The sequence below is a fragment of the Oncorhynchus gorbuscha genome, linkage group LG09 (assembly GCF_021184085.1).
Source record: "Oncorhynchus gorbuscha isolate QuinsamMale2020 ecotype Even-year linkage group LG09, OgorEven_v1.0, whole genome shotgun sequence".
Classification (NCBI taxonomy): Eukaryota; Metazoa; Chordata; class Actinopteri; order Salmoniformes; family Salmonidae; genus Oncorhynchus; species Oncorhynchus gorbuscha.
Genome location: NC_060181.1, coordinates 77,984,921 through 78,094,217, shown reverse-complemented (window position 1 = coordinate 78,094,217; position 109,297 = coordinate 77,984,921). Strand labels below are relative to the sequence as shown.

The following is a 109,297-nucleotide window of genomic DNA, read 5'->3' as shown; positions in this document are numbered from 1 at the left end:
GCTCCACATTTCATGTCTTCGACCTACTGCCACCTACTGATGACACAACACATCAGAAATTCATAGTATACAGGTTGTCCAAGACCCCATATATGACCCCTGGAAAGCTTCCCAGGAAACCCCTTTCGTCCAGCCTGTGCCTCACCGTTTAACAGTAGCTCGGAAAAATATTCTACCTAGAAAACAATTAAAACCATCTTAAAACAAATTCCTCAACATGGTCTCCCATTATCTGGCATTGTTTCATAGCCTAGGGTTTGGAGCAAATATGACATGTAGGAAAATATTTAAATCCTTGCCATTTATTGATGTAAAAAACAAACAACGTCAGTATTTAATAAGAAAGTTCCCTGGGGGAACTAGACACTGTTGCTCTGCTATTCTCAGCTTATGGGAGTGCTTTCTTGGATACCATTACAGCCGCAATGTAATGAGCTTTTATAAGGGTTGCTCTTAAACAGTATGCAGAATGGGATGCAAATGGAGACTTACACAATCATTCGATTTTGGGTCAGGTAGCCAACTTGCCCTGGGCCAGCAATGCACAGTGCCAAATACTTCAGCCCTTACCTCTCTCTCTCGCACTCATGAAATGGGTCTGTTAATGAGGCTGCCGGTGCCAAGGACAGGGATCACCCCCAAAATACTAGTTTCTGTGTCCAATAACACATTTTTATCAGTTACGTATCCTATAGTTATCCCTCCTGCAAGTTGTGTATCCACTAGGCATGTTTGCTAGAGTATGATTTGTGATTAGAGAGGAGAAACAGCTACCAATTTCCTGATACTGTTGCATGGTGTGTAAACACATTCCCATGGTGGCAGAAACACTATCTGAATGGGTGTTCATTTCCCTGGTGGTCCCAGAGCATAATGTGGTGAGAGATAACTTGGGGTGAGCGATCCCTTGCCACTCTTAAAATATTTAAACGCGGATGTCTGTGTACCTTAAAAACAGTGAAATGGCTTAATTTGTTGGCTTATTACAGCCATGTGTGGTAGGGGTTTTATGGTGTGTGGTGAAGGAAACACGGTGCCTGTGTGTGGTCCTAATGTCTCCTACAGCCTGTGGGACACGCATGCATCCCTCCTCACACTGACTCCATCGTTTCATTGACTGGGAAAACCTCTGCCAATCGTGACCTCAGGCCATGAAGCCAGATCAGGAGCAGAGGTGTTTGTCTGGGCAGTGATGCATCTCTGGCACCTGATTTTTTTTTAGTTACCCTCGTCACCGTGTTAATTCACTCCATTAATTACTGTTGGGGTCTCTACTAGCAACTGATGTTTACATGCGTAAATAAACATGTGTGTACTTTGCTCCGAAGTCTGAGTTCTCTAGATTGAGTAATCTATAGGTACCTAGAAAGATAAAGACACTTTTGTATTGTTGGATATAGGATGATTTGTGGGATTGCCCTGATGGCATTGTTTAAAAAAAAAGAAGTGTAATGTATCATTGGTCAACATTTAGAGTATGTTGATATCTTTCAGGACAATGCCAACTGAAGCCCAATAACCCAAACTTCCTTTCTAAAATCCCCTAATCCCAGCATTACCTCTGAATGGCCTGAACCTAACCACATCACCACCCCAACCTCCCCCTGACCCCAACATCTGACCTACAGCTATACACCCATACTCAAAATGGTGCCTTAACACAAACAAAATATAAATGGTAAACCAAATACTGAGAATTGATGTGAAGACAAGTACGCTATTTTTCTAGTATCTTGAAGATGATTGAGTGTGACGTGGCAGGTTGTTATGGCTACACTTCCTTCCTGCACAACATGTGAAAATAGTAGTGTTTCATCCAATTGAGAGCTTGTGTATGGGAAAGCCTCTGACACACTGTCAATTTCAGTGAGCACAACTTCCAAGCTCCGGTAGTCTGATATATTCCACTGCTTGCATGGTCTGCTTCAGTCCTGTTACACAAATATGGGCTTTGACACATGATATGGAGAAGAAAAAAAGTTTTGGGAATTGGTAACAAACCAGCATCCGTTTTCACCCAGTTTTGATGTTGTTGTAAGAAGAAGTGCTCAGCGCCCATCTTTGATCCCAAAGGCTGCAGGTGTAGTCATTGTTACACACACCTGTGACTGCAGTAGTATGAAGGCTCTCAGATCAGAAAGGACAAGCATGTACAGGATCCTGACTGATGATCAAATACAGGATATCTTGTGTTATTTTAGTGAGGTATGGGCAGACTAAGTACATTAACTATAAAAGACTACTGTTCAAATAATAGCGAATACAGTGCATGAAAGAAAATATACAGATTGAAAGTTGCATGCCTCTTTGTGCTTACCAATGACATTATCTGTCAAATTAAATGAGGGATTTAGTTTGTATAGGTTCAAATAGTGATTGTGATCATGATGATTGTTCCTCTTGTTCCATATCCTTTAAAGGTCAGATTTTGTTATGTTATTACTGTCTACCACCCTCGAATCAATATATTAGGATAATTTGAAAGACATCAATTTGTTAACAGTCCTATTGACCTCCCCACTTCCCCATCTGGCAATATTTTTCCTTAAAGCCAATGTTCAGGTCATACAGATTGTCAGTGTTATTATAGATGAGTATCTCTGAAACATACTGTTACAACCATCAAAGACACAATATACAAGTGCAGTACCAGTCAAAAGTTTGGACACACCTACACATTCAAGGGTTTTTCTTTATTTGGACTATTTTCTACATTGTAGAATAGTGAAGAAATCAAAACTATGAAATAACACATATGGAATCATGTAGTAACCAAAAAAAAGTGTTAAACAAATCAAAATATATTTTATATTTGAAATTCTTCAAAGTTGCTACCCTTTGCCTTGATGACAGCTTTGCAAACTCTTGGCATTTTCTCAACCAGCTTCATGAGGTAGTCACCTGGAAGGTATTTAAATTAACAGGTTTGCCTTGTTAAAAGTACATTTGATTAATTTATTTTCTTCTTAACGTGTTTGAGCCAATCAGTTGTGTTGTGACAAGTTAGGGGGGGGTGGTATACAGAAGATAGCCCTATTTGGTGAAAGACCAAGTCCATATTATGGCAAGAACAGCTCAAATTGTTATGCAGGTGAATGAGGACCCAAAAGCGACTTGGCGAAAACAGAGTCTTTAATCCAGTAAAGTAAAATACAATCAAAAAACACAACTTCCACTCGTAATGACGAGAACCGACTGGAGACTCGATCTTGAACAGCAGGTAGCCTCGGGAAGGCACTTGAACCTAGCAGACTCAGACACCTGCTCACCACGCAGCATCTGAGGGAAACACGACACGACTGGGCGATACACAAACACAGCACGGTGACCAATACATACAAGGATCCGAAAGGACAGGAACGGAACACAAAGGAAGAAATAGGGACTCTAATCAGGGGAAAGGATCGGGAACAGGTGTGGGAAGACTAAATGATTGATTAGGGGAATAGGAACAGCTGGGAGCAGGAACGGAACGATAGAGAGAAGAGAGAGCGAGAGAGTGAGAGAGGGAGGGGAGAGAGAGGGATAGAAAGAGGGAACGAACCTAATAAGACCAGCAGGGGGAAACGAACAGAAGGGAAAGCATAATGACAAGACAATATATGACAAAACATGACAGTACCCCCCCACTCACCGAGCGCCTCCTGGCGCTCTCGAGGAGGAACACTGGCGGCAACGGAGGAAATCATAGATCAAACGGTCCAGCACGTCCCGAGAAAGAACCCAACTCCTCTCCTCAGGACCGTAACGAAAAAAACGATAAAAAGGGAAACTAGGGTACTACTCTAAAAAAAAAATGAGACACGGGTAGAGAACTGAAAACTTTAGAGCAAACAGGACCAAACAGGCCAGGAGAGTAACAACTAGGGACAGACTGAGACACAGCAAGGGCAGGAACAAGAACAGGAGAGATGCGATGGCAGGGAACAGACTGAGACCCAGCAAGACCAGGAGCAGAAGCAGAAAAATACGCACAAGGGTGGACCCCATCGTCAGTATCGGAGCGCTGGGACAGAATGGCTCCCACGCCCACCCCCGACGCGTCAACCTCAACAAAAACTGTTTAGTGACGTCAGGTGCAACAAGAATAGGAGCGGATGCAAAACGCTTCTTAAAGAGATCAGAACAACAATCATACGACCGGTGAGGAGGAAGGGAGTTGGTTCTGGACCGACTGAAGACCGTGCGCAGACCATGATATTCCTCCGGCACTCCTGTCAAATCACCAGGTTCCTCCTGAGAAGAGGGGACAGAACAAACAGGAGAAATAGCAGACATTAAACACTTCACATGACAAGAAACGCTCCAGGAAAGGACAGAACCACTAGACCAATCAAAAGAAGGATTATGACACACTAGCCAGGGATGACCCAAAACAACAGGTGTAAAAGGTGAACAAAAAATAAAAAAAGAAATGGTCTCACTATGGTTACCAGATACAGTGAGGGTTAAAGGTAGTGTTTCATATAATATACTGGGGAGAGGACTACCATCCAAGGCAAACATGACCGTGGGCTCCCCCTAACTGTCTGAGAGGAATGTCATGTTCCCGCGCCCAGGCTTCGTCCATAAAACAGCCCTCTGCCCCAGAGTCTATTAATGCACTGCAGGATGCTGCCGATCCGGTCCAGCGTAGATGGACCGGTAAAGTAGTACATGTACTTGACGGAGAGGACCGTCTAGTAGCGCTTATCAGTCGCCCTCCGCTTACTGATGAGCTCTGGCCTTTAACTGGACATGACATGACAAAATGACCAGCGGAACCGCAATAGAGACAGAGGCGGTTGGTGATTCTCCGTTCCCTCTCCTTAGCCGAGATGCGAATACCCCCCCAGCTGCATGGGCTCAACACCTGAGTCAGTGGGGAAAGACGGTAGTGTCGGAGAGAGGGGAGACACAGTTAACGCGAGCTCTCTTCTATGAGCTCGGTGACGAAGATCTACCCGTCGTTCAATGCGAATAGCGAGTTCAATCAAAGAATCCACGCTGGATGGAACCTCCCGAGAGAGAATCTCATCCTTAACCTTAGCGTGGAGTCCCTCCAGAAAACGAGCGAGCAACGCCTGCTCGTTCCAGTTACTGGAGGCAGCAAGAGTGCGAAACTCTATTGAGTAATCCGTTATGGATCGATTACCTTGACATAGGGAAGACAGGGACCAGGAAGCTTCTTTCCCAAAAACTGAGCGATCAAAAACCCTTATCATCTCCTCTTTAAAGTTCAGATAATTGTTAGTACACTCAGCGCTTGCCTCCCAGATAGCTGTGCCCCACTGCCGAGCCCGACCAGTAAGGAGTGATATGACGTAGGCAATCCGAGCTCTCTCTCTTGAGTATGTGTTGGGTTGGAGAGAGAACACGATATCACACTGGGTGAGAAAGGAGCGGCACTCAGTGGGCTGCCCAGAATAACAAGGTGGGTTATTAACCCTAGGTTCCGGAGGCTCGGAAGAACCGGAAGTAGCTGGTGACACGAGACGAAGACTCTGATACTGTCTTGAGAGGTCGGAGACCTGAGCGGCCAGGGTCTCAACGGCATGCCGAGCAGCAGACAATTCCTGCTCGTGTCTGCCGAGCATCGCTCCCTGGAACTCGAGAGTAGAGTAGAGAGAATCCATAGTCGCTGGGTCCATTCTTGGTCGGATCCTTCTGTTATGCAGGTGAATGAGGACCCAAAAGCGACTTGGCGAAAACAGAGTCTTTAATCCAGTAAAGTAAAATACAATCAAAAAACACAACTTCCACTCGTAATGACGAGAACCGACTGGAGACTCGATCTTGAACAGCAGGTAGCCTCGGGAAGGCACTTGAACCTAGCAGACTCAGACACCTGCTCACCACGCAGCATCTGAGGGAAACACGACACGACTGGGCGATACACAAACACAGCACGGTGACCAATACATACAAGGATCCGACAGGACAGGAACGGAACACAAAGGAAGAAATAGGGACTCTAATCAGGGGAAAGGATCGGGAACAGGTGTGGGAAGACTAAATGATTGATTAGGGGAATAGGAACAGCTGGGAGCAGGAACGGAACGATAGAGAGAAGAGAGAGCGAGAGAGTGAGAGAGGGAGGGGGAGAGAGAGGGATAGAAAGAGGGAACGAACCTAATAAGACCAGCAGGGGGAAACGAACAGAAGGGAAAGCATAATGACAAGACAATATATGACAAAACATGACACAAATAATATTAATTTAATAATTTAAATATTGCTTTCTCAGGAACAGGCTCAGATCCCTGTGATTTGTGTGAAGAGGAGGAATAGAAAAAGGGTCCAGAGAGCGGGCTGCCTTCTGAGAATTTGTAGACAATCGAATAAACCCTTCCTTCCATTCTGCTAGAAAACATTAAACTACCAATGGGACATTCAAAACCGTAATAGCTTATGCTTCATTGAGACGTGGCTGAACGACGACACTCAACATACAGCTGGCTGGTTAATAACTGCACCGGCAGGATAGAACAGCGCCGTCTAGTAAGACAAGGGGCGGTGGACTATGTATTTTTGTAAATAACAGCTGGTGCACGAAATCTAAGGAAGTCTCAAACTATTGCTCACCTGAGGTAGAGTATTTCATGATAAACTGTAGACCACACTACCTGCCTAGAGAATTTATCTGTATTTTTTGTAGCTGTTTACCACCACAGTCAGAGGCTGGCACTAAAGGCAGCATTGAATGAACACCCAGAGGCGGCGCTCCTAGTAGCCGGGGACTTTAATGCAGGGAAACTGAAATCCGTTTTACCAAATTTCTATCAGCATGTTAAACGTGCAAGCAGAGGAAAAAAACTCTGGACCATCTTTACTCCACACACAGAGATGCATACAAAGCTCTCCCTCGCCCTCCATTTGGCAAATCTGACCATAATTATATCTTCCTGATTCCTGCTTAAAAGCAAAAAAAAAAAAAAGCAGGGAGCACCAGTGACTAGATCAATAAAAAGTAGTCAGATGAAGTAGATGCTAAGCTACAGGACTGTTTTGCTAGCTAACACTGGAAGATGTTCCGGGATTCCTCCGATGGCATTGAGTAGTACACCACATCAGTCATTGGCTTCATCAATAAGTGCATTGATGACGTCGAACCCACAGTGACCGTACATACTGTACATACTCCAACCAGAAGCCATGCATTACAGGCAACATCCACACTGAGCTAAAGGCTAGACCTGCCGCTTTCAAGGAGCAGGACTCTAACCTGGAAGCTTATAAGAAATCCCGCTATGCCCTCCAACGAATCATCAAACAGGCAAGCGTCAACACAGGACTAAGATTGAATCGTACTACACCAGCTCTGACGCTCATCGGATGTGGCAGGGCTTGCAAACCATTACAGACTACAAAGGGAAGCACAGCCGAGAACTGTCCAGTGACACAAGCCTACAAGACGAGCTAAACTACTTATTTTCTTGCTTCGAGCCAAATAACACTGAAACATGCATGAGAGCACCAGCTGTTCTGGAAGACTGTGTGATCATGCTCTCATCAGCCGATGTGAGTAAGACCTTAAAAACTTCTTATGGCTGGGGGGCGGTATTGAGTAGCTTGGGTGAATAAGGTGCCCAGAGTAAACTGCCTGCTACTCAGGCCCAGAAGCTAGGATATGCATATTATTAGTAGATTTGGATAGAAAACATTCTGAAGTTTCTAAAACTGTTTGAATGATGTCTGTGAGTACCACAGGACTCATATGGCAGGCAAAAATCTGAGAGAAAAATCCACCAGGAAGTGGGAAATCTGTGGTTTGTAGTTTTTCAAATCTTTGCCTATCCAAGATACAGTGTAAATTTAGTCCGATTGTACTTCCCACGGGTTCCACTAGATGTCAACAGTCTTTAGAACCTTGTTTCAGGCTTTTATTGTGAAGGGGGAGTGAATGAGAGCTGTTTCAACCATGTGTCTGGCCGAAGGCCATGAGCTGGTCACGCGCGTGGCCGTGAGAGCGACCTGCGTCCCATTGCATATCTAATGACAAAGGAATTGTCCGGTTGGAACATTATTGAGGATTTATGTTAAAAACATCCTAAAGATTGATTATATACATCGTTTGACATATTTCTACGAACTGTAACGGAACTTATTGACTTTTCGTCTGGACCTAGTGCTCGCGCCTCATGAATTTGGAATTGTGAACTAAACACACAAACAAAAAGGAGGTATTTGGACATAAATGATGGATTTTATCGAACAAAACAAACATTTATTGTGGAACTGGGATTCCTGGGAGTGCATTCTGATGAAGATCATCAAAGGTAAGTGAATATTTATAATGCTATTTCTGACTTCTGTTGACTCCACAACATGGCGTGTATCTGTATGGCTTGTTTATGTGTCTGAGCACTGTACTCAGATTATTGCATGGTGTGCTTTTTCCGTAAATCTTTTTTTATAATCTGACACAGCGGTTGCATTAAGGAGAAGTATATTTATAATTCCATGCATAACACTTGTATCTTTTATCAATGTTTATTATTTCTGTATTTCTGCAAATTGATGTGGCTCTCTGCAAAATCACTGGATGTTTTGGAAGCAAAACATTACTGAACATAACGCGACAATGTAAACTGAGATTTTTGGATATAAATATGTACTTTATCGAGCAAAACATACCTATATTGTGTACCATGAAGTCCTATGAGTGTCATCTGATGAAGATCATCAAAGGTTAGTGATTAATTATCTCTATTTCTGCTTTTTGTGACTCCTCTCTTTGGCTAGAAGAATGGCTGTGTTTTTCTGTGATGAGGTACTGACCTAACATAATCTTTTGAGTGTGCTTTCGTCGTAAAGCCTTTTTGAAATCAGACACTGTGGTGGGATTAACAACAAGTTTATCTTTAAAATGGTGTATAATACTTGTATGTTTGAGGAATTTTAATTATGACATTTCTGTTGTTTGAATTTGGCGCCCTGCACTTTCACTGGCTGTTGTCATATAGATCCCGTTAACGGGATGTCAGCCGTAAGACAGGTCAACATTGATGAGGCCACAGGGCCAGACGGATTACCGGGATGTATACTGCGAGCATGCACTGACCAACTGGCAAGTGTCTTCACTGACATTTTTCAACCTCTCCCTGTCCGAGTCTGTAATACCAACATGTTTTAAGCAGACTACCATAGTGCCTGGGCCCAAGAAGGTAACCTGCCTAAATGACTACTGACCCATAGCACTCACGTCTGTAGCCATGACGTGCTTCGAAATATCAACACTATTATCCTAGAAACACTAGACCCACTCCAAGTTTCATACCGCCCCAATGGATCCACAGATGATGCAATCTCTTTTGCACTCTACACTGCCCTTTCCCACCTGGACAAAAGGAACACCTATGTGAGAATATTCATTGAATACTGCTCAGCGTTCAACTCCATAGTGCACACAAAGGTCATAAATAAGCTAAGGACCCTGGGAATAAACACCTCCCTCTACAACTGGATCCTGGACTTACACAGAACTCTGCAGCAATATGCCATTCCATCTGGTTTGCGTTTAGTGGGACTATCATTTGTTTTTCAACAAGACAATGACCCAACACACCTCCAGGCCGTGTAAGAGCTGTTTGACCAAGAAGGAGAGTGATGGAGTGGTGCATGATGACCTGGCCTCCACAATCACCCGACCTCAACCCAATTGAGATGGTTTGGGATGAGTTGGACCGCAGAGTTGGACCGCATCTCCAATCCAAAATCTAGAATCAGCTTCCTATTTCTCAACAAAGCATCCTTCACTCATGCTGCCAAACATACCCTCGTAAAACTGACCATCCTACCAATCCTCGACTTCGGCGATGTAATTTCTAAAATAGCCTCCAACACTCTGCTCAACAAATTGGATGCAGTCTATCATAGTGCCATCCGTTTTGTCACCAAAGCCCCATATATTACCCACCACTGCGACCTGTACAATCTCGTTGGCTGGCCATTGCTTCATACTCGTCGCCAAACCCACTGGTTCCAGGTCATCTACAAGTCTCTGCTACGTAAAGCCTTATCTCAGCTCACTGGTCACCATAGCAGCACCCACCCGTAGCACGCGCTCCAGCAGGCATATCTCACTGGTCACCCCCAAAGTCAATTCCTCATTTGGCCGCCTTTCCTTCCAGTTCTCTGCTGCCAATGACTTGAACGAACTGCAAAAATCAATGAAGCTGGAGACTCTTACTCCCTTCCTAGCTTTAAGCACCAGCTGTCAGAGCAGCTCACAGATCACTGCACCTGTACATAGCCCATCCAACTACCTCATCCTCATCCCCATACTGTATTTATTTATTTTTCTTGCTCCTTTGCACCCCAGTATCTTTACTTGCACATTCATCTTCTGCACATCTACCATTCCAGTGTTTAATTGCTATATTATAAATACTTTGCCACCATGGTCTATTTATTGCCTTACTTCCCTTATCATACCTCATTTGCACTCACTGTATATAGACTTTTCTTTTATCTACTGTATTATTGGCTGTATGTTTGTTTATTCCATGTGTAACTCTGTGCTGCTGTATGTGTCAAACTGCTGTGCTTTATCTTGGCCAGGCCACAGTTGTAAATGAGAACATGTTCTCAACTAGCCTACCTGGTTAAATAAAGGTTAAATAAAATACAAAATAAAAAAGAGAAGGAAAAGCAGCCAACAAGTGCTCAGCTCATGTGGGAACTCATTTAAGACTGTCGGAAAAGCATTCCAGGTGAAGCTGGTTGAGAGAATGCCAAGAGTGTGCAAAGCTGTCATCAAGGCAAAGGGTGGCTACTTTGAAGAATCTAAAATATATTTTGATTTGTTTAACTGTTTTTTTGGTTGCTGCATATGTGTTATTTCATAGTTGTGAAGTCTTAGTACAAATGAAGAAAAATCCTTGAATGAGTAGGTGTCGGAACGTTTGACTGGTACTGTATAGAGAAGGTGGATGTGGAATGTCCTGACTTAACACCTCCAATAAATCTGGCTCAACTTTCCTTTTTAGTTTCTTGTTTTCCCCACACTTTTTGTATGGTCTCAGACAGTACCTACAGCCATTGCATGATATTCTATAGCCTATTGCACATAAAACAGCCCATTGGAAAAAGACAGTTCCAATGCCTCCCATAAAGAGAAAGACAAGAATATACAAGCCATACTGCTTTTATCACTACAGGTGACCCCTTCTTTATCTAAGCACATCATGATTGCACATTGATAATGTCTCTGGGATGATATTGAGATATTGCATAAAACTGCAGAAAAGCCAAGAATAACAACAAACATAATAATGTCTCACGGCATCATGAGTGCTAACAGCTGTGATGACATCATTACAACAGATACACATCTATTTTCCAAGTGGAGGCATGTAGGGCTGAAATGGGGCTGTTGAAAACACTGACACTGCGGTATATTAAATTGTATAACTGGTTACATCTAGGGCCGAGTCCCAAAATGTCTCTCATTCTCGCCGTGGCAGTTTTATTTCCTACCACCAGGGGGAATCATTTGAGCGAATATGTTGTGGACTGTTTCAATATCCGTTGATGACTGTTATCGAGTCCTTGCCAATATTACATACTTTAATCTTGGTTTATTGTACACCTTTTGCCATTTCTGAAATCAGTATTTTTCACATGGCCAGATATTTAGCCATGATAGTTATGGTGTTCTAATGAACTACTGGAGTATGCCACAATTTCAGTCTTATGAAATGACTACACTCTTACAGTGGTCCCTCTCAATTTGGTACAGTAGGCTTTGTTTATAATACTAGAGTTTAGACTATGGACTCCATCGACAGAATGTATTCACAAGACTTTCCCACATTCCCTGTGATAATATTTATCCTCTATATGAGGTCGGAAAAACTGTTAAGTGTGGGAGACTTCTAAACATTGATGCCCTTGGAATATTGTTCTGACATTCACCATGTAACAGTCGTTGTCAGTGGATGAAGAAGAGGACCAAGGTGCAGCGTGGAATGTGTCCATATCTTTTAATAAAGAACTTGAACACTGAACAAAAACAATAACCCAACAACTGAAAACAGTTCTGGCTGGTGCAGACACACAACAGAGAACAGTTCTGGCTGGTGCAGACACACAACAGAGAACAGTTCTGGCTGGTGCAGACACACAACAGAAAACAGTTCTGGCTGGTGCAGACACACAACAGAAAACAGTTCTGGCTGGTGCAGACACACAACAGAAAACAGTTCTGGCTGGTGCAGACACACAACAGAGAACAGTTCTGGCTGGTGCAGACACACAACAGAAAACAGTTCTGGCTGGTGCAGACACACAACAGAGAACAGTTCTGGCTGGTGCAGACACACAACAGAGAACAGTTCTGGCTGGTGCAGACACACAACAGAGAACAGTTCTGGCTGGTGCAGACACACAACAGAGAACAGTTCTGGCTGGTGTAGACACACAACAGAGAACAGTTCTGGCTGGTGCAGACACACAACAGAGAACAGTTCTGGCTGGTGCAGACACACAACAGAGAACAGTTCTGGCTGGTGCAGACACACAACAGAGAACAGTTCTGGCTGGTGCAGACACACAGAGAACAGTTCAGACAGAGAACAGTTCTGGCTGGTGCAGACACACAACAGAGAACAGTTCTGGCTGGTTCTGGCAGACACACAACAGAGAACAGTTCTGGGTGCAGGTGCAGACACACAACAGAGAACAGTTCTGGCTGGTGCAGACACACAACAGAGAACAGTTCTGGCTGGTGCAGACACACAACAGAGAACAGTTCTGGCTGGTGCAGACACACAACAGAGAACAGTTCTGGCTGGTGCAGACACAACAACAGAGAACAGTTCTGGCTGGTGCAGACACACAACAGAGAACAGTTCTGGCTGGTGCAGACACACAACAGAGAACAGTTCTGGCTGGTGCAGACACACAACAGAGAACAGTTCTGGCTGGTGCAGACACACAACAGAGAACAGTTCTGGCTGGTGCAGACACACAACAGAGAACAGTTCTGGCTGGTGCAGACACACAACAGAGAACAGTTCTGGCTGGTGCAGACACACAACAGAGAACAGTTCTGGCTGGTGCAGACACACAACAGAGAACAGTTCTGGCTGGTGCAGACACACAACAGAGAACAGTTCTGGCTGGTGCAGACACACAACAGAGAACAGTTCTGGCTGGTGCAGACACACAACAGAGAACAGTTCTGGCTGGTGCAGACACACAACAGAGAACAGTTCTGGCTGGTGCAGACACACAACAGAGAACAGTTCTGGCTGGTGCAGACACCACAAACAGAGAACAGTTCTGGCTGGTGCAGACACACAACAGAGAACAGTTCTGGCTGGTGCAGACACACAACAGAGAACAGTTCTGGCTGGTGCAGACACACAACAGAAAACAGTTCTGGCTGGTGCAGACACACAACAGAAAACAGTTCTGGCTGGTGCAGACACACAACAGAAAACAGTTCTGGCTGGTGCAGACACACAACAGAGAACAGTTCTGGCTGGTGCAGACACACAACAGAAAACAGTTCTGGCTGGTGCAGACACACAACAGAAAACAGTTCTGGCTGGTGCAGACACACAACAGAAAACAGTTCTGGCTGGTGCAGACACACAACAGAGAACAGTTCTGGCTGGTGCAGACACACAACAGAGAACAGTTCTGGCTGGTGCAGACACACAACAGAGAACAGTTCTGGCTGGTGCAGACACACAACAGAGAACAGTTCTGGCTGGTGCAGACACACAACAGAGAACAGTTCTGGCTGGTGCAGACACACAACAGAGAACAGTTCTGGCTGGTGCAGACACACAACAGAGAACAGTTCTGGCTGGTGCAGACACACAACAGAGAACAGTTCTGGCTGGTGCAGACACACAACAGAGAACAGTTCTGGCTGGTGCAGACACACAAAAACAGAGAACAGTTCTGGCTGGTGCAGACACACAACAGAAAACAGTTCTGGCTGGTGCAGACACACAACAGAGAACAGTTCTGGCTGGTGCAGACACACAACAGAGAACAGTTCTGGCTGGTGCAGACACACAACAGAGAACAGTTCTGGCTGGTGCAGACACACAACAGAGAACAGTTCTGGCTGGTGCAGACACACAACAGAAACAGTTCTGGCTGGTGCAGACACACAACAGAGAACAGTTCTGGCTGGTGCAGACACACAACAGAGAAACAGTTCTGGCTGGTGCAGACACACAACAGAGAACAGTTCTGGCTGGTGCAGACACACAACAGAAAACAGTTCTGGCTGGTGCAGACACACAACAGAGTTCTGGCTGGTGCAGACAGAGAACAGTTCTGGCTGGTGCAGACACACAACAGAGAACAGTTCTGGCTGGTGCAGACACACAACAGAGAACAGTTCTGGCTGGTGCAGACACACAACAGAGAACAGTTCTGGCTGGTGCAGACACACAACAGAGAAACAGTTCTGGCTGGTGCAGACACACAACAGTTCTGGCTGGTGCAGACACACAACAGAGAACAGTTCTGGCTGGTGCAGACACACAACAGAGAACAGTTCTGGCTGGTGCAGACACACAACAGAGAACAGTTCTGGCTGGTGCAGACACACAACAGAGAACAGTTCTGGCTGGTGCAGACACACAACAGAAAAGTTCTGGCTGGTGCAGACACACAACAGAAAACAGTTCTGGCTGGTGCAGACACACAACAGAAAACAGTTCTGGCTGGTGCAGACACACAACAGAAAACAGTTCTGGCTGGTGCAGACACACAACAGAAACAGTTCTGGCTGGTGCAGACACACAACAGAGAACAGTTCTGGCTGGTGCAGACACACAACAGAGAACAGTTCTGGCTGGTGCAGACACACAACAGAGAACAGTTCTGGGTGCAGACACACAACAGAAAACAGTTCTGGCTGGTGCAGACACACAACAGAAAACAGTTCTGGCTGGTGCAGACACACAACAGAGAACAGTTCTGGCTGGTGCAGACACACAACAGAGAACAGTTCTGGCTGGTGCAGACACACAACAGAGAACAGTTCTGGCTGGTGCAGACACACAACACACAACAGAGAACAGTTCTGGCTGGTGCAGACACACAACAGAGAACAGTTCTGGCTGGTGCAGACACACAACAGAGAACAGTTCTGGCTGGTGCAGACACACAACAGAAACAGTTCTGGCTGGTGCAGACACACAACAGAGAACAGTTCTGGCTGGTGCAGACACACAACAGAGAACAGTTCTGGCTGGTGCAGACACACAACAGAGAACAGTTCTGGCTGGTGCAGACACACAAGTTCTGGCTGGTGCAGACACACAACAGAGAACAGTTCTGGCTGGTGCAGACACACAACAGAGAACAGTTCTGGCTGGTGCAGACACACAACAGAGAACAGTTCTGGCTGGTGCAGACACACAACAGAGAACAGTTCTGGCTGGTGCAGACACACAACAGAGAACAGTTCTGGCTGGTGCAGACACACAACAGAGAACAGTTCTGGCTGGTGCAGACACACAACAGAGAACAGTTCTGGCTGGTGCAGACACACAACAGAGAACAGTTCTGGCTGGTGCAGACACACAACAGAGAACAGTTCTGGCTGGTGCAGACACACAGACAGTTCTGGCTGGTGCAGACAACAACAGAGAACAGTTCTGGCTGGTGCAGACACACAACAGAGAACAGTTCTGGCTGGTGCAGACACACAACAGAGAACAGTTCTGGCTGGTGCAGACACACAACAGAGAACAGTTCTGGCTGGTGCAGACACACAACAGAGAACAGTTCTGGCTGGTGCAGACACACAACAGAAAACAGTTCTGGCTGGTGCAGACACACAACAGAAAACAGTTCTGGCTGGTGCAGACACACAACAGAGAACAGTTCTGGCTGGTGCAGACACACAACAGAGAACAGTTCTGGCTGGTGCAGACACACAACAGAGAACAGTTCTGGCTGGTGCAGACACAACAGAGAACAGTTCTGGCTGGTGCAGACACACAGAAAACAGTTCTGGCTGGTGCAGACAGAAAACAGTTCTGGCTGGTGCAGACACACAACAGAGAACAGTTCTGGCTGGTGCAGACACACAACAGAGAACAGTTCTGGCTGGTGCAGACACAACAGAGAACAGTTCTGGCTGGTGCAGACACACAACAGAGAACAGTTCTGGCTGGTGCAGACACAACAGAGAACAGTTCTGGCTGGTGCAGACAACAGAGAACAGTTCTGGCTGGTGCAGACACACAACAGAGAACAGTTCTGGCTGGTGCAGACACACAACAGAGAACAGTTCTGGCTGGTGCAGACACACAACAGAGAACAGTTCTGGCTGGTGCAGACACACAACAGAGAACAGTTCTGGCTGGTGCAGACACACAACAGAGAACAGTTCTGGCTGGTGCAGACACACAACAGAGAACAGTTCTGGCTGGTGCAGACACACAACAGAGAACAGTTCTGGCTGGTGCAGACACACAACAGAGAACAGTTCTGGCTGGTGCAGACACACAACAGAGAACAGTTCTGGCTGGTGCAGACACACAACAGAGAACAGTTCTGGCTGGTGCAGACACACAGAGAACAGTTCTGGCTGGTGCAGAACAGAGAACAGTTCTGGCTGGTGCAGACACACAACAGAGAACAGTTCTGGCTGGTGCAGACACACAACAGAGAACAGTTCTGGCTGGTGCAGACACACAACAGAGAACAGTTCTGGCTGGTGCAGACACACAACAGAGAACAGTTCTGGCTGGTGCAGACACACAACAGAGAACAGTTCTGGCTGGTGCAGACACACAACAGAGAACAGTTCTGGCTGGTGCAGACACACAACAGAGAACAGTTCTGGCTGGTGCAGACACACAACAGAGAACAGTTCTGGCTGGTGCAGACACACAACAGAGAACAGTTCTGGCTGGTGCAGACACACAACAGAGAACAGTTCTGGCTGGTGCAGACACACAACAGAGAACAGTTCTGGCTGGTGCAGACACACAACAGAGAACAGTTCTGGCTGGTGCAGACACACAACAGAAAACAGTTCTGGCTGGTGCAGACACACAACAGAGAACAGTTCTGGCTTGTGCAGACACACAACAGAAAACAGTTCTGGCTGGTGCAGACACACAACAGAAAACAGTTCTGGCTGGTGCAGTTCTGGCTGGTGCAGACACACAACAGAAAACAGTTCTGGCTGGTGCAGACACACAACAGAAAACAGTTCTGGCTGGTGCAGACACACAACAGAAAACAGTTCTGGCTGGTGCAGACACACAACAGAAAACAGTTCTGGCTGGTGCAGACACACAACAGAAAACAGTCCGGGACCACCCATACGTAGAATGTATGCACACATGACTGTAAGTCGCTTTGGATAAAAGCGTCTGCTAAATGGCATATGTTATATATTATTATTATATTCTGGCTGGTGCAGACACACAACAGAAAACAGTTCTGGCTGGTGCAGACACACAACAGAAAACAGAAAACAATCACCCACGAAACACAATATAAAACAGGCTCCCTAAATATGGTTCTCAATCAGGGACAACGATTGACAGCTGCCTCTGATTGAGAACCATACCAGGCCAAACACAGAAATAGCAAATCATAGAAAAACGGACATAGACAACCCACCCAACTCACGCCCTAACCATACTAAAACAAAGACATCACAAAAGAACTAAGGTCAGAACGTGACACACCACTACCTCCCTAAACAATACTGCATTGTGCAGCACTGTAGGCACTGATAAAGGCAGGCTGCTATTCTCAACTCTTCAAAAGATAACTATCGCGCTCTCCCAAAAGCTTGTTCAGACAAACAAAGAGGTGTAATGTGTTCCTACTCAAAACTATGTTGCATAACGCTTACCAAGCATACGAACACATTACACCTCTGTCTGCTATTCTCAACTCTACAAGCTTCCCAAAGTGGATAGTGCCATTAAGTTACTTTCCAATAACTGATTAATGTTATAATGTTTTTTAATCTGCTCCATGTATTTTGATTGATGTGTGAGTGTCCCTCTGAGGCTGTTGGCCAGGTAATAAACTCAGTCTATCATTTTGCTGGGTGGGTTATCCTTGACTTTCCACTCTGTCTCTTAGCAATACCGTTAACGTGAGGTTAAGGAACCTTGTATTCATTGAATATAATATTGAGAGAAAAAAATGAACTTTGAAAAAATGATTTTTTTCCCGTACACTATAAATGAACGTGATGGGTACTATCAGAGCTGATGGGAATGAGATACAGCACAGGATAGAGTGAAGACATTTATTGGCCAGTAGATGGCAATGTTGCCACATACAAACTTGTGGGTGCTGAGTACTCTGCTTTTTTAGTGATTTGTTTTATTTGTAATAATTATTTCCAGGAGATGATCCAGCATTAATAACAAACAATGGATAATTAATTTAGGTTTTCTCGTCTGAGGAACATAATTATCAAAATTACATGTGTAATGGAAAATAGAACACATCTTGGATTCTAAATTTGTTTTGTTCTTTCTCTCTGACACACACACACACACACACACACACACACACACACACACACACACACACACACACACACACACACACACACACACACACACACACACACACACACACACACACACACACACACACACACACACACACACACACACACACACACACACACACACACACACACACACACACACACACACACACCATTTGTATAACGGTTCTATGATCTATTTTGCAATATAATGTAATGACAATGCCAATCACTATAACCTCATCTGGAAAAAGATCTCTAGGAAGGGCTTAGTAACCTCATAAATGACCTTTATGATGTGAAAAATACTGCTTGTCCATTGCTCCAGTCCACCTTACACAACACCTTTCTTCTGCCACATACAAAACTCCCTGGCCCATAGCTCATACATACACACAGTGTCATTGATATATGTCTTTATAGGGACTAAGGCAGCTCAGTAATTAAGTAGACCCAATGCATACAAACAATCCCATTAGTAAAGCAAGGTGATAGTGTGGGGTGACGACTCACTCGGCTGTATTACTACTGTCATTGGCTGGCTGGGCTGAGTGGATGGCCCCATTACACAGCAAAATGCTGATATGACAAAGCACCAGGCTGAATCCACTGATTTCACAGCGGTAACTAGGCTATAGCAGACATTCCCCGTCCCCTATCCTTCAAAACAAACAATGCATTATCACTATTAGACCACATCTCCAGTTAGAAATCTATATAAGTCATATTGTGTTTTAGATGTATCCAGGCTGTGAGGTGAAATTCATGAACCACCCAGAGCATTTAGTGTCCCATGGGGGAGCGCTGTGAAAGTTATAAACTAGAAATGTAATGTTAGTATTTAGCTTGCTTTTATTTTAGATCATCAAGGACATCAACCACCCGAACCACTGCCTGTTCACCCCGCTATCATCCAGAAGGCGAGGTCAGTACAGGTGCATCAAAGCTGGGACCGAGAGACTGAAAAACAGCTTCTATCTCAAGGCCATCAGACTGTTAAATAGCCACCACTAACATTGAGTGGCTGCTGCCAACACACTGTCATTGACACTGACCCAACTCCAGCCATTTTAATAATGGGAATTGATGGAAATGATGTAAATATATATATATATATATATCACTAGCCACTTTAAACAATGCTACCTTATATAATGTTACTTACCCTACATTATTCATCTCATATGCATATGTATATACTGTACTCTACAACATCGACTGCATCCTTATGTAACACATGTATCACTAGCCACTTTAACTATGCCACTTTGTTTACTTTGTCTACACACTCATCTCATATGTATATACTGTACTCGATACCATCTACTGTATGCTGCTCTGTACCATCACTCATTCATATATCCTTATGTACATGTTCCTTATCCCCTTACACTGTGTATAAGACAGTAGTTTTTTTTGGAATTGTTAGTTAGATTACTTGTTGGTTATCACTGCATTGTCGGAACTAGAAGCACAAGCATTTCGCTACACTCGCATTAACATCTGCTAACCATGTGTATGTGACAAATAAAATTTGATTTGATTTGATTTGATTTACCAAAATATGCAATCGATCTTACAAGGAGTCCTGTTTTATTGTCTGAACACTGTGATGATGTAGAAATATTGGCCTTGGTGATACTGTTATCTTAGTAAAATGATTTTGCATTAAATGAAAAGCTTTAAGTCTTCTCAAAGGTGTTGTTAGATTACATTGCGGTAATACACATTGGTTTTAATTACAAAGTGAAGGATTAACAACTGAGAAAAAATTAGGGCGAACAATGGTTTTGAATGAGATTTGTCACCTCAGTGGACAATGAAGCAGAACTCTAAATGGTAATTTCTAGATTCGCTGACATTTCAACTAGCTATACCATTAAAGTCATCTGCATTCTACGTGTTCTATTTTGGCTATTGTGACTAAAGACAATGTCTCCGAACATCATGTCTGCTGTGGAAAAGGATCTTTAATATATACATTTGATTCATTTAGCAGAATCAAACCCACAACCCTGGCATAGCAAGTGCCATGCTCTACCAAGTGAGTCACACAGGACTATAATATTAATTTAGATTACAATCTAAAAGCTTTCATATGTTTACTTTCCTGCAAGGGTATGTATATGAAATACATTCTCACATTGACTTTAAGTGGGAGTTGTAACAGCCTATGGCGTCAAAATCATTATAATTATTAAGGTTCATTTGGCCATTCGGACCCAAAAAAATATTGAGCAGTATTACATAGGCCTAGATTATGTGTAAACATATTGCAGTTTGGATACAGATTGTTCTAGTAATAGAGCCAAATCAAGATGGATTTTCTATAAGAGATAACTACTCAATCATGAAGGGAATCAAATTGCTTCTCACCACAGATAATCCCTGTATAATCTATTGCACATTCTCAGTACATTAGAATACAAAACCTACTAGAGACATCAACTGTCATGTCATTCTTTAACACTTATTGTTTGAGTACTTGGAGGAGGGAAGGAAGCAAGAGGTGGAAGGAGGAGAGGAGAAGCAGCAGGAGCCACAGGTCATCAACCCTTGACCCCTGACCTCAGCTCTTGAATCGCTGGCATATGTCTGATTTCCCCACTTTTCCCCTCACTCCCTCCCTCCCTCAGTAATTTGACTATAGCTGAGAAGGAATGCACTGCACTCCCTTTAAGAAGCATTCCTCAATGTGTGAACTGCCCCTCTCTACCACCACTACACCCAACCTGAGCCACCTCTGGGTCCTCCCTTTCATGAACACTCACACTTGACTTTTTTTTCCACTCTTACCACCTCTGACTTTGTTGATAGCTACTTTATTGAGTAAACATGTACTTACTATGACTGTGATATGTGGTTGTCTCACCTGAATACCTTATGAGAGACGCACTAACTGTAAGTTGCTCTGGATAAGAGCTTCTGCTAAATGACTAAAATGTCATGTCAGATGTGAACATGGTAATATATTTCCTCCAGATAAACATCTCAGCGGAGAAGTATCGACCTAATAGATTTATGTGAGAAGATAAAATACAGTATACATTTGCAGCAAAAAGTGTAGTCATATAAAAAGTATATTCCCTCTGAGAAGCGGAATTTCACAAAGGTAAACACTCAAACCCTGTCGCTGAAAATAGCTTTCCTTTTCTTGTATGCTGTGTTGCTCTGTCTGGAAAATGGGTCTGTATGACATAACAGCACCATAGAAACCCTCATGCGTCGCTCACCTGTGCGGTTGCTTGCAGTGGGGGATGGGAAGGATGGAAGTAGGGGGGGGGTACAGTGTTACTGAGTTCACAAAGCCTTTCCTCACTCACACGCATGTGCACACAGAGGCATACACATAGGCACTGACTTACACACACGCACAAACACACACCCTAACACAAACACACACACAGATGCGAGCACATACAAACATGTGCATAAACACTAGCACACACACACATACACAGTAGGCTTCTGTGTTGGTGGGTGGATTGTCTTGGCCCTGCCAGACTGACTCACACCCTGCCTGTGCTCGTATTCTCTTTATGGTATGAATAAAGCAGGAGGGTTTGGGAGCTAAATTCAATATGTCAATGGGTACTGCAGCACAGTGAGAAACAGAGACACAGCTGGATAAAACCCTGCTAGAGGCTGCGCTTCCCAGTGCTAATAACAGCCCAACAAGAGCTGTGTGACTATCCGCACCCTTCCCCCACATCAACATATTACCATCCCCACTCTGTGCTGTCTAGAAAGGTCACGTGACCCTCATCAGTCTCCCGGGTTGGGGGAAGGGGAACAGATTGAACCTGTTCTTTGTTAGGAGGTCAGACCCAGCTCCATGGCAGGAAGAGTTCTTACCACATACACGCTAATAGCCGTACACTTACAGGCTACAAATTAAGCCCAGTTCAAATAATTAACATAGGCCCTACTTCAGAGCAGAAAACACTAGCCAAGCTGGCCACAAAATCCCCAGAGACCTGGAAAGTGTAGTTACAAGTGCATATTGGAAAAGGCCATTTTTCGCCCGTTGACCCCTAAATAAGGGGGTAATATTGTAATAAGACAATGTGATGAGGAATATGATCAAATCCTTTAATCTGTTTGTACAGCCAATATATATATTTAATCAGAATAAAGTAGAAAAGATGGTTTTACCATAAAATCATTTGCAGAGGAAAGGAGAAAGCTAAATTCTGGGATGCAAGGATGCAGCAACTTTACTCGCAAGAATGATTTATAAAGTTTGATGTAAAAGTGTAATGTATTTGGATGGTTTTACTGTCAGTTACATCTTAATTAATCTAAATGATATTTAAATTCAATTTTGACTATGAGTGATGCTTTTGATATACAGTCACACTTAGCAGTTCAGAATCCACATTTTACTTGGCTACAGTAGTAGTACAGTCGGTATCACTATCGTTGGTGAAATAAAATGTGGAAACGGTAACAGTGATAGTACTAAAGTACTATGCAATACTATGTAATAAGTGTTAATAACAATGTTATTACATAGGTATGAATCCATTGCTATCTTTTTCAAACGTGTGCATGGTACTCTGACCTACTGTATGATGATGAATTGCATAATTATTTAGTCTTTTATGCGCAAATATTCACACTCATACGGTAACCAAAGGAATGTGTCACACGAATGTAGAGCAGTAACGATGTCAATTTGTTATTTACTTTCCAAATCTGAATGACTGAGCAATGCCAAAGGAGAATTAATCAACCACTATGTGACCCTACAGGCGAAAAATACAGATCGGTGGGGGAGGGGATTCAACTCAAAGGCCAGATACAATGTAGGGTTGCATCATGTGAAGATTATTACCGTAGCCCTTTTACCAGATCCAACCAACTCACGGTCTTTGGCCTTTGTGCATTAGAAACATTAGTCATTTTCTAACAAAGCTAAGATTATAATGATTGCAATTCTTCAAACTTGGAATTCCGATTCACTTCAACTATATATTTTGGGATTACAGTGTAGTTTATCCTTGATTGATGTAGATGTTTAATCAAACAATACTATTGTTTGATTAATATAAAGTAATACATAGGCCTACTTTACAATAATATCACACAATATGTTTTGTAGGGGTTGCAATTACATTAATCAATAATCATTGTTATCATCACTCAATGTATATTTGTCTTTTAAAATGGCAAAATGCAATGTAAAAATTACAAGTAGGCTACCAAAGACAGTACATGACTATAGCTACAATGCTCTTTGGTTGAAGTTTGCAGTGGCCATGTTCTGAGACCACATGTAGCCTACATGTACATGCAATTATGTACAATAAATTAACTTGAGGCAATAACAGCTAATAACCATAATTTTAAAATGGCACAATAGAGGAAATCGTTGAAGAGAGGTCAAACAATGCCATTCACGTGCATTAGAATTGACTATAAATTCTATATATATATTTTTATCTATAAAGAACATGGCATGTAGGCAAAATAACATCATGGTATTTCGTTACCATTTAGGCTACTGGAATGACTGTTATGTTTTGAATAAGCAGGATCAAGGTCAGGTGCTGATTTTTTCATTGTAGGTCACGACAGTCTCTATCTCTCTCTCAGCCCTCTTTCTCTATGCCGATGAGCGCTTGCTGCTGTCTCTTGACGTTCTATTTTCAGAAACGCTGAAAACTCAATTGCATACATCCCCAGCTTTAGACCTCGCGCTTCTTTAAACTTTACATGCCACACAATCATTTGCCAGGAATATATATTTTAGACCATCTCTGTTACCTTCGGAGCGCAGTTAGAGATAGCAGCGGTGGACAGAACTTGAAGTATGATAAGCAAAATGGGAGGAAACTCGTCCCTTGCTTATTGAGTTGCAGCCTCTCCTTGTGGAAGTGGAAGAGGTGGCGGCAACACCACGAGCTCACTCTCTGAGAAAGGTAAGTTAGAACTTTTGTTCAAGTTTCATTAATAGTAACATTGTATTTCCATGAATTATACATTGTTGCATGTTAATACTTGCTGAACTGAGTAACACTGTTTATTGTGACACGTTTACTGTATCACACTACATGTGTAGAAATGTCTTCCAAAGGAACATTTAGATTTGTTAATTGTTAGTAGTCTAATATAAACGTTGCTTTATATTTTAACATAGTACTTTAATTATTGTATATTTTGACATAAATGAAACATTTTGTTGAGCTGCAATACATAAAATGTAGTAACTTCTGGTGGCAGTTATTGTGTTTCCCTGCTGAGTTATAAACCTGATTTTTAGATTAAAGAGTAAATGAAAAAGAAAACGTGTGATGCAATTTAACATACTCAAACGTAATAATAAAAAGTAATATTGGCCACATTTAAAAGGTATTGCTCATGCTGATAGTTCGGAAGCGCATGAGTGGGGGAGGGGAGGTAGAGTCAACTGCACCACCAGTCAGACAGACAGACATTGGCTTCATAGTAGCTTAACCTGCTGCCAGGGTTACTTCTTTTTACAGTATAAGTCAAAATGGCGACATTTAGCCCACGTCTAAAAGCAACACTTACCCTCCAGCCCATTCAATACAGTAGTTCAAATGCTAATTGGGCATTAGATTTTAGAGTTTGTGTATTTCCTTATATTTACACATGAAATTAGAGGAGTCTTTCGAGAATGGATATACTGAATGGTATTGGCGAAGCTTGTGGATAGGTCACTGGGAGGCTTGAGGTTTGGAAGAGGCATCATCACATGGAATGTAGCCTAGGCCTATCCCACTGGGCAAAAACTGGTTGACTCAACTTCATTTCCACACCATAAATGTTTTTTTAATAATTCCACGTTTAATCAGCTTGGAATTGTTAAAAATGTTCCTTTATTTAACGAGGCAAGTCAGTTAAGAACAAATTCTTATTTACAATGACGGCCAACCGGGGTACAGTGGGTTAACTGCCTTGTTCAGAGGCAGAACAACAGATTTTTTTACCTTGTAAGTTCAGGATTTGATCCAGCAAACTTTCAGTTACTGGCCCAACGCTTTAACCACTAGGCTACCACCTGCTGCTCTCTGACTCTGATTGGATTAGCAAAAAGTATTTTTTTTCACCCAACTTTTAACCTAAATCCAATATCATGGTTGAATTCACGTTAGTTGACAACTCAACCAAATGTAAATACAAAATAGACATTTAACTGATGTCTGTGCCCAGTGGGATGGCACCACCTCGATCACCTGTTGATCTGATGGTATCTAGGTCCTTACGTTAGACACAGAACACAGCACTGTAAAGACTATTTAGGCTCTATGTTAACATAAAGTCATTTCCATCCCCCCACTTACATTTTATGGGATAATGTGCAGTCATATAAAACTTGACAACAAAAAACAACATTCTTCAATGTATGGCAAGAGTTTATCAGTACAGAGAGACTGGAATTATTGTATTCTAACTCGTATGATGATCCTCCATTACCAAGGAATCTGAACTAATAAAGGCCTAGAATACCAACACAAACTGGAGCTTGTCTTGCCTGTGTCCACTGGTTTGGTTGTAGAGTGAAACCAAATGCCCCATAAGAACAACTGGTTTAGTGCCATCTATTAAAAGAACAATGGGTGTTTATTATAACTTAATTGCTGCGCCTGGATGACAAGGTTTTTCCATTTGTGGAAATCTACAAGCTATTAGAGAGTGGTAATGTAGAAAGGCATTAGTAAGCTATGACTGTGAACCTTGACCCCATTTTGGAGATGGAGCAGTATCGATGGTTAATAGCAACGCAAAGCCTTAATGCAGCGTTTCCCGAACTCGGTCCTCGGGACGCTAAGGGGTGCACGTTTAGTCAACGCTTAATGATTATTTGATTATTTGAGTCAGCTGTGTAGTGCTAGGGCAAAAACCCAAACATGTATCCCTTAGTGTCCCAAGGACCGAGTTTGGGAAAACCTGCAATGATATTGTCAAGATTTTGTATTGGTTATGTCTCAGTGAACATTATGTTCTGGGAGATTATATAGTTGTTTTTCTCCCGATGAGCAGTGTTTTCGAAGGCCCAGATTTTTTTACACTTGAATGTCTCAGCTTTCTTGGGGGCCTAGATGAATAATATTGTTGGCCATGGTATGTCTATTGAAGGTTCAGTGATCTGATTTGGCCTTTGGCTTTAGTGGTGAGTGGTGACGTTGTGTGTTCAGGTTAGAAATGCCTGGATGGTTGTTGCTAAAGTGACTAGAATGACGTATACAACAGCCAACTTAAAATCATTTGGTCACATACACTGGATATCTGTAGTGAAATGTGTTGTTTTACAGCAGGCAACCCTGGACATGGAGTGCCGCAGGCACTTTATGTTTTTGATTTAACTGACCTGGAAGACCAGGTGTGTTGAATTTAGACAATCACTGAACTGATCAATTAGCTCAGTTGGTCAGGGCTGCTTTCAGTACATTAAAACGTAATTGAATGGAAGTGGTACTGTACTAAACGACCAGTTGGAAAATGGGGAAGGACTGGGTTGTGGGTTCAGATTGGACCGCTGCCCTTTAAATATGTCACTCATTGCGTCAAGCCACACACTGGCACGCCCAATGAATGGAGTAAACATAGCTCAATGTCCATTCAAGAATGTTTTGGGAAAACGTGTCATTCAGTAAAAAACGTTCAGCAATGTAGCAAATGTTCAAGCGAACTGAATTCACCCCTTGTTTAGGGCCAGCCTAGATGGAATTTAACTTCATTCTGCAGTACCTTAGGCACTCCAGGAACAGGGTTGCCTATCCATAGCCATAGTAGTACGGCACCGCTGGAGCAAATTAAGGTTAAGGGCACATCGGCCAATTTTTACTATTACATTTTTCTTTTTGTTTTACCTTGTCCACTGGTTTGGTTGTAGGACCAATGCTCTAACCGCTAGACTATCTACCGCTCTTTCAGATGGACTCTTTGCCCTCAGTTGTAGTTTTTTTAAATATTAGTTTTCATTTTTCAAATAGACATGTTTTACATACAACAAAAACATGAATTGCCTGAAAAAAGAAAGTAGCGTAAAACAGAAAAGGTAACCTATTTCCTTCCATGAACCAATAACACAACCCTACCATTTTCCAATGTTCCACTGTAGGCTAATGGCCATTTAGATGTTCTCCTTCAGTCAGTAGTTTGTTGTTTCCTTTGGTTATACATTTTGTTATTTAGATACATTTGTGAAAGTTACCCCTTTGTGCAAGAGATGAGATCTTTCAAATAGAGGGCATTTTGTGTGGAACTCCCATTTGTTCACAGCAGTGCTTCAATTCCCATTCACCAGCAGTACCTGAAGTTAGCCCCAGATACAGAAACCCCATGTGACAACCACTCTCAAACTCTGCATATTTATGCAGCAATATTTATTTCTAATAGAACATGGGAGGAGGCATGGCAGGCAAGAGGGGCTTACGGTTCACATGGGCCACCAGCCAGTTGGCATGCCAATATTTTACTCCGAAATAACACCCATTGATGATATTACAGCCTTGTTCAAGACTACATCCATTTATTTGGGATCTGGGATGGTTGTGTTTGTTGTTGTGTCTGGCTCTACCCTCATGACATTGTTTGTGTGTATGCCATATATGTAAAGACAAGTTGCAGGCCTGTCGAGAGTGTACCGGAGGCCACAACAAAAACCTCAATGTACATGTTGTTACGGCAACTGCTCGCTGCAGCTGCGATTCAATCTCTATTCTCAGACCTAAACTGTAATGATTGCTAGTGCCCTTGTTTGAATGTTATAGATTCCAGACAGACTCCATTCTGCTCCTGGTAAAGCACAAAAGTAATTGAAACAAATCCAACAAGCTATCCTATGAATTGTTTAACCCAGGAGATAGTGGTGTCATATATGTGTCAGGTTTGTGACGTGTCATAAAAAGCGAGAGATTCGAGGGAAGTACAGGGGAATACACATTAAGCTTTAAACCCATAGGCCTACTGTTTATTGAAAGTTGTAAAAAAAAAAAAAAAGTAGTTGTAAAAAATAATGTAGATTTATCTGATGACCTGCCAATTTTTTCCATGTATGATTTCACAATATCACAGTGTGATACATGATACAACATCAGAAAGGAATTTGTGTGACATTGTATTGTCCCCAATGAGTTGCGAGGTTTTTTCTAGTGTGACAAAGAAAACCTACGTCCCTTCTCTGGAGTTCTGTGGCTGTATTTTTTTCCTTGAGAATAATTAGTTTGTTGTGAATACTTAACATTAAATCATTAGCCTACTGTAAGTCAGCTGTTCAGCATGGTTACCACTAGTGGGGAAAACAATCGATACAGTTGCATATCGCAATGTTATTTTTGGACAATATTCATTTGACTCCAATTATCAATTTGGTAAAAGAATATATATATATATATATATATATATATATATTAGAGGTCGACCGATTAATCGGAATGGCCGATTAATTAGGGCCAATTTCAAGTTTTCATAACAATCGGAAATCATTATTTTTGGGCGCCGATTTCTGAGTTATTTATTTATTTATTTTAATTTTTTATATATTTTTTTATACCTTTTATTTAACTAGCCAAGTCAGTTAAGAACACATTCTTATTTTCAATGACTGCCTAGGAACTGTGGGTTAACTGCCTTGTTCAGGGGCAGAACGACAGATTTTCACCTTGTCAGCTCAGGGGTTTCAATCTTGCAACCGCACAGTTAACTAGTCCAACGCTCTAACCATTGCACTCCACGAGTAATCTGCCAGTTACGCGAATGCAGTAGAAGCCAAGGTAAATTGCTAGCTAGCATTAAACTTATCTTAAAAACAAAACATTTATTATTTCAGTGAAATACGGAACCGTTCCGTATTTTATCTAACGGGTGGCATCCATAAGTCTAAATATTCCTGTTACATTGCACAACCTTCAATGTTATGTCATAATTACGTAAAATTCCGGCAAATTAGGCGGCCCAAACTGTTGTATATACACTGACTGATTGCGTGCAATGAATGCAAGAGAAGTGACAAGATTGAATCCCCCGAGCTGACAAGGTAAAAATCTGTTGTTCTGCCCCTGAACGAGGCAGTTAACCCACCGTTCCTAGGCTGTCATTGAAAATAAGAATGTGTTCTTAACTGACTTGCCTAGTTAAATGGTGTAAAAAAATATATATAAAAAATCGGCCAAATCTGTGTCCATTCCAATTAATCCGTCGACCTCTACATGAGATGGTGTGTGTCGAAATCCTCTTTCTTGTGCTTTCTGAGGTGTAACGACCCAGTATAGAATCGCAATACATATAGAATTATGAGAATTGCAATGCATATTGTGTCAGCACCCAACACGCAAACCACACCGGCTGCGTTGTGTAGACTTACATGTGTTCTGTAATTTCACCCACACAGCTTGCGTGAATAAGCATCTGTGTAGCCAAGTGCTAAAATAGAACATGGTTCTATTTGAAACACTCAACGCGCTGCGCTGCAAGTCCCCTCCGTATTGGAAATCAGGAAGATACAAACCCACGTGGATGCTTGAAAGACAAACGAGGTGAGATTAATAGCATATAATTAACTTAAAAACGAATAAATTTATTAATTGTCGGAGACCACAAATCTGGTTCATCCTTGGGAGCAGTTTCCTGTCAGGAGGAATGGGCCAAGATTCACCCAATTTATTGTGGGAAGCTTGTATAAGGCTACCCAAAACGTTTGACCCAAGTTAATAAACAATTTAACGGCAATGCTACCAAATACTAATTGAGTGTATGTAAACTTCTGACCCCCTTAGGAATGTGATGAAATAAATAAAAGCTGAAATAAATAAAATTAAGTGGTGATCCTAAAACAGGGAATTTCTGCTAGGATTAAATGTCAGGAATTGTGAAACGGATCACTAGAATCATGGAAACATGTACTGTAGAACAATAGGCTCTCACTGGTTCGGTCAGACCGCTCCTTCTCTTTTGAACGTTTGGGGACATGAATCACTGCATGGCTATTTGCTCATTTCTTCTGTTGTCATATCTGCATGCATGGATTTACATGCTATGCAATAGTTGAAGCTTGTGATATACAGTAGCCTGGATGGTATGGTTGGTTGGCTGTCATTATATAGCCAAGCCATCATACATTGAATCTTTAACTTGAAGGGTCTAAGAAATATTGGGTTCTACTTTGTCTTCAGCAAAAAAAAAATTTTTTTTTACAAAGTCTGAATAAAAGACGCATGGCTTGCTTTGTTCCCCAATATAGTGAATTAACTAACTACATTTTGCTCAAACAGAAGGGGAACTAACAAAGAGTCACTGACCACAACCAAAATGCGTTGCGTGCGCAAGTGTTGCAAAATCAATTTAGAAATCTATATTATTCAATTATTGCACCCACACTGCTCGCGTGCGCCAATGAGCATCTGCATTGCCAAGGGCTAAAACAGAAGTCAGTTCTATTTCTATGCAGATCGTACTGCAAGTGTCATGTTTTGTCATTAATTATCATGTCTTGTCCCTGTGCTTTGATGGATTCTGGGTTCTAACTCCTTAACTTGGGATAGGGCTTATTTTTCTCATGGCTCTCTCCCCTTATCAATGCTGCCACATGTGATCACTTTCCCTACACTCAGTACATTCCAAGCTTAATTGCACACACACCATATACCTTCCTCCTACAGATAACCATTAACTTCTGGTGTAGACCCTCTAAATCTAAGCACTCACTATTTCAATAGGATACCTGATAATGAACCCTATCCCAAGTTAAGGAGTTAGAACCCAGAATCCATCAAGGTACAGTACTTGAGAGCTGCCTCCATTGATGGGTATTCCGATGTTAAATTAGATCATTCCTATGTTCCTGAGTCATTTCCGTCCAGTTCAGTTTTTTGGAGAGCAGACTCTTTGATGTGAGATTTTTCACAGCTACGGGCTACGTATTAGAGTGATAAAAGTATTTATATGAGCCTTAAATGCAATTATGTCTCTGAGCTGTGTTAGCCCTGATTCCAGTGAGTCCACGAGGAAGGCAGAACCAGAGCTGGAAGGGCGGAAGAGGGGATGCTTTGATCTTCAGAATGTGTTTGTCAAAAGGTTTCCTGAAGTCTAGAGAGTCATTCCGGGCTCAGGGGAGCGCTGGGCTCCTCACAACGCTTTACTGGGGCAAAGAACAAAACAATCTGTTGTTTAGAGCTCTGTAGCCTACGGAATGTACAGCTAGACTTTTTATATACGCTACACAGGAATTTTTAGCATGTTGGCCATTTCACTGAGTTGTCAGTAGGTACTGAAGCATGCCAGCAGCAGTCCACAGCACAGTGTGGAGAAGTGTTCACTGAGGCTGAATTATCCATTTTACACAATTATCCCTTAAACATGAGCCTGGTGAGGCAGTTGGGGGGGTGGGGGTGGTCTGTTAGGGGCTGGGATGGGGTGCGCTGAGTGTTGGAGAGCGAATTAGAGTGCCTCGTGGCTACTTTCTAAAGTAGCAACCTGCAGTTCTCGATCAAGTCTCCAGTCTGTTCTCGTCTTTTCGAGTAGTATTATGCTTTTTGTTTTGTAAAGTTTCTTACTGGATTAAAAACTCTGTTTTCGCCAAGTCGCTGTTGGGTCCTCATTCACCTGCATAACAGAAGGATCCGACCCAGCGCTTCCAGTCTGACGATAAGGTTCATCCTTGCGCTTATTTTTCTCATCGCCTGTCGCCATCTGAGCGCAACTATGATGTGGGTAACCGTGAACTGCTCGCCATCCGCTTAGCCCTAGGCGAATGGCGACAGTGGTTGGAGGGGGCGACCGTTCCTTTTGTCGTTTGGACAGACCATAAGAACCTTGAGTACATCCGTTCTGCCAAACGACTTAATGCCCGTCAAGCTCGTTGGGCGTTGTTTTTCGCTCGTTTCGAGTTTGTGATTTCTTACCGTCCGGGTAGCAAGAACACCAAGCCTGATGCCTTATCCCGTCTGTTTAGTTCTTCTGTGGCTTCTACTGATCCCGAGGGGATTCTTCCTTATGGGCGTGTTGTCGGGTTGACAGTCTGGGGAATTGAAAGACAGGTTAAGCAAGCACTCACGCACACTGCGTCGCCGCGCGCTTGTCCTAGTAACCTCCTTTCGTTCCTGTTTCCACTCGTCTGGCTGTTCTTCAGTGGGCTCACTCTGCCAAGTTAGCTGGTCATCCCGGTGTTCGAGGCACTCTTGCGTCTATTCGCCAGCGCTTTTGGTGGCCGACTCAGGAGCGTGACACGCGCCGTTTCGTGGCTGCTTGTTCGGACTGCGCGCAGACTAAGTCGGGTAACTCTCCTCCTGCCGGTCGTCTCAGACCGCTCCCCATTCCTTCTCGACCATGGTCTCACATCGCCCTAGACTTCATTACCGGTCTGCCTTTGTCTGCGGGGAAGACTGTGATTCTTACGGTTGTCGATAGGTTCTCTAAGGCGGCACATTTCATTCCCTCGCTAAACTTCCTTCCGCTAAGGAGACGGCACAAATCATTATCGAGAATGTGTTCAGAATTCATGGCCTCCCGTTAGACGCCGTTTCAGACAGAGGCCCGCAATTCACGTCACAGTTTTGGAGGGAGTTCTGTCGTTTGATTGGTGCGTCCGTCAGTCTCTCTTCCGGGTTTCATCCCCAGTCTAACGGTCAAGCAGAGAGGGCCAATCAGACGATTGGTCGCATACTACGCAGCCTTTCTTTCAGAAACCCTGCGTCTTGGGCAGAACAGCTCCCCTGGGCAGAATACGCTCACAACTCGCTTCCTTCGTCTGCTACCGGGTTATCTCCGTTTCAGAGTAGTCTGGGTTACCAGCCTCCTCTGTTCTCATCCCAGCTTGCCGAGTCCAGCGTTCCCTCCGCTCAAGCGTTTGTCCAACGTTGTGAGCGCACCTGGAGGAGGGTGAGGTCTGCACTTTGCCGTTACAGGGCACAGACTGTGAGAGCCGCCAATAAACGCAGGATTAAGAGTCCAAGGTATTGTTGCGGCCAGAGAGTGTGGCTTTCCACTCGCAACCTTCCTCTTACGACAGCTTCTCGTAAGTTGACTCCGCGGTTCATTGGTCCGTTCCGTGTCTCCCAGGTCGTCAATCCTGTCGCTGTGCGACTGCTTCTTCCGCGACATCTTCGTCGCGTCCATCCTGTCTTCCATGTCTCCTGTGTCAAGCCCTTTCTTCGCACCCCGTTCGTCTTCCCTCCCCCCCCCCGTCCTTGTCGAGAGCGCACCTATTTACAAGGTACATAAGATCATGGACATGCGTTCTCGGGACGGGGTCACCAATACTTAGTGGATTGGGAGGGTTACGGTCCTGAGGAGAGGAGTTGGGTTCCGTCTCGGGACGTGCTGGACCGTTCACTCATTGATGATTTCCTCCGTTGCCGCCAGGATTCCTCCTCGAGTGCGCCAGGAGGCGCCGGTGAGTGGGGGTACTGTCATGTTTTGTCATTGATTATCATGTCTTGTCCCTGTGCTTCCCCTTCTATTCGTTTCCCTCTGCTGGTCTTATTAGGTTCTTTCCCTCTTTCTATCCCTCTCTCTCCCCCTCCCTCTCTCACTCTCTCGCTCTCTCTTCTCTCTATCGTTCCGTTCCTGCTCCCAGCTGTTCCTATTCCCCTAATCATCATTTAGTCTTCCCACACCTGTTCCCGATCCTTTTCCCTGATTAGAGTCCCTATTTCTCTCCTTGTTTTCCGTACCTGCCCTGTCGGATCCTCATCTATAATTCACCGTGCTGTGTCTATGTTTTGCCCTGTCGTGTCGTGTTTCCCTCAGATGCTGCGTGGTGAGCAGGTGTCTGAGTCTGTTTGGTTCAAGTGCCTTCCCGAGGCAACCTGCAGTTCTCGATCAAGTCTCCAGTCTGTTCTCGTCTTTTCGAGTAGTATTATGCTTTTTGTTTTGTAAAGTTTCTTACTGGATTAAAAACTCTGTTTTCGCCAAGTCGCTGTTGGGTCCTCATTCACCTGCATAACAGCAAGTCTTGCCTCTCCCATCTCATTGGTTTATAGAAGCAGGTACCCACGTGGCATCTCCTCATTGGTTATACCCACATGGGTGACTGAAAGACGAACGAGGTCAGTGGCGGTAATGCACCTAATTTATGAAAGTTGCCAATCGCAATATAAAGTCAAAAGAATAAAAAGCCTAGAAGGAGGAGAGATGACTAGAAACGATTCGGTTGACCGTTTTATGTGTGGATTAATTGTCAGAGTAGAGGACCTTGTGCATTTCATGTAAAATAACAACTCAATGTTTATATCCCAGGACAAATTAGCTAGCCACAGAAAACTAGCTAAATGGGACAAATTATCTAGCAAGTGCAAGCTAACTAGCTAAATTGCCATAAATGTTTAATGCTTTTTGACCTGTCCCCAAATTAATATAATTGGTTCAGAGTTTGTTTTGATATTTTATCCTGTGTGTGGTGATCGCGTTTGGTGTGGGGGACAAAATACATTTATGCACAATGGCGCAGCCGGTTTGGGTTCCGTGTCATTAGGGTGTCGACTGAATATTGACTAGCAACAACAACTGGGACCTAAAAGGCGCACACTAAATTGTCCCAAGAAGAGGCAAACAAAAGAAAAACCCTCACCAAACATAGACAGGAAGCGAACCAAAAAGTTGGAGCAAAACGTAATTAGATAAAGGATTTGTTTGTCTAGAAATCAAAAATAGGGAGTGCCAATTAATGGTGTTAACCCTCTGCATCAAGACAACTGGAGCACTGGGCCAGCTACTCTTAAATATCACCTGGGCCAGCCTTTATTTCCGCCTAACAACCTAGTAATAATTTAGTTCAATTTCTGCCTATGGGTGAGTATGGGGTAGAAGAAAAAAAACGCACACCTATTTAGGGGAGGTGCTGGCTAGCGGAGTAGAAAACTTGAAAATAAAAGAGAGCCGCACACTCTAGGAGCTCAGATGCAAAAATGTAATTACCAACGTTTCGACAGCCAAGCTGTCTTCATCAGGGTATAATATGGGTGAGTATGAAACATAGCCGTAATGCTGAGCTGGTATTGGCACGTAATACGCTCTTAAACTCTTGATGGTTGCTAGGCAGTACCAGTTAACCATCCTCCTGACAGCTCTAAACTTTGGGAGACATGTCTCTTCCCCCATCTCTTCACATAGCCCACCGCTAAGAATGCCCTAGTTTCTTAACCACAACATGGTGGGTCCATAAAGAATTACTGTGGGAATAAATATCACTGAATGATGAAAATAATGGAGTAAAGTAGGCTAATGCAATTGAAGGCTTGTATCAAATTGTCACTTACTGAAAGTCCCAAAGTCATCCAATCATCGTAATAAATTTGAAGAAATATCCTACCCACGTGTGGTCAACGAGATCATTTGATTGAGACAGTGCCACCGCACAGCCTTGAGACAAGCATGGGGACTCGTCTTGATAAATCAATTGTCAGATTTTTGTTTTCACTGAATCTCTGTTTGGATATTGGTTAGGCTATTATTAGGCTGGGGAAATGTTAGCTAAGTTGAGGTGAGTGTTGTCCATGATCATCTTGTCGAGTTGGCTCATTTATTACAATATTTTGCCAGCATGTTATGGAGTTTAACATGTGGATTATTTTGCTCTTCAGTCGCTTAGTAGCCTAGGCCTACTCCCGATCAATAGCCTGTGACTTTACGGACTTGTTTCACTGAATCGCTGTCTGTAAAGCCATTTTATTATATTTTGTTTCTGGCTGGGAAAATAAGTAGAGGTGGTATAACTAATAAGTTTTTTTTTTTTCATCTATCACTGATCAGAGACATTTAGCATGCAATAATGTGTAGGCCTCGTGTTTTGGTCAATCGTGTATAGGTAACTCCAAAAACCCATGGAGGTTGTGAAATACTAACACGAGACATATGCTTTGAAAACAGGATTTCTATTATTTTCTATCAGTGTTATGAAGATACTCTCAATGTAAGACACTACGTCTGCTCCCTAATGAAGTGGAGTGAGGGTAAGAAAGAGATGAAAAGCATGGGCTTGGGCTCTGTTTCAAAATATCACCTTTTTTATAGGACAGCTGTTCCACACAATCCTGCGACACAAGTTGGGCGGGAAAATATTATATTATTTGTATTTTATTCTGTTATATTACCTTATATTCTTACTTCAGAAAATGTGTGTGTGTGTGTCTTGTCTGTTTAATGAACTATTGATTTCATTCATTTGGACGTAACATAATTAAACTCAACATATGCCATTGTTTATTAGTCTTATAATGTTTCTTAGTACCTGCCTAAACAAATTAATAATGGATTTCTTTTAATGGTATATATTCAATTAATTTATTAAAATAGAAGCCCACCCACATCTGCACACCACTACTACCACTCTTCGCCAGCATGCACAGGGAATGTATAAAAGGCATATGTAGGCAAGAATGTTTTTTTCTTACAGACAAAATACTGTAAATCCTATGTGAAAGCAGTATCTGTCTCTATCCCATGTATTCTCCAGTGAACCCTAGAATAAAGGTTATAGATGACTCCAGGATATGGCAGTAGATGTGTCCATCCATCTGATTGGCTGGCAACAATGTACATAACACTTGAGACAACTGGCTCCCATGTTATTTGCCATTTTGTCAAGTAATTTTTAAATTATATAATGATAATAAAAATGTAGGCCAAACTCCATGTTTAGCATACATGCTGCATTGATGTCAATGGTCGATATTAGTGATGCACCTATATGCCATTTTTGGCCGATACTGATATCCAATATTTTCCTTTCCAAAAAAACAATATAAATTTTTTTGCGGCCTTTTAAGCATTCTAGTACAGTTAAATAGTTAACACACACCGACGCAGCGGTCTAAGGCACTGCATCTCAGTGCAAGAGGTGTCACTACAGTCCCTGGTTCGAATCCAGGCGGTATCACATCCGGCCGTGATTGGGAGTCCCATAGGGCGGCGCACAATTTTCCCAGCATCGTCCGGGCTGTCATTGTAAATAGTTAAATAAAAGTTTTACACACACACACCACACTAACCAAAAAGTTATTTTTGACATTTACGTATGTCACCATTACCAGTAAAACATAATCAAATCCTATTTCTTTCCCTCACTTGCTGTGCTGTTTCGTTGTTCATTTGGTCAGTTTCATTCTCAACCAGGGTTTCTATGGAACACCGTTTGGGTCTTTGCGTGTCAAAAAAGATACACGCCAAATAACACGACATAATCTGTTTCAGTAGCTATAGTTAGCTAGCTAACTATATAGCTAGGTGTCATCATCCAAAATAACCCTCATTTATAAGACAGTTCTTATCTGATTAATGGTGGTCGGACACATCTATGTGAAGCTAGCCACAATAAGGATTAGGCACAATAGTGGAACTTTTTTTGTACAGCTTTGACAGTGCTACTGTATGTTTTTTGACATGCAAAGACACATACTATGGAACGTTGTTTGGATGTCGTGAAGCTAATAGCATTGACTCTATTACTGTGTAACTTCGGTAGGGCAACATCTGAAAAATAGCGCAATTGGTAGTGTACCGGTGCTCTACCAGTCGGGAAAAGCCAACATCACCCACGACAAAGAATGGTTGATTGTCAAGGGCAATGAATTCCATTATTTTGGCTGTAATGGATTTGGCCTTTGAGTTGTCCCGCTGAAAATGTCTTACCCTTTCAAATGACTGCTGGACTTGTTGACTGCTCCATCCACACAGCAGACGTTGTGTGGGCTAGGTTCGGAATGCTGTGTTGCACGTGCAGCGCAATATTTTACGTGCCGTTATTACGGCACCTACGTTATATACTCTACCGTTCAAAAGTTTAGGAATGAAAAAAAAGAAAAGCAAAAAATGTGTACATTAAAATAACATAAAATTGATCACAAATACAGTGTAGACATTGTTAATGTTGTAAATTACTATACTAATTATGTTAGCACAGCTAAAACCTGTTGTTCTGATTACAGAAGCAATAAAACTGGCCTTCTTTAGACTAGTTGAGTATCTTGAGAATCAGCATTTGTGTGTTCGATTACAGACTAAGAATGGGCAGATGCAAAGAACTTTCTTCTGGAACTCGTCAGTCTATTCTTGTTCTGAGAAATGAATGCTATTCCATATTCCATATCTCAGATTGGCTAATAAAAGTAAAAGATTAAGATGGGCAAAAGAACACAGACACTGGACAGAGGAACTCTGCCTAGAAGGCCAGCATCCCGGAGTCGCCTCTTCACTGTTGACGTCGAGACTGGTGTTTTGCGGGTACTATTTAATGAAGCTGCCAGTTGAGGAGTTCGGAGGTGTCTGTTTCTCAAACTAGACACTCTAGTGTACTTGTCCTCTTGCTCAGTTGTGCACTGGGACCTCCCACTCTTTCTATTCTCATTAGAACCAATTTACACTGTTCTGTGAAGGGAGTAGTACACAGCATTGTACGAGATCTTCAGTTTCTTGGCATGGAATAGCCTTCATTTCTCACAACAAGAATAGACTGACTAGTTTCAAAAGAAAGATCTTTGTTTCTGGCCATTTTGAGCCTGTAATCGAACCCACAAAAGAAGGCTAGTTTTTTGCTAAAGAAGGCTTAGTGCTTTAGTGTTTTAGTGCTTCTTTAATTAGAACCACAATTTTCAGCTGTGCTAACATAATTGCAAAAGGTTTTTCTAATGATCAATTAGCCATTTGGATTAGCTAACACAACGTGTCATTGGAACACAGGAGTGATCGTTGCTGATAATGGACCTCTGTACGCCTATGTAGATAATCCATTCAAAGTCAGCCGTTTCCAGCTGCAATAGTCATATACAACATTAACAATGTCTACACTCTATTTCTGATCAATTTGATATTTTACTGGACAAAAAATTAGCTTTTCTTTCAAAAACAAGGACATTTCTAAGTGACCCCAAACTTTTGAACGGTAGTGTAGGTATGCTTGGTAGCTTTGACATAGTTTTTTTAAACATCAGTGTTTAAACTAGACATTAGGCCGATACCGATGTTGGCATTTTTAGCTAATATCGTCTGATTCCGATATATTCACTGATATATCGTGCATCCCTAATCAAAATGCATGAACGTTCAAGTGAGGCATGTACATGGATTCTATCTGGTCCTGTGTGATGTGTTGTAGGACGGAGAAGAACTGGGGGCAAAGTTAGTCACCGGATCAGTGGCTGAAAAGCTGCTAGCTGCAATAGTGCTTTGATATTGATATTCACTGTAGTCAAAAAATGACTCCCTGATGTAGACCTACCACATCCTGTTGGATTTGACAACCAATGTAACCCATCAATATTAAAACTACAGAAACACAGTGTAATCTTCAAACTGTTGTCAGTCAATCACCTCTATCCAGGCAGGCAAGGCAGCTGAGGAAGAAGTGATTTCCCCTAGATACGGTAGTGCTACCATCCCACAGTTTCCCTCCCACCACACACCACCTGTCGTTTGAGCGAGTCCTTGAGAAAGGCAGACAATAATACACAAATAGTTGTTGTGGCTACCTGATTGTGGCATCATTAGTTATCCTCCCCATTTCCCTCCCTCCTTCCCCCTCTCTCTCCCTTCCCCCAATGGTCAGTCTAACCAATGGCAGGTTTTACTCAGAAGAGTAGTTCAAGAGAAAATGGCTGCTGTTTCCAGGTCATATTTGCACATCTGTCAGGAGGTGACTGCACAGGAGAAAATGGGGTCCTCCTCAGCATGTTAGGGTAGAATGTGCCTCCCTGTGTTTTTGTAAACCTCTTTTTTTTGTGTGTCCTGTTTTTCTACATCAATCCCCTTCAAAACCTATACACATAAATGCCTGGCGGTAGAGTTTCTCTTCGCTTTACTGTCTCAGGGTATTTTGATAGCATGTTGTCTTCTTGAAGCCGATGTCATGATTTTAAATATGTTATTTTACGCTTCATTTATCTTCATATTGAATACTATTTGTTGTGGTTGATGATTAGAAACTTATGTATAGAAGAAAATATACATTTGTACTGTAATTTGTTAGGGTTTTGTGCGTTTTCCCCTGCAGTGTATGGACATGGTTGTTTTTTCTTTCCTCTCTATATCTAATAAGAAGATGTTAATAGACTTCTCTAGTCTGGGAGAGCACACTGTTTTGTCCTTGAGTTCCAAACACAAACCATCCACATCTATTTTTAGGCCAGATTATCCAGCAAAAATCAGCATTTGCAACTGATTTTTTCTCTCTCTGTAATTACACCCCCCGTCGTGACCTTATCCGTGGAGACCTTATCATGGAGGCTTCTGTACTGTCTGTAGATCTAGGAGAATAGTTAAGCAGTTTATATTTTTACGGTAAGAATTTACAATAAGCAGCAGCCATTTCTGTTTTGTAGTGCTACAGAGTGTTTATGTACCATCAGTTGACCCTTCCCCAAATGTTTAACCTCACAGTTAGAGAGGAGGGAAAAAGATCAGACCATAGATCAACGTTTAAAGACAACTTCATCCTAGAGCAACTCATCCATGCCTGCGCTGGAACGACTGGATGTGTTTTGCGGAAAAATTGTGAATGTAGCAAAAAAATGACATTTTAAATGGAACGCTCATGAAATGCTTACATGACAGCAACACTGTTTTGGCTTGAGTCCTGAGATCGTTTTGGTTGAGCCATTTTACCTTCTGCAATAAGTGTTTGTACTTACGTGGACATTCAACCTGATGTGGTGCTCTTTCTAATGAATTTCTAATGGCTCAGGCAACTACTATAGTTGTCATTTGGTTCATAACAACTAAAAGAAAATTGGACATTCAGTTAAATTGTGTTGTACTTTCACCACAGCCTCGGGCATAACACTCAGTTGAAACCTAAACATCGTAGCCTGGGTGAATGGCTGGAATCAACTTTACTGTGCATTAAACATGCTAATGATTTCCCTAATGAGTCACAGGGCTGACAACTAATGGGAAGCTCATAACTGTCCAGTGTTATTTCCATTTTTCTGCTGCTGCGATCAGTCAGCTCCTGGGATATGCTATATGGAGGCTAAATGCAATTGCTTGGGACCATTGTGAATGCATGCCCCAAACAAGGAAAACCATTTGGAGCAAGACAAATAATGTATTTGAAATGGGTTTGATGAATGGCACTACACTATGATGTAGATTATAGTGTGTACCAAAAGATTACATTAGGCAGATATGTTCTTCCAATGAAACCATAACTGATATCTGAATTATGATATTTAAATCAAATCAAGTTTATTTATATAGCCCTTCGTACTTCAGCTGATATCTCAAAGTGCTGTACAGAAACCCAGCCTAAAACCCCAAACAGCAAGCAATGCAGGTGTAGAAGCACGGTGGCTAGGAAAAACTCCCTAGAAAGGCCAAAACCTAGGAAGAAACCTAGAGAGGAACCAGGCTATGTGGGGTGGCCAGTCCTCTTCTGGCTGTGCCGGGTGGGGATTATAACAGAACATGGCCAAGATGTTAAAATGTTCATAAATGACCAGCATGGTCGAATAATAAGGCAGAACAGTTGAAACTGGAGAAGCAGCACGGCCAGGTGGACTGGGGACAGCAAGGAGTCATCATGTCAGGTAGTCCTGGGACATGGTCCTAGGGCTCAGGTCCTCCGAGAGAGAGAAAGAAAGAGAGAAGGAGAGAATTAGAGAACACACACTTAGATTCACACAGGACACCGAATAGGACAGGAGAAATACTCCAGATATAACAAACTGACCCTAGCCCCCCGACACATAAACTACTGCAGCATAAATACTGGAGGCTGAGACAGGAGGGCATTTGTGGCATAGAGTAGTGGTTTATCGGTATCCAGATTTTCATACCGTCATACCTTTTCTGTACCTTAACGGCATATACAGTAATTCTGGAAGTGTACACAAGGGGTGCTATTTAGAAAACAAGAGGCAACAGGGATCTTGATCCAGGAGGGGATCGAATGTTTCTATTCTTATAGTATTTAGTTTGAGGATTTTGACATGAGCTAGCAACATTTGATAGACTGGTTTCATCTGGAGAAAAAAAAGGTTAGCAACCAGATACCAACGTGTTCTGTGGAGAGAGAAAAAGGTGATAGTTCCAGTATTTGGATAATTGTTGTAATTGGAGGAGAGTTGTGAGGTTTATCGAAATCAGGATAAACTCCTCTGTTCTCCTCAAGCTCATTAATGATAGAATGTTTATATTTGAAGATGTCATAAAGGCCAGTCTCTTCGGCAATGACCAGGTAGGGCAAAAAGTGGAATGTTAGCTAAAGAGACTGGTACTCAGGCTAGAATCTCTCTGCTGTAAAAAAGAAGGTTGATATTAACATTTAGCCACTTACCTAACAAGTTAACAAACCAAATGCAAAGCTGGAACGCTGAGCTGGATATAATTAATTTGACACATCTTAGATTTCTTATAGCTATACTGACCTTCTACATTTTTTTTACGGTATTGAAAATCATACCATCAGTATTTCAAAATACCCCGGAATACGGTATAAACGCTATATCGCCTAGCATAGACTATGTGTTTGATGTGGAAGCGAACTGTACAGGGCAATTCCACGAGTGATGCAGGGACTAAGATTATCACTTTAAAATGTATGTTAAACAAAAACGAATGATTGTAAAGGTAAACAAACCATAGAACTCTATGCACAAGGACTACTTTTAGCAATTTCCACAGAAAATTTTACAAAAACACATACCTAATAGAGAAAAGTGCAGATGCAATATTTGGTAACAGAATGACGGTTTGTGCTGTCATTCTGTCACCAAACTTTGTATCTGCACTCTTTAACTTTGCAATCATTGGTTTTTGTTTGGCATACATTTTAAAGTAGTACATCTGAGTCTAAGCCTCACTCTGTTACTGTGGAATTGCTCTACAGACAGTGTCAATATCACCAATGTTCTCAATCCACAAACTCAATTTGTCCTCACTGTACCTATATCACTCAACAGATCATGACGTTAAAGTGCTCTTGCTAGTTGCCACAGCACAAAGCAAATACCTAGGTTAGCATTTGTGTCAGAAGTGGGAGGAGTGTATAGGCTGTGGTGTTTTGAGGGAAGCCTAGATGCCCAGGAGGCTCTGTAATGGATGATGCCGTCATGTGCCCATCTGATATATGGATTAGTGCCCCCCTGACCCGCTGGGCTTCACCTTGTAATTATGTTTCCAGGTGTTTGTTGTGATGGCAGCAATGGCTCCCTGCTTTGATGCCGATAGCCCTTCCCTTCCAGCCCTGCCAAAGAGAAGTGGTGTGTAGGGATGTCTTGCAGCCCACCCAGACTGACCAAAAGGCTTAGCTTGGGAAAATGGGACCTGCTTCCAGCTTTGGTGTTTTTCGTCATTTTTAAAAATGTTTATTAAATTATTGATCAGATTATTAATTGTGTTTTTGGTTTCATATGATACTGACTCAAGCGATGCCTCTCATTCAATAACGTGGTGGTGTGATTTATGTATTCATGGAACGTTAGTGTGAATCCACACAAGGAGAATGTGTCTCAGCGTGAGATTGATCTTCACACCAGCTCCAAATCATAGCACCATCTCTGATTGTTGGCGGAGAATTCATGTGAACATTCACACTCAGCCAATATCAGGGGATATTTCATTTGAGCGCTGCATGTCTGCTGTGCGGTGCAATAAAGCCAGAGAGTCCATGTGAAAGAATATCCCAGTGTAATCGGTGTGAAATGGCTGGCTAGTTAGCGGTGCATGCTAGTAACGTTTCAATCGGTGACGTCACTTGCTCTGAGACCTTGAAGTAGTTGTTTCCCATGCTCTGCAAGGACCACTGCTTTTGTAGAGCAATAGGTAACAATGTATCGTGGGAGGCAGTTGTTGGGTTCCTGGTTCAAGCCCAGGTTGGCGAGGAGAGGGACGTAAGCAACACTGTTACTCCAAGGTGAAGACTTGCATTATTCATGTTGAGTAACATATTCGACACGGCTGGCACAGAGCCCAAATGTATTGTTCATCTGAGGAATTCTTAACCTCTTGTGGGGGACCGCAAGGTTCTTTATGATGGATAACTGGCTGTTTTTGGAGAGGTAAATGATTGTAGCTTCATGAAGAGGAAGTATTTTACAATGTATTGTTGTCTACGTGGTTTTGAATACAGAATATGATATATATATATATTTGTTTTACCTTTATTTAACTAGGCAAGTCGGTTAAGAACAAATTCTTATTTTCAAAGACGGCCTAGGAACAGTGGGTTAACTGCCTGTTCAGGGGCAGAACGACAGATTTGTACCTTGTCAGCTCGGGGATTTGAACTTCATGAAGGACATAACTCTACCATTCCAATTTACAATATAATTTAACAAGAAAGAAATACCCTTTTGAAAGATCTTTCCCATAAATACAGGTATTTTATCAACCAGCCATAATATTTGTTGTAATATTTGTTCTATCTTTTCAGGGGTGACATTTAAATTGTAGCCAGCTCTGCAATGCTTGTTTTGAAAAAGAGAGATACTTTGAAAAATGTATCATTTTCAGTTAATCGAAAATGAGACATGGCAATCTGCACAAAGGCAAAAGGCCATTTCTAAACAATGGATGAGCTTTTCTTAGTAATCTACTTGAGAACCATTTAGGGTTCAAATAAAACTATTGAATGAGTAAAGCTTTTAGAGAGAGGTTTAGTGCTTTTATATTTAATTATCTCAACCCACCCAATTAATAATCATCATTATATAGATAGGCATGTTTTACTTTGTCTGGTTTTGCATCCCAGATAAAAGCAAAATATTTTTTGCTCACATGATTTGAAAAACGAATCATCAGGATTAGGCAGTGCCATAAGTAAGTGAGTAAACTGAGATATGACTAAGGAGTTAATCAGGGCAATTTTTCCATAAATAGACAGGTATTTACCTCACCATGGTTGCAGGATTTGTATGATGGCAATTTGTATATACTCCAGAATGTTAGGAAGAGTGATCAGATGAATTGCAATTAATTGCAAAGTCCCTCTTTGCCATGCAAATGAACTGAATCCCAAGAAACATTTCCACTGCATTTCAGCCCTGCCACAAAAGGACCAGCTGACATCATGCCAGTGATTCTCTCGTTAACACAGGTGTGAGTGTTGACGAGGACAAGGCTGGAGATCCCTCTGTCATGCTGATTGAGTTCGAATAACAGACTACAATCTTCAAAAGGAGGGTGGTGCTTGGAATCATTGTTCTTCCTCTGTCAAACATGGTTACCAGCAAGGTAACACGTGCCGTCGTCATTGCTTTGACAAAAAGGGCTTCACAGGCAAGGATATTGCTGGCAGTAAGATTGCACCTAAATCAACCATTTATCGGATCATCAAGAACTTCAAGGAGAGCGGTTCAATTGTTGTGAAGAAGGCTTCAGGGCGCCCAAGAAAGTACAGCAAGCGCCAGGACCGTCTCCTAAAGTTGATTCAGCTGCGTGATCAGGGCACCACCAGTATAGAGCTTGCTCAGGAATGGCAGCAGGCAGGTGTGAGTGCAGACTTTTGGAGGATGGCCTGGTGTCAAGAAGGGCAGCAAAGAAGGCACTTCTCCCCAGGAAAACCATCAGGGACAGACTGATATTCTGCAAAAGGAACAGGGATTGGACTGCTGAGGACTGGGGTAAAGTTATTTTTTTCTGATGAATCCCCATTCCGATTGTTTGGGGCATCCGGAAAAAAAGCTTGTCTGGAGAAGACAAAGTGAGCGCTACCATCAGTCCTGTGTCATGCCAACAGTAAAGCATCCTGAGACCATTCATGTGTGGGGTTGCTTCTCAGCCAAGGGAGTGGGCCCACTCACAATTTTGCCTAGAACACAGCTATGAATAAAGAATGGTACCAACACATCCTCCGAGAGCAACTTCTCCCAACCATCCAGGAACAGTTTGGTGACGAACAATGCCTTTTCCAGCATGATGGAGCACCTTGTGATAAGGCAAAAGTGATAACCAAGTGGCTCGGGGAACAAAACATCAATATTTTGGGTCCATGGCCAGGAAACTCCCCAGACCTTAATCTCATTGAGAAATTGTGGTCAATCCTCAAAAGGCAGGTGGACAAACAAAAATCCACAAATTCTGACAAACTCCAAGCATTGATTATGCAAGAATGGGCTGCCATCAGTCAGGTTGTCACCCAGAAGTTAATTGACAGCATGCCAGGGCGGATTGCAGAGGTCTTGAAAAAGAAGGGTCAACACTGCAAATATTGACTCTTTGCATCAACTTCATGTAATTGTCAATGAAAGCCTTTGACACTTATGAAATGCTTGTAATTATACATCAGTATTCCATAGTAACATCTGACAAAAATATCTGAAGACACTGAAGCAGCAAACTGTGAAAATTAATATTTGTGTCATTCAACTTTTGGCCACGACTGTACACTTAATCAAAATTAGGTTTTTGTCCAGAGAGTAAAAACAATATATATATATATTAAATTTGAGTCATCAGCATACATGGACACCTTTGTCTTTAAGCCTCGGGTTTCTAATCCTCTAATGTTGTTATTGCATTCTTATGTAGCATTTCGCTAGTATTCTTGCATTACGACATTGAAATGTAAGGGGCCTCCAGTTTTTAGATAGACTGGGTCTTTATATTTGCCATCTGGGTCTTGTTTTAATAATAGAGAAATCAGACCTTCCTGCTGACTACATGACAGAGTACCATTTCTATAGGAGTAGTTAAAACAATCTAACAATGGAGCTTTTAGTATATCAAAAAAGGCTTGATATACATCGACCGGTAAGCCATCAAGCCTTGGGGTTTTTCAAGACTGAAAGGATTTAATAGCCTCAAAATGTTATTCCTCTGTAATTTGGCCTCCGGGCTGATTTTTCTATACATTTGTTAATTTTAAATTGTTTATATTATTTGGAAAGTATTCCATACCGTAATCTTCGTTCAGTGGCTGAGGATGAGACGGAAAAAGCGTTTGCCAAAGCGTTCCTATATATGAGATTCAGGAAGACTTAGGTGCATTTTTCTCCATATTCCATCCATTTAGCCTTATTTTTGTAGTAGATTACATTAGATGGTTCTTCAATAAGTTCCTCCAGTTCTTTTTGTTTTTCCTCTAACTTCTTTTGTATCTCTGTAGTATCATTTTTATTGCTGTCTAACTGTACTGTTAGTTCATGGATTCTCCTTGTTAGTCTTGTCTCTTTAGCCAGAAACTGATTTTTTAGTATTGATGAATATTGATTTGAATGGCCTTTTGAAGGTATCCCAAACAATAAGGGGATTTGCTGAACCTATATTATACTGGAAAAATTCAGTTATAAATGATTTTGTGTTAGTTAAAAATAAGTTGCCCTCCAGTAAACTTTGATTAAATTCCCAATGTCCACGTGGAAAATCTATAGGAGTTATGTGAAGGCCAATTAGATGATGATCCGATCGCATTCTGTCTCCTATTAAAACGTTTTTAAACCTTTGATGAAAGAGACAAGAAAGTTGTCAACCCCATTCCTTTTTCCACACAACTTCAGGATGTAGAGTGAGTTTCCTGTAAACAGTATATGTTATATTCCTTTTCTTTTAGCCACGTAAAGACTGAGCTTGTTTTTTTATATCTGCTAAACTGCTACAATTATAACTGGCTATACTTATTTCTCCCCTTACCATAACTAGATACTATTCTCAGTCTAGATGGACCATCATTTAGTGCTTGTAAAGTTACTGCCATCAGAGGTATTAGAGCTTCCAAACGTCTGATATTTAGAATTCAAGAATTAGGCTCTAGCAATATTTGTTTGATTCCCTTGCCTGTTTGCCTGTGAGCCAACACCACAGATGTTAGAAAATTGAGACAAGACATTATGTGTATAGTAAATCTGAGTAGTTTGATGTGTATGATATTGGATGTGATTTAGTGAGTGTGTACGATGTCTGTATAAGAGTAAGACTATAATGTGTGGTCCAAATAAATAATAACTCCACCAATTTGCATGGTTGAGTGTCTATGTATGTAACATGTAGTGGGTATAGCCTTAATATTCATGATGATAATTGTAATCCATATTGTAGCGCCGTCATAGTTGCATCATAATTACCTTTACCATAATTGAAAAACACATCCCAGCATTTCCATAGCAATTGCCGTTTCACATGATCATGAAAGAGACCTTGCATTACTCTAGAGACGGTTTCACTACAGTACAAATCCCCTTGCTTGTTGTAAACATATATACGCGTGTAGACAATTACATAAAAAATATAGACAAACAATAAACACATAAAATTATAAAAGTTGAGAGAAGAGAGTGAGATCAGGTGTGTGTGTGTGTGTGTGTGTGTGTGTGTGTGTGTGTGTGTGTGTGTGTGTGTGTGTGTGTGTGTGTGTGTGTGTGTGTGTGTGTGTGTGTGTGTGTGTGTGTGTGTGTGTGTGTGTGTGTGTGTGTGTGTGTGTGTGTGTGTGTGTGTGTGTGTGTAAGTGAGCATGTAATTGAGTACGTGTGTGTTCATATCCACTTCATAGTGTTCAGGTATTTTTACAGTTCCCATACTTTCTTTTTTTCGTAACCTGAAGTCCCTTTAGAATTTAGTACAGCCATGAATCATTCTTTGTAGCAAAGCACTCCCTAGCCTGAAGGCCCTTATCAGTGGGAACAATACATCAATTGCTGTGATTCTAAAGGGCTCTGTTTTTATGTTTTTCTACAGATCCCTGTAGTTTTGAAAGAATACCAAATTGAAATGTTGACGCAGTCACCAGTAAATTGTGTTTCTGTGAAAGCCATAATGATGTGAATGTTGCCCAACTTTACCAGTAATTAGCACTAGCCGGTGTGTTGAGTTCTCCTCTGCAGTTTACGAGATAGCGACAGTAGGCCTTTAATGCCATGTCCTGCTTTATTAGGCTTCTTTACCCATCCAGTTCAGTGGCCAGGTCAATAATGGTAGACTGTTGCCACTTTCCCCTGCAAGCTAAATGGAAATGGACGCCACTGTCGGGTCACAGTAGAGAGATGGGGGGATACTTAGCCTGTGAAGTAGAGATGGATTCACTAGCTTAGTGATCCGGTCATTGACATTCTCTGTATGTGTGTGTGTGTGTGTGTGTGTGTGTGTGTGTGTGTGTGTGTGTGTGTGTGTGTGTGTGTGTGTGTGTGTGTGTGTGTGTGTGTGTGTGTGTGTGTGTGTGTGTGTGTGTGTGTGTGTGTGTGTGTGTGTGTGTGTGTGTGTGTGTGTGTGTGTGTGGGAAGTACAAGCCTGGACTATGGTCTTGCTTTATCTTTGTATGTGAGGACATGGTAGCTGTCAAGTCATTTGATAATAATGATTGGGGACCTACCTAGATATAACCTACATTTTCCCACTCATTGGGAATCTTGTCGTCTTGTGAAACGATGTAGCGAGCTGTGTAATGAATCTAAAACTCATTGTCTTCCTTTCTTTCTTTCTTAGAGTGGGCTGATTTTTACTAGATACAGTACCTCCTCCATCGAGGTGGGCTAAGATGAGTATAACCAGTGATGAAGTGAACTTCTTGGTATACAGATATCTTCAGGAGTCAGGTATGTATGACTGCCAACCTCCCTGTAACACACTTGTCCTGTCTCGCTCTGTCTCTTGTCTGTCTGCTGAAATTATTATTATACTTCTGCTTTACTTATTTCTTCTGTATTTGTTTCTGTGGTAATGTAGGATTGAGAATGGCTTTGTAGTTGACCTTGTTGATTATGTTGTCATGGATTAGACTGCATTGACTCTTTCTAAACCACATGTGTCAAACTCATTCCACTGGCTGAGTGTCTGCGGGTTTTTACTCCTCCATTGTACTTGATTGAGGAATTAAGGTCACTGATTTGTAAGGAACCCCCCTCACCTGTTTGTCTAGGTCTTAATTGAATGGAAAAACCAAGACACTAGGCCCTCCATGGAATGAGTTTGACACCCCTGATCTAAACGGTCGCTAAAGGTTTGGGATTTTTTTTAAACCAATGGCTACTTCAATAAATTCACCAAAAACATGATGAAAAGCTTGAGAGAGTGCAGGAATAGGAAAGTCAAGGTGTCAGTAACTCCAGAAACTACCGTTAGTGGAAACCAAGCCTATTCTACATGTCTGTTGGCTGTTCAGAATATCGCTTTCCCTTCATATGTACCTGTGTCAACATGCCATTCACTCTACCCTATTTCTCTCAGGGTGAATGAATTATTGAGATCCTAGCCGCTGTATGTGATTACTGTTGGGGCTTTCTTTGAAGATAAATGCTTGATAGCTCTGGCATTTTAACATTTCTTCCCCTGAAAAAGTCTACTTGGAATGAATGATTGACTCGCTGTCTACGCTCCCTTTTATTTTTTGGTTTACATAACATTGATATAAAAAGTTAGAAATAACACCTCAGACATTGCAGATGTCTGTAGATATGTCTGTGTAGGAGTGAGACGTTTGTGTTGCAGGGTCTCTGGTGTTCTCGTTGTACTGACTGTGTTCTCTGTGTGTCGCTTTCCAGGTTTCTCCCACTCAGCGTTCACCTTTGGCATTGAGAGCCACATCAGCCAGTCCAACATCAATGGAACACTAGTGCCCCCTGCTGCCCTCATCTCCATCCTGCAGAAAGGCCTCCAGTATGTGGAGGCAGAGATCAGCATCAACGAGGTGAGCCTAGGGGCTCCAGTCCAGGCTGCCTTCTGGTAGTGCCTTGGGTCGCATTCATTAATTAGTGCATACCGTAGCAAAACATTTAGCAAAAGAACACAAAAACAATATATATATATATATATATTGTACTAGTCAAACGTTTGGACACACCTACTCATTCCATATTTTGATTTGTTTAACACTTTTTTGGGCATTATTACGTGATTCCATATGTGTTATTTCATAGTTATGATGTCTTCACTATTATTCTACAATGTAGAAAATGGTAAAAAATAAAGAAAAACCCCTGAATGAGTAGTTGTGTCCAAACTTTTGACTGGGTGTGTATGTGTGTGTATATATATATTTTTATTCATAAAGGTTATTTTTCAATCTGTTTTCTTCCTTTTGGTGCCTGGAGAATACAACCCTGGCCTGGACTACCACACCCAGAACAAACACCAAACACTCTCCATGTAAATCAATGGGGTTATTTATATAAGACTGCCCTCACTAATACAGTGCCTAAGATCAATACTTAGCTCAGCAGTCATTTGTATGCAAAATAAGTTTATTGAAGTCATGAATCTCAAACAATACCAAAATCAATACACTATTGTACTTGTCAAATTAAAAATGTAAATCCTACAGTGGGAATGTATTGTCCATCAGTGCACTCCACATCCAACGGGGTAACCATGGCATATTTGGTGCTGTGTTGGCAGGATGGCACGGTGTTTGATGGGCGGCCCATTGAGTCTCTGTCACTCATCGACGCGGTGATGCCAGATGTGGTGCAGACGAGGCAGCAGGCCTTCCGCGACAAGCTAGCCCAGCAACAGGCGGCCTGCGCCATGGCAATCACCGCCGCAAGCAACCAACCCAACGCACCAAAGAACGGAGAGGCCATCGTAAACGGAGAGGAGAACGGCACACACACCATGTGTAAGAACAGCCTCCTGTCTAACAGGACCATTTAGCTATCACTAGCTAGCGTTGTCGTGCCGTAACTTAACAAATGACAGCTAAACATATTCCCACATTATCTTGATACTTACTATGTGAGACTTACTACATCAAGCAGCGTGTGTGTGTGATACTCTAGAGCCATGTGATTTTCACTGAATGTGAAGTAATTAGTGACATGGCATTGAGTGTTGGTGAATTTGACCCTGCATGCATTCACCTTCATTGTTCCTCCCTAACAGATGCTTCTAGAATTTAGCCAGAGAGGTATGGATCGGGTGAAGCGTTAGATTAGGGAGAAACTGATAGAGGATGTTGTGGATGTTTGTGTCAGCCGATCCCACTGGAGTTAGTCTGTCTGTGTGGGTGGGTGGCAGAACACCAGCAAAGACTATGTTAGTTTAAGTAATGGTTGTCTGAACAGACAGGGATGCTGCAGCCCCATAGGATTGCTCTTCAGCAAAAACAAGTCTGGAAAAAAACACATTTTATCAATACTGCAGGCAGGATGTGAAGATGATTACTGGATTAGCTCTTAGCTCATCTCCCAGAATGGTTGAGCTTTGATCCTCTACAGATTGCTCCTTCCGCTTCAATTGGGTAAACAAGTACGTTTGATGCGGTAGTTGCAAATCTTAGATAACACTGTTATTTAAGACTTAGTAACTGTCTCGGGCTCTCGGCTATTTGCGGTTAATGTTTTGGAACTAGCCTCATTTAAATTCTCTGATCTTAAATGGTTATGATTTGAAAGGGGAGAGGTTAAACACCTCTAATTTTTGTCAGAAACCAACTTAAGAGGGAAACAGTCCAGATAGTTAGTTTTTGCAACTGAATATGGCTACGGATGAGAAGGAAATTGAACTATATTTTCAATATATGTGATCTCCTGTATAGTAGGTATTGGGAGTCATGTATGTGTCTGTTTTTATTTCCTTATTTTATTTAACCTTTATTTAACTAGGCAAGTCAGTTAAGAACAACTTCTTATTTACAATGACGGCCTACCCCGGCCAAACCCTAATGCCTAATGGCTGGGCCATTAGGCATTAGGCATTGTGATACATTAGGCATTGTGATACAGCCTGGAATCAAACCATGATATGTAGTGATGCCTCTAGCACTGCTTTTTGTTGTTGTTGTTTTTGTTTATCTGTCGGCCCCAGCCTGGAACTAGGGCCCTGTGTGTAGTTAACCGACCCTCTCTGCCCCTTCATCACCATTTTACCTGTTGTTGTTGTTTTTGTTTATCTGTCGGCCCCAGCCTGGAACTAGGGCCCTGTGTGTAGTTAACCGACCCTCTCTGCCCCTTCATCACCATTTTACCTGTTGTTGTTGTCTCAGCTGATTAGCTGTTGTTGTCTTAGCTCTCCCAATCAACACCTGTGATTGCTTTGTTTCTCTCAAATGTCAATATGTCTTGTACGTGTCCGACCTCCGTCACATTTGGTGACCTCACCCAGCATAACTAGCCCATCCAGAGATGCAACCTCTCTTATCATCACTCGGTGCCTGGCTTTATCTCCACTGTACCCACACCCCACCATACCCCTGTCTGTACATTATGCCCTGAATCTATTCTACCACGCCCAGAAATCTGCTCCTTTTATTCTCTGTCCCCAACGCACTAGATGACCAGTTTTGATAGCCTTTAGCCGTACGCTCATCCTACACCTCCTCTGTTCCTCGGGTAATGTGGAGGTTAACCCAGGCCCCGCGTGTCCCCCGGCACTCTCATTTGTTGACTTTTGTAACCCGAAAAAGCCTTGGTTTCATGCATGTTAACTCACTGCTTTAGCACACTCCACCAACCTTGATGTCCTTCCCGTGTCTAAATCCTGGCTGTGGAAGGCCACTAAAAATTCTGAGATTTCCATCCTTAACTACAACATTTTCAGACAAAATAGAATGACCAAAGGGGGAGGAGATGCAATCTACTGCAGAGATAGACTGCAAAGTTCTGTCATACATTCCAGGTCTATGCCCAAACAGTTCGAGCTTCTAATTTAAAAAAATAATCTCTCCAGAAATAAGTCTCTCACTGTTGCTGCCTGTTATAGACCCCCCTCAGCTCCCATCTGTGCCCTGGACACCATATGTGAATTGATTGCCCCCCATCTATCTTCAGGATCCATTCTGTTAGGTGACCTAAACTGGGATATGCTTAACACCCCGGCAGTCCAACAATCTAAGGTAGATGCCCCCAATCTCACACAAATTATCAACGAACTCACCAGGTACAACCCTAAATCCTTAAACATGGGCACTTTCATAGATATTATCCTGACCAACTTGCCCTCCTAATACACCTCTGCTGTTTTCAATCCGGATCTCAGCGATCACTGCCTCATTGCCTGCATCCACTCTGGGTCCGCGGTCAAACGACCACATCTCATCACTGTCAAACGCTCCCTAAAACACTTCTGCGAGCAGGCCTTTCTAATCGACCTGGCCTGGGTATCGTGGAAGGATATTGACCTCATCACGTCAGTCGAGGATGCCTGGTAGTTCTTTAAAAGTGCTTTCCTCACCATCTTAAATAAGCATGCCCCTTTCAAAAAAAATTGAACTAAGAACAGATATAGCCCTTGGTTCACTCCAGACCTGACTGCCCTTGACCAGCATAAAAAGATTCTGTGGCGTACTGCACTAGCAACAAATATGCGTGATATGAAACTTGTCATGGAAGTCAGGAACCAATACACGCAGTTAGTCAGGAAAGCAAATGCTAGCTTTTTCAAACAGAAATTTGCATCCTGTAGCTCTAACTCCAAAAGTTTTTGGGACACTGTAAGGTCCATGGAGAATAAGAGCACCTCCTCCTAGCTGCCCACTGCACTAGGAGGATAGGTAATACTGTCACCACTGATAAATCCACGATAATCAAGAATTTCAATAAGCATTTCTCTACGGCTGGCCATGCTTTCCTCCTGGCTTCCCCAACCGTGGCCAACAGCTCCGCACCCCCCGCAGCTACTTGCCCAAGCCTCCGCAGCTTCTCGTTCACCCAAATCCAGATAGCAGATGTTCTGAAAGAGCTGCAAAACCTGGACCCGTACAAAGCAGCTGGGCTAGACAACCTGGACCCTCTCTTTCTAAAGTTATCCGCTGCTTTTGTTGCAATCCCTATTACCAGTCTGTTAAACCTCTCTTTCATATCGTCTGAGATCCCTAAAGATTGGAAAGCTGCCACGGTCATCCCCCTCTTCAAAGGTGGTGACACTCTAGACCCAAACTGTTATAGACCTATATCCATCCTGCCCTGCCTTTCTAAAGCCTTCGAAAGCCAAGTTAATAAACAGATCATTGACCATTTCGAATCCCACCGCACCTTCTCCGCTGGGCAATCTGGCTGGTCATGGGTGCACCTCAGTCACGCTCAAGGTACGAAATTATATCATAACCACCATCGATAAAAGACAATACTGTGCAGCCATCTTCATCGACCTGGCCAAGGCTTTCGACTCTGTCAATCATGGTATTTTTATTGGCAGATTCAACAGCCTTGGTTTCTCAAATGACTGCCTCGCCTGGTTCACCAACTACTTCTCAGACAGAGTTTAGTGTGTCAAATCGGAGGGCATGTTGTCCGGACCTCTGGCAGTCTCTAGGGGGTACCACAGGGTTTAATTCTCGGGCCAACTATTTTCTCTGTATATATCAACGATGTCGCTCTTGCTGCGGGTGATACCCTGACACCTCTATACAGACGGCACCATTCTGTATACATCTGGCCCGGCCCTTCTTTGGACAATGTGTTAACAAACCTCCAAATGCGCTTCAATACCATGCAACACTCCTTCGGTGGCCTCCAACTGCTCTTAACCTCTTAAGTCGATCCGACACGCATGCGTCCCACCTAGCCATCTGGAAATGCAAATGCGCTACGCTAAATGCTAATAGCACTCGTTAAAACTCAAACGTTCATTAAAACACACATGCAGGGTACTGAATTAAAGCTACACTCGTTGTGAATCCAGCCAACAAGTCAGATTTTTAAAATGCTTTTCGGCGAAAGCATGAGAAGCTATTATCTGATTGCATGCAACACCCCTAAAGACCCGCTGGGGACGTAAACAAAATAATTAGCATAGTCGGCGCTACACAAAATGCAGAAATAAAATATAAAACATTCATTACCTTTGACGATCTTCTTTGTTGGCACTCCTAGATGTCCCATAAACATCACTATTGGGTCTTTTTTTTCGATTAAATCGGTCCATATATAGCCTAGATATCGATCTATGAAGACTGTGTGATCAAGGAAAAAAACAGCGTTTTATAACGCAACGTCATTTTTTAAAATTAAAAAGGTCGACGATAAACTTTCACAAAACACTTCAAAATACTTTTGTAATGCAACTTTAGGTATTAGTAAACGTTAATAATCGATCAAATTGATCACGAGGCGATGTATATTCTATAGCTCTCCGTCTTGAAATAATGTCCGGATAAATCTCAACCAAAATATCCGGTCAGAGACCGGAAGAAATGGGCTGTCTCTTGTTCGTTTGACCAAGAAACAAATCCTAGGCAAATGACAAGACTGTTGACATCGTGTGGAAGCTGTAGGAAGCTGTAGGAATTGCAATCTCGGCTCCAGGTAATGTGGATCCCATTCAACAATACATTCAAGTGGCGCATTGATATATTTTCCAATTTTCAGTGATCAGATTTTCCTGCGCTTTTCGATGAAACGCACGTTCTGTTATAGTCACAGCCGTGATTTAACAAGTTTTAGAAACGTCTAAGTGTTTTCTATCCACACATACTAATCATATGCATATGCTATATTCCTGGCATGAGTAGCAGGGCGCTGAAATGTTGCGCGATTTTTAACAGAATGTTCGAAAAAGTAGGGGGTAATGCTTTTCAACCATTTTCTGCCCGCATGCGCCAGCCCGACCAGCATCACTACTCTGGACGGTTCTGACTTAGAATATGTGGACAACTACAAATACCTAGGTGTCTGGCAAGACTGTAAACTCTCTCCTCATCCCCATATTGTTTTTATTTACTTTTCTGCTCTTTTGCACACCAGTATTTCTATCACTCCAGTGTTAATATGCTAAATTGTAATTACTTCACTACCTCCTCACGCCATTTGCACACACTGTATATAGACTTTATTTTTTCTATTGTGTTATTGACTGTACGCGTGTTTATTCCATGTGTATCTCTGTGTTGTTGTTTGTGTCGCACTGCTTTGCTTTATCTTGGCCAGGTTGCAGTTGTAAATGAGAACTTGTTCTCAACTAGCCTACCAAGTTAAATAAAGGTGAAAAATATATATATAGAAAAAATGCTATGCCTTAGACCGCTGCGCCACTCAGGAGCCCCAGTCTGTAACAGAGTGTGGATGTGATCTGATTACAGATAACCACATTGAGCCCATGGAGATGGATGTGGATGTGGAGATCCCAGCCAGTAAGGCCACGGTCCTCCGAGGCCACGAGTCAGAGGTGTTCATCTGTGCCTGGAACCCTGTCAGCGACCTGCTGGCCTCAGGGTGAGTCTCATTGGGGAGGGGGAAGTGTGCGGGGCACAGGGATGGGTCAGTTCTGGGTTCAGCTTTTCTGGGACTTGTGAGGCTAGAGCAGCTCACTCACACACGCACACACACACACACACACACACTGTCTCTGTCTGTCTGTATTGACTTTCTCTTCTGGATTCTGCCTGTGTGTGTGTGTGTGTGTGTGTGTGTCTAGGTCGGGAGACTCGACAGCCCGGATCTGGAACCTGAACAGTAGTTCCACCCAGCTGGTGCTCAAACACTGCATCAGGGAGGGAGGCCAGGACGTCCCCAGCAACAAAGATGTCACCTCACTAGACTGGAATGTGAGTTCTCAATTGTCCATTCCATCCATCTACTGTGTCAATTCTCACTTGACTGAAATGGTCTGGAACGGAACATTAGAAGTCGTCTATACTGAGTTGAGTTAACTAACTGCTCTATTTGACCCCATAGAGTGACGGGACACTCTTAGCAACAGGATCTTATGATGGATTTGCAAGGATATGGACAAAAGATGGTTTGTTGAGTTTTGTTGAATTTTAATTAATTTATATTACAGTGCCCAATGCCCAATCTGAATCATATTGTTATCTGTGCAGATACATTAAACTCTTGTCTTTCACAGGTAATCTGGCTAGCACCTTGGGGCAACATAAAGGTCCCATATTTGCACTGAAGTGGAACAAGAAAGGAAACTCTATCCTCAGTGCTGGTGTAGATAAGGTATTTAAAATATATACATATATATTATTTCATCTAATTAATCAAGTAACTCCAGTAGCAATCAACTATCCCTGCAGTATTTGCTATGTATCTGTTGTCATTTTCCAGACAACAATCATTTGGGACGCACACACAGGAGAGGCCAAGCAGCAGTTCCCCTTCCACTCAGGTAAGCCCCCTGTGTCCCGAACAGAAAGATGTAGGACTTCAGCTGCTTGGGTGATGTGAGTTAACCCTTTGAATACTGTCCTTGTCCTTTTGTGTTGCCTCCTACCTGCAGCTCCTGCCCTGGACGTGGACTGGCAGAACAACACAACGTTTGCCTCCTGCAGCACAGACATGTGCATCCACGTGTGTCGAATGGGCAGCGACCGGCCGCTCAAAACCTTCCAAGGCCACACGGTAAACAAACTACATCTCTGTTCTACCTTCTACAACTCACACCGCTGAGGACCAAGTCACACTTAGGATTTCTCTACATCCTGTATTTTCCCAAACTTCTGAAGGTCTGTAAACAGGATAATGTGTAACTATTAAACGGATAAGCATGATGTCTTGTTGGTCCTCTACAAGTCTATATGTCTGTCTTCCCATGTGTTTTTCAGAATGAAGTCAATGCTATCAAGTGGGACCCGTCAGGAATGTTACTAGCCTCCTGCTCTGATGACATGACTTTAAAGGTAAGGCCAGCACTTCTACTTCAGCCAAGATTTTGGACAAATGACCATGATCTCCATATGTCAATATAATAATGTAATGATTACACAGTGCTGATCTCTTTCCCAGATCTGGAGTATGAAGCAGGACTCGTGGGTCCATGACCTCCAGGCCCACAGTAAAGAGATCTACACTATTAAGTGGAGCCCTACCGGCCCCGGCACTAGCAACCCCAACTTCAACATCATGCTGGCTAGGTGGGACACACTCACAGCACCTAGACTTGTTCTGGGACAGCGTTGTGATGAGTTGAGAATGGACAGTGTGTGTGCCAGTGAAGGGGTCTCTTGTCAAGAAGTGTCCCAGACATTCTCTCAGGGCTAGTAACTGTCAGTGGATCAGGGACATAAAGCCTATGCTTCCATATGTAAATGTTACAGTTCAAATACCACAGGCATTTACAACCTCTTCTGAAATACCCTGGGATGGGCCTATATTTCACTCTGGATGTAAAATTGCCATTACTGCTATGACTTGTTAGGAACTTGATAGTAATCTGAGGTAAATGCGGTATTGTACACCAAGATACAGCTCATGTCTGATCATGTGATTTAATTGGTTCTTTCCCAACTTCTGTTTATTAATTTAGTTTTAATCTCACAATATTTTCCTGTGTCCTTGTAAAGTGAGATTTGCAGTCTAGCCAGGGGCAGCCCCAGAAGACTTGGCTTACACTACCTAATAATACCATTTTGATGAGAATGTGTTAATGAACGTCAGCTCCTCTTTTCATTCACACATGCTCTCAACCGCGTCTCTCCTTTTGTGGTGACAGATGTTCTCACCGATTCTACAACATCACACATCTCGTTTTGGCTTTGTGGATCAGCATTTTGAGTTAGAGTTTGCATCGAGCACCAAAGCCAACTTATTGACATATTTCTTACATTTCATATCCTTCTTTCTATGTAGTGTTGTTGCCAACCTGAAGCTGGAAAAACGACTTGGTTGCTACTTTGTTATAAAGGTGTTAACTCTCCTGTCAAACCCTGTAAATGACCATTAGTACTGAAAGATCAGCAATGACTTGTTGGTATGAACAAAGTTTGAGTTTTCATTTATTTCAGTTACAGTACGTATTTTCATTTAGCAGATAGATGTAGATGGAGAACTGACCATGTGCTCTGTCCTACCCCTCAGTGCCTCGTTTGACTCGACGGTGCGTCTGTGGGACGTGGAGCGAGGTGTGTGTATCCACACCCTCACCAAACACCAGGAGCCTGTTTACAGTGTGGCCTTCAGCCCCGACGGGAAGCACCTGGCCAGCGGCTCCTTCGACAAGTGTGTCCACATCTGGAACACCACGGTGAGTCACCCTGGAGGTTATAACTCAGTTAACAGTTTATAATATGTAACAGATTTTAGCAGTTTATAACAGATTGTAACAGCTTATAACAGGTTATAGCATCTTATAACAGTTAGTTAGTAGGTCTTATGGTCAGATAAAACACCTAGCCCGATGTTTAATACAGGCTGTGACATTGTTATTAGGTCAAGCAGGCAACTATGGTCCTCAAGCAGTCCTCACCAGAGTTGGTGGTAACGTGGTTGTGTTGTGGTTGCAGTCTGGAGCCTTGGTGCATAGCTACAGGGGGACTGGAGGGATTTTTGAGGTGTGCTGGAACAGCACAGGAGACAAAGTTGGTGCTAGCGCTTCAGATGGATCGGTATGTTTGATACGATTATGATTTGTGTTTTAAAATGTATATCATTTATATTGATGTGTTTTTATTTTTTTCATTTATGCATGTACTACTACCACTCATTTTTGTACGTTAAACCAAAGTGATAAAAATAAAAGACCTTAATGCTTTAGTCTCAGGACCAATGCTTTCAGAAGTGCATGGGGAGAAACCAAAATATTCTGAAGCATAATATGTATTATTAATCATGCCATCTTTGTCCTCCAGGTATGTGTTCTCGAGCTCCGAAAATAGCATCCTGGCAGTGATTTTGAAGATGGACCCTGGAATGTGCAGAAAAAATGCCTTCTGCCATCAGCAAACACACTCTAATGGTTCAGAGCAGGCCTGGCAATGTGGAGGACAACCTCAGAGTGGACACAGGAGACCAACAAAATACTTGTTCTAACTATTACAACCTACTCAATGGATTTGTGTCTCTTGTTTGAGACCACAAAGGAAATCTGCTGGGTTAATTCATCCACAGGACTGGACTAAATCTATTAATAGTTTTTCAGCCATGCTTTAAAAGGTGCCTAAAGAGGAAGTGAAATGACCACCTACCCCTGCTGTTATTTGGCTAGGGCCTGAATCATGAGGAAGGTTTGCTGAGGTTTGGGTGTGTTTTGGGTCATATTGTGAGAGAAAGGTTGTGTGTTAGAATGTATCTAAGCACATGTTAACCCTATGGTGTCCTGAGTTGAGAAACAATGTGGGAGACATGAGGAGAGTGACATTGTTAGTGCTGCACCGCCCTCCTCAAATGTGATGTTTAAGTTGTCCTGAATGGGAAATGGTTTCTGTTTCAAGAGCTCTTCTTGCCAATTTTTCTCAAATGGACTTTTGAAAGTCAGAGTAACACAAGGCGTTGCTATGAGGTAGTTCTGTTCTCACATTTAATAACACCATTTCGATGAAGAAAAAACTAACTTTTAATGATGTTTTAATTCACATGAGGAAGAAAAAAAATCTTTTTGTGGACATCTTTACAAGATGCATAAAGTGGTTTATGAGTATTCTCCCTTCTGGATGTAAGTTTTATAAATGTAAAGATATGTGAATTAGATGAATACACAGACTTATATACTGCGTATATATGTTTATTTACATTACACATTGGCGTCATCCTCTAGACGCTCAATACTGGCTAGAGATATTGCCCCTTTTCTTTGCTGATACTCAGTTACAAGACCCTGATTAAATGTAATGCATGTCAGAATTATTTTTTGACCATGTATGTTCTTTTATTCGACCAGTTATGTGTGCAACAGGTTGGTTTGTCAAGTCAGGTGGCACTGAGGTGGGTTGTCGTCATTTCACAAGACCTGTCAGTGAATTTAGTCTGTATTCAGTCCTAATGACAACCAATGAAATGGAGATCAGAACAGACAGAGAACATGATGACTGACCAGGAGAAGGAGAGGAGGCTGTGAATGTTTTAATTGTGTTGTCTCAATGTTGCTTTAGTAGCAAACTCATCACTAGTCATCTATTGATATTTTCTAACAGTACTCCTCTGTTTGGCACCGCAAGCTATCTGACGTAAACCTAGGTTACACTGACCGATCAATCTGATTGTTCAAGCGAAAGTCCTGCTGTAGCTTCTAAGCTGTGATTGGTTGAATCCAGTGGAGGTCCTGGTGTCTCCACTGCCTGATCTAATAGGTCAGATTTGACTTCTGATTTGAGATGCCTGTATAATGGATTTAGCTTTAAATGGGGAAGTTCGTTTTTCATGGCCCGTTGAACATTTTAGACCTCCACTGGTACTGAAGTGAAATCACCCAGGGCACCGGGCCATGCCAAACGAACTCGCCCGTTGTGTGCTGTATGTATACTTGTACTTACCATGGTCTAACTTGATATCTGTCTCTTCGAACTAACAAACTGACAATGCCTGTTTACTGGTCCCTTTTCTCTCTTTCAGTGAAGATCATTTTAAGAGCAATGTGTGAAGTGCACTTTTTCAGAAGGTAGGATCAGCTTTTGTTTGGATTTGTGATGAAAGGGGAAGGCCAGCATTTTTATTTCTTGTTTTTTTTACGGCATAATCGGGCGTTGATTGATGGATGGTTCATTGTCTGACTTATTTTTTGTTGCTGCTGAGAGCCATTATTGTCTGTGTCAGACTGAGAATCGGACTGTGGTTGGTGGCCATCTTGGCATGCTGAGAAGCCCAGTGTGGAATAATATGCTGTGATTGACAGCGATCACTCTCCCCCACCCAGTCTAGGGTATGGTCATCTGTTTCCAAGACTAAACAATGAAATCACATTATGTCTCAAATAAAGCACTCTATTTTGATATTAGAAAAGCCTTTCCTTGTATTGTTGGGTTCTTGTCGTTTCCCTTTTAATGTGGCTTACGCAGCAGAATGCATAGCATTATTATGATAATGTGTATATGGAGAGGTAGATATTTAGTGTCAGTGTAGCACTTTATCAGATACTTCAGGTGATCATTTAACTCATGACACATCAAACTTGAAAGAAATTACAAAATTCTTACTCTCCTTCAACTTGTGTTAAAGATAACACTGTCACAGAACTTCATTGCGCAATGTTTAATACGGTATAAAATAGAACCAAAGTACAAGGTTAACAATGTAACGTTCAAAACCCTATCTACAAGTCATTTACCTATAAACAACATCTCAGGTAGAGATATATTCCCATTCGTTTATGCTTTTGGGGGCTTCTTATGTGCACAAGTCATACATGCATACGTACAGTACACTGGGTCTGCTGATGTGCTGAATTGAATACATGCTTCTGGAATAATTAAGGCACATTTTTAAAAGGCAGCCTCTAGGTTCACCAATAGTCAATAGTACAAACCTGACATTTCTTATCTGAATTGAAAATGAGACACCGTGAGGACTATTCCATTACTGTACAGTTGATGGTTCAGTAACGTAACGCCAATGGTGATTAGGAGGGCTGTGTGTTCCGTGCTGAGGCAAATTAACTGGCAAACCCTTTGGGGCCTGTCATATATGGACACCAGAGATATGAGAAGCAGACGGACGGCCAAGTGTGTCATGTTCTGTGATAACAAACCTTTAACTATGCTACAGTAGCAATGGAATGGCAATCCTAAAGAGAAAAATAACTTAAATGGTACAGGTAGACAGGCCATTTTTAACACTCCTGGTTTATCTAAAGGGGCGTCTATGGGTTCATGGTTTTCCAACAGAGATCAGGGACAAGGTCTAACATTGCGTCCCAAATGGCACCCTATTACCTATATAGTGCACTACTTTTGACCAGAACCCTATGGCCCATGGTCAAATTACTGCACTATATAGGGAATAGGGTGCCATTTGGGATGCGAACTAAACCATGGGGGGGGCAGAGAGTGAAGGCTGGCAGCAGGTTTTGCAGGTGGCTCCAGCTAGTGCCTTGCAGAGCTCCCCAACGATTCTCCATCTGCGTCTATCTCCTCATAGTCTCGGTGCTCAGTGGAAATGTGGATTTCAATTGTACTAGACTCTGAACCTAGCAAGACAAAATAGGGGATAGGGGAGATGACTGAGTTAAGGCGGGTATATATATATATCCCTTCTCTTACACTTCAAATCAACACTCCCATGAGTCTACAATTAACAAGTCCTCTGCTGCAGCTCTCTTCATTCAAGGCATGCACAACACCTTCATACAAGTAGCATATCTCTTACCATTGCAATTTCTTTTAACAGTTTAGACAAGACTGTATTTACATGTGTTATGGGTTCAAATATATGTTTGGATCCTCTTTTTAAACCCCCCCCCCCAAAAAAAAACAAGCCAAACAAATTTCCAACACAACTCTATATCGAAACTTAAATATAAGATCCTTGAGAGTCATAATACAGGGCCAAATTCATAAACAAGAAACACTAAAGCCTTGAAAGTTGTTCTTTATTTCACGAGGAGTTTTCATTAAAAAGTCAGGTTCACTGTCTCAGATCCTGAACAACAATCAAATACATTAAATATCTGTGTACATTATCTTGAAATTGTGCACCAAAACATCTCACTAAGGGCTAGATTCTATCTGATCCGAACTTGCTGACACCCGTACAGCGGTTGTTTTGGCTGTGTTGGCGGAGGAACTGCGTTAGTTGTCAAATCCAAAAGTGTATCCTTGCGTTAGATTAACCAGATTACTTTATAATCTAACAAATTCCACGCTACAAGTTCAAACACTCGAATGCGTGATTTTCTATTGTCTACACCTCGATTAGCCTGATAGGCTATAAATGAACATGAAACCATGTATTTGCCGACACTTCCTATCAACATTTTGAACTTCTAACGCGGTAGAGATAATAAGGAAGAGAGTGGTTTGTGACACACTAGGCAGCTGCTGAAATGTGTCTGCTCATACCACAGTTACACCTCTAACATCGCCAAAACATTGCTATGCGGATGTCTGCCAATGCGGGTTAACACTCAATCTGATTGAATCATGGCCTAAGTCTGCTTAAATAGTAGAACATAAAAATAAACAAAAACATACATTTCTCCCAAAATACATGATATATTTTTGTCCTCACTTAATTGTAATATAACCATGTGAGAGCAGAAATATTGTCATTATGGAGTTAAAAGATGCAGCAGCACATCGCAGGAAAATACACATTCTACGACTACAGAAACAGTTCATGTCATTTCATGATGAGAACCAATGCCTTTCTGTCCCTGGTCATTTCTCCTGGCTCAGACCATCATCCTCTATAATATGTCATCTAAGCTGGTCCTGGGGGACAAACACTGACAGTAATATTTTTTCCAAAACTGGATTTATTAAGGAAAACTTTGCCCGGTGAGTGAGGACATTCCCTATGAGTCTGAAGTCATCTATAACTTTATCATCTAAAACCAAATCCATACTTGCTGGTATGATATGAAGCAAACTGAGTGTGGCTTTATTGGCAGCACCATGCACAGCAGAATGTAACGTTATATGATGATGCCCAGCGTGTGTACAACAGGTTTCACCAGCCTTGATACACTGGGGAGTTACCATTGCCATTCTCCCCGCTCTGCAGCCACACATGCCCTTTACCTTCTGATAGGACGCTGATGGCGTCGGAGGCCGGCTGCCCGTTGCCTGTCATGTTCTTGCCTGTCATGTTCTTGGCCTCCTGGACATGGCTCTGGTAGAGCAGGGTGGAGCCCACGATGGGGTTGTAGCCCCCCACGTTAGCCGCCGAGGTGGAGGCTGAGTCCCAGGCCAGCTCCCTCCTCCTCTGCAGGCTGCAGTCCACTTTGAAGCCCGTCCAGCCATGGAAGGCCAACGTGTTGAGGAAGCCTGACATGGGGTTCAAGATCCCCTGGAAACAGTAGAACATAACACAGAGACCTTCAGATATGGACAAAACTGAGCCTTCAAAATAACACACTAACATTGGTGCTGGACTGGTTTGCTGTACAAATGAAAACTTCTGGCCAAGATCGTTTACTGTAAAGTAAATGCATTGACAGTGAACCCACCATGATAAACCATGTGATGAGGGCTGCGTTTCGTATATTCTTCAAGTCACCAGCTTTTATATCTGTCTGCATCTCCAGGTAAAACAGCAGGCTTTCATTGATGATGTTGGGAAGCCAGCTGAAAAGTGGGAATCATGATAAAGGTATCGTACATTAATGTCAGGAAAGCATACTGAATGTCAATACTTTTTTATAATGAATCTTTTTTTTCATTATGAAAATGAGTTGTTCCTTTACTGACTAGACAGATTCACCAAGGGCTAGCTACAATATGCCAAATTAGGTCTCTGGCTGCATTTACACAGGTAGACCTATTCTGATGTTTTTTCCACTAATTGGTCTTTTGACCAATCACATCAACTCTTTTCACATCAGATCTTTCTCCGAGCTGATCTGATTGGTCAAAAGAACAATTAGTGAGAAAAAAATATCAGAATTGGGCTGCTTGTGTAAACACAGCCTTAAAGTAATTGAAAAAGAGTGTAGTAAAAAAAAGTGCCAGTTCTTCAATTTTGAAACGTGGATCTGAGAATTCAAGGGCCTCTGCAGCTCTCCATAATTTTCGGAAAACGCTTTGTAGAAATAAATGGATTTACACCACAGCATTATAAGTATGGCCTCTGAGGAAGGTCATGGACTTTATGAAAAAAGGGTCACACATAAGCCATTCTCCAGCATTGCCAGGAAACACAGTTGCCTTAACTTAATCAAATGTGTGTTTACTTTATTGCCAGGACCTGTAATATAGATTCCTCCATAACCCAGTTTTGTATGCTGTTTGGCTAACACAATACAATAGAAGACAGGAGAAATGTTATAGACTACATACTATGTATCCCACAATGACATGCAATATTCTGGTCTTTCTCTTAGATAAAGACAAGTTTCTTGCCAAATAAAGAAGACCAGCATGATTTTGAAGAAGCGTATTTTTATCTCTGTTCCCAGGCGTCTCTCGTTTTCTGTGTAGATCCCTTGTCGTCCCTTCAATAATGATGTCACTGAATGGAGAAAAAAAACTAAGGTTCACATTCTTTCTTTCTGCTTTTACAATAATCGCAGTATGTTTCTTCTGAAAAAGAATAGCTATAAAAGATTGAACCCATTTAAACACATCTCTGTAGGACTCTACATTTAGATACAATAGAGCTGTTAGTATTTACAGTTGAATTCAGAATTTTACATAGCCCTTAGCCAAATACATTTAAACTCAGTTTTTCACAATTCCTAACATTTAATCCTAGCAAAAATTCCATGTCTTTGGTCAGTTAGGATCACCACTTTATTTTAAGAATGTGAAATGTCAGAATAATAATAGCGAGAATGATTTATTTCAGCTTTTATTTATTTCATCACATTCCCAGTGGGTCAGAAGTTTACATACACTCAATTAGTATTTGGTAGCATTGCCTTTAAATTGTTTAACTTGGGTCAAACTTTTCTGGTAGCCTTCCACAAGCTTCCCACAATAAGGTTTTGGCCCATTCCTCCTGTAACTGAACCAGGTTTGTAGACTTTTTCAGTTCTGCCCACAAATGTTCTACGGGATTGAGGTCAGGGCTTTGTGATGGCCACTCCAATACCTGGACTTTGTTGTCATTTTGCCACAACTTCGGACATATGCTTGGGGTCATTGTCCATTTGGAAGACCCATTTGCGACCAAGCTTTAACTTCCTGATAGATGTCTTGAGATGTTGCTTCAATATATCAACATGATTTTCCTTCCTCATGATGCCATCTATTTTGTGACGTGCACCAGTCCCCCCTGCAGCAGAGCACCCCCACAACATGATGCTGCCACCCCTGTGCTTCCCGGTTGAGATGGTGTTCTTCGGCTTGCAAGCCTCCCCCTTTTTCCTCCAAACATAACGATGTTCATTACGGCCAAACAGTTCTATTTTTGTTTCATCAGACCAGAGGACCTTTCTCCAAAAAGAACGATATTTGTCTCCATGTGCAGTTGCAAACCGTAGTCTTGCTTTTTTTATGGCAGTTTTGGAGCAGTTGCTTCTTCCTTGCTGAGTGACCTTTCAGGTTATGTCGATATAGGACTTGTTTTACTGTGGCTATAGATACTTTTGCACCTGTTTCCTCCAGCATCTTCACAAGGTCCTTTGCTGTTGTTCTGGGATTGATTTGCACTTTTCGCACCAAAGTACGTTCATCTCTAGGAGTCAGAACGCGTCTCCTTCCTGAGTGGTATGACAGCTGCGTGGTCCCATGGTGTTACTTGTATACTTGTGTTTGTACAGATGAACGTGGTACCTTCAGGCATTTGGAAATTGGTCCCAAGGATGAACCAGACTTGTGGAGGTCTGCAATTCTTTTTCTGAGGTCTTGGCTGATTTTTATTTTCCCATGATGTCAAGCAAAGAGGCACTCAGTTTGAAGGTAGGCCTTGAAATACATCCACAGGTACACCTCCAATTGACTCAAATGGTGTCAATTTGCCTATCAGAAGCTTCTAGAGCCATGACATCATTTTGGGGAATTTTCCAAACAGTTTAAAGGCACAGTCAACTTAGTGTATGTAAAATTCTGACCCACTGGAATTGTGATACAGCGAATTATAAGTGAAATAATCTGTCTGTACACAATTGTTGGAAAAATTACTTGTGTCATGCACAAAGTAGATGTCCTAGCTGACTTGCCAAAACTATAGTTTGTTAACAAGAAATATGTGGTGTGGTTCAAAAACAAGTTTTAATGACTTCAATCTAAGTGTATGTATACTTCCGACTTCAACTGTATCTATGTATAAAATATCTGATATGAGAGTGCCTGTGGATGCGGCCTGTGGGCCCTGGTCAAAAGTAGTACACTAAATAGGGAATAGGGTGCCATTTGGGACGCATTTGCCTGTCCAAGGCTCTGAATCATAAAGAGCTAGCCAGCACCAGAGGGGCAGTTTGAACTTACCTGCAGACACAGTTCTGGCGAACAGCGTAGGGTTGACTATAAGCACCAGCAGTAGAGGAGCGTAGGTAGTGATGTAGTGAGGAATGGCATGCTGCAGGCCATTCTCACAGCTGCAACACGAGAAAGGCACTGCACATCACACAACCTTACATGTATCCTCCAGGCATGGGGGAAGGATCACAGGAGTAGCAGTACAGAGACATGTTGGGTTAGCACACCACAATCCTCAGTCATTTAAAGGTGTAGTTCAGGATTTTGGCAATGAAGCCAAACTTTTCAGAATCAGATGAACTCGTGGATACAATGTTCATGTAATTGCATCTAACTTCCTTCATACGGGACGCAGATACAGTACATAAAAATCGTAAGTTAATTTGACTCTGGGGAAGTAGATAAAGGGCCTCATTGCCAAAGTCCCGAACTATCCCTTTAACTACAATAGGGCTATTGACTGTCAGTGTACAGCACAAGTATTGGAATGCGCATAAAACTGGTCTAACATCAAAGATCCTGAGACAATGTTCACTCCTTCAAGTATCTTGACAGTCAGCAGTACAGTAAATGTTGTCACAACTTCACAAGCCTACATTTTCAATGTGATTCATGACAACACAAACTTGATGTCACAGACACAGCCAATGGAGAGCTGTTGACATACCTGGAGATGGATGGGTAGTAGAGCATGGCCACACCCTCCACACACAGCAACACGGCCAGACCCCATGTGATCATGTGATACAGGATGATGGTACTGACGGAACAACAAGACATCACGTCATGAGGCCCCGAGTTTGGGTTAATTATGTCACATGGCCTGGATTTTAATCTTTATTTAAAACTTTTTCATTTCAATTGTATTTTATTTTTTATGTCAGATGGTCCAGTACCATCCTCAGACAATTGTTTTCATTTTTGGTGTAATTCTCATTTCTGGAAAAGGCTTAAAATAGAGGTTAAAATCCAGGTCATGTGACATGATTTACTAAAACACAGGGCCCTAGTCATGATTCATGAGCCAGGCAATGCTTTCAACACAGAAACATACACTAAATGTATGAAACATTAAGGACACCGTCCTAATATTGAGTTGCACCCCCAGTTGGCTGGATGTCCTTTGGGTGATGGACCTTTTCTTGATACATACGGGAAACTGTTGAGCGTGAAAAACAAAGCAGCGCTGCAGTTATTGTGTTGTCCTGTTCATTCACCCTCTGAATAGCACACATACACAATCCATGTCTCAGTTATCTTAAGGCTTAACAATCCTTTAACCTCCTCCCCTTCATCTATACCGATTGAAGTGGATTTAACAAGTGACATCAATAAGGGATTGTACATTTCACCAGGATACACCTGGTTAGTCTATGTCATGAAAAGAGCAGGTGTCCTTTATGTTTTTTACACTCTGTGTAGTATATTTCACACAATATCTCACGGATTACATATGAGATACACGGTAGCGCCCAGAGAGAAGTGGTATCAGAACTGAAGAGCAGATTTTCACATTCTCTGTCGAATGGAAGTGGCATATCATTAGGACAGTATGAATTAGTAATCAGTAATTAAACACAATATTTGTTTTTGCGCTACATATGTCGCTGTGGTACTTTTCCCATCTGGAAAGACAGAAGAGTATTATATTGAGGAGTTGCAGCTATATTATATTGTGAGATTACTGATATTATATTGATGAGAGCGCACATCAGAGAGCAGAGGAGGCTCGTGAAGGGAGGACTGCTCATAATGAATGGAATAATATCAAACCCATGGAAACCAGGTGTTTGATGTGTTTGAGACCATTCTTTTGATTCTGTTCTATTGATTCCGTTCCAGCCATTACTATGAGCCCATCCTCCCCATTTAAAGTGCCACTAGCCACCACTGATTGAGGGAAAACATAATTGATATAGAAGTGATATAGCAAAATGTGATTGATAGCAGGAGGAGAGTATAGACTACCTGATTCCTGCAGATCTTTTGACCACAAGGAAGACATCCACAGCGTAACAGAAGGTCCACCAGAAGGATGCACTGAAGAACAGCTGGATCCACATCTGGGGAACACAAACCAGACTCTACATCAGAACAACACACTATATATAAACCATACTGCAAGGGCCTACCGGGTGGCGCAGTGGTTAAGGGCGCTGTACTGCAGCGCCAGCTGTGCCACCAGGCTCTGTCGTAACCGGTCGCGACCGGGAGGTCCGTGGGGCGACGCACATTTGGCCTAAAGTCGTCCGGGTTAGGGAGGGCTTGGCTGGTAGGGATATCATTGTGTCATCGCGCACCAGCGACTCCTGTGGATGGCCGGGCGTAGTGCACGCTAACCAAGGTTGCCAGGTGCACGGTGCTCTTAACCGCTAGGCTACCTGCTATAACTCTTCTTCTGCCAGGTCAGGAGTTTTTCCTGGTCAGGTTACATGGTCAGGAAAAAGTCCTAGACGTGGTTATCATACGTACAGCACTGCCGACGCAGAACACCTCTGGCCACACGTCGCTGTTGTTGGCCACATTGATCCCTCTGACAAGGTTGGGCAGGCCCAGCCAGATGGATGACCTCACTATGATACCTGAAGGAGACAAACACAACATCTCAAAACATCTGACCGTCTCATAAAGATCTGTTTAATAAGGCTCCTGACTGTATGGATGGAGTCTCCATTGATAACACACTCAGTAGAACGGTCAAACAAATGCAACAAGGCTCAGACCACAGAAACTAAATAGAAATAGAGGGTGATTTTTAAACATCTGTCCGTTAAACTGTCATCTTTGTGAGGTGGACGGAAATCACCATAGCATCATACACACCTTACAGGGTATTATACTGGAGTTAAATCCTCACTGGCTTTAATTAACTGTAGAAACAGATAATGAAGCTGTTGCTTATTTGGCTCGTATTATTACAAACCTTGTTAATGTGATTCAGTCATGGAATCCTTTTTATTGTGGTTACAAGTGTAATGGAAATACTAGAGACCTCAGGTGATGGTTCATAAGGGCCTTAGCGCTGCCCTGCTGCACTGTGCTATGAAGAACTTAACGTGATGTACTTGATGCTTTGGCTGAAATGTGGCATGTTGAACGTATTAAACTTGGTTTTATTTGCAGTAGGAAAACAACCCTGCTGGGAGAAACTGGAACCACATACTATTCAGGTTAATTACATTATTCTTTGACACCTTCTGTAGAAGCAAAATAACAAAGAAAGGCATACCTTTGTGGGTAGAGGATGTCAAATGTATAATTTCTCACTACCAATTGATGTAACGTGTTGATTCATTGTGTTCTAATGTCATTTTTATTGTAGACAATGAAATAGGATTTCATTGCAACAAATATATCAGCATATGCATATCATTATATCAGCAATGAAGAATATAATTGATCAAACACCCTCAGTTCCATTCTCACAAAAGGACAGCAGTCCTCAGTTCTTCTTCTCCATTGGTGTCTTAACTCTACTAGACCTTCTAGTAAAGGCCATGACTCAACTTAAAGTGCTTTGATTTTGTATGCTATCATCTTGTGTGACAAATGTCCATTATGTGACAATTTCAGAGGGCTTCGAGGATGTAACATGTCAGAAGTGACAATTCAAGCAATGATGGCTGACTAGACTACACCTCTCACATGAGTCTAATTCTAATCTTACTATATCAAGGAATTATCCAACACATATTCTAAATTCAAACCGTAGCCTAGGTGATGTTAAGAAACTGAAACTACTATAGTAGCTAGGCCTATAAATGGCCTCATTTTGACACTGCCAGGAGACAAATCAGTCCAATGGTTGGCTTGTGGGACATACTGTATTTTCTTCATTGTGTATAATTGATTACCGTTATGAAAACAAACTGGTAAGAGTCCATTCTTTTACAATGCATAAATGGTTTATAACAACTTGAAAATGTTGGCTCATGCGTCATCATAATTAGGCTTAGCTACATGACGTGCCATGAGTGGATTTCCACGTGAGACTGTGAGCTATTACAAAATGGGCAAATTGAGCAATATGCCCAATTGCATGTGATATTTGTTATTGTTATTGTGTTCATTTTAATTTTAGTCTACTGGGTAAATATTTTCTTCTTGAACTGCACTTTTGGTTAAGGGCTTGTAAGTAAGCATTTCACGGTAAAGTCTACACTTGTTGCAGTCGGCGCATGTGACAAATAATGTTTTATTTGATAAAAACTGGTGTTTCACTAGCAACAATAGTAGATTCCATTGTCATAGGCTATGATGAACAATTAAAAAGATCTGAGTAAAGTAGGCTGACACAATTCTAAACTTGGTGTACGCCTACAGCTTTGATTAAACTCTCCATCGTATCGGCAGTGACGTGGAAAGTGTTGATGAAAAGTAACGGGACATTTCCTTACCTGTACATCCCAGAATATCACATATGCTGATGATAAACAATATTCTCGACGAAGACGCTGGCTTGGGAAGAGGGTACTGTCCAAGGCGTCTATAACCCCTACGTTTGGGCAAAAGTTGTAATATAGAAAATACCAAACTTAAACCCGCGCTACCAATGCAAATGGCGCTAAAGAAGAGGGGCTGAAAAGTAATGACAAATTCAGTCGATGCGTCTCTGTTTGGGCAGCAGAACGTCTCCAGCCTTGGGGATGCCATCATGGACTAGATGCAGAAAAGCAGGCTACGGTGTCAGGGGAGAAAATAAAGGGAAATTCATTCATTTAGTCGTGGTATGAGCTGCTCCTAGTGAAAATCACGGGTTGAATCATCATGTGCTTCTATTTAATCTTTCCAGTCAGGGTTTAACTGCCCCACATGGTAAGAGCCTACAAAAGGAATGTTGCTCTGACATTTGGAGTAAAAAGGCTTACTCTTTGTTCAGTTACATTTTTCCAACAAGTTGTCCTTGCCTCTAAAGTATAAATTGCATTATGAGTGTATGAAAACGTGAAAATAGGAGTGTATCAATGTGTGTTCAGGAAGAGACTGTGACTCACCTTTAATAAATAGCAGAGGCTGTAGTCCTGGTGGAAAATATGAAATGCACAGTATGCAAACCTTTTCATTTTCTACAACAATTTACCCAATTATACAAGAACATGTGATCATATGCAGTCATTTAGAGTGGTTTGAATGTAGGTAGGCTACATTTGAAAGTTGAAATAGAGTAGCAAAGGCCCTACCCTGTCCAGACAGATAGATTATGAACACCCCACTGCACAGCCACTTGGCCTGAGTAGGTAGGGAGCTGCTGCATTCCAACTCTTAAGAACCAGAAAAGCAGGTGCGGAAAGGATTTGTGGAACAAAACAAAGGAGCTATGAATATGCATTGATTACAGAGAGGGCATTGAGTGGGTTTATGCAATGATAAACTATTCTAATCCATGCCCTTTCTCTGACAAGGCACAAAGTAATTTATGTGTTAGGTTTACAGTGGCAGGGATTAAATCAACATCATTTACTCCTGAGGTACTGACCTGTTGCACCCTCTACAACCCTGCTGGTCATCTATGAACAATTGAACATATTGAAGAACAATTTTGCCTTAATGGCCATGTACTCTTATAATCTCCATCCGGCACAGCCAGAAGAGGACTGGCCACCCCTCAGAGCCTGGTTCCTCCCTAGGTTTCTCCCTATGCCTTTCTAGGGAGTTTTTCCTAGCCACCGTGTTTCTACATCTGCATTGCTTGCTGTTTGGAGTTTTAGGCTGGGTTTCTGTATAGCACTTTGTGACATCTGCTGATGTAAAAAGGGCTTTATAAAAAAAACACAATGCAGTAAGTAAGTATTTCTGTTGTATTTCCTCTAAGACAACATTGTATCCTCCAAATGGAAAAAGTAGGGAGCATAAAATGGTTTCTAGCAAATTTCTCTCTCTTGCAAATCTCTGTGAGCCTTGAATTCCTTCTTGTAAAATGTTGCCATTTAGAAGCCTATCCAGCCAGCTATTTGAACTGCATTTCTTTCCAATAACACACGTGTTTTTGGAAACTTGCAAGTAGGCCTAAATTCTGCATCTACAGCTGATGAACGGCCACTCACGGAAAAGTACTCCATTTAAACCATGGCTTTACAGTTTGTATCCAACTCCTCCTCAGAGGGCAAAGTGTGTGTCACACAGGGTGTTGACACCATAACCCAAACTATGAAAACAAACATATCACTGCAAATGCGATGTCTATGTATATTTCCAGTCCCAACTCTCTCTTTCTCTCCTTCCCCCTCTCCCCCCTCTATATTTCTTCATCAAGCCCCTCCTTCCCCCTCTCCCCCTCTATATTTCTTCATCAAGCTCCCTCCTTCCCCCTCTCCCCCTCTATATTTCTTCATCAAGCCCCCTCCTTCCCCCTCTCCCCCTCTATATTTCTTCATCAAGCCCCCTCCTTCCCCCTCTCCCCCTCTATATTTCTTCATCAAGCCCCCTCCTTCCCTCTCTCCCTCCCTCTTATACTGGACCTGTCTTATAAGAGTTGAATGTTCATCTTGTTATTATTGTACTGCCGTATATTATTTATATGGTCTGTCTTTGAGTGGACTGTTTGTGATGACAGTGTCAAGTTAGGAACCTGCTCGACAGGCTTCCACTCACTCTCTCTGCCCCACCAGTGGATCTTAATAAGCACCATGTGCACTGTAAAAACCAGCCCAGCAGGGCATTCAAACTCACTTCCTGCATCGCAGACTCTGAGTCTGGTGGGAAATGACATCACAGGCTCTGGAGTTGGGGCCTGATGCCAAAAACACCCCAAAAACAGTTCAGGGACAGGGGTACAGATACATTTTGACACCAGCGACAGGTGACAGTCCAGTTGCTGATGTTACAAAACCGAGGGTGCAGCCAGACTACTAGACTGCTGTCTGAATTGAGGAACTCTGTAGGTAACAATGAGACAGGCCACAGGACACAGCAGTGACAACCAGAGGAAAAATGCTACCCAGACTGGATCTGTTGTGTTTCTCTCCAACCCTTTGATGAGTGGTGAGTAGTAGTAGACTGCTTGGTGAGATAGACAAAGTATCCACTTGTCTATATCCATGCTTTGGCTATTTCATTTATGTATGTATCTGTGAATGATCCTATGCGTGTTGTTTTTATTTTGTAAGATATTGAGTCAGATTGGTCCCCCATTCATGATGCTACCTACAATGGACGTGTTCTCACACTGAGAAACCTAATAGCTCAGGTAAGGAAGGCACAGCCAGGCCTGTTATAATATGTTATAATATGGACTGGCAAGGAGCCAACCGTTATTATGCAAGCTCATGCCTGCAGGCATCAGTTAAACTGATATTTGTTATTTCTGTTTATAAAGTAACAGTAGCCTTACCATCATCTGCAGAATGGGACTGTAGATGGAATGTATCACTTAAGCACAGTATTATACAACGGACATCTTAGAAATGCTGCACATTTCAAAGCTATTTTAATATGGGTGTGGAATTTCTGAATAAGCGTAAAAATGTCTGTCTATTGCTGATTGAGGTAATTGCAGAGGGAATAGGATTGGTTGATGTTTTATTGTTGTCACGTTTCTTTCTTCGTCACAGGGAACGTGTGTCAACCTGGCCACTCTAGAAAGAGTCTCTCCCCTTCATGGAGCCTGTCTGCAGCGACACACTGCCTGTGCCAAGTTACTGATAGAAAATGGGGCAAATGTGAGTAAGGAATTCCACTCTATCTGCACCATCTCTGGCTGATTTTAAGACTCACACAACACAAGGTTGTATATATGTTTATTGACATGAGTTTGATTTAATTTAATCATACAAGCGCCATGCTCTACCAACTGAGCTACAAATGACCACTCTCAATGTATAACAAACAAAGTCCAAGAAAAGGCAGACCACCCTGAATATGGGTTAGATTATGAAGATATTAGGCGATTAATCATACACAATCCTTGACACTTTGACATTATTAGCACAAATTTGTAGACAACAATAGCCCTACTGTTGAATTCAACTGTACGCTGAGTGACAAGTCACATTTCAATAACCTAACTGTTAAATAGTCTACTACATTTTAGTTATAAGAAATCACTGAGCGAAAACGAAAAACTACTCATGCACTCTCCATGTAAGTGTATACAATACCAATCCTAGACACACTGACACAGTAGTATGCTTACAATGTGACAGACAGTGGAGTGTTAACCTTCTCAGCAGGCTATCACCAGTACTTTTGTTGGTTTTGATAGGATGGGAGAGGGATGCGGCAAGATGTATTGGATGTAAAATAAGAGCTGTTCAGTAGAGCTGATGTGTGCATGTTGTTGTCTGCAGTACCAGGTGAACGTCCCCACGTTGGAGCAGACCACCCCCCTGTCAGAGGCCTGTGCCCGGGGCCACGTGGCCTGTGTGACCCTGCTCCTCCAGCACGGAGCCTTACCCGAAGGATACAGCCTCTCAGCCTCCCCCATCCACCAGGCCGCAGCCAAAGATCAGGGGTCATATTCTGAAGGAGAGACTCCTAATAGATAGACAGATCCTCTGCTTAATCTCTTCAGACTCCGAGAAACCCCCAACCGGGATTTGGGGAAAACCGGGGAATTTATTGAAAGTTCCTGGAATTTTGCAACCCTATCAGTGGTGCGTCAGCCAAGGAGGTAGCCACGTGATTAACTGAAGACTGCACAAACTGCAGTGCAGTCTTCAGTTTCAATAAATTCCCCGGTTTTCCCCAAAAGTAATAAAGGGAAAACCCCGTAGAGATGACAAAATGTTGCCGAAAATAACATAATGAAGGGATCACGATGCGTGTTTTTCTTCTCTCAAAGGTTCATATACAGTAGCTATAGCACTTTGACAAAGATGAAAGTCAAAACGTGTCAGCTTATATAAAATAAAAAAGAGCACCATTACCTAAGAATGTACTGTTGTTGCAGTAATTTATGGGAGATGCTGTCATCTTTCCTTTTTTGTAATACTTAGGAGCAAGAGCAATTTGTTAAGCCATGGTCACGTTGATTTAATTTGTTGTGTAATGAGATGTATCATTCCCTAGATTTAGATAGAGTCAGCACTTTTTCAAAGCAGATCCCACGCACTGTTCTTTATTCCTTGAAGATATCTCTGTCCAGGTCACCCAGAATGCATTGAGTCTCAGGTTCATCACGAGGCAGATGTTGATCAACACACTGACCAATCAGGCTCCCCACTCTACACTGCCTGCACCAATCAGCATCTGAGCACTGTGAAGAAATTGCTTCAGCTAGGTATGAAAGTGGATTCTCTTCCATTTATCTAGTCTAGATACTGTAGAATCTGGACTAGACATTGACCAGTGTGCTTCTATCACAAGGTTCTGCTGTATATAATACATTTTACCAAGATAGCCACGGCACATCAAGTACATGACCAGTAGTGTGGAACGCCTCATTCCCAAATCATGGGCATTATAATGGCGTTAGTCCCCCCTTTGCTGCTATAATAGCCTCGACTCTTCTGGGAAGGATTTCCACTAGATGTTGGAACATTGCTGTGGGAACTTGCTTCCATTGAGACACAATAGCATTTGTGAGATCGGACACTGATGTTGAACGATTAGGCCTGACTCGCAGTCGGAATTCCAATTCAACAAGAAGGTGTTCGATGGGGTTGAGGTCAGGGTTTTGTGCAGGCCAGTCAAGTTCTTCCACACCGATCTCAACAAATAATTTCTGTATGGACCTCACTTTGTGCATGGGGGCATTATCATGCTGAAACAGAAAAGGGCCTTCCTAAAACTGTTACCACAGTTTGGGAGTTGTGCAAAGCTGTCATCAAGGCAAAGGGTGGCTACTTTGAAGAATCTCAAATATAACATATATTTTCATTTGTTTAACACTTTTTTTCCTTACTACATGATTCCATGTGTTATTTAATAGTTTTGATGTCTTCACTATTATACTACAATGTAGAAAATAGTAAAAATAAAGATAAACTCTGGAATGAGGGTTGACTAGTACTGTATAGTGTAGGTTGAGGCTTATTCACCTTAGGCACTCATATGACATTTATTGTGCATACAAAATCCATACATGTTCCACACAATATCCATAAATATACGCTCTTGGTCAGGTGCTAGTGTGAACAGCAGTAAGGTTGGGGACTCTCCTCTGAACACGGCAGCCCGTCTGTCCAACCCTGAGCTGATGTCTGTTCTGCTGGAGCATGGGGCTGACTGCAGCAGCAGAGACACACAGGGCAATCAACCCCCGGACCTCGCCTCTTGCAACAGCCCCGTGGAGAAAATAGTGCTGGGCCACAGACGAGGTAGCTAGTCCCCCAATGTATCTATCTGATACACAACATTTTTCACATCCTGACCTTAGAGATCCTTTTTATGTCTCTATTTTGGTTTTGTCAGAGTGTGAGTTGGGGTGGGCATTCTGTGTTTTGTGTTTCTATGATTTTCAATGTTTTGGCCAGGTATGGTTCTCAATCAGGGACAGCTGTCTATCGATGTCTCTGATTGGAAACCATACTTAGGTACCCTTTTTCCCACCTGTGTTTGTGGGAAGTTGACTTTGTTTAGGACACATAGCGGTTGAGCTTCACGGTTTGGTTTTGTAGTGTTTATTGTTTTGTTTGGCGTCATTTTGTGTTAATAAAGAAAATGTACGCTTACTACGCTGCACCTTGGTCCAGTTCCTTCAACAGCCGTGACAATTTTGCTGTTTTGAACTGCTTGTATACTTCAAATTAAACCCATCATACATGTTTGAGTTTAGTTAGAGTTTTTTTTTTGTTACAGGGACAGTGCACATTAATCAACGTTTCAGTAAAAGTGCCGGTTTTAACCAGACGGCTAATTTTCAAACGGAGTCCCTGGGCAGGTTATTAAGAACAATTACAATATAGACAATCATTGAGCAGTGAGCACACACAGAGGGACATAGCATACAGACAGAGCAACATAGAACAAAAAGCAGCAAGACAAAATTCATAAAAGCAACAGTGTTTCCACACCTCACAAGCTACAGACAACATGGAAAGCGACAATACACAGCTAGGGATTATGATCACAAATCTGATTGACCTTTAGCCATGTCTTCATGCATTTTGTGAAAGTGTGATATGTGGTGCAGTTATGTGTGTCTGATGGCAGTGTATTCCAGACATGGGATGCTCTCACAGAGAAAGCGGATTTACTAAAGGTGCTTTTCCTTAAGGGAGATGGCAGACCTTGTGGATCTGCTGCCATATGTTTGGGTTTTCTGTTTAACAAAAATACTGAGTGGAGGGGCAGCCAGGCCATTTAGGATCTTGAATACAAGACATGCGTCGGTGTATTGCCCAAGATTTTCCCAACTCAGGAACTCATGCTTTCTGAGGATGTAACAGTGATGATGGTATTGGGCTTCCCATCAAGCACTTTGAGAGCCTGTTTGTAGACAGACTGAATAGGTTTTAATGTTGTACAGCAAGCTTGGGCCCAACTAGTCAAGCAGTATGTTAAGTGGGGCAGTATCATAGATTTGAAGTACAGTTTTGCTACCTCTGTAGTCAAACAATTGAGTATAAATCGGAAATTAGCTAGGCTACCTAAGTATGATTCTCAATCAGGGACAACGATTGACAGCTGCCTCTGAATGAGAACCATACTAGGCCGAACACAGAAATCCCAAATTATAGAAAAACATAGAACATAGACAACCCACCCAACTCATGCCCTGACCATACTAAAACAAAGACATAACAAAGGAACTAAGGTCAGAACGTGACAATGGTACTTAAAATAAGATACCACCTGGAGCTTCTCCCCTGACACATAGACATCTGGCTCAGTAGCATCTGTTGCCCTCTTTGTGAAAAACATGCAAACAATTTTTTTCCACATTGAGATGCAAACACGAGTCACTGAGCCACTTTGTAACCTGGACCATTACAGTAGTGAGTTCTTGTGCAGCTTGTTGTTTGCTCTTTGCATGCACATATATCACTGTATCATCTGCATACATTTGAACTTCAGACCCAGTACAGACAGAAGGCAGATCATTAATGTATAGGCTGAACAGGAGGGGCCCCAGTATTGACCCTTGGGGCACGCCCACATCATAGCAAAGAGTGGGCGACAGCTCATTGCTCGCTCTGACACACCGAGTTCTGCCTTCAAGGTATAATTTCATCCATCTAAAGGCATCGGGGGAAAAGTTGAACTTGGACAATTTTGTGATGAGAATCTCATGGTTAACAGTATCAAAAGCCTTCCTTAGGTCCAGAAACACAGCTCCAACAACGCCCCCTTTGTCCATCTTGGACTTCACATTTTCCAGAAGAAAGCAGTTGGCCATTTCTGTGGATTGTTCGCTCTGAAGCCAAACTGCATGGAGTGTAATGTGAAGGGGCTGTTGTTGAGGTGGGCAATCAGTTGTTCTGCTACACACTTTTCAACAACCTTTGACACCACAGGTAGTATACTAATGGGCTTGTAGTTACTCACGTCAGCAGGGTCGCCCGATTTAAAGATGGCCGTTATTACCCTTGGAAACACCCCCAGACCAATAGATGTGTTAGTGACCTTAGTAATGGGTCCAATGAGTGACTCTTTGTAGTTTTTAAGAAAGGTAGAGTCCAGCCAAAACACATCTTTGGCTTTAGAGTTCTTTAGTGAGCTAATCACCTTGTTCACCTTTGACTCAGAAACCTCCCTTAGGTTGAGTGTCATTCACTAGCACTAAGCCCAAGAAACCAGTGGAGGGGTTCTGTGTCAGCACCCTGACAGAGTCAATAAAGTAGGAATTGAAGGCTATTGCTATTTCGACTGCATCCTGTGTTAGATTGTTATTCACCATGATTTCTAGTCTTTTTGCAGTGTTACTATGGTCTTTCCCTGTTAACTTTTTTAGATTATCCCAGATCAATTTAGAATTTCCCTTTGCTTCACCAACTATGTTCATAAAAATGTTTGCCTTGGCCTGTCTGATTTCTTTCATCACCTTATTTCTCAACATGGTAAACCTACGTCTGTCATGCTCTAATTTGGATGTTAGGGCTATTTTTAGAGCATCATCTCGTTCTTTCATCAATTTCCAGATTTCTCCATTTAGCCAAGGAAGAGTGCTCTATTGGCAAGGCTTGGATTTGATTTTCTTGAGGAAACCATTTATTGTAGTCTGGATTGTGGATAGAAAAACTTGACTATCAGCTTCCACGTCTGTATAGGACAAGAGATCATTCCAGTTAATTCCCTCAAATAAATTTTCAAAATAGTTTAATTCACTCTTAGGTATTCTTAGTTGATCCGGCTTTCTAACAGTAGAGAGGTTAAACCTGCTCTTAGACAGCTTTCTGGCTGTCTAAGATTATGATCAGATAGCCCAGTAACTATATTGAATGATTTAGTCACTCTCTCTGGTTTATTACTGAACACCAAATCAATCTGTGTTTTAGAGCAACAAGTCACCCTGGTTGGCCCCTTTAACTAGCTTTGTAAGGTCAACGGTATTAGTGATCCGTTTGAGGGTTTTCCTACAAGACTTGTCTTCCTAAATTATATTAAAATCTCCAATTAAGATGATCTCTTTCCCAAAATCACATTCCCATTCCCTAAGCATGTTATTAAACTGATCAAAAAACAGACTTTTGGTGGAAGGTGGCCTATACATTCCAATAAGGGTAAAGACATTTGGGGAGACAGTGTAACGTTCAGACCAATACATTCTAGTTCATTATCACATGACCACTCAATTTGTTTACATCAGATATGTTCTTTAATGTAAATCATCACACCCCCTCCTCTTCCTTCAATCCTGTCTCTCCTGAAAACATTGTAGCCAGGCACATGGGTCCCAGATGACTCGAGAGTGATTGACACATTGAAAAAGGTTACATTTTCTGTGTTTTCTGACTGCTGGGTTTAGGCCGTTTTGATTAGGGGCAGTTTGGTAGTGCAATTAACAATCCCTCCCGCCTGCACTGGATGCGGGGAACTAATTAAAACACCTTGCGTACCAGAAGCAGAGTCAGGGATCACATATAGTGACTTGGGTATGTTTGAAAAGTCCAAATCTATCCTGGAGCCGGGTGAGTCGAGAGAAACCATGGGACCATAGCACTCACCCACTTCCACAGCAGCAACGATCAGTGGGCGAGGCCATCCACTGCTTTCCACTCCGGTGAGTATCGCTGGCTCGGTGATGTTAGGCCCAGGATTGAGTTGCACATCCCGGAGAGCAGGAGGGTAGTGAACAGGTAGTTTAACAGTTTCCGATAAATGTTGGACTTGTGTTTGTTACGCCCAGCGGTTCAGTGGAATAGGGAGCGAGGTAGACTTGGTCATTATTCAGAACATTCTGGTATGCTGTGTACTGTCCAGTCCCGTGGAACGGTGAACCAATGTGTTTGGTGTTGGTATTCTCTGGCAGTAGATTGATTGTCATCCCAGCAAGGACGCACTGAGATTATCAGTAGAGCAGCTACATAACTGACAATCATGGCAAAGTACTGGAGATAAAACACATAATTGTGCTTTAACTCTTTGCATGAGTTACTTAGCTGGGGTCGGCGTAGACCTGATGGTTTAGATAAAATAACAGCATTCGTATGAGAAGCGGCACGTGCCGCACCACCCTGTCTTCCGTCCTCCATTATTTAAACCATAGGCACACAGCGATCAGCTGTAAATTTGCACACACACAACAAACACACTTGGTGTTTGTGAAATGGTTATTGGTTCTTGCATTATGATACCATGATATAGTAATAGATTTTGGTACTATTTACATTGTTCTTGTATCATTTACAACATCTAACCCTGAAAACGTCTTCTAAATGATATCCGTTTCTTCTTGGATGCCTGGCCACGAGTGTCTGATGCAGCTGTGCCAACTGTCCATCAGGAAGATTTTTGGGAAAGGCCAGACTTAGTTCAATCAATAGTCTCCAGATCCTCACAGAACTGAAACAATACCTGCTGTACCAACCAATCAGATCATTTGGGTACATCCATAAAATGAAAAGAAAAAATTATATCTCAATGCATTTCTACTTTCGGTCCATAGGTGGCACCCTAACACAAGCATCTTTGGACAGAGAACAAACACTCAAATGTGAACGTTGATTGATGGGATTGTTTGTGCCATATCTTGAAAAATGAAAGATACGAGAAAGAAGAGAGAACTTGAGATTTTATGCATTCATTTGTACATAAATAAATGAATATGTTTACTGTCACTTGAAGAAAGAACAGGAACTGTGGACACATGGACTTTGTTATGTAAAAAGGAGATCAGGGTCCATTGTATATCTACATATAAATGAAGTGGTGTGAATATATCTCAGCATTTTATGTAAAAAAGGAGAGCAGGGTTCATTGTCTATCTAGATATCGATGAAGTGGTGTGACTATATCTCAGCAATAATTCATTTAGTTCTACTAAATGAATGCCAAATTAACAGAATTATTTTTGTTCAAACAATGTTCATGGATATTGGAACATGCCCCGAATGTCAATATGCATCCATGATACGTACACCCATTTATGCGTTCATCTATTCATGCAATTATGTAAATACATGTTAATACATAGGAACACACTATGTAGTTCTGTCCTTGTAATGTTCTTGTTTAGTATTATGTATTATAAACTGGGTGATTTGAGCACTGAATGATTGGCTGACATCCGTGGTATATAAGGTCTGTATCTAGGCACTTCGCATGGCATCGTGCAGGGAACAGACCTTAGCCGTGGTATACTGGCCAAATACCACACCCCTTGTGCTGCCATCCTGTTAGAAGATAACAGATTATTTTATTACAATGGTTAAATTGGATTTTCATTGTGTTCAATGGTGTTATTTGCCCCCTAGTGGCGCTTTCTGGTACTTAGAAAGTCAACGCAAACGGGAAGTTCAGAATTTGTTTTGCACGCAAAGAAGCAGCTACAAGCAACGCTACGGTGCAGGTCTTTCAATGTAGTTATTTCTTGTCACGCTTCAGCCTTGGAAAAATATTTGTTTGTAAGTTCGATTCAAGCATTTAGCTAATGATGATAATCTTGTTATTGATAGAGTTTCTTACATATCAATGTTGGTTGCATTTACTCACAAATTGCAATGCCTTTTGTATGTCGTTAGCTGTATTACTTTGCTCATGCAAACGAATTGTAAAATATACAATACTGTAGTTTTGTTACTGTTTCTAGTGTAATATGCTTTGTTATTCTACATAGATGGTTATACATTATTAGAGTAATGAAAGGAGCAATTACCATATGGTTAACAATTAGATATATGGTTTGGCATCATGCCAGATGCATGGTACCTTAGCACGTGCTTTGTATTATGCAACTTCAAATGTTTAATGTACAGCTACAGTATGTCGGTGTGAATTGAACACTAAAGTATATTCTTTTCTGTATTTTGCAGTTTCACAACATAAACGTTTCAATATATTCATTCAAGAAAAGTCACGCCTTGGGAGTTTTATTGAAGACTTAGTTGTTAGCTATCTGTCTAGTTTTGCATGGGAACACAACTCAAGGGCAGAATACCCCTTATTGATCAATTATGTTGTGTTTTATGTTTGGTTTTCGACCCCAGGAATAGTAGCTGCTGCTTTAGCAGTAGATAATGGGGATCCTAATCAAATATTTAATACACACACACAGCACAGTACCATACTTAGACACAATAAAGGATTTTCTTCTGAACAAACAGGTTATAACACGATTACACTCAGGCTATTCCCATCTCCCTCAAATCAGCGTTCAATCAAGCCTTTGGGAGATGCCGTCCCAGGGCCTTGCCATGAATCAAGATAGTCAAGGAAAACTAAAGCCAATCGCTGGGAGAGAAATGGATGCTTGGAGACACAGAAGTGTGGGTCTTTGAGAGGTTATGCACTTAGCCAGACTGCAATATTGATTTCCTTCTCTCTCGCTTTTGTGTGGTCCACTGTATACCTCATAATAACCCAAGAGAGAAGAGTGAGGAGATGTTGAAACAAAAGGTAAAGGTGGATCAATCTCTGATACCTAATATTTTATTTTAGAATGGGGAAAGTTGACTAGAATCCCAGACTCACACCGCCTAGTATGATGGTTTCTGAGAGTACAGATCACCTTTCCATTACCTCTCTGAAAAGTTATAATTTACAATACAGTAGGGTTATCATCCTTCCTTTAGGGGTGCAACTGCATCTAGGGTATTGCACAAGGTTAAATGGAGTTCTTCAGTTGGATGGGAACTTCTTTGGGGTAGAGGGCAGTATTTTCACGTACGGATGAAAAGTGTGCCCAGTAAACTGTCTGCTACTCAGGCCTAGATACTAGGATATGCATATAATTAGTAGATTTGGATAGAAAAACACTCAGAAGTTTCTAAAACTGTTTGAATGATGTCTGTGAGTATAACAGAACTCATATGGCAGGCTAAAACCTGAGATAAATTGCAACCAGGAAGTGGGAAATCTGAGGTTCGTAGGTTTTCAAGTATTAGACTATCCAATACACAGTGTCTGTGGGGTCATATTGCACTTCCTACAGATTCCACTAGATGTCAACAGTTTTCAGAACATTGTTTCAGGCTTCTACTGTGAAGTGGGAGAGAATGAGAGCTGATTGAGTCATGGGTCTGCCAGCAGAACATGTGCTCAGCCAGTCGTGAGAGTTAGCTCCGTTCCCTTTAATTTCTAAAGACAAAGGAATTATCCGTTTGAAACATTATTGAAGATTTATGATAAAACATCCTAAAGATTGATGATATACAGTGGGGCAAAAAAAGTATTTAGTCAAAGATGAATAGAAAGAATAAATACTTATTTTCCACCATCATTTGCAAATTAATTAATTAAAAACCCTACAATGTGATTTTCTGGATTTTTTTTCCTCATTTTGCCTGTCATAGTTGAAGTGTACCTATGATGAAAATTACAGCCCTCTCTCATCTTTTTAAGTGGGAGAACTTGCACAATTGGTGGCTGACTAAATACTTTTTAGCCCCACTGTACATCGTTTGACATGTTTCTACGATCTGTAATATAACATTTTTGACTTTGTTTGGACCTAGTGCATACGCATTTGGATTACTGTACTAAATGTGCGAACAAAAAGGAGGTATTTGGACATAAATGATAGTTTTGTTTGAAAAAGTCTAACATTTATTGTTGAACTGGGATTCCTGGGAGTGCATTCTGACGAAGATCAGAGGTAAGTGAATATTTATAATGCCATTTCTGACTTTTGTTGACTCCATAATATGGCGGGTATCTGTATGGCTTGTTTTGGTCTCTGAGCGCTGTACTCAGATTATTCCATGGTGTGCTTTTTCCGTAAAGCTTTCTTTGAAATCTGACACAGCGGTTGCATTAAGGAGAAGTATATCTTTAATTCCATGCGTAACATTTATGATGAGTATTTCTGTAAATTAACGTGGCAAAACATAACGCGCCAATGTAAACAGAGAAGTTTGGATATAAGTATGAACTTTATCGAACAAAACATACATGTATTGTGTAACATGAAGTCCTATGAGTGCCATTTGATGAAGATCATCAATGGTTAGTGATTAATTTTATCTCCATTTCTGCTTTTGTGACTCTCTTTTGGCTGGAAAAACGGCTGTGTTTTTCTGTGACTCTGTAATGACCTAATATAATCGCATGGTATGCTTTTGTCATAAAGCTTTTTGGAAATCTGACACAGTGGTTGCATTAAGGAGAAGTATATCTTTAATTCCATGCATAACAGTTGTATTTTCATTAATGTTTATGATGAGTATTTCTGTAAATTGCCGTAACTCTCTGCACTTTCACCGGATGTTTTGGAGGCAAAACATAACAACGTGCCAATGTAAACAGAGATTTTTGGATATAGATATGAACAAAACATACATGTATATTGTGTAACATGAAGTCCTATGAGTGCCATCTGATGAAGAACATCAAAGGTTAGTGATGAATTTTTATCTCTTTCTGCTTTTTGTGACTCCTGTCTTTGGCTCCTATCTTTGTTTTTTTTGTGACTATGTACTGACCTAACATAATCGCATGGTATGCTTTTGTCGTAAAGCCTTTTTGAAATCGGACACTGTGGTAGGATTAACAACAAGTTTATCTTATAATACTTGTATGTTTGAGGAATTTTAATTATGAGATTTGTTGTTTGAATTTGGTGCCCTGTACTTTCACTGGATGTTGGTCAGGTGGGACGTTAACCTCTCTAGGGTATGTGGGACGCTAACTGATTTTTGTCCTCTGACATCCTTGGGTAGGCAGAGGGAGTCTGGAAGGGCATCAAGGAATCTTTGAGTTGTCTGAGAATTTATAGCATGACTTTTGATGCTCCTTGGTTGGGGTCTGAGCAGATTATTTGTTTACAATTGCAAACGTAATAAAATGGTGGTCCGATAGTCCAGGATTATGAGGAAAAACATTAAGATCCACAACATTTATTCCATGGGACAAAACTAAGTCCAGAGTATGACTGTGGCAGTTAGTAAGTCCGGACACATGTTGGACAAAACCCACAGAGTCGATGATGGCTCCAAAAGCCTTTTGGAGTGGGTCTGTGGACTTTTCCATTTGAATATTAAAATCACCAAAAATTATAATATTATCTGCTGTGACTACAAGGTCCGATAGGAATTCAGGGAACTCAGTGAGGAATGCTGTATATGGCCCAGGAGGCCTGTAAACAGTAGCTATAAAAAGTGATTGAGGAGGCTGCATAGATTTCATAACTAGAATGACGAAAACGCCATTTCTTTTTGTAAATTGAAATTTGCTATCGTAAATGTTAGTAACACCTCAGGGGATATGGTCACTACTGTAACCAGGAGGTGAGGCCTCATTTAACACTGTAAATTCGTCAGGCTTAAGCCATGTTTCAGTCAGGCCAATCACATCAAGATTATGATCAGTGATTAGTTCATTGACTATAACTGCCTTTGAAGTGAGGGATCTAACATTAAGTAGCCCTATTTTGAGATGTGAGATATCAAGATCTCTTTCAATAATGGCAGGAATGGAGGAGGTCTTTATTCTACTGAGACTGCTAAAGCGAACACCGCCATGTTTAGTTTTGCCCAACCTAGGTCGTGGTACAGACACTGTCTCAATGGGGATAGCTGAGCTGACTACACTGACTGTGCTAGTGGCAGACTCCACTAAGCTGGCAGGCTGGCTAACAGCCAACCTCTCCCTGACAGAGTCTGTAATACCTAAATGTTTCAAGCAGACCACCATAGTCCCTGTGCCCAAGATAGCGAAGGTAACCTGCCTAAATTATTACCGCCTCGTAACACTCACGTCTGTAGCCATAAAGTGCTTTGAAAGGCTGGTCATGGCTCACATCAACACCATCATGCCGGAAACCCTAGACCAACTCCAATTTGCATTCCGCAACAACAGATCCATAGATGACTCAATCGCAATCGCACTCCACACTGCCCTTTCCCACCTGGAAAAAATAAACACCTACAGTGGGGTAAAAAAGTATTTAGTCAGCCACTAATTGTGCAAGTTCTCCCACTTAAAAAGATGAGAGGCCTGTAATTTTCATCATAGGTACACTTCAACTATGACAGACAAAATGAGAAAAAATCCAGAAAATCACATTGAAGGATTTTTAATGAATTTATATGCAAATTATGGTGGAAAATAAGTATTTGGTCACCAACAAACAAGCAAGATTTATGGCTCTCACAGACCTGTAACTTATTTTAAGAGGCTCCCCTGTCCTCCACTGGTTACCTGTATTAATGGCTAAATGGCACCTGTTTGAACTTGTTATCAGTATAAAAGACACCTGTCCACAACCTCAAACAGTCACACTCCAAACTCCACTATGGCCAAGACCAAAGAGCTGTCAAAGGACACCAGAAACAAAATTGTAGACCTGCACCAGACTGGGAAGACAGAATCTGCAATAGGTAAGCAGCTTGGTTTGAAGAAATCAATTGGGGGAGCAATTATTAGGAAATGGAGACATACAAGACCACTGATAATCTCCCTCGATCTTGGGCTCCACGCAAGATCTCACCCAGTGAGGTCAAAATAATCACAAGAACGGTGAGCAAAAATCCCAGAACAACACGGGAGGACCTAGAGAATGATCTGCAGAGAGCTGGGACCAAAGTAACAAAGCCTTCCATCAGTAACACACTACGCCCCCAGGGACTCAAATCCTGCAGTGCCAGACGTGTCCCCCTGCTTAAGCCAGTACATGTCCAGGACCGTCTGACATTTGCTAGAGAGCATTTGGATGATCCAGAAGAAGATTGTGAGAATGGCATATGGTCGGATTAAACCAAAATATAACTTTTTGGTAAAAACTCAACTCGTCGTGTTTGGAGGACAAAGAATGCTGAGTTGCATCCAAAGAACACCAGACCTACTGTGAAGCATGGGGGTGGAAACATCATGCTTTGGTGCTGTTTTTCTGCAAAGGGACCAGGACGACTGATCCGTGTAAAGGAAAGAATGAATGGGGCCATGTATCATAAGATTTTGAGTGAAAACCTCCTTCCATCAGCAAGGGCATTGAAGATGAAATGTGGCTGGGTCTTTCAGCATGACAATGATCCCAAACACACTGCCCGGGGAACGAAGGAGTGGCTTCGTAAGAAGCATTTCAAGGTCCTGGAATGGCCTAGCCAGTCTCCAGATCGCAACCCCATAGAAAATCTTTGGAGGGAGATGAAAATCCGTGTTGCCCAACATCACTGCTCTAGAGGAGATCTGCATGGAGGAATGGGCCTAAATACCAGCAACAGTGTGTGAAAACCTTGTGAAGACTTACAGAAAACGTTTGACCTCAATACGGGGGCCCTTCAGGGGTGCGTGCTTAGTCCCCATCTGTACTCGCTGTTCAAGCACGACTGCGTTTCCAAGTACGACTCCAACACCATCAATAAGTTTGCCGACGGCAGGCCTGGTCACCAACAACAATGAGACAGCCTATAGGGAGGTCAGACACCTGGCAGTTTGGTGCCAGGACAATAACCTGTCCCTCAACGTAAGCAAGACAAAGGTGCTGATTGTGAACTACAGGAAAAGGAGGGCTGAACATGCTACCAATCACATCGATGGGGCTGTAGTGGATCAGGTCAAGAGTTTCAAGTTCATTGGTGTCCACATCACCAACAAACTATCATGGTCCAAACACACCAAGACAGTTGTGAAGAGGGCACGACAACACATTTTCTCTCTCAGAAGACTGAACGGATTTGGCATGGGTCCCCACATCCTCAAAAAGTTCTACAGCTGCACCATCGAGAGCATTGTGACCGGTTGCATCACCACCTGGTATGGCAACTACTCGACATTTGACAGTAAGGCGCTACAGAGGGTAGTGTGTATCGCCGAGTACATCACTGGTGCCAAGCTTCCTGACATCCAGGACATGTATACTAGGCGTAGCCAGAGGAATGCCTAAAGTTAAAGACTCCAGTCACCCAAGTCATAGACTGTTCTCTCTGATACCAGAGCGCCAAGTCAAGGACCAAATGGCTCCTTAACAGATTCTACCCCAAAGCCATCAGACTGCTGAACAATTAATCAATGCTGCTACTCACTGTTTATTATCTACGCATAGTCACTTTACAAATTACCTGAACCCCAGCACATTGACTTGGTTCCAGTACCCCCTGTGAATAGCCATGTTATTGTGGACATTTTCTTATTACTTTTTAATTTAATTACATTTTTGTTACTTTAGTTTATTTAGTAAATATTTTGACTCCATTTATTGAACTGCATTGTTGGCTTAAGGGCTTGCAAGTAAGCATTTCACGGTAAGGTCTAAACAGTTTGTATTCGGCAATTGTGACAAATAAAATTTGATTTGAATGACCTACAGTAGATCCAGTATGTGGAAATAACTACAGTATGTAGCTTTCATTGAGTGGCTGGGGAAGGGAAACTCCCCTCTTGATGTACAGTACTATATGTGCTGTAGGTCAGAATATAGTATGGTGGAAATTACAAGATGATGTTATAATACTTTTATTGCATCAAATGGTTGTTTTATGCAACAGAATAGAGGATTCTTACAGTGGCGTGCCGTGGGCCTGTGGGCTGGGCCTTCAGTGAGGTCCTACACAGTCCCACCCAAATTAATCCACCTCTTATTACCATCATTATGATTCCATGGCTCTAGACACTATAAATTTAGACAGAAACGCAGTATAAAACCAATTGACATTTTTATTCATAGAATTGCAGGGGAAGAGTACCATACCTTTTCATTGTGCAGCTCCCATTGCCCTGCGCGCTTGTTCGTTGAGCTGTAGATCCACTCGGGTGTCCCCAAAAGTTTTCAAAAGCACCATTGCTTGTAAGTTCCCAGCCGTGTCTCATTGCTGCCTTAGTTAGACAACTCAAGTTTGCAAAGCCAGTGTGGCTCCAAACACCAAATCTATCACTTGCAAATAATAGACATTCCCAGCAGTACAGTTTGCAGTGCTTCTCGGAGCCTGTGAGCCATTGATAGCGCTCGTAGTTGGAACTTTGAAAGTGGCGAACGAACCCCTTTCCCGCCTGTGACAGGCTTTGTAGCGTCGGGCGACCTCTCCTGACAATGTCTAACTTTTCTTGAAAAGTTTGTCTTGAGAATGCCGTTATAATTATATCCTCGACCAAATCGATATCTTCTCCCTTCCGCCATTGTGGGTTAAAAAGAACAGCTTAGTTGTATGCAAATTAATTAGTTTATCAAATTCAGGTTCCTAGTTCTGAGGTTTGCATATACCTGCCCATATAGGACCTACCTCTCAATATTGGTAATCCAATCAAAAGACGTACACGCACTACGCCTGCTAGCTGGCTCTTGTGTAACACTGGAGCCAGCCAGCAGGCGTACAATAGCCAACTCTAAAGCTGATTGGTTGACATTTTCATTTCCATTCCCTTCCATTCCCAAGCGCCCACACTCTTGATTCTGAAGGCCTGAGGGCAGATTTTAGACCCCTGGCAACACATGATGGCTGAATATGATTGGATAAAAGATTTAACATAAAGACCAGCCCTCCAAATCTCAACCTGGGGCTGGAAGCAGTGCAACCAAGAGGAAAGCTATGAAATGAAGAGTATAACTTTTACTCTGGGGAATAATTTAATACATATTTGTGGGGAAATCTATTTAAAAAACATATATATTCTGATGATGTTTAGGCCAGCAGAGAAGGCCTTGCTGGCCCTGATGGCCCACCACTGGATTCTTATAACTCTCTATTGTGTCTGTGTGAACTGAAAGTGGGCCTCTGAGAGATAACACTGACAGGAGATTTAAAAGGTATTTTGGGGATTTTGCATTCCAGAGCATGAGTTAATGTTTCTCTACTGGTGTACAAGGGGGAGATGGCTCCAGTATGGAGTTGGGGGGCCAGACATTGTCTCTACACAATAAAAACTGTTTTTACAGCAGATACATCTGCCGTGAATTATCTTATCATACAAATCTTAACCTTGTAACCCATTTCATGCATCTGTTTGGTGTCATGTGGACTGAAGGAGGATGGACTTTGATATAAAATGCTGTGGCTCAAACCAACTTGTTGAGTTCTCAGTGATCACCTCCAGGGGTGATTACAGACCAGCTTTTAAATAATAAAGACCAGTAATTAAATAAAGTTAGATTGTTCTGAAGAAATCTAAGTCTGTCCTTTTGATTACAATAATTTCACCACAATAGCCCCATCAGTTAGCTGTCTATGCTTAGCCTTGACTGATGAGGTTTAGTATCATTGACATATCACATAGGTACAGATTAAAAGCATAAAAACAGAGCTTGAGGGACCCACATTGAAACCACTGTACACTAACATCTTTCTCTGTATTATAAACTGACAGATAATCAGAAAGGCTGAAAGAGTAAACATGAGGTTATGTGCTGCCGTGAACGTGGAGATTTCCCTTTTCTGTGATAATACAACAACAGCCGGTCAGATACATACAGATCCAGGAGCTCTCGTTACTCTTTCCTACCTCTCCATCGATCCTCTCACAATTTGCTGTTTGCAGTAAATCATTGTCCCCTCAAGCATACAATGAGCATCTTGGGCCAGCTGTGCACATTGAGCCGGACTTCAATTTACTGGTGTTTAATGTTAAATCAATATTGTGGAGGACTTCCTGACTTCTGGGACTCTGGGCAGACCTATTAGACCTGTGTAATTAGTGGCATCTGGGAAATCAGGGAGGAGGATGAGTCATGAGTCTGGGAGAATCTCAATTGCATACTCCTCGTGACCTCTCTCCTTGCCTCCTTCTCAAAACCTATTGAAGGAGAAGGTCAGAGGGGAGGGACGTCTGACTTTCTCATCCAATGGGTTTTAAGGAGGAGAGAGGACACAAGGAATATGTAATTGAGATCTTTCCTCTCTCTGTCAGGGGGGAGAGAAGACAGTCATGTGTCTGCACACCTTCAAACATCTAATTAACTTTCTGAACAGTAATGACTGAAAGTAATGCATTAGTGGTGGGAGTGTGTGGGGACATGGAAGGATGCTCATACTGGATTTTGGACCACTTTATGTAACCAACTGGATCAATCTGGCTTTGACTGGATTTTGACGAAGACTTGGTCAGGTACTGAAGGAGGTATAGCTGCATTTAAGAGATTACCCTCCTGTACCTGATGTTAACATTTTTACCTAAAGCCCCCTAGAGAGCCGAGCACTCTATTTACCCTTGTCCTGCTAAATGCACAGGCACTTACTGCCCCAAACAGCTGTGAAAGCATTTCTCGGTGAGAGTGAAAATACAACAAATAATGCATGTTTTACACCCAGTACACACATTCTCCTCAAATGATCCAACGACTAATATAAACAGTCCATTAATACAAGGACAGAGGTTTCTCAATCGCGAGGTAGACTCATACAGAAGAAACCTTTAAGAGTAAAAAGAAAGTTCAGAACATCAGAACATGTGAACAAGGGGAAACACGGAAAAAGCACTGTTACGAAACATGAGGTAGCAGAACGTGGTGTGCTAAAATAAAAAGGAGAAAAGAAAAGGCTCCAACCAAAGCAAAAGCCAACGCATATGAAACACTCAAAGCAGGAAGTACCAGTGACTTGCTCAATATGGAAGTGGTCAGATGACTCAGATGCTAAGCTACAGGACTATTTTGCTAGCACAAACTGGAATATGTTCCGGGATTCATCCGATGGCATTGAGGAGTACACCACCTCAGTTACCGGCTTCATCAATAAGTGCATCGATGACGCCATCCCCACAGTGACTGTACGTACATACCCCAACCAGAAGCCATGAATTACAGGCAACATCCGCACTGAGCTGCCGCTTTCAAGGAGCGGGACACTAACCCAGACGCTTATAAGAAATCCCGATATGCCCTCCGACGAACCATCAAACAGGTAGACTAAGACGATTTATGGTAGACTAAGATTGAATCGTACTACACCGGCTCTGATGTTCTTCGGATCTGGATAGGAGAAACTACAATGTGGGTATAACATTTTAAATTACATATAATAATTAAGAATATACAGTACCAGTCAAACCTACTCATTAAATGGTTTTTCTTTATTAAAAAAACTATTTTATACATTGTAGAATAATAGTGAAGACATCAAAACTATGAAATAACACATGGAATCATGTAGTAACCAAAAAATACCAAACAAATCAAAATATGTTATATTTGAGATTCTTCAAAGTAGCCACCCTTTGCCTTGATGACAGCTTTGCACACTCTTGGCATTCTCTCAACTAGCTTCACCTGGAATGCTTTTTCCAACAGTCTTGAAGGAGTTCCCACATATGCTGAGTACTTGTTGGATGCTTTTCCTTAACTCTGTGGTCCAACTCATCCCAAACCATCTCAATTGGGTTGAGGTTGGATGATTGTGGAGGCTAGGTCATCTGATGCAGCACTCCATCACTCTCCTGCTTGGTCAAATAGCCCTTACACAGCCACCGAGGTGTGTTGATTCACTGTCCTGTTGAAGAACAAATGATAGTCCCACTCAGCACAAACCAGATGGGATGGTGTATCGCTGCAGAATGTTGTGGGAAAGTGTGCCTTGAATTCTAAATGAATCTCTGACAGTGTCACCAGCAAAGCACCATCACACCACCTCCGCCATGCTTCACGGTGGGAACCACACATGCAGAGATCTTCCGTTCGTCTCACAAACACACAGTGGTTGGAACCAAAAATCTCAAATTTGGACTCATTAGATCAAAGGACAGAGTTCCACCGGTCTAATGTCCATTGCTCATGTTTCTTGGCCCAAGCAAGTCTCTTCTTATTGGTGTTCTTTAGTAGTGGTTTCTTTGCAGCAATTCAACCATGAAGGCCTGATTCACACACTCTCCTCTGAACAGTTGATGTTGAGATGTGTCTGTTACTTGAATTCTGTGAAGCATTTATTTGGGCTGCAATCTGAGGTGCAGTTAACCCTCATGAACTTATCCTCTGCAGCAGAGGTTACTCTGGGTCTTCCTTTCCTGTGAAGGTCATCATGAGAGGCAGTTTCATCATAGCACTTGATGGTTTTTGCAACTGCACCTGAAGAAACTTTCTGTATACCAGCCCTACCTTGTCACAACACAACTGTTTGGCTGAAAGTAATTCCACAAATTAACAAGGCACATCTGCATTCCAGGTGACTACCTCATGAAGCTGGTTGAGAGAAGACCAAGAATGTGCAAAGCTGTCATCAAGGCAAAGGGTGGCTACTTTGAAGAATCTCAAATATAAAATATATATGTGTTATTTCATAGTTTATGTTTTCACTATTAGTCTACAATGTAGAATATAGGAAAAATAAAGTAAAGCTCTGGAATAAGTAGGTAAGTCCAAACTTTTGACTGATACTGTATATGGGGCGGCAGGGTAGCCAAGTGGTTAGAGCGTTGGACTAGTAACCAGAAAGTTGCAATTTCAAACCGCTGAGCTGACAAGGTACAAATCTGTCGTTCTGCCCCTGAACAGGCAGTTAACCCACTGTTCCTAGGCCGTCATTGAAAATAAGAATTTGTTCTTAACTGACTTGCCTAGTTAAATAAAGGTTAAAAAAATGTAACTCATATTTTTGAATTATAAGAAAGGAAGATGTTCCTCATTAAACACTGTTGTTTTATGTGTTTGTGTTCGAGTGTGTGTGTATTATGGAGTTTCACAAGGAGGCAAGAGCAGCAAGGGAGAACCTTGCCTGCCCGATCAGCTGATTGGACCAGTACAAATAATGGTGGATAAATGGGGCAGGGATATTCTTGGACAGGTACCGCTTTGGCACAAAATAGATTTACCCTTTTTTATTTAACTAGACAAGTCAGTTAAGAACAAATTCTTATTTGCAATGACGGCCTATCAAAAGGCAAAAGGACTCCTACGGGGGCAGGGAATAAAATAAAAAATAAATCAAATATAAATATAGGACAAAACACACGTCACGAAAAGAGAGACAACACATGACAACACAGTATGGTAGCAACACAACATAACAACAAAATGGTAGCAACAAAACATGGTACAAACATTATTGGGCACAGACAGCACAAAGGGCAATACATCACACAAAGCAGCCACAACTGTCAGTTGTGTCAGAGTCAGAGTGTCCATGATTGAGTCTTTGAATGAAGAGAATGAAGAGATTAGGATAAAACTGTCCAGTTTGAGTGTTTGTTGCAGTTCGTTCCAGTCACTAGCTGCAGCGAACTGAAAACTAGCTGCAGCGACCCAGGGGTGTGTGCGCTTTGGGGACCTTTAACATAATGTGACTGGCAGATTGGGTGTTGTATGTGGAAGATGAGGGCTGCAGTAGATATCTCAGAGGGGGGGAATGAGGCCTAAGAGGGTTTTATAAAATAAGCATCAACCAGTGTGTCTTGCGATGGGTATACAGAGATGACCAGTTTACAGAGGAGTATAGAGTGCAGTGATGTGTCCTACAAGGAGCATTGGTGGCAAATCTGATGATCGAATGGTAAAGAACCTTTATCCGCTCGAAAGCACCCTTACCTGCCGATCTATAAATTATGTATCCATAATCTAGCATGGGTAGTATGGTCATCTTAATCAGGATTAGTTTGGCAGCTGGGTGAAAGAGGAGTGATTATGATAGAGGAAACCAAGTTTAGATTTAACTTTAGCCTGCAGCTTTGATATGTGCTGAGAGAAGGACAGTGTACTGTTCAGCCATACTCCCAAGTACTTTTATGAGGTGACTATCTCAACCTCCAAACCTTCAGAGGTAGTAATCACACCTGTGGGGAGATGGGCATTATTTTTTACCAAACCAACATGACCTTTGATTTGGAGGTGTTCAGAATAAGGTTAAGGGGAGAGAAAGCTTGTTGGACACTAAAAAAGCTTTGTTGTAGAGCATTTAACACAACATCCGGGGAGGGTCCAGCTGAGTATAAGCCTGTATTCATACAAATGGATGAGAGAGCTTCCTACTGCCTGAGCTATGTTGTTGTCACTCCTTTGGTGACAGGCAGTGGCTAAGACAGCAGATTTTCTTACTTTATATATTGCACTCTTGGAGAGAGGTTGTTAGCAAACCAAGCCAAAGACCCCTCAGAGACACCAATACTCCTTAGCCGGCCCACAAGAATAGGTTGCAGTGCCATATCCATAACCTGAGCGGAAACCAGATTGCATAGCCGAGAGAACACTACAGACATCAAGAAAGCCAGTCAGTTGATTATTGACACGTTTTTCCAACACTTGATAAACAGGGCAAAATAGATACATTACTATAACAGTTACAATGAGGTTAATCTCCCCTTTAAATAAAGGACAAGCCGTGGCTCCCTGCCAAGCAATGGGAACCTCCCCAGAAAGGAGAGACAGGCTTGGCGATGATAGGGGCAGCAACCTTAAAGAAGAAAGGGACTAAACCATCGGAGCCAGATGTTTTTGGGGTCAAGTTTAAGGAGCTCCTTTAGCAAAATCGGACTCAGTAACTGCCTGCAGTATGAAACTTTGTAGCGTAGCAGGGGAAAAAGAGGGAGAAGTATCGGGGATAGTCGCATTAGAAGGGGTGGGAGATGAGGAAATGTGGGACGGGCAAGGAGGCATGGCTTTGTCAAATAGGAATCCTGACTTAATGAAGTGGTGATTAAAGAGCTCAGCCATGTGCTTCTTGTCAGTAACAACCACATCATCAACATTAACGGATATGGGCAGCTGTGAGGAGGAGGGTTTATTCTCCAGGACTTTAACTGTTTTCCGGAAGTTCTTACAGGATGTTTCTGATCTGCAATCAGGTGCAGGGCCTGGGGAGATGAGACAGTGGAAGAAGAAGTGTTCCTTTTGGCACATTGAGTGAAGTTTTATTAGTAGAATTTATAAAGAACTTAGAGAAGTTTGAGGGAACCAAGAAAGGCAAGAAAAGTTAAATAGATTGGGGTAAGTTTAGAAAGTGGGAGAGGGAAGCCGAAAGACAGTCAGAAAGGAAAGTTAAAAGAATAAAGTTGAAAGAAAGTAAGAAGAAGAAACAGACAGAGGAAGATAAGAAAATAAGGAAAAACAGGGATGATGATAATGACTTTCCACCCGCCTAGTATACCCCTGTATCCACTGCACCAGCACCAGCTCTGGTTGTCCGACAGCAACTTGCTCAGCCGTCTCCCCTACTGCAGCTCTACCAGCAGACCATTCGGAGGTGGCCCGTGAGCAGTGGAAATCCATTCCCTCCACTACCCACATTGAGTCCTGTCTCTGGTGTTGGTGGACTCTGGGAACGTAGTCCACTATAGACCTCGACCCCTACCACACAGCTAAATCCCTCACCCCCAACAGTCACGACCAGAACAGGAATAAAGGGGACCCAAACACAACCTTTCTCCAGGCACCTCTGGTAACGTTCCATAATCCACAACCACAACCTGCGGATGGTGAAAAGGGCCATGACGATGTTACCCGCTTGTCGACATCCAGAAGACTTGGAGACAGGACGAAATGGACATTGCTAAAGAACTTCCTTTTGCCAACTGTTACAATTTATACTGATAGCAGATATGCGTTTGGGGCGGTACACAATTTTGGAACATTGTGGCAGCATCGTGGGTTCCTTACTTCATCTGGTAAGACAATTTCACATTCTAAACTGATTGTGAATCTGGTGGAAGCCATTCTCTGGCCTACATCCATTTCTGTCTGCAAGTGATAAGTTCACACTAACTCATCTGACCCTGTCTCTAAAAGGAATGCTATGGCTGATATGGCTGCAAAAGCAGCTGCCATGTCGATTGTGTCCCCAACTCTCCAAATGGTTTCACTTCCTGTTTCTGCTGCAAATATGTTTTCAATACAGGACGTTTCTGATCTGCAATCAGGTGCAGGGCCTGGGGACGTGAGACAGTGGAGGAAGAAGTGTTCCTTTGACACACAGAGGAACCTCTGGCTGTGGCCAAATGGCCTTCCCATTTTACTCAGATCTTGCTTCCCCCAAGTTGGCACATGGCCAAGACCTTGTGTCAAAGGGGGAGTTGTAGAAATTGCACACTATTTTTGGTTTGCTCCTGGATTTTCTGTTTTTGCAGAGCAATTTTGTACGAAGTGTTTGATTTATGACTAACAATGCAGGCCGACGCATTACGATGCCTATGTAAGCCCACCCAAGGCCTGAAGGACCTTTTGAGCACATAATGGACTTCATTGAGCTTACTCCATGCCAGGGGTATAAGTACTGCATGGTTGTGGTTGATGCCTTCACCAGATGTGTAGAAGCATTTATTTGTAAGCATACCACATCCATGGCTGTAGCAAAGAACCTACGAAGGGAAATCATCCCTAGGTGGGGTCCGCCGTCCAAATGAACGTCAGACAATGGCTCTCATTTTGTAAATAATGTTATTCAGAACATCTCTGAAAGTTTGCAGATTGACCTGCGAACACACTGTAGCTATCATCCATCCAGTGGTGGTCTCCTAGAGAGAGCCAACCAAACGCTGAAAATTAAATTGACTGAACTGATGGCTGAGACCAGATTGCCATGGGTAACAGTAATGCCTCTGATGTACATGCGTGGACGCGCGCATCGTACCACTGGTTTAGCATCTCATGATGAAATATTCACAGGAAAACCCAGGAGATTGCTTAACACTCCATTCCCGAAGAACATGTTGACATTAATGGGTTGCGAGGATCAAATGTTAAGTTACTGTGCTGCACTTAACAATGATGTAAAGTATTTTTCCCAGGTTTTCGGCTTTACCTGAATCAAAGGGAGGACCACTCCACAAACCTTAACCAGGTGATTGGGTGGTCATCAAGGACATCTGCAGAAGGACTTGGCACCAACAGAGCTGGACTGGTCCATTCCTGATGACTCAAACCCCAGTGAAAGTTGCAGAGAGGTCTACGTGGGTTCATGCCAGCCACTGCAGGAAGGTGCCCCACAAACCAGACGAGGATGTACCAGCTGATGTCCCGTCATAGGCAACGCTATATGACATGGAAGAACCAGGACCGGTCTCTACGCATCATGTTGGTTGATTTTGTGGTCAGTCTTCTCATTGCAGCTGTTGTATGGGCCCTGGGAGGAGATGAACAGCCCAGAGCAAGAAGTGGCCACAATGCAACTGAAGTATACAACACCATCATAGTCCCACGGCGGGACTGAAATAACAGCCGCTCCAGCTCGAGCCAACGGCAGGCTCAGGACGGGAGTCCAGCAAACAATAGCCGCCCCGATACCAGAAGAAGCAGGAGGTCAATGCATTCACTTGACAAGCATCCCAGCCGGAATCACGAGGGAAACACTTGGTCACTGCTTAATCATACAGTAAAACCTGAACTGATGGTAGGAAACACCTCATGCTATGTTTGTAGTTTTTTCCCACACTCAAGAGATCTCACTATTCTTACAGTATTCAGTAGAGGCCAGCATTAACGACACTTTGTGCACTGGAAGTGCTCTTATCATGGGGTAAACCTTGGGGTAAACTTTCAAAGGCTAAAACTTTGAGGAGAAAATGCATTAATGGTGATTTGTCAGCAACCTGAACCTATTCTAATCCAATCCCAGCCAAATACATTTAAACTTAGTTTTTCACAATTCCTGACATTTAATCCCTGTTTTAGGTCAGTTAGAATAACCACTTTATTTTAAGAATGTGAAATGTCAGAATAATAGTAGAGGGAATGATTTATTTCAGCTTTTATTTCATCACATTCCCAGTGGGTCAGAAGTTTACATACACTAAAATAGTATTTGGTAGCATTGCCTTTAAATTGTTTAACTTGTATCAAACGTTTCGGGTAGCCTTCCACAAGCTTCCAACAATAAGCTGGGTGAATTTTGGCCCATTCCTCCTGACAGAGCTGGAGTAACTGAGTCAGGTTTGTTGGCCTCCTTACTCGCACACGCTTTTTCAGTTCTGCCCACAAATGTTCTATAGCATTGATGTCAGGGCTTTGTGATGGCCACTCCAAATACATTGACTTTGTTGTCCTTAAGCCATTTTGCCACAACTTTGGAAGTATGCTTGGGGTCATTGTCCATTTGGAAGACCCATTTGCGATCAAGCTTTAACTTCCTGACTGATGTCTTGAAATGTTGCTTCAATATATCCACATAATTTTCCTCCCTAATGATGCCATCTATTTTGTGAAGTGCACCTGTCCCTCCTGCAGCAAAGCACCCCCACAGCATGATGCTGCCACCACCGTGCTTCACAGTTGGGATAGTGTTATTTGCCTGCAAGCCTCCCCCTTTTTCCTCCAAACATAACATCATTATAGCCAAGCAATTATATTTTTGTTTCATCAGACCAGAGGACATTTCCCCAAAAAGTATGATCTTTGACACCATGTGCAGTTGCAAACAGTAATCTGGCTTTTTTATGGCGTTTTGGAGCATCGGCTTCCTCCTTGCTGAGTGACCTTTCAGGTTATGTCGATATAGGACTCGTTTCACTGTGGATATAGATACGTTGGTACCCGTTTCCTCCAACATCTTCACAAGGTCCTTCGCTGTTGTTCTGGGATTGATTTGCACTTTTCACACCAAAGTACGTTCATCTCTAGGAGACAGAACGCGTCTCCATCCTGAGTGGTATGACGGCTGCGTAGTCCCATGGTGTTTATACTTGTGTACTATTGTTTGTACAGATGAACGTGGTACCTTCAGGCATTTGGAAATTGCTCCCAATGATGAACCAGACTTGTGGAGGTCAACAATTTATTTTATGAGGTCTTGGCTGATTTCTTTTGATTTTCCCATGATGTCAAGCAAAGAGGCACTGAGTTTGAAGGTAGGCCTTGAAATACATACACAGGTACATCCAAATGACTCAAATGATGTCAATTAGCCTAACAGGAAGCTTCTAAAGCCAAGACATTATTTTCTAACATTTTCCAAGCTGTTTAAAGGCACAGTCAATTTAGTGTATGTGAACGTCTGACCCACTGGAATTGTGATACAGTGAATTATAAGTGAAACAATCTGTCTGTAAACAATTGTTGAAAAATTACTTATGTCATGCACAAAATAGATGTCCTAACCGACTTGTCAAAACTATAGTTTGTTAACAAGAAATTTGTGGAGTGGTTGAAAAACGAGTTTTAATGACTCCAACCTAAGTGTATGTAAACTTCCGACTTCAACTGCAGCTAAATCTGTTAGGTGCGACAGAAGCCTGTGAGACATCCCGTGAGTTTCCAATCCGCAGGAAGTCAGCTGTGTGGAACCTTGCAGAAATGAGCACATTATAGTGTGTACTGTGACACAACAAAGTTATACAGTTGAGCCCTCGTGTTATCAACCTTCGGCTACCTTAATCTGCACAAACAAACCAATCGCCTTTTACACTATGTTCCGCCCCTGTTTCCACACATCTGCTAAACTGCCACGTAGACAAAAGAGGTTGTACTTTGTCTATAAAAGAAGAGACGCGACTATGTTAAGCTTTCAACTCTGTACCATTCTTTGTAATGGTTGTTTGCTTCATTTTTGCAAATCTTATAATAAAGTTGTTGTTAGAGGAATCTACAGTCTCTCTCTTCCTATAGAATTGCTACCACATCACGCACTCTGTAGCTGATGTATGACCTTTAAACAGGTAAACGTTCAGACGGATTACCAGGATATGTGCTCAATGCATGTGCTGACCAACAGGCAAGTGTCTTCACTGATATTTTCAACCCGTCTCTGACCGAGTCCGTAATACCAACATGTTTCAAGCAGATCACCATAGTCCCTGTCCTCAAGAACGCCATGGCAACCTGCCTAAATGACTACCGACCCATAGCATTCACGTCTGTAGCCATGAAGTGCTTTGAAAGGCTGGTCATGGTTCATACAGTATCAACACCATTATCCCAGAAACCCTAGACCCATTTCAATTTGCATAACACCCCAACAGATCCACAGATAATGCTATCTCTATTGCACTCCACACTGCCCTTTTCCTGGACAAAAGGAACTCCTATGTAAAAATGCTATTAATTGACTACAGCTCAGAGTTTAACACAATAGTGCCTTCAAAGCTCATCACTAAGCTAAGGACCCTGGGACTAAACACCTCCCTCTGTAACTGGATCCTGGACTTCGTGACGGGCCGCCCCCAGGTTGGGTAGGTAACAACACATCTACCATGCTGATCTTCAACACAGGGGCCCCTCAGGGGTGCGTGCTCAGTACCCTCCTGTACTCCATGCTCACTCATGACTGCATGGCCAGGCACGACTCCAACACCATCATTAGGTTTATTGACGATTCAAGAGTGGCTAGGCCTGATCACCGACAAGGATGAGACAGCCTATAGGTAGGAGGTCAGAGACCTGGCTGTGTGGTGCCAGGATAACAACATCTCCCTCAACATGATCAAGACAAAGGCGATGATTGTGTACTACAGGAAAATGAAGGCCGAGCATGCCCACATTCTCATTGGCTCGGCTGCAGTGGAGCAGGTTGAGAGCTTCAAGTTCCTTGGTGTCCACATCACCAACAAACTATCATGGTCCAAATTCAGCAAGACAGTTGTGACGAGGACACGACAACACCTTTTCCCCCTCAGAAGACTGAAAAGATTTGGCATGGTTCCCCACATCCTCAAAAAGTTTTTACAGCTGCACCATCGAGAGCATCCATGTCTGGTTGCATAACTGCCTGGCATGGCAACTGCTTGGCCTGTGACCGCAAGGCACTACAGAGTGTAGTGCGTACGGCCCAGTACATCACTAGGGCCAAGCTTTCTGCCATCCAGGACTTCTATACCAGGCGGTGTCAGAGGATGCAAATAGTGTGCAAAGCTGTCATCAAGGCAAAGGGTGGCTACTTTGAAGATTCTAAAATATATATTGATGTTTAACGCCTTTTTGGTTGCTACATGATTATATATGTGTTATTTCATAGTGTTGATGTCTTCACTATTATTCTATAATGCAGAAAATAGTCAAAATAAAGAAAAACCCTTAAATGAGTAGCTGTGTCCAAACGTTTTGACTGGTACTGTACTTGAAAATAGATGGAAACACCTGACAATTGTTGTCTAGCAATGGTCAACAACCAATTTAACAGAGCTTGAAGAATTTTGAAAAGAATAATGGACAAATGTTGCACAATCCACGTGTGGAAAGCTCTTAGAGACTTAAGAGACCCAGAAAGACTCATAGCTGTAATTGCTGCCAAAGGTGCATTTACAAAATATTGACTCAGGTGTGTGAATACTTACAGTTGAAGTCAGAAGTTTACATACTCTGATTCAGAGGGGTTGGGTTAAATGCAGAAGACATATTTCAGTTGAATACATTCAGTTGGACAACTGACGAGGTATCCATTTCCATTTCCGCATTTTGAATTCAGGCTGTAAAAACAAAATGTGGAATAAGTCAAGGGGTATGAATACTTTCAGAAAGCACTGTGCATGTACATATTTGCTCAATTACCTCGACTAACCTGTACCCCCACACATTACTTGGTATCGGTACCCACTTGGCATTCGGGCTGCCGAGTGGCGCAGGGGTGTAAGGCACTGCATCTCAGTGCTAGAGGCGTCACTACAGACCCTGGTTAGATTCCAGGCTGTATCACAACCGGTCGTGATTGGGAGTCCCATAAGGTGGCGCACAATTGACCTAGCGTCGTCCGGGTTAGGGTTTGGCCAGGGTAGGCCGTCATTGTAAATAAGAATTTGATCTTAACTGACTTGCCTAGTTGAATAAAGGTACAAAAAAAGTTAAATAATATAGCCTAATTTTTTATTTTCTTGTATTTTTTTTTTTTACACAAATGTATTTAGTAAATATTTTCTTAACTCTTTTTTTCTTAAAACGACATTGTTGGTGAAGGAGTTGTAAGTAAGCATTTCACTGTAAGGTCTACTACACCAACAGCAGATCAAACTAGCCTTGGTGTAAGTCAGCGTGTTATTATAAGTGGTGCATTGGCTCTGTGGTTGATTGCTCTGCACTGGATCTTGTTACAGATACCCAGCCTTCCCACTGAGCCCTGTGAGTGAGTTCTGCCATCTCCTCATCCTCAACAGTAATTGCTTGGTATTTTTAGGTTGCCAGCATAGGGTAATTAAAACAAATAGAGGGAGATAGCACAGACATAGATCTCCCTGGGCTCTCCAGGGGTAAGTGGGGAGAGGTCATGCACGCTGCTGTTTTCAATTAGGCACCACTGCACCGATGAGGCTTTTACTGAAGAGGGGGGCTGCTTCATGGACACAGTGAGACTGTTAATGTAAAATAAGGGTTAAGAGACAAAAGAGGTTTCAGGCCTGCTTCAGGAGTGAAATGGTTATCTACTGTATCAGGATAGAGCTGTGCTCATGTTGGTGGTGCCTTGTTCATGCCAGCACACACTGCCTTTCAAAGATTTGGTATAACTCTACATGACCCCCTCATAATATTCTACCATTGCCCTGTACACATTAAGAAACAACCCTATTTTTATAAGCCATTTTCAGATACAATCCATCAATACAACAGTCATGTTCAACAAAAGGAAAATGCTATTTGTTTAAACAAACAAAAACACATTTGTTAAAGTTTATTCTTAAACATGATATGTTCATATATGTCAAATGAAATGTACATTAGGATCAGAAAAATTAACTAAATCTTCTACGTCATGTTACATATTGACATAAATAGACCTCATATACAATACCTGCAGAAAGTATTCACACCCCTTGACTTTATCCAAATGTTGTGTTACAACATTAATTTAAAAAATACATTTGTTTTTACAAATGAATAAAAAATGTAAAGATAAAGTCTTGAATCAATAAGTATTCAACCACTATGTATGGCAAACCTAGCTCTCATTTGTTGACTTCTGTAACTGTAAAAGCCTTTGTTTCATGCATGTTAACATTAGAAGCCTCCTCCCTAAGTTTGTTTTACTCACTGCTTTAGCACACTCTGCCAACCCGGATGTCTTAGCCGTGTCTGAATCCTGGCTTAGGAAGACCACCAAAAACCTTAATCTCCATCGCTAACTATAACATTTTCCACCAAGATAGAACTGCTAAAGGGGGCGGTGTTGCAATCTACTGCAAAGATAGCCTGCAGAGTTCTGTATTACTATCCAAGTCTGTACCCAAACAATTAGAGCTTCTACTTCTAAAAATTCACATTTCCAGAAACAAGTCTCTCACTGTTGCCGCTTGCTATAGACCTCCTTCTACAATCCAAGCTTGATGCCCTCAATCTCACACAAATGATCATTGAACCTACCAGTTACAACTCTAAATCTGTAAACACGGGCACCCTCATAGATGTCATCCGAACTAGCTCGCCCTCCAAATAAACCTCTGCTGATTTCAATCAAGATCTCAGCGATCACTGACTCATTGCCTACATCCGTAATGGGTCTGCGACCAAACGACCACCCCTCATCATTGTCAAACGCTCCCAAAATCACTTCAGCGAGCAGGCCGTTCTAATTGACCTGGCCGGGGTATCCTGGGATGACATTGACCTCATCCCGTCAGTAGATGATGCCTGGTTATTCTTTAAAAGTGCCTTCCTCACCATCTTAAATAAGCATGCCCCGTTCAAAAAATGTAAAACTAGGAATATATATAGTCCTTGGTTCACTCCAGACTTGTCTGCCCCTTGACCAGCACAAAAACATCCTGTGGCGTTCTGCATTAGCATCGAATGATATGCAACTTTTCAGGGAAGTTAGGAACAACTATATACAGGCAGTTAGGAAAGCTAAGGCTAGCTTTTTCAAACATAAATTTGCATCCTGTATTACTAACTCAAAAAAGTTCTGTGACACTGTAAAGTCCATGGAGAATAAGAGCACTTCCTCCCAGCTGCCCACTGCTCTGAGGCTAGGAAACACTGTCACCACCGATAAATCCACTATAATCGAGAAATTCAATAAGCATTTCTCTACGGCTGGCCATGCTTTCCACCTGGCTACCCCTACCCCGGTCAACTGCCAGGCACCTTCCACAGAAACCCGCCAAAGCCCCCACCATTTCTCCTTTATCCAAATCCAGATAGCTGATGTTCTGAAAGAGCTGCAAAATCTGGACCCCTACAAATCAGCCAGGCTAGACAATCTTGACCCTCTTTTTCTAAAATTATCTGCAGAAATTGTTGCAACCCCTATTACTAGCCTGTTCAACCTCTCTTTCATTTCGTCTGAGATTCCCAAAGATTGGAAAGCTTCCGCGGTCATCCCCCTCTTCAAAGGGGGTGACACTCTAGACCCAAACTGCTACAGACCTATATCTATCCTACCCTGTCTTTCTAAATTCTTCGAAATCCAAGTTAACAAACAGATTACCGACCATTTCGAATCCCACCCTACCTTCTCCGCTATGCAATCTGCTTTCAGAGCTGATCGTGGGTGCACCTCAGCCACACTCAAGGTCCTAAACGATATCATAACCGCCGTCGATAAGAGACATTACTGTACAGCTGTATTCATTGACCTGGCCAAGGCTTTCGACTCTTATTGGAATACTCGACAGCCTTGGTTTCTCAAATGATTGCCTCGCCTGGTTTACCAACTACTTCTCTGATAGAGTTCAGTGTGTCAAATCGGAGGGCCTGTTGTCCGGACCTCTGGCAGTCTCTATGGGGATGCCACAGGGTTCAATCCTCGGGCCGACTCTCTTCTCTGTATACATCAATGATGTTGCTCTTGCTGCTGGTGATTCTCTGGTACACCACTACGCAGATGACACCATTCTGTATACTTCTGGCCCCTCTTTGCACACTGTGTTAACTAACCTCCAGATGAGCTTCAATGCCATACAACTCTCCTTCCATTTCCTCCAACTGCTCTTAAATGCAGGGAGAACTAAATGCATGCTATTCAACCGATCACTGCCCGCACCTGCTCGCCCGTCCAGCATCACTACTCTGGACGACTCTGACTTAGAACTACAAATACCTAGGTTAGACTGTAAACTCCTTCCAGACTCACATTAAGCAT

The 109,297-nt window shown here is 42.3% G+C and overlaps 3 protein-coding genes across 4 annotated transcripts; 2 read left to right on the top strand and 1 right to left on the bottom strand.

The window, feature by feature from the left end:
• Window positions 1-23,632: 23,632 nt before the first annotated feature.
• On the top strand, window positions 23,633-62,907 carry LOC124044119 (F-box-like/WD repeat-containing protein TBL1X). Its single transcript, XM_046363589.1, has 15 exons — window positions 23,633-24,411; window positions 49,802-49,911; window positions 50,857-51,002; window positions 51,710-51,929; window positions 57,327-57,459; window positions 57,662-57,791; window positions 57,922-57,985; window positions 58,094-58,191; window positions 58,300-58,360; window positions 58,472-58,593; window positions 58,797-58,871; window positions 58,978-59,105; window positions 60,049-60,214; window positions 60,474-60,575; window positions 60,819-62,907. Exons 2-15 carry the CDS (start codon window positions 49,854-49,856, stop codon window positions 60,843-60,845), a joined length of 1,530 nt encoding a protein of 509 aa, XP_046219545.1. The 5' UTR covers window positions 23,633-24,411; window positions 49,802-49,853; the 3' UTR covers window positions 60,846-62,907.
• A 231-nt stretch (window positions 62,908-63,138) lies between these two features.
• Window positions 63,139-74,152, bottom strand: LOC124044117 (G-protein coupled receptor 143-like). 2 transcript variants are annotated; one of them, XM_046363587.1, is made up of 10 exons: window positions 73,973-74,152; window positions 73,376-73,656; window positions 71,451-71,560; window positions 70,947-71,041; window positions 69,646-69,738; window positions 68,988-69,097; window positions 66,960-67,068; window positions 66,068-66,185; window positions 65,640-65,907; window positions 63,139-64,087 (listed from the first exon to the last, which is right to left on the bottom strand). In XM_046363587.1, the coding sequence occupies exons 2-10, from the start codon at window positions 73,632-73,634 to the stop codon at window positions 63,984-63,986; spliced, it is 1,266 nt and encodes a 421-aa protein (XP_046219543.1). In that variant the 5' UTR covers window positions 73,635-73,656; window positions 73,973-74,152; the 3' UTR covers window positions 63,139-63,983. The 2 variants fall into 2 exon arrangements, with proteins under 2 accessions (XP_046219543.1, XP_046219541.1); XM_046363585.1 differs by lacking the exon at window positions 73,973-74,152 and having other exon boundaries at window positions 73,376-73,780.
• A 1,567-nt stretch (window positions 74,153-75,719) lies between these two features.
• On the top strand, window positions 75,720-77,553 carry LOC124044118 (ankyrin repeat and SOCS box protein 9-like). The gene is made up of 4 exons (XM_046363588.1): window positions 75,720-75,959; window positions 76,085-76,164; window positions 76,529-76,636; window positions 77,264-77,553. Exons 1-4 carry the CDS (start codon window positions 75,866-75,868, stop codon window positions 77,459-77,461), a joined length of 480 nt encoding a protein of 159 aa, XP_046219544.1. The 5' UTR covers window positions 75,720-75,865; the 3' UTR covers window positions 77,462-77,553.
• Window positions 77,554-109,297: the final 31,744 nt, after the last annotated feature.

Bases quoted from the DNA above. Each gene is read 5' to 3' on its own strand.
- LOC124044119 (XM_046363589.1), top strand. From the start codon at position 49,854: ATGAGTATAACCAGTGATGAAGTGAACTTCTTGGTATACAGATATCTT. The intron at 51,930-57,326 runs GTAAGAACAGCC...ATCTGATTACAG, and splicing joins GAACGGCACACACACCATGT to ATAACCACATTGAGCCCATG. The intron at 60,576-60,818 runs GTATGTTTGATA...TTTGTCCTCCAG, and splicing joins CTAGCGCTTCAGATGGATCG to GTATGTGTTCTCGAGCTCCG.
- LOC124044117 (XM_046363587.1), bottom strand. From the start codon at position 73,634: ATGATGGCATCCCCAAGGCTGGAGACGTTCTGCTGCCCAAACAGAGAC. The intron at 71,561-73,375 runs GTAAGGAAATGT...TGTCTCCTTCAG, and splicing joins TGATATTCTGGGATGTACAG to GTATCATAGTGAGGTCATCC. The intron at 64,088-65,639 runs GTAAAGGGCATG...TTGTCTTGCTAG, and splicing joins CATCAGCGTCCTATCAGAAG to GTTCAGAGTCTAGTACAATT.
- LOC124044118 (XM_046363588.1), top strand. From the start codon at position 75,866: ATGAGACAGGCCACAGGACACAGCAGTGACAACCAGAGGAAAAATGCT. The intron at 75,960-76,084 runs GTGAGTAGTAGT...TTATTTTGTAAG, and splicing joins CTCCAACCCTTTGATGAGTG to ATATTGAGTCAGATTGGTCC. The intron at 76,637-77,263 runs GTGAGTAAGGAA...TGTTGTCTGCAG, and splicing joins TGATAGAAAATGGGGCAAAT to TACCAGGTGAACGTCCCCAC.